This window comes from Zophobas morio, unplaced genomic scaffold (assembly GCF_036711695.1).
Source record: "Zophobas morio isolate AGI-343-1 ecotype UQ-CSIRO unplaced genomic scaffold, CSIRO_AGI_Zmor_V1 ptg000021l, whole genome shotgun sequence".
Classification (NCBI taxonomy): Eukaryota; Metazoa; Arthropoda; class Insecta; order Coleoptera; family Tenebrionidae; genus Zophobas; species Zophobas morio.
In genome coordinates this window covers 19422418-19566596 of record NW_026972126.1, presented here as the reverse complement: position 1 = coordinate 19566596, position 144179 = coordinate 19422418, and the positions used below count along the sequence as shown (strand labels likewise).

General features: G+C 30.1%; 5 protein-coding genes across 7 annotated transcripts; 1 reads left to right on the top strand and 4 right to left on the bottom strand.

Annotated features, from left to right (window-relative positions):
* The first annotated feature begins 25106 nt into the window (after positions 1-25106).
* On the top strand, positions 25107-41373 carry LOC135132666 (protein yellow-like). Its single transcript, XM_064060829.1, has 2 exons — positions 25107-25757; positions 40267-41373. Exons 1-2 carry the CDS (start codon positions 25151-25153, stop codon positions 41118-41120), a joined length of 1461 nt encoding a protein of 486 aa, XP_063916899.1. The 5' UTR covers positions 25107-25150; the 3' UTR covers positions 41121-41373.
* A 6397-nt stretch (positions 41374-47770) lies between these two features.
* LOC135132147 (E3 ubiquitin-protein ligase SMURF2) lies at positions 47771-111631 on the bottom strand. The gene is made up of 8 exons (XM_064060122.1): positions 111498-111631; positions 111310-111348; positions 111012-111254; positions 87874-88217; positions 80231-80729; positions 65523-65692; positions 55860-56707; positions 47771-49328 (listed from the first exon to the last, which is right to left on the bottom strand). The coding sequence occupies exons 1-8, from the start codon at positions 111550-111552 to the stop codon at positions 48683-48685; spliced, it is 2844 nt and encodes a 947-aa protein (XP_063916192.1). The 5' UTR covers positions 111553-111631; the 3' UTR covers positions 47771-48682.
* Positions 111632-111884: 253 nt separating this feature from the next.
* LOC135132437 (centrosomal protein of 112 kDa-like) lies at positions 111885-119788 on the bottom strand. Of its 3 annotated transcripts, none has more exons than XM_064060527.1 (5): positions 118718-119788; positions 118492-118671; positions 118215-118444; positions 117877-118060; positions 111885-112205 (listed from the first exon to the last, which is right to left on the bottom strand). In XM_064060527.1, the coding sequence occupies exons 1-5, from the start codon at positions 119663-119665 to the stop codon at positions 111990-111992; spliced, it is 1758 nt and encodes a 585-aa protein (XP_063916597.1). In that variant the 5' UTR covers positions 119666-119788; the 3' UTR covers positions 111885-111989. The 3 variants fall into 3 exon arrangements, with proteins under 3 accessions (XP_063916597.1, XP_063916598.1, XP_063916599.1); XM_064060528.1 differs by having other exon boundaries at positions 118739-119788; XM_064060529.1 differs by having other exon boundaries at positions 118982-119788.
* A 46-nt stretch (positions 119789-119834) lies between these two features.
* LOC135132051 (hexosaminidase D-like) lies at positions 119835-130582 on the bottom strand. The gene is made up of 10 exons (XM_064059972.1): positions 130516-130582; positions 130407-130461; positions 130173-130338; positions 129905-130125; positions 129669-129852; positions 129353-129623; positions 129196-129303; positions 128982-129149; positions 120179-120265; positions 119835-120128 (listed from the first exon to the last, which is right to left on the bottom strand). Exons 1-10 carry the CDS (start codon positions 130542-130544, stop codon positions 119930-119932), a joined length of 1488 nt encoding a protein of 495 aa, XP_063916042.1. The 5' UTR covers positions 130545-130582; the 3' UTR covers positions 119835-119929.
* Positions 130583-130672: 90 nt separating this feature from the next.
* On the bottom strand, positions 130673-138398 carry LOC135132718 (ubiquitin carboxyl-terminal hydrolase nonstop). The gene is made up of 6 exons (XM_064060903.1): positions 138006-138398; positions 137452-137958; positions 137139-137404; positions 136832-137084; positions 130901-131157; positions 130673-130844 (listed from the first exon to the last, which is right to left on the bottom strand). The coding sequence occupies exons 1-6, from the start codon at positions 138192-138194 to the stop codon at positions 130802-130804; spliced, it is 1515 nt and encodes a 504-aa protein (XP_063916973.1). The 5' UTR covers positions 138195-138398; the 3' UTR covers positions 130673-130801.
* Between the last annotated feature and the right edge of the window lie 5781 nt (positions 138399-144179).

Sequence of the window (144179 nt, the reverse complement as noted above, 5' to 3'; positions counted from 1 at the left end):
ATGAGAAATAAAGATTTTGCAAATAAACTCCGCCCTTGAGCTCACAACGAATAACATCAGTACAATTAAGACGGCGGTGGGTAGGCGGAGCTTAAATTTTGCCTTTTTTCTGAACATACGCAACAATCTTTTCACAACAAGATATTTAAAACATTTAAAATAGTAAAATTTATGGGGAAATATCGATTTTACAATTAAGCTCCGCCCCTTGGTCTGACAACAAATGAAAAATTCATCACAATTGAGATTTGGGCGGGTGGGTGGAGCTAATTTTTTGATTTTTTTTTCTTAACATACATAGTGAAGTTATACAACGAATAAAAAAATTGTCACCATTGACATGAGGGCTGGTAGGCGGGGTTTCAATTTTACCTTTTTCTTTTTTAATATATGTACGCAGTTTTCTTTTTACAAGAAACTGAAAACTATATTAAGAAGAAAAAAAAAGCAAAATAGAAGCCCCTGTCACCCATCTTATCTCAATTGGGATGATTTTTTTATTCATCGTGAGCCATCGGGGTGGAGCTTAAAATCCTTATTTCTCTACAAGATATTGTCATGTGAAACATGTTTTTGAGTATCGTGTTCTTCAAAAAATACTACGTATATCAAATAAAATAAAGCCAAAAATTAAGCCCAACCCACCCGCCCCAATCTCAACTCTGATGAATTTTTCATTCGTTGTCAGACCCGGGGGCGGAGCATAATTGCAAAATCAATATTTCCCTATAAAAATTTACCATATCAAACATGTTTAAGTCCTTGTTGTGAAAAGATGACTACGTATATTAAGAAACAGAAGAAAATATACGCCCCGCCCACCCACCCGGTCTCAATTGTGATGATTTTTTTTATTCGTTGTTAGCCAAAGGGGCGGAGTTTAATTGCAAAATCTTTGTTTCTCCATCTATTTTAAGCTCTGTTCCTCGATCTGACAACGAATGAAAAATTCATCACATTTGAGGTTGGGGCGGGTGGGCGGGGCTTACTTTATGACTTTTTTCTTTACATACATATATTGTTTTCAATCAACAACATATTACTTAAAAAACATGTTTCATATGGTAGTTTCTTGTAGAGAAGTAGCATTTTGTAATTAAGCTCCGCCCTTCGGCTCACGACCAATAAAAACGTCGTCACAATTGAGACAAGGGAGGGTGGGTGGGGTTTATATTTTGCTTTTTTTTCTTAATATATGTACGTAGTTTTCTTTTTACAAGAAACTGAAAACATGTTTAAAAGGTAAATTTGTAGAAAAGTGTGAAAGATAAAATTTACAAGTTTAAACATGTTTTCAGTTTCGCGTTATGAAGGGGACACAGTGTATATTAAGAAAAAAAGACAAAATTTAATTTGTTTACTACAAATGTAAATTTTTTCATTTTTTAAATTTTGTATCGGAATATTTTCGTAAAAAATTTAGAAAATTCAAATAAAAAAAAATTCTGTATAAATAAATGTCCCAATTTTATTAAAATTGAGCGAACAAACACTAATTCGATTAAAAGATAGTCGAAGAGGTCACTTTAAAAAATTGAAACTGGCACATTTAGTGAAAGTGAGCACATTATAGCCACTAAAAAATCTCTGAACGCAGACACACATTTTTACTTTAAAATAATAAATAATAATTAGAAGTTACATTTTTATTTTTATTTTCCTAGTGTTAACGAAAAAAATGTTTTCCGTTTCCGTCTCTTTCGTCTGTCAAGACTGAGTTTTCCGCAATAACTGTCACCTTGAATCTTCGGTTTCAAATCAATCCGTAATTAATTCTCGACACAGTTTCATGAGGTGACGTGACTCACTTTTATTTATAAATAAGGTGTAAACTTTACGGATTTTCTTCTTCCTTTAGTAATTAATCAATCAAGAAAACACCGTTAAATTAACCCAAATAGCCACAAACGTAATTCCCTCGTTCGTGTTCATCTTGGTCTTAACCTTACCTATATTCCTCAAAGAAACAATGAAGGCTGGTGAAATTAATATGCACGGAAAACAGACAATAACGCAAATGACAAGGACGCCCTCATGTGTTCTCACTTATGTAAGAACCGAACTATGTATAGTGAATAATACCTTGTGTCAACTCCTACGACTGAGTGATTAGTAACAATACGAGAGATTGAACTTTAAATTTAACGTTTTTTTTTTATATTGTTTGTTTGGCATTGAAAATCTTCCCAATGTCATACTCATAATCGTTCTGCTCTGCTTCTCAATCACAAATGATAGTAAAAACTTGCACAATTTGCATCGCGGTTATAACCGTTATTTGGCATCGTCGAACTATAATCATCGTATTAGTGAGTTATGATACGATAAAATTGCTCGAACATCCTGTTTGCTGGCATTTAGGCTTGTTTTACTGTATTGTGGCCATTTTTCCTGATACAGTGATTTTACATTAGAGCCAGGTCCATAACGCTGTTATTTATGACGTTCTATGCGTCAAGAATCGGATTTGGCTTTGGGTCACAAAATTTATTTCCTTGTTATCTAGAACATTTTTTATCTTGCCTTGAAATTCTGAATCGCTAATTATGATGTTCCACGACTCGCTAATTGGCATTGATTTAATTTTTTTACAAAAATAACGTTCTGACTATATAAAATACAAAACCGCTATTTGGAAATTTTTCTTGAATTAAAATTCAACTGAACCTGCCTTTGCAGCAATGAGTAAGTGCCAACTATCGTCAATCACCATGTATAATACGTGGCTGATTAAAACTGCCGTGGTCGTGACAGCGCTGTTAATTATTATTGATCCATCAATGTTTATGTAAAGTGTTAATACCCACAACCACAAAAACTAATGCAACCTATACTCAAAACAGATGTAAAATAAATCAACCTTGGCCACATAGTCACCATAATGCGAAGACAAACAGGATCACTTTGTGTGCTAAGTTGCGAAAATAATCACAAACGAAAACCATAAATTCGGTTTGGGCAAAACCTATAGGTTAATATTGTCATGTTTATTACGGAGGTGTTGCATATTAACAATTTTAGGCAATTTTGTCTTAAAGCGACGATCAATCATTGAGGGCGGGCCATTATGCTTAAATGTTTCGACTGACCGGAATACGCAACGAGATTGAGGTGTAGGTAGAACAATCGGAGAATAGGTCAAAGGGAATTGACTTTCAGTGGTCACTCCTTATACGAACGCGAAACGTCCCTGAAAATGCTTTATTTTCTGTGAAAATTCAAACAAAGTGTGTAAACTGTTGCGAAGTGGAAATAATTAGGTTTAATTTGTGGGTGATTAGGGACGGTTGCGGTGTAAAATTGTACTTGAAGTGTGATAATTGTGGATTTTTGTGTAAGTGTGGTGATAATTATTATTATAGTAATAATTGTTTGTGTTATTGTTAGGTGGGAAAATTTGTTATTGTGGGGTTTATCTGTGTTTTTAGAGGAATGAATTTTATAAATACGGAACAGTGATCACATGGAAGCCACTACCCTTCAACTATGAATTCGTCCTTCCTCGAGCTCTTCCTTCATACGTGACGTGTTTACAAATAAGAGTGAGACACAGTTTATTCTCTTCTTATTTTTAATAGCCAGCGCTAACCGAAAAGTTGACTTTAAATTTTTCAGTTCTTCAATATTTTTTTTGTTTCTTCAGTTTTCGACTTGAGTTTCCCGAATTTTCAGTTAAAATTTCTCGGGTTTTTAATTTTTAATTTTTCAGGTTTTTGATTCTTTTTTTTTTGTTTTTGCTTTTTTCAGTTTTTCGACTGTTCAGTTTTTCATTTCTTCAAATTTTTCGTTTTGGTTTTTATTTTCTTTATTTTAAAAATTTTTCGATTTTTCAGTGTCCCGATTTTATAATTCTATTGTTTTTTCAGTTTCAATTTTTCAATTTTTCGTTCGTTCAATTTATGGATTAACAATTTTAGAATCTTTTTTTGTTTCTTCAATTTTACGATATGCAACTCTTCGAGTTTTCATTTTTTTATCTCTCAGTTTTTGCATTTTCCAACTGATGGATGTTTCGAATTTTGAATTTTGCAATTTTTGGATTTGCAATTTAACGAGTTTTCAATTTTTAATTTTCCTGTTTTTCGTTTTTTCAATTTTTTCGTTTCGGTTTTTATTTTGTTTATTTTTCTCAATTTTTTTGCTTTTCAGTGCTCTGATTTTTTGATTTTTCCTTTTTTCAATTACAAGTTTTTCAATTTTTGATTTGAAACTTTTGAATTCGTTGCCTCAATTTATCAAGCTCTTGATTTGTATTTTTCATTTTCCCGATTTTTTAATTTTCATTTCCTTGATGGTTTATCACATTTTTTCGGTTTTTCATTTCAAAAGTTAGAAAATTGGAGAAATAAAATTTAAACTTGAAAACTCCAAAAATGGCAAATTGGAAAAGTGAAGGAACAAAAATATAATAAAAAATCGAAAAATTGGAAAATTCAAGTCAATGTTACAGGTTTTGGACCTTACAATTTTGACCATTTTTCAATTTTTCGATTTTAAAATTTTTGGGTTTTCCATTTTTAAACATTTTTAAGTTTCTTGATATTCATTTCTTCAGTTTATCAATTTTTCAATTTTCCCGATTTTTTTGTTTTTCGACTTTTAATTTATCGATTTTTCAAGTTTTCGATTTAAAAAAAAAACGGAAAAATTGCAAAATTGGAAAATAAAACAGAAAAACAAAAGAAATAAAATGAAAACTTTGAAAAACCTAAAGCTTGGAAATCAAGATCTTGCAAGAATGAAGAAACGAAAAATTCAAAAATCGAAAGATTAAAAATTGAGAAACTTAAGAATCAAAAAGTGCAAAACGAATACACGAAATTTGTATTTTAAATCGGAAAATCGGACAACTGGAAACCCAGAAATTGCAAAATTGATGAATTTAATAATCAGAAAATTGAGGAATTGGAAAATCAAAGGTTGATAATTTGAAAAAATTCAATTAACGAAAAATTACAAAATTGAAAGAAACATAAAAAATAAAGGAAATGAAGAAAAGAAAAATTGCAATAAAATCGAGAAAATGGATACTAAAAATATCGGTAAATTGAAAAATTGAAATTAATAACTTGAAAAATTGAGGAAACGAAAAATTGAAAAATTGCAAACCGAAAAATGAAGAAAACGAATAACTGAAAAATTTTGAAAAACTGAAGAATTGAAAAAATTGAAGTTGAAAAAACGAAGAAGTATAAAATGAAAAATCTAAAAATTGGAAATCAAAAACTTGAAAAATTGAAGAAACGGAAAATTCAAAAATCGAAAATTTAAAAACAGAGAAACATAAAAATTGAAAAAGTACAAAATAAAAAAAAACAATTTATGCATCTATTGTAAAATCCAAGTGTAGAAAAGTGAAGAAATTCGAAAATCGTATAATTGGAAATCCAAAAATTGCAAAATCGAAAAATTGGAAAATTCAAGTCAATGTTACAGTTTTTGGACTTTACAATTTTGACCATTTTTCAATTTTTCGATTTTAAAATTTTTGGGTTTTCCATTTTTAAAACTTTTTAAGTTTCTGGATTTTTAGATTTTCATTCAATGTTTCAATTTTTCATTTCTTCAGTTTTCCGATCCTCGATTTTTCACATTTTTTCTTTTTTCAATGTGAAATTTCTCAATTTTTCGTTTCTTTAATTTTTATTTTGCAATTTTTTAATAGTTTTCATTTTAAATGTGTAATAATAAAGATTTTTAAAATTTTTCACTTTTTTGTTTATTCGATTTTTCAATTTTTCGTTACCTCAATTTATCAAGCTCTTCATTTGTATTTTTCATTTTCCCGATTTTTTATTTTTCTTTTTCTTGATGTTTTATCACAATCTTTCGTTTTTTCATTTCATTTATTTTGTCAATGTTTCTTTCGATTATAAGATGTTTCGAATTTAAAATTTTCCAATTTTTGGATTTGTAATTTCACGAGTTTTCAATTTTTAATTTTCCTGTTTTTCGTTTTTTCAATTTTTCGTTACCTCAATTTATCAAGCTCTTCATTTGTATTTTTCATTTTCCCGATTTTTTAATTTTCATTTTCTTGATGTTTTATCACAATTTTTCGATTTTTCATTTAATTTATTTTGTCAATGTTTCTTTCGATTATAAAACTTTCCGTTTATACGATTTTTGAAAACATTGATTTCCAAATTTTAGATTTTTCAAAATTCAAAAGTTAGAAATTTGGAGAAACAAAATTTAAACTTGAAAACTACAAAAATGGCAAATTGGAAAACTGAAGGAACAAAAATAAAATAAAAAATCGAAAAATTGGAAAATTCAAGCCAATGTTACAGTGTTTGGACTTTACAATTTTGACCATTTTTCAATTTTTCGATTTTAAAATTTTTGGGTTTTCCATTTTTAAAAATTTTTAAGTTTCTTGATATTTAGTTTTTCATTCAATGTTTCAATTTTTCATTTCTTCAGTTTTCCGATCCTAGATTTTTCACAATTTTTCTTTTTTCAATGTGAAATTTTTCAATTTTTCGTTTCTTTAATTTTTGTTTTGCAATTTTTTAATAGTTTTCATTTTAAATGTGTAATAATAAAGATTTTTAGAATTTTTCACTTTTTTGTTTATTCGATTTTTCAATTTTTCGATTTACATTTTTTCAGTTTCTCGATATTTAATTTTTCAGTTTTTCGTTACCTCAATTTATCAAGCTCTTGATTTGTATTTTTCATTTTCCCGATTTTTAATTTTTCTTTTTCTTGATGTTTTATCACAATTTTTCTTTTCTTCATTTAATTTATTTTTTCAATGTTTCTTTCGATTATAAAACTTTCCGTTTATTCGATTTTTGAAAACATTGATTCCCAAATTTTAGATTTTTCAAAATTCAAAAGTTAGAAAATTGGAGAAACAAAATTTAAACTTGAAAACTCCAAAAATGGCAAATTGGAAAAGTGAAGGAACAAAAATAAAATAAAAAATCGAAAAATTGGAAAATTCAAGTCAATGTTACAGTTTTTGGACTTTCCAATTTTGACCATTTTTCAATTTTTCGATTTTAAAATTTTTGGGTTTTCGATTTTTTAAAATTTTTAAGTTTCTTGATTTTTAGTTTTTCATTTAATGTTTCAATTTTTCATTTCTTCAGTTTTCCGATCCTCGAATTTTCACAATTTTTCTTTTTTCAATGTGAAATTTCTCAATTTTTCGTTTCTTTAATTTTTATTTTGCAATTTTTTAATAGTTTTTATTTTAAATGTGTAATAAAGATTTTTAAAATGTTTCACTTTTTTATTTATTCGATTTTTCAATTTTTCGATTTATATTTTTCCAGTTTCTCGATATTTAATTTTTCAATTTTTCGTTACCTCAATTTATCAAGCTCTTGATTTGTATTTTTCATTTTCCCGATTTTTTCTTTTTCTTTTTCTTGATGTTTTATCACAATTTTTCGTTTCTTCATTTCATTTATTTTGTCAATGTTTTTTTCGATTATAAAACTTTCCGTTTATTCAATTTTTAAAAACATTGACTTCCAAATTTTAGATTTTTCAAAATTCAAAAGTTAGAAAATTGGAGAAACAAAATTTAAACTTGAAAACTCCAAAAATGGTTGGAAAAGTGAAGGAACAAAAATAAAATAAAAAATCGAAAAATTGGAAAATTCAAGTCAATGTTACAGTTTTTGGACTTTACAATTTTGACCATTTTTCAATTTTTCGATTTTAAAATTTTTGGGTTTTCCATTTTTAAAAATTTTTAAGTTTCTTGATTTTTAATTTTTCATTCAATGTTTCAATTTTTCATTTCTTCAGTTTTCCGATCCTCGATTTTTCACAATTTTTCTTTTTCAATGTGAAATTGCTCAATTTTTCGTTTCTTTAATTTTTATTTTGCAATTTTTTAATAGTTTTCACTTTAAATGTGTAATAATAAAGATTTATAAAATTTTTCACTTTTTTGTTTATTCGATTTTTCAATATTTCGATTTATATTTTTTCAGTTTCTCGATATTTAATTTTTCAATTTTTCGTTAACTCAATTTAACAAGCTCTTGATTTGTATTTTTCATTTTCCCGATTTTTTATTTTTCTTTTTCTTGATGTTTTATCACAATTTTTCGTTTTTTCATTTCATTTATTTTGTCAATGTTTCTTTCGATTATAAAACTTTCCTTTTATTCGATTTTTGAAAACATTGATTTCCAAATTTTAGATTTTTCAAAATTCAAAAGTTAAAAAATTGGAGAAACAAAATTTAAACTTGAAAACTCCAAAAATGGCAAATTGGAAAACTGAAGGAACAAAAAAAAATAAAAGAAACGTTGGAAAATTCAAGTCAATGTTACAGTTTTTGGACTTTCCAATTTTGACCATTTTTCAATTTTTCGGTTTTAAAATTTTTGAGTTTTCGATTTTTTAAAATTTTTAAGTTTCTTGATATTTAGTTTTTCATTCAATGTTTCAATTTTTCATTTCTTCAGTTTTCCGATCCTCGATTTTTGACAATTTTTCTTTTTTCAATGTAAAATTTCTCAATTTTTCGATTTTTCAATTTTTCGTTTCTTTAATTTTCGTTTTGCAATTTTTTAATAATTTTCATTTTAAATGTGTAATAATAAAGATATTTAAAATTTTTCACTTCTTTGTTTATTCGATTTTTCAATTTTTCCATTTTTATTTTTTCAGTTTCTCGATATTTAATTTTTCAATTTTTCGTTTTTTTCATTTCATTTATTTTTTTAATATTTCTTTCGATTATAAAATTTTCCGTTTATTCGATTTTTGAAGACACTGATTTCCAAATTTTAGATTTTTCAAAATTCAAAAGTTAGAAAATTTGAAAAACAAAATTTAAACTTGAAAACTCCAAAAATGGCAAATTGGAAAACTTAAGCAACAAAAAAAAATAAAAAATCGTAAAATTGGAAAATTCATGTCAATGTTACAGTTTTTGGACTTTACAACTTTGACCATTCGATTATAATTTTTCGATTTTAAAATTGTTGGGTTTTCCATTTTTAAAAATTTTTAAGTTTCTTGATTTTTAGTTGTTCATTCAATGTTTCAATTTTTCGTTTCTTCAGTTTTTCGATCCTCGATTTTTCGATTTTACAATTTTTCGATTTTGCAATTTTTCGTTTCTTTGATTTTTGTTTTGCAATTTTTTTAAAAGTTTTCATTTTAAATGTGTAATAATAATAATTTTTAAATTTTTTCACCTTTTTGTTTATTCGATTTTTCAATTTTTCCATTTTTATTTTTTCAGTATCTCCATTTTTAATTTTTCAATTTTTCGTTTCTTCAATTTGTCAAACTCCTGATTTGTATTTTTCATTTTTCGATTTTTCGATTTTTTAATTTTCATTTTCTCGATGTTATTTTTTTGATGTCTTTGTCGACATTATCATTTTTCCTTTACTCAATTTTCCAAATTTTCAATTTTTGATTTTCAATTTCTGGATTTGCAACTGTTAAAGTTTTCAATTTTTAAATTTTTGGATTTCTTAATTATCCGATTTTCCGATTTCTTTAATTATCAATTATTTCGATTTTACAATCTTTCGTTTTGTCGATTTTTCACTTTTTAGACATTTAAGCTTCTCAATTTTTGATCTTTCAATGTTGAAATTTTTGTTTCCTTAATTTTTTTTAATATATCAGTTTTGCAAATTTTTCCATTTTTTTTATTCAAAAAACTAAAAAATTTAAAAAACTGAAAAATAAAAAAACCGAAAAAACCAAAAATTGCAATAAATCGAAGAAATAAAGAAAAAAAAATGAAACATTGAAAGACTTAAAATCAAGAAACTAAAAATTCGAAAAAAATAAAAAACCGAAAAACTGGAAAGAAAAAAAAACGATTCGAATCCAAGAATTGAAAAACCCAAAATATTGTAAATTCGAAGTGTAACATTGGAAGAATGAAAAATTGAAAAATTAAACATCCAGAAATTAAAAAAACGATAAATGAAAAAGATGTAAATCCAATAGCTCAAAACTGAAAAAATGAAACTTTTTAAAAATTATCGTTATTATTATTGCATATTAAAAAAGGAAACAAGAAAAATTGCAAATCAAAAATTGAAGAAACGAAAAATCGAAGACCAAAAAAATTGCAAATCAAAAAATTTAAAAATAAAAAATTTGCAACTCGAGAAATTGAAAAACCCAAAAGTTGATTGAAATACTGAAGAAACAAAAAAAAAAGAAAAATTGAAAAATTGAAAAATTCAAGTCAATGTTAATTTTTACGATTCTACAACTTTTCGATTTTACAATTTTTGAGTTTTCCATTTTTCGATTCGATTCGTTTTTTCTTCTTCCCCAAATTTTCAATAATTTTTTTCGATTTGAAAGTTTTTTGATTTTCAGTTTTTCGATGTTTCAATTTTCCGTTTCTTCAGTTTTCCGATTCGATTTTTCGATTTTCCTCTCTTTCGATTTTGCAGTTTTTCCTTTCTTCAGCTTTTCAATTTTTCAATTTTCCCACTTTTTTTGTTTTTCGATTTTTAATTTATCGATTTTTCAAGTTTTCGAATCAAAAAAACGGAAAAATTGCAAAATTGGAAAATAAAACAGAAAAACAAAAGAATTAAAATGAAAACTTTGAAAAACCTAAAAATTGGAAATCAAGATCTTGCAAGAATGAAGAAACGAAAAATTCAAAAATCGAAAGATTAAAAATTGAGAAACTAAAAAATCAAAAAAGTGCAAACGAATACACGAAATTTGTATTGTAAATCGGAAACTGGACAACTGGAAACCCAGAAATTGCAAAATTGGTGAATTTAATAATCAGAAAATTGAGGAATTGGAAAATCAAAGGTTGATAATTTGAAAAAATTGAATTAACGAAAAATTACAAAATTGAAAGAAACATAAAAAAATAAAGGAAATGAAGAAAGGAAAAATTGTGATAAATCGAGAAAATGGAAACTAAAAATATCGGTAAATTGGAAAATTGAAATCAATAACTTGAAAAATTGAGGTAACGGAAAATTGAAAAATTGCAAACCGAAAAATGAAGAAAACGAATAACTGAAAAATTTCGAAAAACTGAAGGATTGAAAAAATTGAAGTTGAAAAAACGAACAAGTATAAAATGAAAAATCTAAAAATTGGAAATCAAAAACTTGAAAAATTGAAGAAACGGAAAATTCAAAAACAGAAACATAAAAATTGAAAAAGTACAAAATAAAAAAAAACGAATTTATATATCTATTGTAAAATCCAAATGTAGAAAAGTGAAGAAATTCGAAAATCGTATAATTGGAAATCCAAAAATTGCAAAATTGAAAAATTTGAAAGTTGGAAAATCCAGGAATTGAAAAATTTTAAATCGAAAATTTGACAAACTCAATAAACAAAAAATTATGAAATCGAAAGAAAATTATAAAATCGAAAGAAAAATATAAAATTGAAAAAAATTAAGAAAATGAAAACCCAACAATTGTGCTATACAATAGAGAAAATGAAAATTAAAAAATCGAAAAATTGTAAAATAAAATTCAAGTACATGAAGAAACCGAAAAATCGAAAATTGAAAAATTGCAAACCGAAAAATTGAAAACACGAAAAATTCAAAAATCGAAAATTTAAAAACTGAGAAAAACAAAAATTGAAAAAGTATAAAACAAAAAAAACCAATTTATGTATCTATTGTAAAATCCAAATGTAGAAAAGTGAAAAAATTCGAAAATCGTAATCGAGAAAATGAAAATTAAAAAATATAAAAATTTAAAAATAAAATTCAAGTACATGAAGAAACCGAAAAATCGAAAATTGAAAAATTGCAAATCGAAAAATTGAAGAAACGAAAAATTCAAAAATCGAAAATTTAAAAACTGAGAAACATAAAAATTCAAAAAGTACAAAATAAAAAAAACGAATTTATGTATCTATTGTAAAATCCAAATGTAGAAAACTGAAGAAATTCGAAAATCGTATAATTGGAAATCCAAAAATTGCAAAATTGAAAAATTTGAAAGTTGGAAAATCCAGGAATTGAAAAATTTTAAATCGAAAATTTGACAAACTCAATAAACAAAAAATTATAAAATCGAAAGAAAATTATAAAATCGAAAGAAAAATATAAAATTGAAAAAAATTAAGGAAATGAAAACCCAACAATTGTGCTATACAACAGAGAAAATGAAAATTATGAAATCGGGAAAATAAAAAGTAAAAATCAAGGACATGAAGAAACTGAAAAATAAAAACCAAAAATTGTGCTATACAATCGAGAAAATGAAAATTAAAAAATCGAAAAATGAAAAATCAAAGGCAAGTACATGAAGAAACCGAAAAATCGAAAATTGAAAAATTGCAAATCGAAAAATTGAAGAAACGAAAAATTCAAAAGTCGAAAATTTAAAAAATGAGAAACAAAAATTGAAAAAGTACAAAATAAAAAAAACAATTTATGTATCTATTGTAAAATCCCAATGTAGAAAAGTGAAGAAATTCGAAAATCGTATAATTGGAAATCCAAAAATTGCAAAATTGAAAAATTTGAAATTTGGAAAATCCAGGAATTGAATAAATTAAAATCGAAAATTTGACAAACTCCATAAACAAAAAATTATAAAATCGAAAGAAAATTATAAAATCGAAAGAAAAAAATAAAATTGAAAAAAATTAAGGAAATGAAAACCCAACAATTGTGCTATACAATAGAGAAAATGAAAATTTAAAAATCGGGAAAATAAAAAGTAAAAATCAAGGACATGAAGAAACTGAAAAATAAAAACCAAAAATTGTGCTATACAATCGAGAAAATAAAAATTAAAAAATCGAAAAACTGAAAAATAAAAGTCAAGTACATGAAGAAACCGAAAAATCGAAAATTGAAAAATTGCAAATCGAAAAGTTGAAGAAACGAAAAATTCAAAAATCGAAAATTTAAAAACTGAGAAATAAAAATTGAAAAAGTACAAAATAAAAAAACCGAATTTATGTATCTATTGTAAAATCCAAATGTAGAAAAGTGAAGAAATTCGAAAATCGTATAATTGGAAATCCAAAAATTGCAAAATTGAAAAATATGAAAATTGGAAAATCCAGGAATTGAAAAATTTTAAATCGAAAATTTGACAAACTCAATAAACAAAAAATTATAAAATCGAAAGAAAAATATAAAATTGAAAAAAATTAAGGAAATGAAAACCCAACAATTGTGCTATACAATAGAGAAAGTGAAAATTAAAAAATCGGGAAAATAAAAAGTAAAAATCAAGGAAATGAAGAAACTGAAAAATAAAAACCAAAAATTGTGCTATACAATCGAGAAAATGAAAATTAAAAAATCGAAAAACTGAAAAATAAAAGTCAAGTACATGAAGAAACCGAAAAATCGAAAATTGAAAAATTGCAAATCGAAAAGTTGAAGAAACGAAAAATTCAAAAATCGAAAATTTAAAAACTGAGAAATAAAAATTGAAAAAGTACAAAATAAAAAAAACGAATTTATGTATCTATTGTAAAATCCAAATGTAGAAAAGTGAAGAAATTCGAAAATCGTATAATTGGAAATCCAAAAATTGCAAAATTGAAAAATATGAAAGTTGGAAAATCCAGGAATTTAAAAATTTTAAATCGAAAATTTGACAAACTCAATAAACAAAAAATTATAAAATCGAAAGAAAAATATAAAATTGAAAAAAATTAAGGAAATGAAAACCCAACAATTGTGCTATACAATAGAGAAAGTGAAAATTAAAAAATCGGGAAAATAAAAAGTAAAAATCAAGGAAATGAAGAAACTGAAAAATAAAAACCAAAAATTGTGCTATACAATCGAGAAAATGAAAATTAAAAAATCGAAAAACTGAAAAATAAAAGTCAAGTACATGAAGAAACCGAAAAATCGAAAATTGAAAAATTGCAAATCGAAAAATTGAAGAAACGAAAAATTCAAAAATCGAAAATTTAAAAACTGAAAAAGTACAAAATAAAAAAAACGAATTATGTATCTATTGTAAAATCCAAATGTTGAAAAGCGAAGAAATTCGAAAATCGTATAATTGGAAATCCAAAAATTGTAAAATTGAAAAATTTGAAAGTTGGAAAATCCAGGAATTGAAAAATTTTAAATCGAAAATTTGACAAACTCAATAAACAAAAAATTATAAAATCTAAAGAAAATTATAAAATCGAAAGAAAAATATAAAATTGAAAAAAATTAAGGAAATGAAAACCCAACAATTGTGCTATACAATAGAGAAAGTGAAAATTAAAAAATCGAAAAAATGAAAAATAAAAGTCAAGTACATGAAGAAACCGAAAAATCGAAAATTGAAAAATTACAAATCGAAAAATTGAAGAAACGAAAAATTGAAAAATTTGGAAGTCGAGAAAGTGAAAAATTAAATAAACTAAAATTGGAAAAGCGAAAAATTATGAAGCCAAAACATTGAAAAGTGGAAACATTGTGCTATAAAAAAACTGTAAAATAGTGGAAAAAGGAAAAACGAAAAATTGTAATAACAAAAAATTCGTCTAAGGTAAATATATCCAGATTTTTCGAAAATGTGTAAGATTTGATTTTACGAATTTATTTTTGAAAAATAAAAATGAAAAACAAAAGAATTAACATGAAAATTTTGAAAACCTAAAAATTGGAAATCAAGAACTTGCATGGTTGAGGAAACGAAAAATTCAAAAATCGAAAGATTAAAAATTGAGAAACTTCAAAAACGAAAAAGTGCAAAAGTTGATACATAAGTTAAAAATAAAGATATATACGTAATGTTAAAGTAAATAAAATAAAATATTTTTTTTTGGAGTCAATAAACTAATAAATTTTGATGAACGATTAGCCACGATCCAGTAGTTTCGGAGATTGTGCCTAATAAAAATTGATGCAGACGACAGATAGACAGACAGACAGACAGATAGACGAAAACCGGAGATCAGCTTTTTCGTACTGTCCTAAAACGTGAGAAAACATGAAACTGGTAAGTCGTCAAAGTCGAAATAAGAATAATTCTAACGAAGAAAACGGTTCTTCAGTTCTTGAAACTAATTAAAGTCAGTGTTAAAAAAACCATGTACACAGTGATACATTTGCGAAAATAATTAATTGTGAGTGGTGCTTTAATGGGGAAATAAATTTTACGGCTGACATTTACTGTCCAGCTCTATTATACAACAACACATACAATACAATATGAATAAATTTAATTTAATACCATTTCGATAATAATTTGTATTGACCATATCACAAACCGTTCAAAACCAGAACTAACAATAAAACAAAGAACACAAATTCGTATTCTCATCATCGTCAAACCTCCAATCCGTCACCTTGTAAAAGTAATAAAATTCCGCAAACAAACCGTAATTCTGAAAACCTTAAAAAATTAACACATCTTATCATCACAATCAACAACAAATGTCCTATTCAACTCTCCGAAAGTCCAAAATTTTCTCCCAAATCTTCCGCGGGAAATTCTCCGAAATCCGCATGAATTACAACCATCCAACATCGTAAAACTGCTCTAAATGTTAAGACTCTCTCTGGAAAGTTGTACAATCATAGCAGTGATCTATCGTCCGAGAGATAAAAGTGGATACCGGAGCACTTTTTATTATTCAACAATAAAGAATAGCCCGCAGAATTTTTCAGGAACTTTCCATCAACAAACCCACCTACTTTATGTACGTGCCGTGTAATAACTCGTGCGTAGTAAACAAAACAAACCAAACCAGTTTAAGGATGATCTTATACGTGTTTGGAAATTATTTAAAAAATTATGAAAAAGATGAAGGATAAACACACAAAATCGGCAATTTTCCGAGCTGCGCACTTAGAACGGTACTTTGCGAAAAAAATTTGAGTCGTGCTGATACTGATCGTGTTGATACACACCCATCGTTCTTTCCCTATTTCGACATCGTAATGGATTAATTTCAGTGGCGGAGGTGCTGGGGGAGATGAAATCATCGTTTACGTATATTTATGCATTATTGCTAAAATTATTGTTTTTTAATTTTTTTCAAATTCGTGTATTGTGAGTAATTAAATATTAACGTCTCCTTGTCTTTCTTTGTTTTCTTTTTATCTTTAGTATTCCTAGAACACGAAGTTGGTTTTTATTGACGTTTTTTGTTTTAAATATTTATCATTACATTAATATTCATTCCAGATATAAGTATAAGACGTCTGAAAGCTAAAAGCACTGAATAATTAAAATGTATCTTGTTGTGCGGTTTTATTGTATGCACATTTATATACAAAAATAAACTACCAAGGCAAAAAACAAACAAGTTTAAAAACGCAAAATGTGCAAGAATTTTATAATATATTTTTAATATTTAAATGTAAAAAAGAAATTCTATTTTTTCCAAAAATTGAAACAATTGCAAGAAATGTCAGTATTTCCAGTGAATTCCAAAGAATTTCTTCTACATTCCGCGGTGAATTTCACTAATTACAAAATAACTCTCGAAATTCCAGATAACTAACGCAACAAGAAATTATAAAATCTAGCACCAATTCTGGTTAGTATCAACAGAATTCCGAAGAATTAGAAGGAATTCTAGTTTGTGTAAGACAGTTATAAAAAATTCAAAAAAATTATCAAATTAAGTAATTTAAAAATAATTCTATCAAATTGTCAGTGATGTTTCACATAAAACAAAATAATGTATGATGTAATTCGAAACTCTTTATTAATGAAAGTCAAAAGAATTTCATGTATTTTCAGTATTTCCTATGAATTACAATGAATTTCTTCTATATTCCGCAGTGAATTTTGGTAATTATAAAATAACTCTCGAAATCCGAAGCAATTCTGTAAGAAATGACAAAATATACGAATAATTCTGATAAATATCCTCAGAATTGAGATGAATTAGAAATCATTTCCAGTTTGAGTCCGCCAGTTATGAAAAATTCGAAAAATTTATAAAATTAGATAATTTTAAAATAAATCCATCACATAAACAGTGACGTTTAACATAAAAAAGAACAATATATAAAATATTCCATATTTTATTAATCAAAGTCAAAATAATTTCAAGAAATTTCAGTATTTCCAGTGAATTCCAAAGAATTTCTTCTACACTCAGCGGCGAATTTCACTAATTACAAAAAACTCTAGAAATTCCAGATACCTAACGCAACAAGAAATTATAAAATCTAGCACTAATTCTGGTTATTATATACAGAATTTTGAAGAATTAGAAGGAATTCCAGTTTGTGTAAGACGGTTATAGAAAATTTAAAAAAAATACCAAATTAAATAATTTTAAAATAATTCTGTCAAATTGTCAGTGATGTTTAACATAAAACACAATAATGTATGATGTAGTTCGAAATTCTTTATTAAAGAAAGTCAAAAGAATTTCACGGAATTTCAGTATTTCCTGTGAATTACAATGAATTTCTTCAATATTCCGCAGTGAATTTCGGTAATTACAAAATCACTCTCGAAATTCGAAGCAATTCAGTAAGAAATTACAAAATATACCAATAATTCTGATAAATATCCTCAGAATTTAGATGAATTAGAAATCATTTCCAGTTTGTGTACGCCAGTTATGAAAAATTCGAAAAATATATAAAATTAAATAATTTTAAAATAATTCCATCACATAAACAGTGATATTTAACATAAAAAAGAATAATATATAAAATATTCCAAATTTTATTAATCAAAGTCAAAATAATTTCAAGAAATTTCAGTATTTCCAGTGAATTCCAAAGAATTTCTTCTACACTCCGGGGTGAATTTCACTAATTCCAAAATAACTCTCGAAATTCCAGATACCTAACGCAACAAGAAATTATAAAATCTGGCACCAATTCTGGTTAGTATCAACAGAATTCCGAAGAATTAGAAGGAATTCCAGTTTGTGTAACACAGTTATAGAAAATTCAAAAAAATTACCAAATTAAATAATTTTAAAATAATTCTGTCAAATTGTCAGTGATGTTTAACATAAAGCAAAATAATGTGTGATGTAATTCGAAATTCTTTATTAATAAAAGTCAAAAGAATTTCAAGGAATTTCAGTATTTCCTGTGAATTTCAATGAATTTCTTCTATATTCCGCAGTGAATTTCGGTAATTACGAAATAACTCTCAAAATTCGAAGCAATTCAGTAAGAAATTACAAAATATACTAATAATTCTGATAAATATCCTCAGAATTTAGATGAATTAGAAATCATTTCCAGTTTGAGTACGCCAGTTATGACAAATTCGAAAAATTTATAAAATTAAATAATTTTAAAATAATTCTATCACGTAAAGAGGGATGTTTAACATAAAAAAGAATAATATATAAAATATTCCTAATTTTATTAATCAAAGTCAAAATAATTTCAAGAAATTTCAGCATTTCCAGTGAAATCCAAAGAATTTCTTCTACACTCCGCGGTGAATTTCACTAATTCAAAAATAACTCTCGAAATTCCAGATAACTAGCGCAACAAGAAACTATAAAATCTGGCACTAATTCTGGTTAGTATCAACAGAATTCCGAATTATTAGAAGGAATTCCAGTTTGGGTAAGACAGTTATAAAAAATTCAAAAAAATTACCAAACTAAATAATTTTAAAAGAATTCTGTCAAATTGTCAGTGATGTTTAACATAAAACAAAATAATGTATGATGTAATTCGAAATTCTTTCTTAATGAAAGTCAAAAGAATTTCAAGGAATTTCAGTATTTCCTGTGAATTTCAATGCATTTCTTCTATATTCCGCAGTGAATTTCGGTAATTACAAAATAACTCCCGAAATTCGAAGCAATTCGGTAACAAATTCCAAAATATACCAATAATTCTGATAAATATCCTCAGAATTTAAATGAATTAGAAATCATTTCCAGTTTGAGTACGCCAGTTATGAAAAATTCGAAAAATTTATAAAATTAAATAATTTTCAAATAATTCCATCACATAAACAGTGATGTTTAACATAAAAAAGAATAATATATAAAATATTTCAAATTTTATTAATCAAAGTCAAAATAATTTCAAGAAATTTCAGTATTTCCAGTGAAATCCAAAGAATTTCTTCTACACTCCGCGGTGAATTTCACTAATTCAAAAATAACTCTCGAAATTCCAGATAACTAGCGCAACAAGAAACTATAAAATCTGGCACTAATTCTGGTTAGTATCAACAGAATTCCGAATTATTAGAAGGAATTCCAGTTTGGGTAAGACAGTTATAAAAAATTCAAAAAAATTACCAAACTAAATAATTTTAAAAAGAATTCTGTCAAATTGTCAGTGATGTTTAACATAAAACAAAATAACGTATGATGTAATTCGAAATTCTTTATTAATGAAAGTCAAAAGAATTTCAAGGAATTTCAGTATTTCCTGTGAATTTCAATGCATTTCTTCTATATTCCGCAGTGAATTTCGGTAATTACAAAATAACTCCCGAAATTCGAAGCAATTCGGTAGCAAATTCCAAAATATACCAATAATTCTGATAAATATCTTCAGAATTCAGATGAATTAGAAATCATTTCCGGTTTGAGTACGCCAGTAATGAAAAATTCGAAAAATTTATAAAATTAAATAATTTTCAAATAATTCCATCACATAAACAGTGATGTTTAACATAAAAAAGAATAATATATAAAATATTCCAAATTTTATTAATCATAGTCAAAATAATTTCAAGAAATTTCAGTATTTCCAGTGAATTCCAAAGAATTTCTTCTACGCTCCGCGGTGAATTTCACTAATTCCAAAATAACTTTCGAAATTTCGGATAACTAACGCAACAAGAAATTGTAAAATCTGGCACTAATTCTGGTTAGTATCAACAGAATTCTGAAGAATTAGAAGGAATTCCAGTTTGTGTAAGACAGTTAAAAAAAATTCAAAAAAATTACCAAAATAAATAATTTTAAAATAATTCTGTCAAATTGTCAGTGATGTTTAACATAAAACAAAATAATGTATGATGTAATTCGAAATTCTTTATTGATGAAAGTCAAAAGAATTTCAAGGAATTTCAGTATTTCCTGTGAATTTCATTGAATTTCTTGTATATTCCGCGGTGAATTTCGGTAATTACAAAATAACTCTCGAAATTCGAAGCAATTCAGTAAGAAATTAGAAAATATACCAATAATTCTGATAATTATCCTCAGAATTTAGATGAATTAGAAATCATTTCCAGTTTGAGTACGCCAGTTATCGAAAATTCGAAAAATTTGAAAAATTAAATAATTTTAAAATAATTCCATCACATAAACAGTGATGTTTAACATAAAAAAGAATAATATATAAAATAGTCCAAATTTTATCAATCAAGGTCAAAATAATTTGAAGAAATTTCAGTATTTCCAGTGAATTCCAAAGAATTTCTTCTACACTCCGCGGTGAATTTCACTAATTCCAAAATAACTTTCGAAATTCCAGATAACAAATGCAACAAGAAATTATAAAATTTAGCACTAATTCTGGTTATTATCAACAGAATTCCGAAGAATTAGAAGGAATTCCAGTTTGTGTAAGACAATTATAAAAAATTCAAAAAAAATATCAAATTAAATAACTTTAAAATAATTCTGTCAAATTGTCAGTGATGTTTAACATAAAAGAAAATAATGTACGATGTAATTCGAGACTCTTTATTAACGAAAGTCAAAAGAATTTCAAGGAATTTCAGTATTTCCTGTGAATTTCAATGAATTTCTTCTACATTCCGGAGTGAATTTTGGTAATTACAAAATAACTGTCGAAATTCGAAGGAATTCAGTAAGAAATTACAAAATATACCAATAATTCTGATAACTATCATTAGAATTTAGATGCATTAGAAATAATTTCCAGTTTGAGTACGCCAGTTATGAAAAATTCTAACAATTTATACAATTAAATAATTTTAAAATAATTCCATCACATAAACAGTGATGTTTAAGATAAGAAAGAATAATATATATAATATTCCAAATTTTATTAATCAAAGTCAAAATAATTTCAAGAAATTTCAGTATTTCCAGTGAATTCCAAAGAATTTCTTCTACACTGCGCGGTGAATTTCACTAATTACAAAATAAATTTCACAATTCCAGATAACTAACGCAACAAGAAATTATAAAATCTAGCACTAATTCTGGTTAGTATCAACAGAATTCCGAAGAATTAGAAGGAATTCCAGTTTGTGTAAGACAATTAAAAAAATTCAAAAAAATTATCAAATTAAATAATTTTAAAATAATTCTGTTAAATTGTCAGTGAAGTTTAACATAAAACAAAATAATGTATGTTGTAATTCGAAATTCTTTATTAATGAAAGTCAAAAGAACTTCAAGGAATTTCAGTATTGCCTGTGAATTTCAATGAATTTCTTCTATATTCCGCAGTGAATTTCGGTAATTACAAAATAACTCTCGAAATTCGAAGCAATTCAGTAAGAAATTACAAAATATACCAATAATTCTGATAAATATAGTCAGAATTTAGATGAATTAGAAATCATTTCCAGTTTGAGTACGCCAGTTATGAAAAATTCGAAAAATTTATAAAATTAAATAATTTTTAAATAATTCCATCGCATAAACACTGATGTTTAACATAAAAAAGAACAATATATAAAATATTCCAAATTTTATTAATCAAAGTCAAAATAATTCCAAGAAATTTCAGTATTTCCAGTGAATTCCAAAGAATTTCTTCTACACTGCGCGGTGAATTTCACTAATTTCAAAATAACTTTCGAAATTCCAGATAACTAACGCAACAAGAAATTATACAATCTAGCACTAATTCTGGTTAGTATCAACAGAATTCCGAGGGATTAGAAAGAATTCCAGTTTGTGTAAGACAGTTATAAAAAATTCAAAAAAATTATCAAATTAATCATTTTAAAATAATTCTGTAAAATTTTCAGTGATGTTTAACATAAAACAAAATAATGTATGATGTAATTCGAAATTCTTTATTAATGAAAGTCAAAAGAACTTCAAGGAATTTCAGTATTTAGCTTGAATTTCAACGAATTTCTTCTATATTCCGCAGTGAATTTAGATAATTACAAAATAACTCTCGAAATTCGAAGGAATTCAGTAAGAAATTACAAAATATACCAATAATTCTGATGAATATCCTCAGAATTTAGATGAATTAGAAATCATTTCCAGTTTGAGGACGCCAGTTATGAAAAATTCGAAAAATTTATAAAGTTAAATAATTTTAAAATAATTCCATCACATAAACAGTGACGTTTAACATACAAAAGAATAATATGTAAAATATTCCAAATTCTATTGATCAAAGTAAAATAGTTTCAAGGAATTTCAGTATTTCCTGTGAATTTCAATGAATTTCTTCTATATTTCGCAGTGAATTTCGGTAATTACAAAACAACTCTCGAAATTCGAAGCAATTCAGTAAGAAATTACAAAATATACCAATAATTCTGATAAATATCCTCAGAATTTAGATGAATTGGAAATCATTTCGAGTTTGAGTACGCCAGTTATGAAAAATTCGAAAAATTTATAAAATTAAATAATTTTAAAATAATTCCATCACATAAACAGTGATGTTTAAGATAAAAAAAATAATATATAAAATATTCCAAATTTTATCAATCAAAGTCAAAATAATTTCAAGAAATTTCAGTGTTTCCAGTGAATTCCAAAGAATTTCTTCTACACTCCGCGGTGAATTTCACCAATTCCAAAATATCTTTCGAAATTCCAGATAACTAACGCACCAAGAAACTATAAAATCTAGCACTAATTCTGGTTAGTATCAACAGAATTCCGGAGAATTAGAAGGAATTCAAGTTTGTGTAAGAGAGTTATAAAAAATTCAAAAAAATTATCTAATTAAATAATTTTAAAATAATTCTGTGAAATTGTCAGTGATATTTAACATAAAGCAAAATAATGTGTGATGTAATTCGAAATTCTTTATTAATGAAAGTCAAAAGAATTTCAAGGAATTTCAGTATTTCCTGTGAATTTCAATGAATTTCTTATATATTACGCAGTGAATTTCGGTAATTATAAAATAACTCTCGAAATTCGAAGCAATTCAGTAAGAAAGTATAAAATATACCAATAATTCTGATAAATAATCTCAGAATTTAGATGAATTAGAAATCATTTCCAGTTTGAGTACGCCAGTGATGAAAAATTTGAAAAATTTATGTAATTAAATAATTTTAAAATAATTCCGTCACATAAACAGTGATTTTTAATATAAAAAAGAACAATATAGAAAATATTCCAAATTTTATTAATCAAAGTCAAAATAATTTCAAGAAATTTCAGTATTTCCAGTGAATTCCAAAGTATTTCTTCTACATTCCGCGGTGAATTTCAACAATTCCAAAATAAGTGTAGAAGTTCCAGATAACTAACGCAACAAGAAATCATGAAATCTAGCACTAATTCTGGTTAGTATCAACAGAATTCCGAAGAATTAGTAGGAATTCCAGTTTGGGTAAGACAGTTATAAAAAATTCAAAAAAATTACCAAACTAAATAATTTTAAATGAATTCTGTCAAATTGTCAGTGATGTTTAACATAAAACAAAATAATGTATGATGTAATTCGAAATTCTTTATTAATGAAAGCCAAAAGAATTTCAAGGAATTTCAGTATTTCCTGTGAATTTCAATGAATTTCTTCTATATTCAGCAGTAAATTTCGGTAATTACAAAATAACTCCCGAAATTCGAAGCAATTCAGTAAGAAATCACAAAATATACCAATAATTCTGAAAAATATCTTCAGAATTTAGTTGAATTAGAAATCATTTCCAGTTTGAGTACGCCAGTTACGAAAAATTCGAAAAATTTATAAAATTAAATAATTTTAAAATAATTCCATCACATAAGCAGTGATGTTTAACATAAAAAAGAATAATATATAAAATATTCCAAAATTTATTAATCAAAGTCAAAAAAATTTCAAGAAATTTCAGTATTTCCAGTGAATTCCAAAGAATTTCTTCTACACTCAGCGGTGAATTTCACTAATTACAATATAATTCTCGAAGTTCCAGATAACTAACGCAACAAGAAATTATAAAATCTAGCACTAATTCTGGTTAGTATAAGCAGAATTCCGAAGAATTAGAAGGAATTCCAGAGTGTGTAAGACAGTTATAAAAAATTCGAAATAATTATGAAATTAAATAATTTTAAAATAATTCCGTCAAATTGTCAGTGATGTTTAACATAAAACAAAGTAATGTATGATGTAATTGGATATTCTTTATTTTTGAAAGCCAAAAGAATTTCAAGGAATTTTAGTATTTCCTGTGAATTTCAATGAATTTCTTCTACATTCCGCGGTGAATTTCAATAATTCAAATAACGCATTGTAACGATCAATATAAATTCGGTTAATTCGAAGAAATTCTATTTTGTGCTTAATTATATAATTAATTGGGATTATGTACAAGAAAATTCCAAATTTCGTTAATTCCAAATAATTCAGTACCTATAGATAAGTACACTGGCGATCCTCTCAAAAAATGCAATAAAATATAGGAACGTATTCAAATATAATTCCCCAGAATTTCAAAAAATTCCCGTGAATTTTGAAGTACCTAAAAAAAATTCCAAAAATTCCATTGTTTAAAACAGAATCCTGGAAAGATGAAATAAACAAATGTATTTAAGTGTTTACGTATTACGTGTCTTTTTCAAAGACTTTCGTACGCCGCTGGCGGTGATATATTTTTCCCATTAAGCAAGAATACAACGATGACAATATAAACACGGTTGCAATAATTCCACCAACATCAACAAATTTTATATCTAATTTATATCCATAAACATAAACAATGATGACTCAAATGAGCAATTACAGCACTAATTAGAAACAATGTACATTTATTTTTTCGTCACTGAAACCCCAATAAATCACCTACGCCTCTGTTTATTAATTAAACCACGAGCTTAACACCTTCAATCCTCGCTTCGCTACCCACAGCTCTCTTCCTCTCCCATCATTAAAATCACTCCAATTCCCAACCCAAACCGCCCATCATAAATCCCAAATTTCCCCAGTTAATCACACTCCCATAAATCCTCCCCAATTCCCCCCTTCAAGAAGCCATCACACGCCATAAACAAGCAAATGCGTCACCACAAAACTCAACTTTGACTCACAGTTTAGCATTATTAGCAGCTTCCACGGTTATAAAACCGCCAGCGCGCCAAAGCAAACTCTTAGTAGAACTTGAGTCTCCGCGTAAACATGAAACCCATCGTTTTCCTCCTCCTGGCGACCTTCTTCGGCGGCTCCACCCAGCAAGGAGTCCGCTTCTACGTCATCCGCCAGTGGAAGTACATCAACTTCACCTGGCCCAACGAAGACGCCCTCAAGACCGCCACCGCCAAGGGGCTCTACGTCCCGGAGAACGTCGTCGTCTCGGGGGTGAAGTACCACGACGACTTCTTCTACGTGACGCTCCCGAGGATGAAGGAGGGGGTCCCGGCCACGCTGACGCGCATTCCCGCGGGACAAGTCCAGGACTACGCGCCCGACCTGGAGCCGTTTCCCTCCTGGGAGATGAACGACGTGGAGGACTGCATGAATTTGCAGAACGTGCAGAACGTGGAGATCGACGCCAAGGGGCAGATGTGGATCATTGATGGGGGGAGAGTGCAGACGTTGACGAAGCCGGTGGTGAAGTGCCCGCCGAAGTTGGTTATTTACGATGTGAAGGGGATGAGTGTTAAAGAAGTGCATCAGTTCCCGGAGGAGGTGGCGTCGAGGAACGGGAGCTTCCTGTACGACCTGGTGGTGGACAACACGGACGAGGGGTTTGCGTATATCACGGATAACAGCGCGCACGATCCAGGTGAGGCAATCGAGTGGGAGATCTGGATGTGGGTGGCTTTGTGTGGGAACAATGGGGAAAAAATGTTTTATATACAGGGAGTACAAAAAAAATAAGATAAGTTCCTTTTTTTTTTTGTTGAACATTTTATTAAATTTAGTACAAGAACAGGCAAGAGAAAATCTACGCGTTGAGAAATAAGCAAAATTATGCCGTATTTCCCACACTCATGATTCCATTATTGTTATTAAGCACACACAAGTTTTTGTTATCTTTTGTGAAAAATTTGTGACAAATAAAACTAAGTATATTGTTTCAAAGTAAATTTTAACTCCAAGAAAAAATTAAACAAATATGTTGCGGTCTAACAGTCGATTATAGGTTATTATTGCTAAAGTAATAATATAAAGCGGATTCATAAACCACAAGTATAAACACGTATGTTATTTTGGAATTTTAAATAACATGTTTTACAATGCAAGATTCTGAGGTGACGATCAGACAAATTTTGGTTAGGTTTTATCATTTGCACGGTAATCTTAAAATACATACAAAATTTGACAATAATCGGTTCGGTAGTTTTGGAGATTATCTGTAGTAAAAATTAATTAGAATGGAAAAAAGTATAAATCGATAATAAAAACAATAGAACGCCTGTAATGATAAAATTCGACGTAGTGTCGCATAAACGGGAAAAAATTAATTAATTATTATAATTATTTTAATTACTTTTTAAATCTATTCAGTCATCATGATTAAGGATTATGAGTAATAAGCAATAATTAGATACGGCGGTAATTACAGGAAAAGTAAAATTATATTTTTTATTTATTTCTCGCAGGTGACGGTTTGTTTTTATATTTTTAATCAATAAAATAAATCACACAAGAGTAAAAATAAAAAAAAACACAAAGGAAGTGAACAGAAGAAAACCAAAAAAAAAAAGAAAAAAATTGGTCGAATTATAATTTTTCTTTCCGACTTTCTGATAAGTGACTTGAATATTTTATGACTTGGATTTTCCAATTTTGCATTTTTTTTTTGTTTCTTCAGTTTTTCGATTTGCCATTTCTCGAGTTGCCATTTTTTTTTTTCAATTTTACGTTTCTTCAATTTTGCGATTTGTTATTTTCAATTTTTCATTTCTTTTGTTTTCCCAAATTTTAGATTTTGCAACTTTTCAATTCATCAATTTTTTGTGTTTTCAATTTTTCGATTTTTCATTTTACAATTTTTCAGTTTTTCGATTTTCGAACTTTTTGATGTATATTGTGCAATTTTTCGATTTGCAGTTTCATGAATTTTCAATTTTTTGATTTCTAAAACTGAAAAAACCAAAAAAAAATCTAAAAGTTCAAAGAAGAAAAATCGAACACCGAAAACTTGCAAATCGTAAAATTGAAAAGTCCAAAAATTGAAAAATCTCACATTGAAAAAACGAAAAATTATAAAATCAGAGCATTGAAAAACCAAAAAATTGTGATTAAAAAATTGAAAAAAATGGATATTTAAAAATCGGGAAAATGAAAAATTGAGAAAACGAAAAATTGAAAAATCGAAAAATTCAAAATTGATAAATTAAAAAACAAAACTAAAGAACTTGAAAAACTGAAGAAACGAAAAAGTGAAGAATTTGTAAGTCGGAAAACTAAAAAATTGAAAAAATGAAAGTTGAAAAAAAAAATTGTAAAATTAAAAATCCAGAAAATGAGAAATTAGAAATTAAGAAACAAAAGAACTGAAAAATCAAAAAATTGGAAAAACGAGTAATTGAAAAACAAAAATAAAGAACTTGAAAAACTGAAGAAACGAAAAACTGAAAACTGAAAAATTGCAAATGGGAAAATTGACAAGTTCAAAAACTAAAAAATTTCACACTGAAAAAGCGAAAAATTGAAAAAACACGCTTATAAAACCGAAAAATTACGAATCGAAAAATTGATAAACCGAAACCTTGAAAAATCGAAAGACTAAAAATTGAAAAAGTTACAAATCGAAAAACTGAGAAATCGAAAAAAACGAAATATTGTAAATCGAAATATTGAAAATTAAAGAAATCGGAAAATCGGGTAACTGAGAATACCAAAACTTGGCAAATTGAAAAACCAAAGATTGAAAACATGAAAAATTGAATAAACAAAATATTATAAAAACGGAAAGGAAAGGAAGTGAAAAAATTGGTCTAAAGAGTTTAGACAGTACTTCCCTCGCTGTCGGAAACTTGACGACTGCATGCCTATTGTGTTTTTTTTCTCATTACATTTTTGTAGTGGGAATTAAAAAAAAAATTGCGATGACGTCATCAACATTTTTGCAAGGACACCTATATCAGTTGGGATAGATGTAGTGTAATACTAAGAATAAAATTATTATATTCTCAAATTTTCGGGAAAATGAATAGGGTCGTTTTGAATATTGATTTGTAATAATCAATAAAATAACGAAACAATTTACTCACGTATACGTATCAGAGGCAACTGAAAATCGTGTATGTATAAACATTCTTAATTTAAGATGACAGGCGTAACAGCATACGTGAGAGTCAAACAGAGAAACTGTAAACAAAACGACCATCGGTTTTATTGCTTCGACTTCCGCTTATTATATAAAACATTGGGTTTTATTTTAATTCTTGACGGTGAAATTCACAACTGGTTGATTATAAACATGTCTATTTCACATTCGCGGAACCAAGTGAACGCATAAAACAAATGCAGGTCTGTAATGTTAAAGTCGATGTAAATAAGCGTGCTACCCTTATGTTTCAACCGAGTTTTTCCTTTAACAAATTTTGTGTCTACCAAATTGGGTTGGTTGGGGTGTAATACTAATAATAAGTGTTGCCTTTAATTTAATCAATAAAATAAATTGACTTCATTAATTTTTTTGAACCACCTCTTAAGAAAATCTAAAAAATATGAATGGAATGATAAATCCCAAGTACAAACTCATCATATTTTTTGCATTTTAGATAGGATTTATTCAGCAAAATTTAAGGGTGACGTCATCAATTTTTTTAGGAGGGATGAACAAATACATTTTGAACAAAAGTTTACCATGCTTATAATAACTTTAAAATATTCCCAAGATTTCAAAGCATTCGGTTTTCTAATTCCTGATTAAATCGATAAAATAAATTCACGCCTTCATTAATTTTTTTGAGTCATCCTGCATATGCAAATCCAAAAATATGATTGGAATGATAAATCACAAGTACAGACTCATCATATTTTGTACATTTTAGATACGATTTATTCGGCAAACTTTTGAGCTGACGTCATCAGTTTTTTGTAGAAGATAACCAAATATATTTTGACTAAAAATTTATTATGCTCTTTATAACCTTAAAACCTCTGCAAGATTTCAAAGCATTCGGTTTCGTAGTTCCTGATTAAATCAATAAAATAAATTTACGCATTCATGAATTTTTTTGAGTCACCCTGTATATGCAAATCGAAAAAATTTGAATGGAATGATAAATCACAAGAAGAGACTCACCATATTTTGTACATTTTAGATAGGATTTTTTCAGCAAAATTTTGTGGTGACATCATAAATTTTTTAGGGGGGACGACCAAATACGTTTTGATCAAAAATTTACCATGCTTATGATAATTTTAAAATACCTTCAAGATTTCGAAGCATTCGGTTTTGTAGTTCCTGAGTAAATCAGTAAAATAAATTTACGCTTTCATTTATTTTCTTGAATCACCCTGTATATGCAAATCCAAAAAATATGAATGGAGTGATAGATCACAAGTACAGACTGATCATATTTTGTACATTTTAGATATGATTTATTCGGCAAATTTTCGAGCTGACGTCATCAAGTTTTTGGAGGGGATAAGCAAATATATTTTGACTAAACATTTATTATGCTCTTTATAACCTTAAAACATCTGCAAGATTTCAGAGCATTCGGTTTTGTAGTTCCTGATTAAATCAATAAAATATATTTACGCATTCATTAATTTTTTTGAGTCACCCTGTATATGCAAATCCAAAAAATACTAATGGAGTGATAGATCACAAGTACAGACTCATCATATTTTGTACATTTTAGATATGATTTATTCCACAAACTTTTGAGCTGACGTCATCAAGTTTTTGGAGGGGATAAGCAAATATTTTTTGACTAAAGATTTATGATGCTCTTTATAGCCTTAAAACATCTGCAACATTTCAAAGCATTCTGGTTAGCAGATTAAAAATTAAATTTCAAAATGTTGTTTTATAATTTTGATTTTTTTTCCAAAAATCTGGACGTTTCGGGTGAAAAGTCGATTCAGAGTTGTAAACTACATGTGTAGGACTATGTTATTTTATACAATTGAAAACCCATTTACTATGTACAATTTTGAAGTGACGTCATCGCATTAGTGGTGGGGATGACTAGACAAATTTTGGTTAGCGTTTTACCATCTACATGATATTCTTAATATAAGTACAAAATTTCACAACAATCGGTCAAATACTTTCGGAGATTATCTGTCTAATAAAAATCCGGGACAACAGACGGACAGACGGACAGACGGACAGACGGACGGACAGACGGACGGACAGACGGACAGACAGACGGAAATGGGAGACCTATTTCTTCGTCTTCTAGGGGTCATGAAAGATCGAGAAAACGTAAAAGTAGAGAGTCGGCCGACGGACTCGATTACAATACTTCCTTTGCTTACGCTCGGGAAGTAAAAACGAAAAATTCTGACAAAAATTCATAAAATGAAGATTTAAAAATCGGGAAAATTAAAAATAAAAATCTAGAACTAGAAAAACTGAAAATTAGAAAAATTAAAAATTCAGTTCAAAAAAAATTATAAAACCGAAACATTGAAAAACCGAAATATTGTAAAATTAAATAAGAATGGAGAAAATGGGAAATTATAAATTAAGAATCGAAAAATTAAAAAATCAAAACATTGTAAAATAAAGAAACTCAAAAACAAAAATAAAGAACTTGAAAAACTGAAAAAACTAAAAATTGAAAACTGAAAAATTGAAAACTCAAAAAATTTAAAATTTTCACGTTGAAAAAAAGAAAAATTATAAAATCAAAACACTGAAAACCGAAAAATTGAAAAAACAAAGAAAATAAAAACCGCAACGAAAAATTACGAATGGAAAAATTAAAAAAACGAAAAACGAAAAAATCGAAAAATTAAAAATGAGAAACCGAAAAATTGCAAATCGAAAAATAGAAGAACCGAAAAAGGAAAAAAGAGAGAAATTGAAAAATTCAAAAAATTAAAGTAGAAAAAAAGAAAAATTATCAAACCGAAACATCGAAAAAAAAAGAAGAATTAATTATAAAATCAGAACACTGAAAAACAGAGAAATTGAAAAAAGAAAGAAAATAAAAGCCGAAACGAAAAATAACAAATCGAAAAATTAAAAAAAAACGAAAAACTGAAACATCGATAAATTAAAAATTGAGAAACTTAAAAATCGAAAAAGTAAGAAAACGAAAAAACGAAAAATTGTATAATCGAAATGCTGAGAAAAAATCGAAAATATGAATATTTCAAAATTGGGAAAATGAAAAATAAAAACCTAGAACTTGAAAAACTGAGGAACGAAAAATTGAAAAATGGGAAAATCAAAAATTGGGAAACCACAAAATTGCAAATCGAAAAATTGAAGAACATAAAAAGTGAAAAATTTGGAAGATGAGAAATTGAAAAATAGAAAAAATTAAAGTTGAAAAAAAAATAAAACCGAAACATCGAAAAATCGAAAAAAAAATTGTAAAATTAAAAATTGAGAAAATGAAAAATTATAAACTGAGAAACCAAAAATTAAATATTGAAAAACAAAAATAACGACCTTGAAAAACTGGAGAAACAAATAAAATTGCAAACCGAAACATTGCAGATCAAAAAATTGAAAAGTCCGAAAATTGAAAAAGCTCAAAAGTCCAAAAAGAGAAATTATAAAATCAGAGACTGAAAAACTAAAAATTTGAAACAACAAAGAAAATTAATAATCGAAAGAAAGGAAAGGAAGTGAAAAACAAAAAATTCTCATAAAAAATTGAATGTTTAAAAATCGGGAAAATTAAAAATAAAAATTTAGAACTTGACATTCAGGAAACGAAAACGGAAAAACCGAACAATTAAAAATTGAGAAACCGAAAAACTGCAAATCGAAAAATTGAAGAACAGAAAAAGTGAAAAATTTGGAAGTCGAGAAATTGAAAAATTGAAAAAAAGAAAAATTATAAAACCGAAGCACTGAAAATCGAAAAATTGTAAAATTAAAAATGGAAAAGATGAAAAATTATAAAATTAGGAAATTGAAAATGGAAGAAACGAAAAATTGAAAAATCGAAATTTTGAGAATTAAAGAAATCGCAAAATCACTCACATAAATGCGAAATCCAAAAATTTCAAAATTAAATAAACGTGAAATTATAAAATCGAACACAGAAAAGGAAGCGAAAAAACAAAAAATTGTGATAAAAAATCGAGAAAATAAAAATTACAAAATCGGTAAAATGAAAAATAATAAATTGAGGAAACGAAAAATTGAAAAATTAAAATCTGAGAAACTGAAAAATCGAAGAAATGAACAATTGTAATATCGAAAAATTGAAGAAACGAAAAATTTTGGAAAAATTAAGGATGAAAAAAAGAAAAATTATAAAACCGAAGCACAGAAAATGGAAAAATTGTAAAATTAAAAACCGAGAAAATGAAAAAGAAACCAAAAATTGATAAAAAAATCGATAAAATGATCATTTAAAAATGGGGAAAATGAAAAATAAAAATCTAGAACTTCAGACATTCAGGAAACGAAAACGGAAAAACCGAAAAATTAAAAATTGAGAAACCGAAAAACTGCAAATCGAAAAATTGAAGAACAGAAAAAGAGAAAAATTTGGAAGTCGAGAAATTGAAAAATTCAAAAAAAGAAAATTATAAAACCGAAGCACTGAAAATCTAAAAATTGTAAAATTAGAAATGGAAAAGATGTAAAATTATAAAATAAAAAACGTAAAATTGGAAAATCAAAAAATTGTAAAAGTAGGAAATTGAAAAACCAAAATGGAAGAAACGAAAAATTGAAAAATCGAAATTTTGAGAATTAAAGAAATCGCAAAATCAGATAATTGCGAAATCCGAAAATTGCAAAATTAAAAAATTTAAAGATTGAAAAATCAAAGATTAAAAATTTGAAAAATTAAATAAACGTGAAATTATAAAATCGAACAAAGAAAAGGAAGCGAAAAAGCAAAAAATTGTGATAAAAAATCGAGAAAATAAAATTACAAAATCGGTAAAATGAAAAATGATAAATTGAGGAAACGAAAAATTGAAAAATTAAAATTTGAGAAACTGAAAAATCGAAGAAATGAACAACTATATTATCGAAAAATTGAAGAAACGAAAAATTTGGAAAAATTAAGGTTGAAAAAAAGAAAAATTATAAAACCGAAGTACAGAAAATGGAAAAATTGTAAAATTAAAAATCGAGAAAATAAACATTTAAAAATGGGGAAAATGAAAAATAAAAAACTAAAACTTGAAAAATTGTAAAAATCGGAAAATAAAAAATTGAGAAACTGAAAAATCGAAAAATGAAAAAACTAAACAAAACAATCGGAAAACCGCAAATTGTAAAAAGATTGTTGGTACTTCTTAGTTTTCTTTTAAACCCACAGCTGCATTTTCTGGTCAGTATTTATGGAATATGTTCAGAAAAATGACACAATAATATTTTATACAAATAACCGCACAAATAATGGTTATTTACGCTACGAGTGGGATAAAAACATCGTTATCATACGAATGTGAAATTTGTTCACAATGAGAACTTAGCGCTGTTGCGTAATAACACGTGTGTGTTAATAATGTGCTAACTAAGGTACAAAACTTTGTACTACTTAATTTTTTCTAATCAATTTAAATAAACAATGAGTTTTTTTCCTGAACTTGAGTGGATTTAATACTTCGGTATTCCCGAGATATTTACATTTTATTACTTCCAAATTTCCAGCACACACATATACGTATATATTTTTTAGAGCCTGCTGTAGGTTAAACTTGATACAACAACAATAAAATTATAAATATTTTTTACGAGATCTCGTTTCGGTTTGAAACCACTTTGGCGGCCTCAGCAGATGTCAATTATTTATAATCAATTAATCAGCGAGATAAATATAAATGCTGACTGTCCGAAATTTGGTCGATGACACTGCCAGATTGCTACAAAAGGCAATGAACGTAATCCTTAAATAAGACATTCGACATGGTGGCCACTCCTAAAACAACAAAACGTAAGTGAATTTTAATGTTTAATCATAGCTTGTCTTTTTGTCAACCAAAAACAATTGATAACGGTTCCTGCTGCGTCCAGGAAGTGTCGCTTCAACTTTTACGATCATCCAACTCGTTTCCCATTTCCATTTCATTGTATTTTTATGACGAAATTCATCCGGTTATCACGATATTGCTATTATTTTTTTTTTAGGATAAACTCATTAAATTTACTTTGTAACATATTGTTGTTAAATGTGTAAAAGACAGAGAAACGAATGTCTTGCCGCCAGTAATGACGACAATCAAAAATAATTAAATAATAATTTTAAGTTGCAACTCGTTATTAGGTTGCAATTATTTGTTTCGTGTCTATAATTTGGCAACTGACGAAATTTCAATTATGGTAAATCAGCATTTGCTTTGGACTGACGTGTGAACGTCTTCGGGTTCGAAAATGATCATTATTTCCATCACTTCGGTTTTGGTCAGTGCGGTTAAATAAAAAAAAAAATAAAAAAATAAAAACCTTCGTAAGAGATTATGTAACACTAGGATTACAGATTACAGACACAGAAATGTGTCTAAATATGTGCATATATATGCATTACATTTGGTCCAAATATGGCAGGCATAAAAATAAAACACGTTCAGTGATGTAAGTTATAATAAAACATAAAAAAATAGTGTTCGTTATAAATTTAAATTTTTTATTAGATAATTTCTTTGTTTTTTTTTAACGACCCTTCATGAATATTGCAAATTGTGGACACATCGTCCACACGAATCGGTGTTAAAAATATAACAATTTAGCATTTTTAAGAAAAATTAATTTATTACTTTCTGAGCGTAAGCTAAGACTTTCGACCAATTTTTTGATATCATAATTTTTCGTTTTTCCTTTTTCTTCGATTTTTGAATTTTTCTTGATTTTTATTTTCCATTTTCAAAATTTTTTCATTTTCATTTTCTCGATTTTATATCACAATTATTCGTTTTTTCATTTCCTTTATTTTTTCAATGTTTCTTTCGATTTTATAATTTTTATAGTTTTTCAAATGTTCAATACTTTTTTTTCAATTCCTCTTTTTTTTAATTTTTAAATTTTTCAATTTTGCAATTTTTTATTTCCAGTTATTCGATTTTCCGATTTCGTTAATTTTCGATTTTACAATACATACATATTTCGTTTTTCCAAGTTTGCACTTTTTCGAATTTTGAATTTTTCGTTTCTTCAGTTCTTCAAATTCTCGGTTTCCAGTTTTTAAATTTTTCAAAGTTTTCATTTTATAATTTTTCGTTTTTTCATTTTTGATTTTACAACTTTGCAATTTTTCTGTCTTTTTGATTCTAAAATATTGAAAAATCAAAAAAATTGAAAAATCGAAAATCTAAAAAATCTGAAAAATTGAAAAGTTGAAAATTGTAGAATTGTCAACTTTTTTTGTTTTGTCTCTTTTGGAACTTTTGTTCTGTTAGTCATAAATCTACAGTATTATTATTATTATTATTATAAAAATTGTAAAGGCGAAAAACTGTAACAGTGAAGAAAAACTGTAAAATCCAAAAATCTAGAATTTAAAAAATTGAAAAATCAAAATATTGAAAACTTGAAGAATCGAAAAATTGAAAAATCGATGATGAAAAAATAAAAAAATCTGAGAAATTCAGAAATCTAAAATTTAAAAATCGAAGAATTAAAAAATCGAAAAACCATAATTTAAAAAATAGACAAAAATTCAAGATTCGGAAAATTTAAGAATCTAAAACCGGAAAAATCGAGAAATTCCAAAACTCAAACCACGAGAAATGGGTTAAATCAAAACATCCAAAAATTAGAAAATCTAAAAATCTAGAAATCGAAAAACGAAAAACTGAAAAATTTAAAAAATTCCAAGACCGAAATGACGAAACATTGGTAAACGGACAAATCGAAAAATTCAGTGAAATTAAAATAGTGAAAAATTGAAACATCAAAAGATCGATAAATAAAAAAATTGAGGAATCGAAATGAATCAAAAGCCAAATTGTAAAACTGAAAAATCTAAAATTTAAAACCTAAAAATCAAAAAGTGCAAAAATCGAAAAATCTAAAACCGAAAAGGAAAAATCGAGAATCGAATAAAAAAATTGAAAAATTCAAAACTTAAAAATTTGAGAAATTGAAATATCGGAGAACTTAAAAATCGAAAAAGTGAAAAATGGAAGAAAAACTGAAGAATCGAAAAAGTGAAAAACTCCAAAATAAAAGAAGCATCGAAAAACTGGAAAATCGAGAAATCGAAAAGTCGAAAAATTGAAAATAAGAGACCTGAAAAATCGAAAAAATCGAAAATTCGGAAAATTGAAGAATCTAAAACCAGAAAAATCGAGAAATTCCAAAACTGAAACGACGAAAAACTGGTAAATCGAAAAATCGAAAAATTCAAAAACTATAGAACATCAAGAAAACGAAACTTCAAAAGATCGATAAATAAAAAAATTGAGAAATCGAAATAATAAGTCAAAAGTCAAAATCGAAAAACTGAAAAATCTAAAAATTTAAAATAGAAAAATCAAAAATTGTAAAAATCGAAACATCTAAAACCAAAGTCGAAAAATCTGAAGGTCGAGAATCGAATCAAACAATTGAAAATCCAAAATTTAAACATTCGAAAAATTGAAATATCGGAGAACTTAAAAATCGAAAAATTGAAAAATGGAAAAAAACCTGAAGAATCGAAAAAGTGAAAAACTCCAAAACTGAAGAAACATCAAAACATTGGAAAATCGAGTAATCGAAAAGTCTGAAAAATCGAAAAAATTGAAAATTCGGAAAATTGAAGAATCTAAAACCAGAAAAATAGAGAAACTGCTAAACTGAAACGGCGCTAAATGAGAAGTTAAAGCTTCAAAAAAATTGGAAAATCTAAAAATCTAGACTTTAAAAAATTAAAAATTAAAACATCAAAAAAATTAAAGAATAGAATAATTGAAAAATCGAAAAATTGAAATACCAAAAAATAGAAAAACTGAAAAATCCAGAAATCTAAGATTGAAGAATTGAAGAATCGAAAAATTGAAAAATTATTAATTTGAAAAATTCCAAAACCGAAATGACGAAAAATTGGTAAATCGAAAAATCGAAAAATTCAAAAACTAAAACATCGAGAAATCGAAACATCAAAAAAATCGATAAATAAAGAAAATGAGAAATCGAAATAAGTCAAAAGTCAAAATAGACAAATTGAAAAATCTAAAAATTTAAAACCGAATAATCAAAAATTATAAAAATCGAAAAGTCGAGAATCGAATTAAAAAATTAAAAAATCCAAAATTTAAAAATTAGAAAAATTGAAAAATGGAAGAAAAATTGAAGAATCGAAAAACTGAAAAATTCCAAAAATGGGAAAATCCAAACATCGAAAAGTGGAAAAATAGAAAATATAAAATAATCAAAGACCTGAAAAATCGAAAATCCGCAATTTAAAAAATCCAAAAAATTGAAAATTCGAAAAATTGAAAAATCTAAAACCATAAAACTCTAGAAATTCCAAAACTGAAACGACAAATGAGAAATCAAAACATCAAAAAATCGGAAAATCTAAAAATCCAGATTTTAAAAAAATTAAAATTAAAATATCAAAAAATTAAAGAATAGAATAATTGAAAAATCGAGACCGAAATACCAAAAATTTGAAAAACTGAAAAATTCAGAAATCGAAACTTTAAAAATTGAAAAATCGGAAATTTGAAGAATCGAAAAATTGAAAAATTATTAATTTGAAAAATTTCAAAACCGAAATGACGAAAAATTGGTAAAACGAAAAATTCAAAAACTAAAACATCGAGAAATCGAAACATCAAAAGATCGCTAAAGAAAGGGAAATCGAAAGAATTAAAAGTCAAAATAGAAAAATTTAAAAATGGAAGAAAAATTGAAGAATCGAAAAACTAAAAAATTCCAAAATTGAAGAAACATCAAAAAATTGGAAAACCGAGGCATCGAAAAGCCGAAAAATAGAAAATAATCAAAGACCTGAAAAATCGAAAATCCGCAATTTAAAAATCCAAAAAATTCGAAAAACTTCAAATACTGAAACATGGAGAAATCGAAACATTAAAAGATCCACAAATAAAAAAAATAAGAAATCGAAATAATTCAAAAGCAAAAATCGAAAAATAGAAAAATCTAAAAATTTAAAACCGAAAAATCAAAAATTGTAAAAATCGAAAAATCTAAAACCGAAGTCGAAAAATTGAAAGTTCGAGAATCGAATAAAAAAAATTGAAACATCCAAAATTTAAAAATCCGAAAAATTGAAAAAATATCGGAGAACTTAAAAAAGGAAAAATTGAAAAATGGAAGAAAAACCGAAGAATCGAGAGAGTCAAAAATTCCAAAACTGAAGAAACATCGAAAAATTGGAAAATCGAGAAATCGAAAAGTCGAAAAATAGAAAAATTGAAAATAATCAAAGACTTGAAGAATCGAAAATCCACAAATTAAAAATTCGAAAAAATCAAAATTCGGACAATTGAAGAATCTAAAACCATAAAAATCTAGAAATTCCAAAAATTGAAATGACCAATGAAAAATCAAAACTTCAAAAAATTAAAGAATAGAAAACTGAAAAATGGAGACCGAAATACCAAAAAGTTGAAAAACTGAAAAATTCAAAAATTGAAAAATCGGAAAATTGAAGAATCGAAAAATTGAAAAATTATTAATTTGAAAAATTTCAAAACCGAAATGACGAAAAATTGGTAAAACGAAAATATCAAAAACTAAAACATCGAAAACTCGGAACATCAAAAGAACGATAAATAAAAAAAAAAAATGAAATTGAAATAAATTAAAAGTCAAAATAGAAAAATTGAAAAATCTAAAAATTTAAAACCGAAAAATCAAAAATTGTAAAAATCGAATAAAAAAACTGAAAAATCCAAAATTTAAAAATTAGAAAAATTGAAAAATGAAAGAAAAATTGAAGAACCGAAAAACTGAAAAATTCCAAAATTGAAGAAACATCGAAAACTTGGAAAATCCAGACATCGAAAAGTCGAAAAATAGAAAAAATTTAAAATAATCAAAGGCCTGAAAAATCGAAAATCAGCAATTTAAATAATCCAAAAAATTGAAGAATCGAAAACAAAAAAAATCGAGAAATTCCGAAACTGAAACGACGAGAAATGAGAATTCAAAACATCAAAAGATTGGAAAATTTAAAAATCTAAACCTTAAAAAATTGAAAATAAAATATCAAAAAATTAAAGAATAGAATAATTGAAAAATCAAGAAATCAAAATACCGAAAAATTGATAAAGTGAAACATTCGGAAATCTAAAATTTAAAAATTGCTAAATCAAAAAAATCAAAATCTAAAACATCGAGAAATCGAAACATTAAAAGATCGATAAATAAAAAATTGAGACATCGAATAAGTTAAAAGTCAAAATCAAAAAATTGTAAAATGTAAAAATTTAAATTCAAAAAATCAAAAATTGTAAAAACACAAAAGCGAAAGATAGCGAATCGAATCCTAAATTTAAAAATTCGAAAAATTGAAATATCGCAGAACTTAAGAACCGAAAAATTGAAAAATAGAAGAAAAATTGACGAATTGAGAAATCCAAAAGTCGAAAAACAGAAAAATTCAAAAATTAAAGACCTGAAAAATCAAAAATCCACAATTTAAAAATCGAAAAAATTGAAAAATTAGAATTTTCAAAATTAAAAACCGAGAAGTTGAGAAATCAAATTGCAATTGTTTCGTTTTTTAATTCGAGAAGTTTCAAAATCGAAAAACTAAAAAATCGGAAAAAATTGAAAAAGCTAAAAACTGAAAACCGAAAAATTAAAAAATCCAAATAATGAAAAATTTCACGTTGAAAACAATAATTATAAAATCAGAACATTGAAAAACCAAAAAATAAAGGAAATAAAAACCGAAACGAAAAATCGAAGACAAATAATTGTAAAAAAGATTCTAAAAAAAGGAAATTCGAAGAAACAAAAAAAAAACAAATTGAATAATTGCAAACATAACAATTGAAGAAACAAAACACTGAAAAAATTAAAATTGGAAAAACAAAACTGAAACATTTAAACTTAAAAACTCGAAAAACGAAAGACACCACTTTTTTACATTTTTAAATAAACGCTTGAAGTCAGAAGTTCTCCACATTCACGGCAAAAAACTAATTAAATTAAACCAAACGCTGTCGCAAAACCTTCCACTAATAAAAAACCGGTACTAAACACACTAATTAAAATTTATTTCCAGGTTTGATCGTCTACTCGGTCAAGGAAAACCGCTCTTGGAAAATTCGCGACACAAAAACCATGAGCGCCGACCCATCGGCCATCAACTTCAGCGTCAACGAAATACCCATAAACACACCCATCAACATCGCGGCCATCGCCCTGGGCCCCAAGATCCACACCAGCAACGAAAAAGTCGTCGTCAACGAAGACCGCGAAGTCTACTACTGCCCCCTCTCCAGCCTCCACTTGTACTCCATCAACACCACGGTCCTCCGCAACGAAAACCTGGCCAAAACGAACCTCGAAACCTCCATCAAAGACATCGGGTTAAAACCGTCCCAAACTGTCGGAATGGTGATGGACAACCAGGGAATCCTGTACTACAGTCTTTTGGGGAACAACGCTATTGGTCGGTGGGACAGCCACACGCCCTTCCAATCCGGGCAAAGACTGATAGCACGTGACCCGAAGTACCTCGAGTGGCCGAATTCCTTCACGTTCGACAAGAACGGGAACTTGACGGTACTCACGAACGGGTTGAATCGGTTCATTTTCGACAAAATGAACTTGAACGAGTACAACTTCAGGCTGATTTCGGCGTTTGTGGGTGGTACGAGTTACTTGTATGATGATAAGTTCAACTACGATTTGAGTACAGAGGGGAGTAGTACTTCGTCCAGTACTATGAGGAGTACTAGTGCGGAGCCGACGCCTGGACATGAACATCAACATGAACATGAACATCAACATGAACACGAACATGATCACATGCCGACGAGTACGGATACAGTGACGACTACCGAGCGTTCAGGCACCTCTAGATTTGTAGTTAGTTTTGTAGTTTTAGTTCTAAGTTTTTGTATTGTTTTGTGAATGAGATGACAAGTTCGGGGATCGTGGAAGCGGGTACTTGCTCAAAATGATGCGGATGAAGTTGGCCAGTGTACTTAAGTCATTTTGAGAGGGGATGTTACATAGATTTTTATAAAATGTTAATAATTTAATAAAAATTTAGATGTGTGTTTTAATTGTAGGAGTCTGTGTTATTAGTCATAAATGAGTATTCTGTTTGTTACCAAAGTTGCAATAGGATTTTATTGTTCAAAATATAAACAGTGTGTGAGTTTTTTGGAGTTTCAGTGCCGCCTTTACCTGTGGTCTTGTTTCTAGTCGTAGTTTTTTAGTTCGCAGCTGGTAGAAAGTTGCGGCTTTTTTAAGGAAATAGAGTGACCATAACAAAACTGCATCATTGTCGATTAGTTCCGGTTATTACTTCACAATTTCACGTAGTTTCATTAATAAAGAAACAGACACAATGCAGTGGTTTTTAATTTTCCGTGTTCTTGCAAAATGCGCCCTATTTTAAAATTTTCAATATTTAAAATAATAATTTCAAAATTTAATAATTAAATAATCTACGTAAATACGTTCATAGATACGGCATCAGTTTTTCAGTCGTTGTCAATTAACGTCGGTTTTATTTTGCGCTGTTTGATTATTGTCGTACGAAATCTGCTAGAATTATTCTTGCTCGCTGGACCCGACCAATGTATTTTCTGAAAGTGAGGTTATATTGCCCGTGAAATGTGGTGAAGCTATTTCTTGATGTTCTTTGAATGTTAGTGGTCAAGTTAGGTCAGCCGAGGTAAGGTCAAATGCAGTCAAGTCTTGATGTTCCTTGAATGTTATTGATCAGATCAAGTCAGCTCAACTCGTCCTGATGTTCTTTTAATGTTACTTAGGTCAGGTTACGTCAGGTTTTAATGTTCCTTGAATGTTATTGATCGTCATCAGGAAAAATCAGGATCAGATCTTAATGTTGTTTGAATGTTACTGGGCAGATAAAGTAGGTTAGTTCTTGATATTCTTTGAATCATGCTGGTTAAGTCAGGTCAGCTCTTGATGTTCTATGATTATCACTGGTTAAGAAGTCAAATAAAGCCAGGTTTTAATGTTCCTTGCATGTTTTTGGTCAAGTCAGGTCGTTAGGTCAGGTTTTGGTATTCTTTGCTCCTCAGATTACAGATCCTTACAGATCAGATCAAATCTTGATTTTCTTTTAAACCTACTGATCAGGTCAAGTCTTAATGTTCCTTGAATGTTACTGATCAAGACAGATCAGGTCGGACCAGATCTTAATGTTCTTTGAATATTATTGGGCAGGTCAGGTTCGAATATGTCTTGAAATTCCTTGAATTATACTGCTGAGCTCAGGTATCGATGTTCTTCGAATGTTACCGGTCAATTCAAATGTTCTGTGATTGTTTTTGGTCGGGTTACGTTAGGTAAAGTCAGGTCTTGATGTTCCTTGAAGGTCAAGTAAAGTCAGGTCAGCTCTTAATGTTCTATGATTATTTCTGGTCACGTAAAGTCAGGTCTTGATGTTCCTCGAATGTTATTGATCAAGCCAAGTCACATTAGGTCAGGTTTTGGTCAAAACGGGTAATGCGAAGTCGTGGTGTTCTCTGATGGTTCCTAGTCACGTCAGATCAAGTCAGGTAAGATCAAATCAGGTCTGATCATATCTTGATTTTCTTTTAATGCCGCTGATCAAATACGGTCAGATTACGTCAGATCTTAATGTTCCTTCAATGTTATTGATCAGGACAGATCAGGTCAGACTAGATCTTAATGTGCTTTAAATGTTATTGGGCAGATAAGATCACATCAGATCCTGATATTCTTTGAATCATTGTGCCTAATTCAGGTCAGCTCTTAATGTTCTATGATTATACCTGGTAAAATAAAATCAGGTCTCGATGTTCCTTGAATGTTACTTATTAAGTCAGGTCAAGTTAGGTTAGGTTTTGGTGTTCTTTGAATATTATTGGTCACGTCACGTCACCTCAGGTCAGATGAGACCAGGTAAGGTCAGGCCAAGTCAGGTTTTGATGTTCTTTGAACGTTGCTGATCAGATCAAGTCAGTGCAAGTCAGGTCCTGAATGTTACTGAGCTATTTGGGCTGATTTTGGGAAATGAGATACCCTTTGGCAAATGACATACCCTAAAGAGAGGGTGAGTCGGCGGGGCTAGTACCTAAGGTAAGAGTGATTTTGGCAAATCACATACCTTCTAAGAAAGAGAGGGTGGGTGGGCGGGGCTAGTACCTTCTAAGATAAGACTGATTTTGGCAAATGAGATCAATCCAAGAAAATAGAGGGCGGATTAGCGGGTTTAGTACCTGCTAAAATAAGACCGATTTTGCAAATGACATACCCTATAAGGAAAGAGAGGGTGGATGGGCGGGGCTAGGTCCTGATTGATTTTGGTAAATGACATACCCTAAAGAGAGGGTGGCTGGGCGGGGATAGTACCTGCTAAGATAAGAGTGATTTTGGCAAATTAAAAACCAAAATCGAAAAGTTAGAAATTGAAAACCTGAATCATTTAAAATTTAAAAAATTTATAAATCAAAAAATCGAAAAATTTAAAATTGAGAAATCAAAAATTTAGAATCTAGAAACTGAAAAATTCCAAAACTGAAACGACGGAAAATTAGGAAATCGAGACATGGAAAAATTGGAAAATTTAATAAAAATCGACAATTTAAAAAACTGAAAAATAAAAATTGCAGGATCGAAATATGTATTGAAATAAAATCTAAATATCAAAAACTTGAAAAACCGAAAAATTCGGGAATTTACAATTTAAAAATCGAAACGTCCAAAATTCGGAAAATTGAAGAATCGAAACACTGAAAAATCCTAAAATCGAAGAAACACTGAAAAATTGGAAAATCGAGAAATCGAAATGTCCAAAAATCTCAAATTCACACATTAAAAAATCGAAAAAATTGGAAAATCGCAAAATTGAAGAATATCAAAAATGAAAAATCGAAAAACTGAAAAATTCCAAAACCGAAACGACGAGAAATTGGGAAATCGAAGCATCGAAAAATTGGAAAATTTAAGAATCTACAATTTAAAACATTGAAAAAGTAAAATTTCGAAAAATTGAGGAATCAAAATATTAAAATAAAATCGAAACACTAAAAAATCGAGCGATTGAAGAATTCAAAACTGAATTGGGAAATCGAAACATCAAAAGATGGATAAGTCGACAAATTGAGAAATCGAAATAAGTCAAAAGCCAAAATCGAAAAGTTAAAAACCAAAAAACTGAAAAAACGAAAAATCAAAACTTTTGAAAATCGGAAAACCTAATACCGAAGTCGAAAGAACGAGAAATCGAAACATCAAAAAACTGAAAAATCCAAAATTTAAACATTCGAAAAATTGAAATATAGAAGAACTTATACATTGAAAAATCAAAAAAATAAAAAATCAAAAAATTGAAAAATCGAAGAAAAATTGAAGAATTGAAAAACTGAAAAATTCCAAAACTGAAGAACACCGAAAAATTTAAAAATCGAGAAATGGAAAACTCGAAAAATCAAAAAATTGAAAAATCTAAAAACTAAAAAATCGAGAAACTGAAAAATGCCAAACTAAAACGACGAGAAAATGGAATTCGAAACATCGAAAAATTAAAGAATAAAAAAACGGAATCACGAAAAATCGAAACATCAAAAAAATCGAAAATCCACATTTTAGGAAATCGCAAAACTTGAAAAATCGGAAAATTGAAGAATCGAAAAACTGAAAAATCGAAAAATGCTAAGATAAGAGTGATTTTGGCAAATCACATACCTTCCAAGAAAAGAGAGGGTGGGTGGGCGGGGCTAGTACCTGCTAAGACAAGACTGATTTTGGCAAATGACATACCCTAAAGAGAGGGTGAGTGGGCGGGGCTACTACCTGCTAAGATAAGAGTGATTTTGGCAAACCACATACCTTCCAAGAAAAGAGAGGGTGGGTGGGCGGGGCTAGTACCTGCTAAGATAGGACTGATTTTGGCAAATGACATACATTCTAAGAAAAAAGAGGGTTGGTGGGCGGGGGCTAGTACCTTCTAAGATCAGAGTGATTTTTGCAAATGAGACACTCTCTACGAAAAGAGAGGGCGGGTGGGCGGGTCTAGTATCTGCTAAGATAAGAGTGATTTTGGCAAATCACATACCTTCCAAGAAAAGAGAGGGTGGGTGGGCGGGGCTAGTACCGTCTAAGATAAGACTGATTTTGGCAAATGACATACCCTATAAGGAACGAGGAGGTGGGTGGGCGGGGCTAGGTCCTGCTAAGATAAGAGTGATTTTGGCAAATGAGATACCGCCTACGAAAAGAGAGGGCGGGTGGGCGGGGCTAGTATCTGCTAAGATAAGAGTGATTTTGGCAAATCACATACCTTCCAAGAAAAGAGAGGGTGGGTGGGCGGGGCTAGTACCTGCTAAGATAAGACTGATTTTGGCAAATGACATACACTCTAAGAAGAGAGAGGGTTGGTGGGCGGAGCTAGTACCTGCTAAGATAAGAGTGATTTTGGCAAATGAGACCCTCTCTAAGAAAAGAGAGGGCGGGTGGGCGGTTCTAGTAATTCCTAAGATAAAACTCATTTTGGTAAATGAGGTCCCTCTAAGAAAATAGAGGGTGGATGGGCGGGGTTAGTACCTGCTAAAATAAGACCGATTTCGCAAATGACATACCCAATAAGGAAAGAGAGGGTGGATGGGCGGGGCTAGGTCCTGCTAAGATAAGAGTGATTTTGATAAATGACATACCCTAGAGAGAGGGTGGGTGGGCGGGGGTAGTACCTGCTAAGATAAGAGTGATTTTGGCAAATCACATACCTTCCAAGAAAGGAGAGGGTGGGTGGGCGGGGCTAGTACCTGCTAAGATAAGACTGATTTTGGCAAATGACATACACTCTAAGAAAAGAGAGGGTTGGTGGGCGGGGCTAGTACCTTCTAAAATAAGGTTGATTTTGGCAAATGAGATCCTTCTAAGGAACTAGAGGGGGATTAGCGGGTTTAGTACCTGCGAAAATAAGACCGATTTTGCAAATGACATACCCTATAAAGATCGAGGAGGTGGGTGGGCGGGGCTAGGTATTGCTAAGATACGAGTGATTTTGACAAATGACATAACCTCTAAGAAAAGAGAAAGTGAGTGAGCGGGGCTACTATTTAATAAAATAAGACTGATTTTGGCAAATGACATAACCTCCAAGAAAAGAGAAAGTGAGTGAGCGGGGCTACTATTTAATAAAATAAGACTGATTTTGGCAAATGACATACCCTAAAGAGAGGGTGGGTGGGCGGGGCTAGTACCTGCTAAGACAAGACTGATTTTGGTAAATGAGGTCCCTCTAAGAAAATACAGGTTGAATGGGCGGGATTAGTACCTGTTAAAATAAGACCGATTTTACAAATGACATACCCTATAAGGAAAGAGAGGGTGGGTGGGCGGGGCTAGTGCCTACTAAGATAAGAGTGATTTTGGCAAATCACATACCTTCCAAGAAAGGAGAGGGTGGGTGGGCGGGGCTAGAACGAGCTAAGATAAGACTGATTTTGGCAAATGACATACGCTCTAAGAAAAGAGAGGGTTGGTGGGCGTAGCTAGTACCTTCTAAGATAAGACTGATTTTGGTAAATGAGATCCCTCTAAGAAAATAGAGGGCGAAGTAGTTCCGGGCATGGAAATTACATTCCAAAGAAGGGGTTTTTAGTGGGTAGTCCTGTCGCGACTATCAAGATGGGGAGTCCCCACAAATGTAAAAAGGGTCACGTCACATAAAGCCAGGTCCTGATCTTTGAATGCTACTCCTCAGGTCAGGTCTGATCAAGGCTTGATGATCTTTGAATCCTAATTACTTAATGGTGAGATTATGTTAGATTTCAACGTTTTTTGAATGTCACTGGTTAGGTTAGGTTAGCTCAGGTCTGATCAGGTCAGACCAGATAATGTTCTTTCAGTTTTACTGGGCAAGTCAAATCAGATCAGGTGTTCAAATTGTCGGAAATATACTGATAAATCAGGTCAGAGCTTCATGCTCCTCGAATATTAATAGAGGGATCAAGCCGGGTCAGGTCAGGTCAAGTCATGACAGATCTTGATGTTCCTCGAATGTTACTAATCAAAACAGATCTCAGATCTTAATGTTCTTTGATTGTTCCCGATTAGGTTAGGTTAGGTTTTGGAATGATACTAGTTGAGTCAGATCAGGTCAGGTCTTGATGTTCCTTGAATGCTACGGACACGTGCATTCTGGTATTCTCTGAAAGTTATTGATCAGGTCAGCTTAAGTCTCTTGACATTTTTTGAATATTACAGGTAAAGTCTCTTGTAGATGATAAAAATTTTGTACGCCATACTTTATAAATGACGGATGCCGTACTTTTAATTTAATTTTAGGGAATTGTGATTTGAAGTTTTGTCTGAAACATTGGATTCGTTTCATTGTACTTTAGGGACTAGGGAAGCTCTGTTGAACAATGGCTCAGTATCTCCATCTACCGATTTCGTTCTTCGGTTTTTAATTATTTTAATTAGTATTATTTAAGTTTTTCTAATAATCAAACTCTGTCTTCTAGATTTCATTAGAACATCTTGTTGGTTGATTAATACGTCATCAAAAACCTTGACAAGGAAAATCCGTATAGGTGTGAAAAAGCAGGCCTCCGTACAAAATAGTTTAAAATATAATTCATCTGAATACAATATACAAATAATTCTTAACATAAACACCACAATTAAATTATCACTAATATATATAAAATAAACAATGACGCAATCAAAGAAACTGAACAAAACCAAACAGAACGTTATGTACACTAAGAGTATTTTCATAGTGATCTTGAAACACCATAATCGGGTAAGTCTAGGGTAATAAACATTTAACTTAAGAAATATCGTTACAAAATGCTCTCCTACGTGATACAATCATGTGCGAATAGAAAAGAAAACGTATTATCACTATCCATTACGATATTGCTTTGTGTATCCTTATCATCATAGAAAAATTACAAAGTAGATAACAAAAAGTGCAAAAGATAAAAATATATACAAATCGATAAATTATAGAAAAATCACAATACCGCTTATCAAAACTTCGTTAACCTAATGCTTTTTAACTCGCAAATCAGTTCGCTGTATGTACAGAAAAAAACAATCACAAAACAAATACTTCGTTCCCCCGCTCCCAAGGAAACAATGTAAAAATATATGTCTTTTCACCAGATAACATCATCAACTAACAATGATACATAAAATCTTTATTGTTGTCTTAAAGCACTTTTGGCCATCAGGTCAGGCATTTAACTATCACCATGATTTCAAATAGGCATCGTGTCACAATTTCAAAAGTGTCTCGTTCTCAAAAATAAGCATTTGGCAATAGTCAGCTGTGAGAAAGCTCGGGCCCGGCGGACCCTAATCTACAACGAAATTGTACTAATTTGAACTCCCCAACCAAGTGCTATGACTCTCTACGAGCGTGACTGACTAGCATTAGGCACTTGTGAACCGTAACCGTGAGAGCTAGCATGCAGCGAAGGCACTTTCAGTCTTTTTCAAGACTACGATATACAATATATTCATTCGACCGCGAAGCCGCACGTCTCCTCGACGGCCTGCGTCAGCTTGTCGACCAGCGTCTGGTAGCTGTCGTACGGAGGAATGTCGATCCTGTTGAAGCAAGTGTGCGCCTTGGGCAGGTTCTGGGGCGAGCAGTCGATGCAGTGTATCGTGAATAATCGCGGCCCCGCCGCCCCGGTGCTGCCCTGCAGGGCCTTGAAGCCCTGCAGGGGCACCCTGGACGAGCCCGTGACGAACTGGAGCAACCTGGCGCGCATTTCCTCCGAGTACGACTCCACCACCTGCCAGAACCATTGCACGACTGGGGTCTCGGGGGTGCAGTGCTTTAGGCGGGTGTGCGAGCGCCAGTCGGCGATGTCTATGGAACCTATACCGCTTATAACTAGTTCTAGTTCGCGTTCGTCGAAAGGCCGCAAAAGCGAAGGCGGGATCAGCTCGGTGAAGCCCTTCTGGAGTGCTAGGAACTGTTGTTCGATGCCGCGCATGAACCGGTAGTTGACGTATAGTTTGACGTATTCGCGTTTGTTGTCCTCGGTCACCGGGATGGAGGCGCCGCCGGGTTTTAGCTCGTGGACTTTGACGATGCCGAAGCTGTTGTTCTCGACGGAGAAGGTGGTGTCGAGGACGCCGTCGATGTTGTTTTCGCTGTGGGTGAGAGCGTTAGAAGGTTGCAACGTGAAAGTTAATCTAAGTATAGTAATCGAATCCATCAGACGATTTGGCATTTTCGTGTTTTTTCGAAGTTTCAAGACCTCTACAGTACGAAAAAAGTGGTCTACCGTTTGCGTCTGTCGGTCTGTCTGTCGTCTGTATCAATTTTTATTAGGAACATTTATGTATATTTAGGAGTATCATGTAGTTGGTAATTCAATCTTACAATTTTTCATTTATTCAATTTTTCAAATTATAGATCTTGATTTTTCAGTTTTTCGATTTTCGGATCCCTTTATTTTTCAATATTTCGGTTTTACAATACATTTTCGTTTTCATCGAGTTTGCACTTTTTCGATTTTTAAATTTTTCAACTCGTAATTTTTCGACTTTTGAATTGTTCGTTTCTTCTCTTTTTCAAGTTCTTGGTTACCAATTTTTGGATTTTTCAAAGTTTTCATTTTATACTTTTCGTTTCTTCATTTCTGATTTTATAATTTTGCAATGTTTCCATTTTTTGATTCGAAAAGTTGAAAAATCGAAACATTAAAAAATTTGAAAAGAATTGAAAAATCGAAAATTTAAAAAAAGAGAAAAATTGGAAAGAAAAAACAATTCGAATAGAAAAAATTGATAACGCAATTGTAAAATCGAAAAGTTCTTTTTTTTTTGTATAACATTAATTTGTCTCATGGAATTTTTGTTCTGTTCAGTATAAATCTATATTATTTTTAAAATTATCGAAAGACTAACACTGAAATATGAAAATTGAAAAATTTCAAAACTGACACGGTGAGAAATTGGGAAATCGAAACATCGAAAAATTGGAAAATCTAAAAATCTAGAATGTAAAAAATTGAAAAATTAAAATATCAAAAAATTGAAGAATCGAAACATCGAAAAATTGGAAAATTCAGAAATCTAAAATTTAAAAATTGAAAAATTCAAAAACCAAAAATTGAGAAATCGAAAGAAGTCAAAAACCAAAATCGAGAAGTTAGAAATTAAAAAACTCAAATCATATAAAGTTTTAAAAAAATTCTTAAATCAAAAAATCAAAAATTTTGAAAATACAAAATTTGAAGAACCAAGAAACTGAAAAATCCTAAAACTGAAGGAACATCGAAAAAATGAAAAACCAAGAAATCGAAATTCAAAAAAATCGAAAATCTAATTTAAAAAACTGAAAAACTGATTAATCTAAAAACCGAAAAATCGAGAAACTAAGAAATTCAGAAAACTAAAATTTAAAAATTGAAAAATTGGAAAACTGAAAAATCGAAAAACTGGAAATTGAAAAATCCTAAAACCAAAAAGACGGACAATTGGAGAATCGAAAAATCGAAGAATTCAAAAACCAAAATTGAGAAATCGAAATGAGTCAAAAACCAAAATCGAGAAGTTAGAAATTGAAAAACTGAATCAAATAAAATTAAAAAAAATCTATAAATCAAAAAATCGAAAAATTTAAAATTGAAAAATCAAAAAAATGAAAAACCAAGAAATCGAAATTCTAAAAAACGAAAATCTATAATTTAAAAGATCTAAAAATTGATGAATCTAAAAACTGAAGAATCGAAAAACTGAATCATATAAAATTTTAAAAAAATATATAAATCAAAAAATCGAAAAATTTAAAATTAAAAAATTAAAAATTTTAAAAGTCGAAAATTTGAAGAATCAAGAAACTGAAAAATCCTAAAACTGAAGGAACATCGAAAAAATGTAAAACCAAGAAATCGAAATTCCAAAGATCGAAAATCTATAATTTAAAAAATCGAAAAATTGATGATCTAAAAACTGAAAAATCGAGAAACTGAAAAATTCAGAAAACTAAAATTTAAAAATTGGAAAACTGAAGAATCTAAAAACTGAAAAATTGAGAAATAAGTCAAAAACCAAAAGAGAGAAGTTAGAAATTGAAAAACTGAATCATATAAAATTTAAAAAAATCTATAAATCAAAAAATCGAAAAATTAAAATTGAAAAATCAAAAATTTTAAAAGTCGAAAATTTGAAGAATCAAGAAACTGAAAAATCCTAAAACTGAAAGAACATCGAAAAAATGAAAAACCAAGAAATCGAAATTCAAAAGATCGAAAATCTATAATTTAAAAAATCGAAAAATTGATGAATCTAAAAACAGAAAAATCGAAAAACTGAAGAATTCAAAAAACTAAAATTTAAAAATTAAAAAATCGGAAAACTGAATAATTGAAAAACCGAAAACTTGTGAAATTGAAAAACTCCACAAAATCGAAATGACGGGAAATTGGTAAATCGAAAAATTAAAAAAATAAACATCGAGAAATCGAAATATCAAAAAATCGACAAATTGAGAAATCGAAATAAGTCAAAAGCCAAAATCGAAAAGTTAGAAATTGAAAAACTGAAAAATTTAAAATTAAAAAAGTCTAAATATAAAAATGGAAAAATTGAAAAATCATAAAACCGAAAAATGAGACATTTTAAAAATAGGAAAATCTACAACCGAAGTTGAAAAATCGAGAATTCGAATAAAAAAATTGAAATATCCAAATTTTAATAACTCAAAAAATTGAAATATCGAAGAACTTAAAAATCGAGAAGTCGAAAAACTAAAGAATCGAAATATTGAAAAATCCCAAAAGTCGCAAAATCGAACATCCACTGATTAAAAAATCACAAAAATTAGAAAATCACAAAATTGAAGAATCTAAAAACTGAAAAATTCCAAAACTGAAACGACGGGAAATTAGGAAATCGAGACATCGAAAAATTGGAAAATTTAAAAATCAACAATTTAAAAAATTGAAAAATTAAAATATCAAAAAATTAAAGAACCGAAATATCGAAAAATCGGAAAATTCAGAAATCTAAAATTTCTGAAAAATTGAATAAAAATCGTAAAACCGAAATGACGAACAATTGGAAAATCGAAAAGTTAGAAATTGAAAAAATGAATCATTTAAAATTAAAAAAATCTATAAATCAAAAAATCGAAAAATTTAAAATTGAAGAATCAAAAATTTAGAATCTAGAAACTGAAAAATTCCAAAACTGAAACGACGGGAAATTAGGAAATCGAGACATCGAAAAATTGGAAAATTTAAAAATCGACAATTTAAAAAATTGTAAAATAAAAATTGAAGAATCGAAATCGAAAAATTCGGGAATTCAAAATTTAAAAATCGAAAGGTCCAAAATTCGGAAAATTGAAGAATCGAATTACTGAAAAATCCTAAAAGTAAAGAAACACTGAAAAAATGAAAAATCAAGAAATCGAAATGTCAAAAAATCGAAAATCCACGAATTAAAAAATCGAAAAAATTGGAAAATTGCAGAATTCAAGAACATACAAAATGAAAATTCGAAAAATTGAAAAATTCCAAAGCTGAAACGACGAGAAATTAGGAAATCGAAGCATCGAAAAATTGAAAAATTCGGAAATTTAAAATTTAAAAATCGAAACGTCGAAAAATCAAAATTTGAAAAATGGCAAAATTGAAAATTCGAAAAACTGAAAAATCGAGAAACTGAAAAATTCAAAATTGAATTGGGAAATCGAAACATCAAATGATCGATAAATCGAAAAATTGAGAAATGGAAATAAGTCAAAAGCCAAAATCGAAAAGTTAAAAATCGAAAAACTGAAAAAACGAAAAATCAAAAATTTTAAAAATCGGAAAATCTAATACCGAAGTCGAAAGATCGAGAAATCGAAACATCAAAAAACTGAAAAATCCAAACTTTAAACATTCGAAAAATTAAAGAAACGAAAAACTGGAAAATCCCAAAACTGAAGAAACACCGAAAAATTTAAGAATCGAGAAATGGAAAACTCGAAAAATTAAAAAATTGAAAAATTAGGTAATTGAAAAAACTAAAAACTAAACAATCGAGAAACTGAAAAATTCCAAAGCTGAAACGATGAGAAAATGGAAATCGAAACGTCGAAAAATTGAATTACGAAAAATCGAAACATCAAAAAATTAAAAAACCGAGGAATCGAAAATCCACATTTTAGGAAATCTCAAAAATTGAAAAACCGGAAAACTGAAAAACCGGAAAATTGAGGAATCGAAATTGAAAAATTCAAAAACTGAAAAACGAAGAAACATCGGAAGGTCGAAAATCCACAATTTAAAAAATCGAAAACATCGAAAAATTCAAAAAATCAAACATCGAGGAATCGAAATAAGTCAAAAGACAAAATCGAAAAATCCGAAAACTGGAAAATCGAAAAAATTACAACCGAAAAATCAAAAATTTTGAAAATCGAAATCCAAAAGTTAAACATACGAAAAATTAAAATATTGAAGAACTTAAAAATCGAAAAAATAAGAATGGGAAATGTCGAAAAATTAAAGAATCGAAATGTTTAAAAATCCCAAAGCAGAAATATCGAAAAATTGAAAAATGGAGAAAAAAATTGAAGAATCGAAAAACTGAAAAATCCCAAAACTGAGACATCGAAAAACTGAAAAATCGAGACATCGAAAAGTCGAAAAATTGAAAAATCAAAAATTCACAATTTAAAAAATCGAAAACATGGTAAAATCAGAAAATTGAAGAATCTAAAAACTGAAAAATTCCAAAACTAAACGACGAGAAATTGGAAAATTGAAAGATCGAAAAATTGAAAAATCGAAAAATTGATATTAGTTAAAACCCAAAATCGAAAAGTTAAAAATCGAGAAATTAAAAAATTGTAAAACTTTAAAAATTGAAAAATTTAAAAGCGAAGAAGTCACAAAATGGAAATATCAAAGAACTGAAAAATCCAAAAGTTAAACATTCGAAAATTTGAAATATGGAAGAACTTCAAATCAAAAAACTGAAAAATCGAGAAATTGAAAAATTCAAAACTGAATTGGGAAATAGAAACAGCAAAAGATCGATAAATCGAAAAATTGAGAAATCGAAATAGGTCAAAAGGCAAAATCGAAAAGTTAAAAATCGGAAAATCTAATATTGAAGTCGAAAGATCGAGAAATCGAAACATCAAAAAACTGAAAAATCCAAAATTTAAACATTCGAAAAAATCCCAAAACCGAAGAAGCAGCGAAAAATTAAAAAAAATTTTTCGAAAATCTCGAAAAATCGAAAAATTGAAAAAAAAAATTGTAAAATCGGAAAATTGAAAAATTTAAAAACTAAAAAATCGAGAAAATGAAAAATTCCAAAACTGAAACGACGAGAAAAAGGAAATCGAAACATCGAAAAATTGAAGAATAGAAAAATTGAATTACGAAAAATCGAAACAAAAAAATCGAAAAACTGAAAGATTTAAAAATTTAAAATTTGCAAATGGGAAAGTCGAAAATCAAAATACCGAGAAATCGAAAATCCACATTTTAGGAAATCGCAAAAATTGAAAGATCGGCAAACAGGAATCGAAATTGAAAAATTAAAAAACTGAAATGACGAAAAATTTTAAAATCGAAACATCGAAAAATTAAAAAATTAAATAAACATCCAGAAATCAAAATAAGTGAAGAAAAAATCGAAAATTTAAAAATTGAAAAATCCGAAAACTGAAAAATCGAGAAAACTAGAACCGAAAAATCAAAAATCTTATAAATCGAAAAATCTAAAACCGGAGCCGAAAAATCGAAACATCAAAAAACTAATCCAAAAGTTAAACATCTGAAAAATTAAAGTATACATAGAAGAACTTAAAAGTCGAAAAATTAAAGAATCGAAATATTGAAAATCCCAAAACAGAAATATCGAAAAATTGAAAAATGGAAAAAAATTGAAGTATCGAAAAACTGAAAAATCCCAAAACTGAGACATCGAAAAACTGAAAAATCCCAAAACTGAGACATCGAAAAACTGAAAAATCGAGACATCGAAAAGTCGAAAAATTGAAAAATCAAAAATCCACAATTTAAAAACTCGAACACATGGAAATATCGGAAAATTGAAGAATCTAAAAACTGAAAAATTCTAAACGACGAGAAATTGGAAAATCGAAAAATCGAAAAATTAGAAAATATAAAAATCTACTATTTAAAAAATTGAGAAATTAAAATAGCGAAAAATTAAAGAATCGAAAAACTGAGAAATCGAAATTAGTTAAAACCCAAAATCGAAAAGTTAAAATCGAAAAATTAAAAAATCGTAAAATTGGAAAATCCCAAATTTGAAAAATCAAAAACCTGAAAATCCGAAAAATGTCGAGAATGGAGAAAATCAAAAAATCTATTAATCAAGAAATTGAGAAATCGAAAATTTGGGATCGTCAAAAATTGAAAAATCGAAAATTCGAAAAATTGTTACATATATGTACAATTTTGACTTTTTTTTCAAAAATTTCGAAATATAGGATACAAATTCAACTCGGATTCACAAACCACAAGTTCAAAATAGTATTTTATAAAATTTAAATAACATTCACGTACTCTCGGAGTCGAGATAACATAAAAGTAGCCAGTCGTCTGATGGACTCGAACACAACACTTAATTTTTAAGCCGTAAAACCCCAATTTGACCACAAATTGCCCCTACCCGACCCGTATCCACCCCGCAACCCCTACTTACAGCATCCACGTCAAGCTCCTGTGCAGTTCCGGATCCACCCCCTCTATATCCTGCAACGTGATCGGCTTATTCAGCAGCTGCTTGTAGAACGGCAGCGTGAACCCCCCCTCCAGCTGATGGTTATGGAAAACCGCGATCCCCAATATCCTCCCCACGAAATGAAAGTACGACAAATGCTCCGGGTTCACGGACGAGTCCGGGTTGATCTGGAGCGTGTAGTGGTCGTCCCTGCTGTACTGGAACAGCCCGTACTGCGGATTGAGCATCTCCCTCGAGAGCAAGTGCAGCCACTCGCGCGCCACCCCGCCGTAGTCCAGCCCCTCCTCCCCCTTGAACTTCACCATCAGCCGCTTCCGCATGTCCTTCGGCCTCATCTTCATGATAAGTCTATAGCTCTCTTCGAACACCTCGTGCCGCGACACCTCGAGCCTGCAGTGGCCGCTCTGGGGCTGGAGCGCCGTCAGCTCCACGCGCAGGGCCTTGAGTTTCGCCACGAGGTCGCGCCGGTACTTGGGGAGGTGGTCGCTGTCGTTGAGGAGGCCCTGGGGCAGGTCGTCGGTCAGGCGGTTGCGGGGCGAGAGGGGCGCGGGGTTTTGGGGCGCCGCCTGGCCGTTGGTCACCGGGGACGGTGTCGTCGTCGTCGTGTTCGTCGTGCTGGGCGTCGTCGTCGTGGAGGTGGAGGGTGTGGTCGTCGTCGTGGTCGCGGTGGTGGTGGTTTTGGTGGTGTTGGTGGTGGCGGTCGTGGTGGAGGTGGAGCTTGCGCGGCGGAGGATGTTGCTGAGTATTTGGGAGTTGAGGCGGGGGTCGGTGAATTGGGTTGTCCGGTTGTTGTGGTCGACGAAGTAAATCTGGAAATTTACGGTACAAAATTATGAAAAAAATGTTGAAAATTAATGAAAATAGGGTGGTCAAAATTGGTAGGTGTGTACGTTTCATTCTAGATTACGACGAACATTTACATACTTTCTTAAATTCCCTGGAGTTGCATGACACTTACTGTGAAAGCGCCAACCGGTACATTATTTAGTAAAACTAACAGGTTTAAATAACAGATGTGGTAACTTGTCACCGGCTGACAAAATATTAGTACTACATAAACCTGGATTTATTATTAGGTCTTCAAATAAACACAAGTTCTGATTTCTTGCATCCATCCACGATTTTATGACTAAAAGCTTATTAATACCTTTTTCTTTGTATGTTAACATTGAGTTTTTATTATCTAGTTACTCTAAATTTTCCCTATATCCATAAAAACTATTTTTCTCTCAAAAATCCACAATCTGGTTAATTAGAGTGGTAGAGCAAAGCGAGCAATATACTACACCAAAAAAATATACTTAATCCTCGAGACGTAAAAAAAAAAAAAAATACAAAATCGGCCTCACATTTAAAAACGAAGGTCGCTTTCGTTTCAAATGAAACTAGAATTGATAGAATCAAACTTATGATGATCCTCAACAGGTTTTTTTTTTGTAAATAATTTTCTATATTGTTTTTGTTTTTTTTAATTATTTAATTTGGAGAATTATTTTTGGCAATCCATAGTTTTTCTTGTACATTTCGTCCTCCGGAAGTTATTTTAGACTTCATTTCTTTGACAATTTGTTGCATTTTTCCAGAATTGCCAATATAAAATGTGAAAATTTTGAAGATTTTTTTAAAAATGTTATCTTTCAAACCGAATATTTCGAAAATCTTGCTCTGCGATCTTAAACACGCTATATTTTTCGAAATCAACACGTGGAGATTTATATAACAGAATTTTTTGTAGATTTTTGGATAATTTTTCAAAAAGATCCATTTTTCAATACGAGAGTATTGAAATATATGAAATTTTCGGCCATTTTTCGCCTACCTTCGAAAATTAACTAAAGAGATTTGTTAATTTCGACCTCCAGAAGACATTTTAGATTTTAGGTTTCAATGCCAACAAGAATGGTGGAAATTTTGCCAAAACAGGCTATATTTTCGAATTAGTACGTCGAGATCTACATCCCCAAATTTTTTGTGGATTTTTTGGCAATTTTTCTATACTTTCCCCTATTTTCGATTGTTGTTTGCCCACCTTCAAAATTTTGTCAACGAGACTTCATTTCTTCGAAATTGTTTTGTATTCTTCCAGAATTGCCAATAAGAAATGTGGAAATTTTGAAGACTATTTAAAAATTTTGATTTTCAAATCATCAACATTTCAAAAGTCTTCCTCCGTGACCATAAACAAACTATATTTTTGGAAACAGCACACCGATATAACAGAATGTTTTGCAGAATTTGGGCAATCTTTCCAAAAGCTCCATTTTTCCAATGTTCAATAATTTTTCGTTTATCATCGAAAATTAGCTGAAAAGATGTTTTTGTACAATTCGACCTCTAGAAGTTATTTTTCGGTTTCACTTTTTTGAAAATTCATACGATTTTTTCAAAATTGTCAATATGAAATGTGCCCATTTTCAAGATTTTTTTAAATTTCTACTTTCAAAGTGAATACTTGTAAAATCTTGCTCCGAGACTATCAACGTGTAATATTTTTCGAATCAGCACATCGAGAATGTTTTGCTTATATTTAGTTAATGTTTCCAAAAGCTCAATTTTTTAAAAATCAAGTAAAGAGATTTTCTTGCTGATTTCCACCTCCAGTAGTTACTTTAGGTTTCATTTCCTCGATTTCTTTTTGCATTTTTCCAGAACTCCCAATAAGAAACGTCGAAATTTTGAAGATTTTTAAAAATTTTGAATTTCAAAACGAATCGAAAATCTTACTCCGCGACCATAAGCAAGCCATATTTTTCGAATTAGCACGAAAATTTTCCAGAAGCACCCATTTTTCAATACTCTCCCCTTACGAAATTTTCGATCATTTTTCGCCCACCTTCGAAAATTTACCAAAGAGATTTTCTTGTTGATTTCGACCTCCAGAAGTTACTTTGGGCTTCATTTCTTCGAAAATTTATTGCAATTTTCCAAAATTCCGAATACGAAATGTGGAAATTTTGAAGAATTTAAAAAAAAATTTGACTTTCAAATTGAACATTCAAAAATCTTGATGCGCGGCTATGAACAAGCTTTATTTTTCGAATCAGCACGTCGATATCACAGAATTCTTTGCAAATTTTTGAGCAATTTTTCCAAAAGTTCCATTTTTCCATAATTTCCCTTATGACCATTTTTCGCCTACTTTCGAAAATTAGTTGAAGAGATTTTCTTGTTGGTTTCCACCTTCAGAATTACTTTAGGCTTCATTTCTTTGAAAATTTTATTGCATTTTTCCAGAATTCCAGAAATGTGGAAATTTTCAAGAATTTTTAAAAATTTTGAGTTTCAAATCGAATATTTCAAAAATTTTGCTCCGCGTCCATAAACAAGCTATATTTTTCGGATCAGCACGTCGAGACCTATATGACAGAATTTTTCAAAGATTTTCAGGAAAATTTTCCAGAAATATCCATTTTTTAATACTCTCCTTGGCAACACAAATATGGAAATTTGGAAGATTTTTGAACATTTTGACTTTTTCCAGAATTTTTTGCAGATTTTTAAACAATTTTTTTCCATAAGCTCCATTTTTCAATACTCTCCCATTATAAAATTTTCGACCATTTTTCAAGCTTCACTACAGATTTTCTTCATCTTGTTGATTTAGACCTTCAGAAATTATTTTAGGCTTCATTTCTCAGAAAATCTCTTCCATCTTTCCAGAATTGTCAACAGGAAATGTGGAAATTTAGAAATATTAAAAAAAATTGAATTTCAAAGCATTTCGAAAATCTTACTCCGACCCAATAAACACGCTATATTTTTCGAAAAAGAACATCGAAATACACATTCCAGAATTTCTTGCGGATTTTAAGACAATTTTTCCAAAAGCTCAATTTTTCAAAACTTTCTTACGAAATTTTCGATTATTTTTCACCCATTTTCGAAAATTTGCCAATGAGATTTTCTTGTTGATTTTTCATTTCTTCAAAAATTTCTTGCATTTTTCCAGAATTACCAATGCGAAGTGTGGAAGTAAGTATGAAAACCAAAATTTTTTAATTGCGGATTTTTTGAAAATTTTTCCAAAGGTGCAATTTTTCAATACTTTATGAAATTTTCAACCATTTTCCGACCATTTTTCGACCACCTTCGAATATCACCTAATAGATTTTCTTGTAGATTTTGATCCCCAAAAGTTATTTTCGGCTTCATTTTCTCGAAACTCCCTACTATTTTTCCAGAATAGCCGATATGAAATGTGGTAATTTTAAAGATTTTTGAAAAATCTGACTTCCAAACAGAATTATTTCGACAATATTGCTCACAGAATTGTTTGTAGATTTTTAGGAAATTTTTTTTAAATTTCTATTTTTCAATATGAATTTTCGACCATTTTTCGACCACCTTCGAAAATTAGCTAAAGAAATTTTCCTGTAGATTAACTAATTTTCGACTTTCATTCCCGTGAAAGTTCCTACCATTTTTCAGTATTACTGGGACAAAATGAGGCAATTTTGAATATACAAAAAAAAATTGACTTTCAAACCGAATATGTATTTCCAAAATCATGCTTCAGGATCTTAAACACTTCATGTTTTTAGAATTAGCACGTCAAGATTTATAAATATCCAGATTTTTGGACAGTTTTCGACCGTTTTTCGACCGCCTGCGAAAATTAGCCAAAGAAAATTTTCTTGTTGATTTCGACTCCCAGAAGTTGTTTTAGACTTCATTTATTGCAATTTTTTCCATTTTACCAACATTGCAAATATAAAATATGAAAATATTGAAGAATTTTTAAAAAATTTTGGCTTTCAAAACGAATATTTCGAAAATCTTACTCCATAAACAAGCTATATTTTTCGAATTAACACGTCGATATCACAGAATTATTCGCAGCTTTTTTCCATAAGCTCAATTTTTCAATACTTTCCCCTTATAAAATTTTCGACCGTTCTTCGACCACCTGCAAAATTAACTAAGAAATTTTTTTGTTGATTTCCACCTCCAGAAGGTATTTTTGGCTTCATTTCTTCGAAAATTTCTTGTATTTTTGCAGAATTACCAATAAGAAGTGTAGAAAATTTTAAATTTTTTTAACTATTTTGGGTTTCATATGGAAAATTTCAAAAATCTTGCTCCGCGATCATAAACAAGCTTTTTTCGAATCAGTTTGCCGAGATGTATATCTCACAATTTTTTGCAGATTTTTAGGAAAATTTTCCAGAAGCACCCCTTACAAAATTTTGTATCATTTTTCGCCCAGCTCGAACATTTACCAAAAAGGTTTTCTTGTTGATTTCTACCTCCGGAAGTTATTTTCTTGCATTTTTCCAGAACTGCCAACACAAATGTGGACATTTTGAAGATATTTAAAAAATGTTAGCTTTCAAATCGAATTTTTCGAATCAGCACGTCGAGATTTACATCCCAGAATTTTTCTCAGATTTTTAAGCAAATTTTTTCCATAAATTCTCTCTTAAAAAATTTTGGATCGTTTTTCGCTTAGCTTCGAAATTTTGTTAACGAGATTTTCTTGTTGATTTCGACTTCTAGAAGTTATTTTAGACCCTATTTCTTGGATTTTTTTCCAGTTTGCCGAATGTAAATACGAAATGTCGAAATTTTGAAGAATTTTTAAAAAATTTTGACTTTCAAATCGAACAGTTCAAAAATATTACTGCGCAACCATAAACAAGCTACATTTTTTGAATAAGCACGTCGAGATCTATATCCCCGAATTTTTTGCGTATTTTTAAGTAATTTTTCCGAAAGCTCAATTTTTCATACTCTCCCTTTATGAAATTTTCGATCAATTTTCGCCCACCTTCGAAATTTTACCATTGAGATTTTTTTCATGATTTCGACCTCCACAGGTTACTTTAGACTTCATTTCTTCGAAAAAATCTTCCATTTTTCCAGAATTACAATAATAAAATGTGGAAATTTTGACGAATTTTTAAGAAATTTTGAATTCAAAAATCTTGCTCCGCGACCATCAACAAGCTATATTTTTGGAAACAGCACGTCGAGATCTATATCCCAGGATTTTTCGCATATTTTTAGGCACATTTTTTCCATAAGCTCCATTTTATCAATACTCTCCCCTTACGAAATTTTAGACCGTTTTTGGACCACCTGCGAAAATTAGCCAAAGAAAATTTCTTGTTGATTTCGACCTCTAGAAGTTATTTTGGGTTTCACTTCTTCGAAAATTTCTTGCTTTTTTCCAGAATTGCCAATACGAAGTGCGCAAGTGTCAAAACCATTTTTTTTTTAAATAATCTCAATTTTCAAACCCAAATATTTCTAAAACGACGTTATATTTTTCGAATCAGCAAGTCGAGAGATTCACTCCTAGAATTTTTGGCGGATTTTTTAGCAATTTTTCCAAAGGCATTTTATGAAATTTTCGACCATTTTTGACTACCTCCGAACATCAGCTAAATAGATTTTCTTGTTGATTTTGAGCTCCAGAAGTTATATTCGGTTTAATTTTTTCGAAAATTCTTACCATTTTTCCAAAATAACCGATATGAAATGAAGCATATTTTCAAGTTATTTTAAAAATTTCACTTCCAAAGAGAATATTTCGAAAATCTTGCCCCCAGAGCGTAAACAACGCAATATTTTTCGAATCAGCACGCCGAGATCTATATCTCAGAATTTTTTTGTGGATTTTTAGACAATTTTTCCGAAAGCTCAGTTTTTCAATACAATTTCCAAAATTCGCTAGAAAAATTGTATTGTATAATTGTACCCCCAAAAGTTATTCTTGGCTCCATTTCTTTGAAAATTCTTACCATTTTTCCAGAGTTACCGGTATAAAATGGGACAATTTTGAAAATTTAAAAAAAAATTCACTTTGAACCCGAATGTGTATTTCCAAAATCATGCTCCAGGATCTTCAACTCGTTATATTTTTAGAATTAGCATTAGCATTAAATTAAAAAAAAAATAGCACGTCGAGATCTACATCTATATACAATTTTTTTTTCAGATTTTTAGGCCATTTTTCTAAAACCTCAATTTTTCAATATGAAATTTTCGACCATCTTTCGATCACCTGTGAAAACAATTCACCAAAAAAAAATTCTTCTTGATTTCGATCTCCAAAAGTTATTTTCGACTTCATTTCTTTGAAAATTCCTACCATCTTACTAGAATTGCCCACATAAAGTGTGCCAATTTTCGAGATGTTTAAAATATTCGAAAATAAGCTAAAGAGATTTGCTTGTTGATTTGGACCTGAAGAAGTTATTTTTGGCATCATTTCTTTGAAAATTTCTACTATTTTTTCAGAATTACGGGTATAAAATGAGACAACATTAAAGTTAAAAAAAAATTACTTTCAAACCGAACACGTATTTCCAAAATCATGCTGCAGGATCTTAAACAGGTTATATTTTTAGAATTACTTAGCACGTCCAGATTTATAAATAGCCAGATTTTTAGACAAATTTTCCAAAAGCTGGATTTTACAATACGAATACGAAATTTTCGACCATTTTTCGCCCACCTTCGAAAATTAAAAAATAGCCCGTCGAGATCTATATCTATTTATAATTTTTTTTCAGATTTTTAGGCATTTTTTTTTAAACCTCAATTTTTCGATATGAAATTTTCGACCATCTTTCGGTCACCTGTGACAATAATTCACCAAAAAATATTTCTTCTTGATTTCGACCTCCAGAAGTTATTTTCGACTTCATTTCTTTGAAAATTCCTACCATCTTACTAGAATTTCCCACATAAAATGTGCCAATTTTCGAGATGTTTAAAATATTCGAAAATAAGCTAAAGAGATTTGCTTGTTGATTTGGACCTGAAGCAGTTATTTTTGACTTCATTTCTTTGAAAATTTCTACTATTTTTTCAGAATTACGGGTATAAAATGAGACAACATTAAAGTTAAAAAAAAAAAAATTACTTTCAAACCGAATACGTATTTCCAAAATCATGCTCCAGGATCTTAAACAGTTTATATCTTTAGAATTAACACGTCCAGATTTATAAATATCCAGATATTTAGACAATTTTTCCAAAAGCTGGATTTTACAATACGTATACGAAATTTTCGATCGTTTGTCGCCCACCTTCGAAAATTAAAAAATAGCCCGTCAAGATCTATATCTATATACTTTTTTTTTTCAGATATTTAGGCAATTTTTCTAAAACCTGAATTTTTCAATATGAATTTTTCGACCATCTTTCGATCACCTGTAAAAATAATTCACCAAAAAAAAATTCTTCTTGATTTCGACTTCCAGAAGTTATTTTGGACTTCATTTCTTTGAAAATTCCTACCATTTTACTAGAATTGCCCACATAAAAGGTGCCAATTTTCGAGATGTTTAAAATATTCTAAAATAAGCTAAAGAGATTTGCTTGTTGATTTGGACCTGAAGAAGTTATTTTTGGCATCATTTCTTTGAAAATTTCTACTATTTTTTTCAGAATTACCGGTATAAAATGAGGCAACTTTAAAGTTAAAAAAAAAATTTAATTTCAAACCGAATATGTATTTCCAAAATCATACTCCAATCTTAAACAGTTTATATTTTTAGAATTAGCACGTCGAGATTTATAAATTTCCAGATTTTTAGACATTTTTTCCAAAAGCTGGATTTTACAATACGTATACGAAATTTTCGACCGTTTGTCGCCCACCTTCGAAAATTAAAAAATAGCCTGTCAAGATCTATATCTATATTTTTTTTTTCAGATTTTTAGGCAATTTTTCTAAAACCTGAATTTTTCAATATGAAATTTTCGACCATATTTCGATCACCTGTGAAAATAATAATTCACCAAAAAAAAATTCTTCTTGATTTCGACTTCCAGAAGTTATTTTGGACTTCATTTCTTTGAAAATTCCTACCATTTTACTAGAATTGCCCACATAAAAGGTGGCAATTTTCGAGATGTTTAAAATATTCTAAAATAAGCTAAAGAGATTTGCTTGTTGATTTGGACCTGAAGAAGTTATTTTTGGCATAATTTCTTTGAAAATTTCTACTATTTTTTCAGAATTACCGGTATAAAATGAGGCAACTTTAAAGTAAAAAAAAAATTTAATTTCAAACCGAATATGTATTTCCAAAATCATACTCCAATCTTAAACAGTTTATATTTTTAGAAATAGCACGTCGAGATGTATAAATATCCAGATTTTTAGACATTTTTTTCAAAAGCTCGATTTTACAATACGAAAACGAAATTTATTTTCGGCCACCTTCGAAAATTAAAAAAATGATTTTTTATACATCGCGACCTATAGAAGTAATTTTCGACTTATTTCTTTGAAAATTACTACCATTTTTTCAAAATAGCCAAGATAAAATGTTGCAATTTTCAAGATTTTTAAAAAATTGTTTCTTTGCGAACGTCGATGTTGTATTAAGACCTGACTTACTGTGGACTAAGGAATGCAAAGAACGTGGCAGATGCCTTTACGTCCGAGTGAGCCTCAACAATGATTTAATTTTCATGTCTGATTAATATTCAACGCACTACGGTTGAGGATTAAATTTAGTAAATCTACAAAAAACATGACCAACTATTTCATCCAACAACACAACGAATTTATAAAATAAATAGTTACTTTCCAAGTGTAGCAACAAATTTGAAGAGGAAATTCCGCTTTTTTTAAATTTTATTAAGTTGAGAGAAAAAATTCCTTACCCGTCCGGTCGCCGTTTGGCGCATTTCCCAGCCAGGCGGAAGAGGGCCTAGGTGGTCCAAAGCGAGACTCAAGGGGGCCAGATCTTTCGGTATTCTCGGGTCGTGCCATGTCGACACGCCGGTGGGGATGTGGAAAAAGTATACCTGTCCCTGTTGAGTTGTCCTCAACTCTGTCAAACAAAATTCGATTCGATGAACTAACGAAAGCTTGTCATTCAAAATTAACTACATACACTGTGAATAATGCATCGAGGATGACTATTAAATAATTGAAAGTGCGTCGTAATCGATTTGTTGCGTTCCGTACAATGTCGTTCGAGATCCATGTATGAACGATTCATTCATCTTCGGGTTTTTTTTAAATAAAGACTTGCACGAGTCATTGTTCGCCGTAAGTGCTCGTGTTGTTTACAACACTTTCACTTCGTACAATTAAAAGCAATTAACGCATTTAACGAACCTCCATTAACTTAAATGGTCGTGTGAAATTATAGACGATAGTTAGTTAAATAATGCATTCAGTTGAGATGGAGTAGTGGAGGTTTATCATTTGTGCGGAGGGTCATTAAATCTTGTCGGTGAACTCTACGATGTGTTCCGCTGTTGTTGTATCTAGTTCATGGTGTATAAATCATTCACTATAATCTATAAATCAATAAACATCTCGACTATTACCGTTAAATAGAACACTTATCAAGTGGATGCAAATAACAATATGTTTAGTTTCTACAATTATGATTATATTCGTGGTGACGCTAACGAGCGAAACTTCCTTCGCCACAAATTACTCTTTAATTTAAATTTCTAGAACAATCAGTTTGTCGGTGAAACTAAATTACTATCAATGTACAACTAGTGCTTAACTTAAAAAGCACAATTTAGATACGTTATTTAATCTCTAGGTAAAATTTGCATGTTACTTTTTTTTCTTCTTTAATTACTGTTAAAACTGTGCTTTTTGTTTTTTCGAGGTTTCATGACCCTTAGAATACGAAAAAATAGGTCTTCCGTTTCCGTCCGTCCGTCCATCCGTCTGTCTGTCTGCCGTCTGTCCGGATTTTTATTTATGAGGCAAATAATCTCCAAACTACTGGACCGATCGCTGTCAAATTTTATATCCGATATAAGATACTCCTGCACTTGTGGTTTACGAATCCGCGTTGAGCCATCCACATTTTGAAATAAAAATAATAATAATAATGCTCTAAAATTTTGTTAAAGTTTTAAGATTATCGTAAGGATGATAAATGGTTAATCAAAATTTATTCTTTCATGAATAAATGTTACTTCAAAGCTTCAATGTTACAGAGTAACATAAATCCGTGCTGAATTTTTATTCGTGATGTCTAGGTTGTTGTAAAAAACCAAAATTGTACAATTTTTCGTTTTCGCGATTTTTCGGCTTTCCGATGTTTTCTTTCCCCCAATTTTTCGATATTAGTTTTGGGATTTTTCAGTTATTATTTTTTTTTTAATCGATTCTTCGATTTTTGGACTTTTCGATTTCTCAAAATTTTCAACCTTTTGATGTTTCAGTTTTGGTTTTTGCAATTTATAATTTTTCTTCGATTTTTGTATTTTTCAATATTTGAGTTTTGGGATTTTTCAAATTTGTGATTCTTAAATTTTTTGATATTAAATTGTTTTAATTTCCTAAATTTTTGATTTTTCGAGTTCTCGTTTGATTTTTCGACTTTTCGATGACTCGATTTTTCGACTTTTTGATTCCCTGATTTTCAATTCTTCAATTTTTCCATGTTTCAGGTTTTTGATTTTTCAATTTTACGAGATTTTCCGACTTTCCGATTTCTCGACTTTTCGGATTTGGTTTCTGCAATTTGAAATTTTTCTTCGATTTTTCTATTTTTAGATTGAATAATTTTTCGATATTTGACTTTTGAGATTAAAAAAAAAAAATTATCAAATTTTTTGATATTTCAGTTTTTCGATTGTTCAATTTTTCGTCTTAAAATTTTATATTTTTCAATTTTTCGGTTTTTAAATTTTTCGATTTTTTAGCTTTATCAATTTTTCAATTTCTCGACTTATCGAGATTTAGATGATTCGATTTTTCAATTTTGTTTTTTTTTTAATTTAAACTTTTCACATTTTAATTTTTCGATTTTGGCCTATTTTAATTTTTCGATCTTTTAATGCCTCGATTTATCGATGTTTCAATTTTCTAATTGCTCGATGTTTCGATTTTCCAGTTTTTCGATTTTTCTACATTTCAATTGGGAACTTTTCAATTTCTCCATTTTGCAATTTATCGATTCTTCATTTCTTCGATTTTTTATATTTTGATGTAAATTTTTTGAATTTTCCATATCTCGACTTCTCGGTTTTACAATGTTTAAAATTTTTCGCTTTCTCGATTTTACAAGTTTTCAATTCCCTATTTTCAATTTCTCCCTACTTCATTTTTGGGATTTTTCAAATTTTCGACTTCTTGGTTTTTTTATTTTTCGATTTGCCTGTTTTCCAATTTTTCGGTCTCAGTTTTCGATGTTTCAGTAGTGGAAATTTTCTGTTTTGATTTTTGCAATTTTTCTTCTATTTTTCTATTTTCGACTTATCGATTGATCAATTTTTCGATATTTGACTTTTGGGATTTTTCAAATTTTTGATTCTCCAATTATTTTTCTTTTCTTAAATTTTAGATTTTTCGAGTTCTCGTTTGATTTTTCAGTTTTTCGATTAATCTTGATTTTTCGACTTTTTCATTTCCAGATTTTCAATTCTTCAATTTTTCGATGTTTCAGGTTTTTGATTTTTAATTTTTTTACTTTCCGATTTCTCGATTTTTCTGTTTTGGTTTTTGCAATTTGCAATTTTTCTTCGAATTTTCTATTTTTCGATTGATCAATTTTTCAATATGTGAGTTTTGGGATTTTTCAAATTTTTGGTTAAATTTTTAGATATTTCAGTTTTTCGATTATTCAATTTTTCGTCTTAAAATTTTATATTTTTCAATTTTTCGGTTTTTAAATATTTCGATTTTTTAGCTTTACAATTTTTCGATTTCTCGATTTATCGAGATTTAGATGATTCGATTTTTCAATTTTGTTTTTTTTTTAATTTAAACTTTTCAAATTTTAATTTTTCGATTTTCGCCTATTTTAATTTCTCTATCTTTTAATGCCTCGATTTATCGATATTTCAATTTTCTAATTGCTCGATGTTTCGGTTTTCCAGTTTTTCGATTTTTCTACATTTCAATTTGTAACTTTTCAATTTCTCCATTTTGCAATTTATCGATTCTTCAATTCTCCGATTTTTTTTATATTTTAATGTCAATTTTTTTAATTTTCCATATCTCGACTTCTCGGTTTTGCAATGTTTAAAATTTTTCGATTTCTCGATTTTCCAAGTTTTAAATTTTTCTATTTTCAATTTTTCCATACTTCATTTTTGGGATTTTTCAAATTTTCGACTTCTTGGTTTTTTTATTTTTCGATTTGCCAATTTTCCAATTTTTCGATCTGTTTTCGATGTTTCAGTAGTGGAAATTTTCTGTTTTGATTTTTGCAATTTTTCTTCTATTTTTCTATTTTCCACTTATCGATTGATCAATTTTTCGATATTTGACTTTTGGGATTTTTCAAATTTTTGATTCTCCAATTATTTTTCTTTTCTTAAATTTTAGATTTTTCGGCTTTTTGATTTCCAGATTTTCAATTCTTCAATTTTTCGATGTTTCAGGTTTTTGATTTTTAATTTTTTTACTTTCCGATTTCTCGATTTCAGTTTTCGATGTTTCGGTTTTGCGATTTTTCTGTTTTGGTTTTTGCAATTTGCAATTTTTCTTCGAATTTTCTATTTTTCGATTGATCAATTTTTCAATATATGAGTTTTGGGATTTTTCAAATTTTTGGTTAAATTTTTAGATATTTCAGTTTTTCGATTTTTCGATCTTTCAGTTTTATCAATTTTTCGATTTCTCAATTTACTGAGATTTAGATGATGCGATTTTTCAATTTTTTGATTCTTTTAATCAAAATTTTTCAAATTTTCCAATTGCTCAATGTTTGGATATTTCAGTTTTTCGGTTTTTCTACATTTTGCAATTTTTTAATTTTCCGTTTTCTTATTTTTCGATTTTTTTTTTAATTTTTAACGTGAATTTTTTTTATTTTCCATTTATCGACTTCTCGGTTTTTCAATATCTAAAATTTCTCGATTCCACGATTTTCCAAGTTTTCAGTTTCTCTATTTTCAATTCGTCGACACTTCATTTTTGGGAGATTTCAAATTTTCGGCTTCTTGTTTTTTTTTTATTTTTCGATTTCTCTATTTTCCGATATTTCAGTTTTACAATTTTTCAATTTTTCGATCTCAGTCTTCGATGTTTCAGTTCTAAGATATTTCTGTTTTGGTTTTTGCAATTTGCAATTTTTCTTCGATTTTTCGATTGATCAAATTTTTCGATATTTGAGTTTTGGGATTTTTCACATTCTTGATTTTTCAATGTTTTGAAATTTTCATTTTTTATTTTTAAAATTTTTCGATTTCTCAATTTCTGGATTTCTCGTTTTATTGATTTTTCAGTTTTTGTTTTATCAATTTTTCTTTTTTAAATTTTACATTTTTCGAATTTTGAATTCTTCGTTTTTTCATTTTTTCAATTTTTCAATTTCTCTATTTATGAGTTCGATATTTCGATTATTGTTTCCCGATTTTTTGATTTTCCAAATTTTAATTTTTCAAATGTGGGCAAGTTCTATTACTCAATTTTTCAATTTCTCGATCCTTCAATTTTCGGATTTTTAAGTTTTTCTTTTTTAATTTTACATTTTTATTTGGATTTCACGATTTTTAGATTATTCGATTTTTCAATTTTTCGACTTCTCGACTTGGATTCGTCGATGTTTCAATTTTTGGATTTCCCAAATGTTCTACATTTCAATTTTGGGACTTCACAATTTCCCGGTTTTTCAATTTATCGATTCTTTAATTTATCGATTTTATAATTTTATAAAATTTAAATTTTTGATTTCTCGATTTTTCAAGTTTTTGATTTCTCAACTTTTCACCACTTGAATTTCCCGTGTGCCAGTTTGTCGAATTCTCGACTTTTTGATTTCTCAAAACTCGAATTAACAATCTTTTTACATTCTTCAGTTGTAAAACTTTTCAATTTTTGTACTTTTCGATTTCTCAAATGTTCAATTTCATTCTTCGGTTTTCCGAATTTTCAATATTTTAAATTTTCCGATTTTTTATTTCTCGAGTTCTCGATGTTTCCATTTTTCAATAAATATTTCGACTTTCGATATTTCGATTCTTGTATTTTTCGTAATCTTGATTTTCAAATGTTCAGTTTTCCGATTGGTCGGATTTTCGTTTTTTCGATTATTTCATTCATCAAAATTCGAATTTTCAATTTATCCATTCTTCAGTTTTTCGATTTCTTAATTTTACTTTTTGATTTCTCGAGTTTTCGATCTTTGATAGTAGAATTTTCTACTTTCCGATTTTTGATTTTTCGAAATTTCGATTTTTCAATTTTTACGTTCTACAGTTCTTAGAATCCTCAATTTTTTGGTTTCTGGAGTTCTAGATGTTTCAATTTTTCAATATTTCGATCTTTCGACTTTTGATATTTCTTTTTTTCTATACACAATTCGATTTCTGGGATTTTCGTTTTTGCGTTTATTTAATTCAACGAATTTTCTTTCGATATTTGAATTTTCAATTTATTTCCTTTTTGATTTCTCAATTCTTCGATTTTTCGATTTTTGAATTTTCGATTTCTCGAGTTTTGGATACTCGAATTTTCAATGTTTCGATTTTTCAATTTTTCAATTTTTACATTTTTCAGTTCTCAGACTTTTCCAATTTTTTTTACATTTCGATATCTCAAATTTTCAATTCCATTCTTCAGTTTTCCGATTTTGCAATATTTTTTACTTTTCGTTTTTTCGAGTTCCCGATTTTTCCATTTTTGACTTTCCGGAAAATTTTTCAATTCTTTCGATTTTTTGATATTTCGGTTTTCAATGTTTTCGATTTTCCGTTTTTCGACTTTCGATTTTTAAGAGTTCTTATATACGCCACTGGTTTTCGCTTCAGAAAGGTAAAAAAACAAAATCGCAAACTCAAATTTTCTAATTTTTCAAAGAAGCGGAATTTATTATTCTTTACGTCAAGGGCAAAGAAACTTCTGTCCAACCCAATTTTTAACAATCATTCTGTCAAGTAAAAATACGCAATTAACTGATTTTATTTCTAGAACGAGTAAAAAGTTTACGAGTGATATAATTTATTCAGTTTCGCTTCACTTACAAATAAAAACCTTATCTGCGCAGTGAAACGAAAACTTTAAATGATAATAATAGGTTAAAATTAAGTCAAAGCTTTCACACAATTTTTTCACCGAATTCCGCTTTAAAGAAGCTATCCATAATTACAACTTAATTTTTTTTTGGCTAAATCGAACATGCAGCCCAAAATATATTTTCAGACATTTTCGTAGATTTATTTTTTTTGATTTATCAAAAAAGGATAGCATCAATATTGATTGTAATCGACTCATCCGTGACAGCGATTTATCCAATCATTAAGTTTCCAATGTGTACCAATTCATTGATGATGAATTGGCGATAGGGATATTTTCAACAAGATAGTGTCACAGCACAATTAAAAGTCAACGATGATTCGATTAAATAAATTACGCACTACGTTATGCCTAAATCGTCTCAGATTCTAGAAACATCAGTTTCCATGTTTTAAAAGCCACAGCTTTGGCGTAGGTGGTCTGAATCATACGAAATGTGACTTCAAACATTTCCCGGAACGTTTACTAACGTTTCAGATGCTGAAACCAACAATAAAACGCTCAAATCGAAGTTTACTTGTTACATTACAATTTTTCAGTTTTTTTTTATACGCACGTTACTAAATTATCAGTAAAGTTAGCGCGTGTTTCCACTTAGCTACAACAATACAAGTTAATAGTATGCAGCCAAGGACAATAAAAAAGTAGTAAATACGCATACATTTTAAAACTTGCATTAAAACCACGTTTCACAATGTTTATTTCTTCCTCTCTCGATAACTTTCTACAAACTCTATCATTATTCTTTCTTTTGTAACGCAATATCAAATACAACTATAATTTCCTCCATGTGACAAGACCACTCCGACGCTAAAACCACTATTTTTATCCTTTCCTGGGACGCTCCGTCAAAGGTCAGTCTTTTTAATAAACGCTAACCACTTCGAGATTCTAACATGAGTAATAGCCTCGTCCGGTCTCGACGAATTTCCAAGAATCAACGACAATCCGACATCATTAAACCCAAATAATAGCCGCCATTGTCGTCCGCATCCACCCATGTGAAAATTCCACCATGCCGGTGCGTGCACGTCCCCGATCGCGAATTAATCACAAGACCCATCGCATCCATCCGTCAAGCGATTCCGCAACCCATTAAAAACATTAATCTAAACCAAATAAAAAACGACCCCATTTCCTCCGCGATGGCCACAATCGACCCACTGGCTTCCCAGCGGTTGCGAAGGAAGCAGAAAATATGGTAATTTTTGTTTCTCGGGGGTAAGTACGGTAATATTGTTAGTAATCGAGTCCATCCGACGACTCTTGACATGACCCCGACAGTATAGGTGTCCCGTTTCCGTCTGTCTGTCTGTATAAATTTTTATTAGAGATAAAATCTCCGAAACTACTGGACCCGTCGTTGTCAAATTTTATGTGTATTTGGATTATCGTATAGATGGTAAAACGATAACCAAAATTTGGCTTATCATCCGCACAAGATGACTTCACCTCCAAAATTTATATTAGTAAATGATATTTAAATTTTATAAAATAAGACACTCCTGCACGTGTGGTGTATGTATAAACATCCAGATTTTTGGGGAAAAAAATGAAGTTGTAGAATTTTTCGTTTTTTCAATTTTTTTTGAAATTTTAATTTTTTGATTTTTATTTTTATGGATTTTTCGGCTTTCGATGTTTCGATTTTCAAGTTTCGATTTGTCAATTTTTCGATATTTCAATTTTGGGATTTTTCGGTTTTGATGTTAAATTTTTCGATTATTCAATTTTTCAATTCTCGATGTCTCAAAATTTCGAATTCTTGATTATTTTTATTTCTCGATTTCTCAATTTTCTGATATTTAGTTTTACGATTTTTCAATATTTCCATTAATTGGTTCTTCGATTTTTTGATTTTTCGACTTTTCAGGTTCTCGACTTCTGGACTTTTCGACTTTTAGATTCGATATTTTGATTTTCCCGTTTGTCGACTTTTGGATTTCCAGATTTTCAATTCGATTTTTCTACTTTTCATTTTTGGGATTTTTCTGTTTTTCGATTTTTCAAATTTTCGATTCTTCACTTTTTTGATATTTAATTTTTCGATTTCTTAAATTTTATGCTTTTCGATTTCTTATTTTTTGATTTTTCAGTTGTGGTTTTTTCAATTTTTAGGTTTTCCGATTTCTCGCATTTTCCTTTTCTTGATTTTTTTTAATTTGTCAATTTCTCTATTTTCTGATATTTAGGAGTAGATTTAGAGTACAGGATAGAATTTTTTGATTCTTCAATTTTCCAATTAATCGATTTTCGACTTTTTAATCGATCAATGCTTTTCGAATTCTCGATTTCTCAATTTCCAGATTTTCGGTTCTTCAATTTTTCGAGATTTTTCTACTCGATTTCACAATTTTATCAATTTTTCGATATCTCAGTTTTTCGATGTTTCATTTTTAAGACTTTTCTGTTTTTCAACTCTTCAATTTTTCTTCGATTTTTCAATTTTTATATTCTCCAAATATTCTAATATTTCAGTTTTTTGACTTTTGAATTTTTAGTTTCTAAATTTTGTATTTTCGAATTTTTAGTTTTATCAATTTTTCAATTCTTCGATTTACAGATATTTCGATGTTTTAATTTTTCGATTTATCAATGCTTCAGTTTTTTAATTTTTTTAATGTTTCCAATATTTTAGCTTTGGGACTTTTATTTTTCTCGATTTTTCGTTTGTTTGATTTTTAAATTTTTCGACTTTACAATTTTTTAATAAGTAGTTCGATTTTTCGATTTTTCCATTTCTCGGCTTCTTGGTTTTTCAATGTTTAAAATTTTCGATTCGCGAGTTTTCAACACTATAGTTTTGGGAATTTTTCTATTTCTGGATTTTTAAATTTTTCGATATTTTAATTTGAAATTGTTCAGTTTGTCGACTTCTCGAATTTTCGACAATTCGACTTCTCGAAAAACTCTCTGGTTTCTGATTTTGGAATTTTCGATTTTCAACTTTGGATATTTCGTTTGCCTGTATGTATTTCGATTCTTGGATTTTTCGAAGTCTCGATTTTCGAATTTTCGGTTTTCCGATTCCTCGAATTTTCTTTTAGATATTGGAATTTTCACGTTGTTTCTTTTTCGAATTTTCGATTTTTAATTTTTTGAATTTCCGATTTTTCATTTTTCGGTTTTTAGGCTCTCTATTTTTTTACTTTTCCAGACGTTCAATTCATCAATTTTTCCGGTATTTGATTGCAATTTTTCGATCTCAGTTTTTAAATGTTTCATTTTTGGGATTTTTCTGTTTTTCGATTCTACAATTTTTCAATTTTCGATTCTTCAATTTTTTTGATATTTTAATTTTTTGATTTCTAAAATTTTTAATTTTTCAGTTTCTTGATTTTTCAATTCTTCGCCTTTTCGATGTTTCGATTTCTCAATTTTTTGATATTTCAGTTTTGGGATTTTTCGATTTTTTGAGTTTTAAATTTTTCGATTACTCAATTTTTCCATCTCATTTTTGGGATTTTTCAATTTTTCGATTCAATTTCTCGATTTCTCAAATTTTCGAGTTAATTTTTTTTATTTTTCGACTTATAAATTTCACGACTTTTTGACTTTTAGATTTTTCTATATTTTGATTTTCCCGTTTCTCGATTTCTTGACTTTTCAATTTTTCGAAATTTGTCTATTTTCGATTTCTCAATTTCATCAATTTTTCTGTTTTTCGATTCCTCAATTTTTCTTCGATTTGTCAATTTTTCGATATTTCAGTTTTGGGATTTTTCGATTTTTTGATTTTTAAATTTTTGGATTACTCAAATTTTCGTTATCTTGATTTTTCAATTTATCAATTTTTCGATTCCTCGATTTACATGTGTTTAGATTTTTTAATTTTTCGATTTTTTTAAATTCTTTGAATTTTTTAATTTTCCAAATTTTAATTTTTCGATTTATCGATGTTTCAGTTTTTTATTTTTTTTTTAATTTTTCCCATAATTTTTCGATATTTAAATCTTGGATTTCTTGATTTCTCGTTTCTTCGATTTTACAATTTTTTAATACTTCAATTTTTCAATTTTTCCAATTCTCCGCTTCTCGGTTTTTCAATGTTTAAAATTTTCGATTCCCCGATTTTTCAAGTTATCAACACTTCAATTTTTGGGAATTTTTCTATTTCTGGATTTTTAAATTTTTCGATATTCCAATTTGAAATTTTTTAGTTTGTCGACAATTCGACTTCTCGGAAAACTTTTTGGTTTTTTCATTTCGGAATTTTCGATTTTTCAACTCTGGATATTTCGTTTGCCTATATGTATTTCGATTCTTGGATTTTTCGAAGTCTCGATTTTCGAACTTTCGGTTTTCCGATTTCTCGAATTTTCCGTTTTTCGATAATTATTATTTGATTCATTGAATTTTCTTTCGATATTGGAATTTTCACTTTGTTTCCTTTTTAATTTTTAATTTTTTTAATTTCCGATTTTTCAATTTTTCCATTCTTCGGTTTTTAGGCTCTCTTTTTTTTTACTTTTCGATTTCCAGATGTTCAATTCATCCATTTTTCCGGTTTCTGATTGCAATTTTTCGATCTCAAATTTTAAACGTTTCATTTTTGGATTTTTTCTGTTTTTCGATTCTTCAATTTTTCAATTTTTCGATTCTTCAATTTTTTTGATATTTTAATTTCTTGATTTCTAAAATTTATAATTTTTCAGTTTCCTGATTTTTCAATTCTTCGCCTTTTCGATGTTTCGATTTCTCAATTTTTTGATATTTCAGTTTTGGGATTTTCCGATTTTTTGAGTTTTAAATTTTTCCATTACTCAATTTTTCGACATCTCATTTTTGGGATTTTTCAATTTTTCGATTCATTCTCGATTTCTCAAATTTTCGAGTTCTTGATTTTTTTTTATTTTTCGACTTTTCAATTTCACGACTTTTTGATTTTTAGATTTTTCTATATTTTGATTTTCCCGTTTCCCGATTTTTAGATGTTTCGGTTTCTCGAATTCTCGATTTCTTGACTCTTCAATTTCCAGATTTCGAATTCTTCAATTTTTCGATCTTTCAGGTTTTTGATTTTTCAATTTTTAGAAAAATTTGTCTACTTTTCGATTTCTCAATTTCATCAATTTTTCGATATCTCAGTTTTTCGATGTTCCATTTTTGGGATTTTTCTGTTTTTCGATTCCTTAATTTTTCTCCGATTTTTTAATTTGTTGATATTTAAAGTTTTTAATTTTTGAATTTTTAGTTTTTAAATTCTACATTTTTCGATTTTTTAGTGTTATCGATTTTTCGAATTTTCTATTTCTTGATGTCTCAAATTTTCTAATTCTTATATTTTTTTTATTTCACGATGTCTCAATTTTCTGATACTTAGTTTTACGATTTCTCAATTTTTCCATTAATCAATTCTTCGATTTTTTTTATTTTTCCTCTTTTCAATTTCACGACTTTTTGATTTTTAGATTTTTCTATATTTTGATTTTCCCGTTTCCCGATTTTTAGATGTTTCGGTTTATCGAATACTCGATTTCTTGACTCTTCAATTTCCAGATTTCGAATTCTTCAATTTTTCGATCTTTCAGGTTTTTGATTTTTCAATTTTTCGAAATTTGTCTACTTTTCGATTTCTCAATTTCATCAATTTTTCGATATCTCAGTTTGTCGATATTCCATTTTTGGGATTTTTATGTTTTTCGATTCCTTAATTTTTTTCGATTTTTCAATTTTTTGATATTTTAAGTTTTTGATTTTTGAATTTTTAGTTTTGAAATTCTATATTTTTCGATTTTTTAGTTTTATCGATTTTTCGAATTTTCTATTTCTTGATGTCTCAAATTTTCTAATTCTTATATTTTTTTTATTTCACGATGTCTCAATTTTCTGATACTTAGTTTTACGATTTCTCAATTTTTCCATTAATCAATTCTTCGATTTTTTTTATTTTTCCACTTTTCAATTTCACGACTTTTTGATTTTTAGATTTTTCTATATTTTGATTTTTCCGTTTCCCGATTTTTAGATGTTTCGGTTTCTCGAATTCTCGATTTCTTGACTCTTCAATTTCCAGATTTCGAATTCTTCAATTTTTCGATCTTTCAGGTTTTTGATTTTTCAATTTTTCGAAATTTGTCTACTTTTCGATTTCTCAATTTCATCAATTTTTCGATATCTCAGTTTGTCGATATTCCATTTTTGGGATTTTTATGTTTTTCGATTCCTTAATTTTTTTCGATTTTTCAATTTTTTGATATTTTAAGTTTTTGATTTTTGAATTTTTAGTTTTGAAATTCTATATTTTTCGATTTTTTAGTTTTGTCGATTTTTCGAATTTTCAATTTCTTGATGTCTCAAATTTTCTAATTCTTACATTTTTTTTATTTCACGATGTCTCAATTTTCTGATACTTTGTTTTACGATTTTTCAATTTTTCCATTAATCAATTCTTCGATTTTTTTTATTTTTCCACTTTTCAGTTTCTCAATTTCTGGGCTCTTCGACTTTTAATTTTCCCGTTTCTCGACGTTAGGATTTCCAGTTTTTGTTTTTCAATTTTTCGAGATTTTTCTACTTTTCGATTTCTCAAATTTTCAATTTCAGTTTTTCGATGTTTCGTTTTTGGGATTTTTCTATTTTTGATGTTTATTTTTTAAATTTTTCTGTTTTTCGATTTTCCAAATTTTGGGTTCTTCAATTTTTTTGATATTTAATTTTTCGATTTCTTAAATTTTAGACTTTTTCGATTTCTTATTTTTTGATTTTTCGGTTGTTCGTTTTTTCAATTTTTAGGTTTTAAATTTTATATTTTTCGATTTTTCAGTTTTATCAATTTTTCGATGTTACAATTTTTAAATTTTTTTAAATTCGAGTTTTTCAATTTTTCAGATTTTACTTTTTCGATTTTGGATCATTTCGATTTCTCGATATTTTGATGCTTCGATTTATCCATGTTTTAATTTCCCAATTGCTCGATGTTTCAATTTTTCAATTTTCCATTTTTTAAATGTTTCGATTTTTGATTTTCCAATTTTCCTACATTTTAGTTATAGGACTTCTAATTTTCTTGGTTTTGCGATTTCTCGTTTTTTGTTTTTTAAATTTTTCGATTTTTCAATATTTTAACAGCTGAATTTTTCGATTTTTCATCACTTCAGTTTCGGGAATTTTTCCATTTATGGATTTTTTAATTTTTGGCTATTTTAATTTTAGATTTTTGGGTTTGTCGAGTTCTTGAATTTTCGACTTTTAGATTTCCTGAGAAACTCTTCGGCTTTTCGACATTTCATTTGTCTATATTTCGATTTTCGAATTTTCGGTTTCCGATTTCTCGGATTTTCGTTTTTCGATTATTATGATTCACCGAATTTTCTTTCGATATTCGAAATTTCACTTTGTTTCTTTTTCGATTTTTCAATGTTTCTATTTTTTAATTTCTCAATTTTACAAATTTTTCAATTTTTCGAATTTTCAATTTTTGATTTTTTTTTAATTTCCGATTTTTCAATTTTTCCATTCTTCAATTTTTCGATTTCTCAATTATTTTACTCTTCAATTCGATACGCAAATTTTCAATCTTTCTACATTTAGATTTTTTTAATTTCTGATTTTTTAATTTTTAAATTCTTCAGTTAATTTTTTCACTTTTCTATTTCTCAAAATTTCAATTCTATTCTTCAGTTTTTCGATTCAAAAAATTTTTTTTACTTGTCGATTTTCCGAAATTCCGATTTTTTGGTTTTCCGTTTGTCGATTTTCGATTTTTGGGACTTGTTATTTACGATACTAGTTTTCACTTTGTAGAGGTAAAAAACGAAATCGCAAAATCAAATTTTATAATTTCCAATTGGATTTTAGAATTTTCAAAAAGTGAAATTTTTTTAAAAATATAATTATTACTCTATCACGTACATGTTTAAAAGGAAAAGTAGAAAAATTGCAAATCAATAATTGAAGAAACGTAAAATTAAAAAATCTAAAACTGAAAAATCCAAAAATTGAAAATTTTCATAATGAAAAAAAGAAAAATTATAAAATCAGAACTTTAAAAATTCGAAAAATTGAAGAAACAAAGAAAATAAAAAACCGAAACGATAAATTGCAAATAGAAAAAATTGACGAAGAACATTCCAAAGTTGTAAAATTGAAAAAGTGAAATATTTAAAAAATTATTGTTACATACTTAAAACGAAAATTAGAAAAATTGAACAACCATGAAACTGAAAAATTTAAAACATTGAAAAACTGAAAAAAAATGAAGAAATAAAAAAACATGAAAAATTCAAAAATTGGAAAACTGAAAAATTTAAAAGTAAAAACTCGAAAAATTGTAAATCGAAAAACTCAAGAAAAAAAAAAAGAAATATTGAAGGAGCGGGGGAAGCTTAGTTTAATAGAAAAAAAGTACAATAACTCAAAAATCTCTCACCGTATCCGGGAGGTAGGTCGAGCTTGCTCGTCTGCGCCGCCCCCTGCTGCGCGTTGGCCTGCGTCTGCTGCGCCGTCCCGCCGCCGGCGTTCCTGTTGTTCCTGCCCGAGCGCCGCCTGCTGCTGCCGTCCCGCCTCTCGTCGCCGCTGCGCTGCCGCCGCTCGCGCGCCGCCGCCCGCGGCTGGCCCTGCCCCATCTGCGGGCTCACCACCTCACTGCCACCGTTCACACTCAGATTGTTGTTTGGGACGCCGTTGCTGGCGTTGCTGTTCGGCGCGTTACAACTGATATTGTTCGGCGCCGGCACTACCGACGTCGACGTCGGCGACGGCATCGTTATGAAGTTGCGATTGTCGTTGGGCGGGGAGGCGGGGCTCGTCGGGACGCTCGGCGTCGGCCGCGACTCCTTCTGGGGACTGACGACGGGCGAGACCGGGGAGGTGCTCGAGCTGGGGGTTATGGTCTCGACGGTGTTGTTGTTGAGGATTTCTTGGACGTTCTGCAAAAAGATGTACACGATATAAACATAATCAACATGCTTTCACGAAATAAATAAAATAATAATGAAGTTTCCAGACCTGAACTACTGCGATCGCGATCCCACGAATATATTTCTTTGCGAACTAGAACTTGTGTACTTTTTAAGGAGGATTTTGGAAATGAAATGCGAAAAAATCAGGAGGATGTTGATTGATAAATTGAGAATTACTGCGAATTGATAACGATCACGTCCACGAGTGTTTTAAGAAATCTACAAAATCCATCTTTATTCTCGTGTAAACTTAGATCTTATCTTAATCACTTTAGTGTTTTGCGAATATCACTTATATTGTTTGGTTATTTGCAATCTCTTAAAAAAAAAAAAAAAAAATGGTTGAAGGTTTATTTCGACAGAACTTTGAAAAAGCGGTCAATGTGAAATATATCTAAAGCGGGAAAAAATATTTTGAAAAACTCGAAACATAGAGAAAGCGAAAATACGAGAAGCTAAAAAATTTTTAAAATCGAAAGTTCAAAAAACTGAAAACCCGAAAAATCGAGCAATTGAAACATCAAAAAATCGAAAATTTCAAAAATCGAAGAATTGCAAAATAATAAAAAAAAAACAAATGGAAAAAGTAACAAATCCCAACACTAAAACGTCGAAAATTGGGAAATCGAAAAAATGAAAAATCGAAACTTTGAAAAAATGAAAAAAAAAAACGAGAAATCAAACATGAAAATATCGAAAATTCGAAAAGTCAAAACATCCAAAACTTGAAAAAACATCGAGAAATCCAAACATGAAAAGATCGAGAAGTCGACAAGTCGATAAGTCGAAAAACAAAAATGGAAAAATTAAAAATTGAAAAATTTAAAATCCAAAAAACTGGATAAATCGAAAAATCGGAAAATTGAACGAAGGAAAAATCTAAAATTTAAAACCCCGAAAAACCGAGAAATTCCCAAAATTAAAATGTCGAAAAATTTTAAAAACCAAAAAACCGACATTTCGAGAAATCGAAAATTCAAAAAATTAATAAATAGAATTTTGAAAAACGAAAAAACTGAAAAATAAAAAAGATAAATCGAAAATTAAAAATTGCCCAAAATTGAAGAATTGGGAAAACGAACAATCGAAGGTCGAAACATCCAAAAATTGAAAAAACATCGTGAAATCGAAACATGAAAAGATCGAGAAATCGAACAATCAAAAATTGAAAAATTTAAAATTCAAAAAACTCGATAAATCGAAAAATCTAAAATTCAAAAAATCGAAAAATTAAAATGCCGAAAAATTGAAAAATTCCCGAGATTCAAATGCAGGAAATTTTTGAAAAAACGAAAAACCGACTTACTGAGAAATTGAAAATTCGAAAGACTGAATTATTAAAATATAAAAACAAGAAATAGAGACAAAAAATTTTGAATTTAAAGATCGAAAATTTGAAAAATCTAAAAGTGAAATGTCGAAAATTTGGGAAATCCAAAAACAGAAAACTCGAAATAGTGAAAACAACGAGAAATTAAAAAATTAGAAATTGAAAATTTTGGAATTCAAAAAACTGGATAAATAGAGTTTTGAAAAATGAAAAAGACAAATGGAAAATTAAAAAATTCCAACACTAAAATGTCGAACATTGGGAAATGGAAACATGAAAATATCTATAATTCGAAAAGTCGAAAAATTGCCCGAAAGTGAAGAATTGGGAAAATTGAAAAAAGATCGTGAAATCGAACAATTAAAAATTGAAAAATTTAAAATTCAAAAAACTCGATAAATCGAAAAATTGGAAAATTGAACAACTGAAAAATCTAAAATTTAAAAAAATCGAAAAATTACAATACCGAAAAATTTTAAAACCAAAAAATACAAAAAAGACAAATTGAAGAACTAAAAAAATCCCCAATCTAAAATGTTGAAAATTGTGAAATCGAAACAATGAAAAATTGAAAAAACCGAGACATCGAAACATGAAAAGATCGACAAAACGAAAAGTACGAAAATCGAAATGGTCCAAAATCGAAAAATCGAGAAAAAGATCAATCGAAAAAATTGAAACAACGAAATTTCGATAAATCGAAAAATGGAAAAACTGAAACATCAAAAATTAAAAAAAACATCAAAAAATCGGAACATGAAAAAAATGAGAAATAAAAAAATTAGAAATTGAAAATTTTGAAAACATCGAAATTTAGATAAAATCTAGAATCTAAAAGATCGAAAAATTAAAATGCCGAAAAATTGAAAAATTCCCAAGACTCAAATGTAGAAAATTTTTGAAAAAACGAAAAACCGACTTACTGAGAAATTGAAAATTCGAAAGATTGAATTATAAAAATATAAAAACAAGAAACAGAGACGAAAAATTTTGAATTTAAAGATCGAAAAATTGAAAAATCCAAAAGTGAAATGTCGAAAATTTGGGAAATCCAAAAACAGAAAAATCGCAAAAATGAAAAAAAACGAGAAATCAAAAATATAGAAATTGAAAATTTTTAAATTCAAAAAAATCGATATAACGAAACATCGAAATTTAGATAAAATCTAGAATCTAAAAAATCGAAAAAATAAAATGCCGAAAAATTGAAAAATTCCCAAGATTCAAATGTAGAAATTTTTTGAAAAAACGAAAAACCGACTTACTGAGAAATTGAAAATTAGAAAGACTGAATGATAAAAATACAAAAACAAGAAATAGAGAGGAAAAATTTTGAATTTAAAGATCGAAAAATTGAAAAAATCCAAAAGTGAAATGCCGAAAATTTGGGAAATCCAAAAACAGAATAATCGAAACAGTGAAAAAAACGAGAGATCAATAAATTAGAAATTGAAAATTTTGAAATTCAAAAAATCGATATAACGAAACATCGAAATTTAGATAAAATCTAGAATCTAAAAAATCGAAAAACTAAAATGCAGAAAAATTTAAAATCCCAAGATTCAAATGTAGAAAATTTAAAAAAAAAAACGAAAAACTGACTTACTGAGAAATTGAAAATTCGAAAGATTGAATTATAAAAATATAAAAACAAGAAATGGAGACGAAAAATTTTGAATTTAAAGATTGAAAAATTGAAAAATCCAAAAGTGAAATGTCGAAAATTTGGGAAATCCAAAAACAGAAAAATCGAAACAGTAAAAAAAATGAGAAATCAAAAAATTAGAAAATGAAAATTTTGAAATTCAAAAAATCGATATAACGAAACACCGAAATTTAGATAAAATCTAGAATCTAAAAAATCGAAAGATTAAAATGCTGAAAAATTGAAAAATTTCCAAGATTCAAATGTAGGAAATTTTTGAAAAAACGAAAAACCGACTTATTGTATGTCTATAATTCTATGTAAAGGTAATTGTATGTTTATAATTTTATGTAAAGGTATATCCGTTAATAAACATTATTAATTAATGAATTATTGAGAAATTGAAAATTGGAAAGACTGAATTATAAAAATATAAAAACAAGAAATAGAGACGAAAAATTGTAAATTTAAAGATCGAAAAATTGAAAAATCCAAAAGTGAAACGTCGAAAATTTGGGAAATCCAAAAACAAAAAAATCGAAACAGTGAAAAAAAAGAGAAGGCAAAAAATTAGAAATTGAAAATTTTGAAATTTAAAAAAATCCATATAACGAAACATCGAAATTTAGATAAAACCTAGAATCTAAAAAATCGAAAAATTAAAATGCCAAAAAATTGAAAAATTCCCAAGATTCAAATGTAGAAAGTTTTTGAAAAAACGAAAAACCGACCTACTGAGAAATTGAAAATTCAAAAGATTGAACTATAAAAATATAAAAACAAGAAATAGAGACGAAAAATTTTAAATGTAAAGATTGAAAAATTGAAAAATCCAAAAGTGAAATGTCGAAAATTTGGGAAATCCAAAAACAGAAAAATCGAAACAGTGAAAATTTGAAAAACCACCCGAAAATCCTAAACATGGAAAAATCGAGAAATCGAAATGTCGAAATGGCTCAAAGTGGGAGATTTAAAAAATGAAAAACTGAAAATTTTAAAAATCGATAAAACGAAATATCGAGAAATTAAACAATCGAAAAATCGAAACACCCAAATTTCAATAAACCGAGATCGAAACATGAAAAAATCAAGAAACCGAAAACTCGAAAAGTAGAAAAACTGAAAAATTGAATTAGAAACTTAAAAAATCGCGAAATAGAAACATCAAAAATGTAAACTTTGAAAAGACTCAAAAATCGAAAATCCCAAAACTAAAATCTCGAAAATTTGGAAATCGAAAAATCCAAACATCGAAATTTATATACATATCGAGATCGAAAAATTGAAAAAGCAAAAATTGAAAGATCGAATAAACAAAACACCAAAGCATCGAAAAATCTAAAACTTAAAAATTCGAAAAATTAAGACACCGAAAAATTTAAAAATTCCCAAGATTCAAATGTTGAAAATTTTTGAAAAAAAACATGAAAAACCGACTTGTTGAAAAACCGAAAATTGCAAAGACTGAATTATAACTTAAAAAAAGAAGAAATCGAGACTACAATTTTAAATTTAAAAATCGAAAAACTGAAAAATCTCTAAACTAAAACGTCGAAAATTTGAGAAATCCAAAAATACAAAAATCGACAGATTGAAAAATTGAAAAAAACACCCGAGAAATCGACACATGACAAGATTCAGAATTGGAAAGTCGAAAAACCGAAATATCGAAATGGTCCAAAATCGAAAAATTAAAAACTGAAAATTTTAAAAATCGATAAAACAAAAGAGTGAGAAATTGAAAAATCGAAACATCCAAATTTCAATTAATTGAGAAATTCAGACATTGAGAAAACCTGAAGAAATCGAAACATTAAAAGATCAAAAAATCAAAAACTCGAGAAGTAGAAAAACTGAAAATCGAATTGGCCTAAAATCGAAAAATCGAGAAATTGAACAATCGAAAAATAGAAAAATCAAGCAAGCGAAACCACAAAAAATCTAAATTTTAAATAAAATATCGAAGAATTAAAAGCCGAAAAATTCAAAAATCGGGATGTGGAAACATAAAAAATGTAAAATTTAAAAAATCGAAAAACTGAAAAATAAAAAAACAAAAAAATTTTAAACTTAAGAAAAATTGGAAAAGCCAAAACTGAAATGGCAAAAAATTTAAAAATCGTAAGATCCAAAAATTAAAAAAACATCAAGAAATCGAAACATGAAAGGATCGGGAAATCGAAAAATTTAAATTTTGAGAAACTTTTCAAAATCGAAAAACCGACATGTCAAATCGAAAATTCGAAATAGAAAAACAAAAAAATCGGGAAATAAAAACATCAAAAATGTAGAATTTAAAAACAAAAAAATTTTAAATTCAAAAATAGTAAAACTGAAAAATCCTATAACTGAAATGTTGAAAAATTGGGAAATCCAAAAATACAAAAATTGAAAAATCGAAATAAACACCCGAGAAATCGACACACGACAAGATTGAGAATCGAAAAGTCGAAAAACCGAAATATCGAAATGGCCCAAAATCCAAAAATTAAAAACTGAAAATTTTTAAAATCGATAAAACGAAAGATCGAGAAATTGAACAATCGAAAAATCGAAACAATCAAATTTCAATAAATCCAGAAATCGAGACAATGAAAAAACCTGGAGAAATCGAAACATGTAAAGATCAAAAAATCGAAAACTCGAAAAGTAGAAAAACTGAAAATCGAAATGGCCTAAAATTGAAAAATCCGGAAATTGAACAATCGAAAAATAGAAAAATCAGGCAATCGAAACCTCAAAAAATCTAAAATTTACAATAAAATACCGAAAAATTGAAATATTTTGAACATCGAAAAACCGACATGTCGAATCGAAAATTCGAAATAGAAAAAAAAAAAAAATCGGGAAATGAAAACATCAAAAATGTACAATTTAAAAACATGAAAATAAACGAGAAACAGAAAAATGTTTAATTTAAGAATAGTAAAACTGAAAAATCCCAAAACTGAAATCGCGAAAAATTGGGAAAACGAAAAATTCAAAAATCAGAAACGTCAAAAATTTTGAAAATCGGATAATCGAAAGGTCCACAAGTCGAAAAAAGCGAAATGACCCGAATTAAAACTGAAAAATTTAAAATAGAAAAAATCAATTAATCAAAAAAAAAGCTATAATCCAAAAATTGAAAAAGCATTGAGAAATAGGAACATGAAAAGATCGAGAAATTGAGAAGTCGAAATACCGAAAAATCGAAATGGCCCAAAATCGAAAAATTTAAAAATGAAAACTTTTTAAAATTGGATTAATCGAAAAATTGCATGATTGAAGAATGAAAAAATCGACAATTTAGAAAATCGAAAAACCAAAAACCCGAAACATCGAAAAATTGGACAATTAAAAAACTGAAGAATAGAAAAATCGAATAACTAAAACGTCGAAAAATCGAGAAAAATAAACATCCTTATATAATTTTGATTTTTTTTTTCCTCCAAAATCTCGTTGTTTAGAATAAAAATTCAGCAATATGTTACGTTTTAACACTGAAAATAACATTTACTCCACAAAATTATAAGATGACGTCATCAATTTCTGGGAGGGACATGAACGGATAAATTTTGATTAAGCATTTACCATTCTTGCCATAACCTCAAAAAAAGGTTTGCAAGATTTCAAAGCATTCAATTTTGTAATTTCAAAATTAAAGTGTAACATGTATGCAATTTTTATTTTAATTTTTATAAAAATCTACAGTAAAAACTCAACACGGATTCATAAACCACAAAATTTAAACAACATTTACTATTTTAAAATATGGTGATGACGTCACTCAAATTGTGGTTACATTTCGAATATTATTTGTTTAACAAAAATCGATACAGACGGCAAACAGGTCATGAAACATAGAGAAAACATGAAAATAGGTAGTCGCCCGATGAACTCGATTACAATACTTCTTCAGTTTACGCCTAGGAAGTGAAAAATGAAATACATGTTGCATTTCTTGCTTTAATTTGTTAATTATGAAAACTACTGGACTGATTGACGTCAAACTTGATATGTATTTTAAGAACATCGCGTATAATTCAGCTCATCAACCATACCTCGATTCCCAATCGATATTAAACCCCAACCAGCCCAACAACCCTCCCGAACCCCACTTTTAGCTCATCCATTTAAAACAAAACCCCCCTCACCGTGTTGTCCACGTTCCCATTATTATTCTCGGCCTGGTTCGACGGCCTCCTCCTCGCCTTGCCCGTCGACTGGGGTTTAATCCATTGCGTTGACCTAGTGATATGATTGACGTAATAAGGCCTCCCATTACTCGTCCTCCTCTCCTCCCAGCCCGGAGGCAGATCGTCGTTATTCGAGGGGGACGAATCCCGGTCCGAGGGGCCCCGCAGCTCCCCCTGCGGCCCGACGACGGCCAGAGGAGTTCCGCTGCAGGGTCCGTCCCTGGACAACAATGATATGATGATTTGACCCTTCACGGGCTCGCTGTCTTCTTGGGACGACTTGCCGAGGTCCAGGCATTGGTCTGGAGATGGCAAAAATGAAAGAATTAAAAAACGGTTTCGTCACATGTCATGTATTAATAATAATTATTGTGGTTTGTTACGGAATGGTGCACTCGTCATGCGACATGTGGCGATTCCGGCCAATAAAAATAACGGCCGTACGGTACTGGGAATGATCGTTATTACGTGTGCGGTGGGCGAGAAAGTGAACGGAATGGGAGATATGGGCGGTTCTGGGTGTCTTTGGATCATGCGAAAGGATTAAGATGAGTTGGTTTATGTGATGGCTTTAATTATAGTACCGATGGTACGACCGCTGGGGTTTTGGTTAGTCATTGAGAATTTATATAACGATTTTGTCATTTCCTCAATGAGGAAACTTTAGAGTGAAGAAACTGAAATTTATGTCTACTCATTTGGTGGTACCACTTAAAAACAATTCATTCAACTCCAATCAAGTATAGCGTACGCAAAATATAGATTGGCCGAGCAATTTTGATTGAGTAATTATTTTTAATTTAAGTGTCATCAAAGTGTTGATCAATTTCATATGGATGTGTCATTTATAAAAAACCTGACATTCATTGGTCACATGTTAGACGCAGCGAAAAGTACTATCTACACTTTTTCAAAAAAAATTTGACATATAATCGCGAAAAAAAAATTATGATGTTTCACGTTTATGCTAATAAGTTTGACAACAAGTGGTGATCAATTTCATATGGATGTGTCATTTATAAAAAACCTGACATTCATTGGTCACATGTTAGACGCAGCGAAAAGTACTATCTACACTTTTTCAAAAAAAATTTGACATATAATCGCGAAAAAAAAATTATGATGTTTCACGTTTATGCTAATAAGTTTGACATTAACTGTCAAACAACCTAAAAATCTGTATGAGTATGGTAAAAAATCAAGACGGATTCATAAACCACAAATGTAGGGATGTTATTCTATGGAATTTGTTTGGGAATTAAAAATTAAAAAGCATAAAAATTGATGAAAAATAAAACAAAGGAGAAATCGGAACATTTCAAATTTAAAAAACGAAGAACTAAAAAACACCGAGAAACCGAAACATGAAAAGATCGAGAAATCGAAAAGTCAAGAAGTCAGAATATGCAGAAATTAAAACATCGAAATATTTAAAAATCCTCGAAATAGAAATGTCAAAATTTAAATATCTACATGACAAGAAATCCAAAATTCCATCGTCAAAAAATAAAAATTTTAAAAATCGAAAAACTGAAAAACAAAAAACCTAGAAATTGAAAAATTTTAAAAAACGAAAAATTGAAAAACCCAAAACTAAAAGTCGAAAAATGGAAAAACTGAAACATTCAACAATTGGAAAAAAAATCGACAAATCGAAAAAACGAAATCCGAAAAATCGAGCAATCGAAAGATCAAAAAATTAAAATACCGAAAAATTCAAACATATCCAAAATTGAAATGTTGAAAAATTTTAAAATTCTAAAAACTGGCAAGCTGACAAATCGAAAATTGGAAACAATAAAAATGCAAAATTTAAAAATCGAAAAACTGTAAAAATCAGAAAAAATGAGAAATCGAAAATTTTCAAATGTAAAAATCGAGAAACTGAAAAAACACCGAGGAAACGAAATATGAAAAGATCGAGAAATCGAAAAGTCAAGAAGTGAAAAAATCGAAAAATTAAAAATTGAAAAACTTCAAAAGTCTTCAAAACAGAAGTTAAGAATGACATTCCACAGTATTGATGTTTTTCTCGAAAAATCTGTATGTCTAGGGTAAAAAATCAAGACGGATTCATAACCCACAAGTGTAGGGATACGTTTTTTTTATAGAATTCGTTTGGAAATTACAAAGCATAAAAATGGATGAAAAGCCACAAAAACGCAAAAAGGTACAAAATGCACAAAAAAAAAGTAAAAAAAGGGAAATAAAAATAACAAAATTGCCACGAACAGAAAAAAAAAAACAAAGAAAGTCCAAAAAAGTTACACCAGCGGCATAAAAAGATTGAGAAATCGAAAAATCGAGAAGCAGAAAAACCGGTAAATCAAAATCCGAAAACTCGAATAACAGGGAAAGATCGAACAATCGAAACATCAAAAAATTTAAAATATCGAGAAATTAAAAGATCGAAAAATTGAACAATCCCCAAAATAGATATGTATTTTGAAAATTTTAAAAATCGAATACCTACATGCCAATAAATCAAAGTTCCATCATTGAAAAAGCGAAATTTAAAAAATCGAAAAACTGAAAAATAAAAAAACTAGAAATCGAAAAATTTTAAATTTAAAAAACGAAAAATTGAAAAACCCAAAACTGAAATGTTGAAAAACGGAAAAATTGAAACGTACAAAAATTGAAAAAAAATCGAAAAATCAAAAGTCGAGAAGACGAAAAATTGAAACGGCCCAAGATCGTAAATTAAAAATCGAACAATTAAAAAAAATCGATAAATCTGGAAATTAAACAATCGGGAACACAAAACATCCAAATTCCGATAAATTGAGAAATCGAAAAATTGAAAAACCGAAATCCGAAAGATTGCTCAAACATCGAAAAATTGAAATGTTGAAGTTTTAAAATTCGAAAAACTGGCAAGTTGAGAAAACGAAAAATTGAATTAGAAAATTAGAAAATCGGGAACTAGAAATAATAAAAACGCAAAATTTAAAAAATCGAAAAACTGAAAAATCGAAAAATTTCAAATGTAAAAATCCAAAAATTGAAAAAACACCGAGGTAACGAAACTTGAAAATATCGAGAAATCGAAAAGTCAAGAAGCCAAAAAATCGAAAAATGGAAATAACCCAAAATCGAATAATTAAAAATTTGAAAGTCTGAAAAACAAAATGTCGAAAAATGAAAATTTTGAAAAAAAATTGAAAAATCGAGTGTCGAGAAGACGAAAAACCGAAATGGCCCTAGATCGTAAAATTAAAAAAAAAGATGAATTTTAAAAACTCGATAAAGAGAAAAATCGGGAAATTAAACAATCGAAAAGACGAAACATCCAAATTTCGAAAAATTGAAACGCTGAAAAACCGAAATCCGAAAAATCGAGCAATCGAAACATCAAAAAAATCGAAAAATTAAAATACCGAAAAATTGAAACATCTTCAAAATTGAATTAGAAAATCTGAAAATGGAAACAATGAAAATGCAAAATTTAAAAAAACGAAAAACTGAAAAATCAGAAAAAAATGAGAAATTGAAAAATTTCAAACGCAAAAATCCAAAAATTGAAAAACACTGAGGAAACGAAACATAAAAAGATCGAGAAATCGAAAAGTCAAGAAGCCAAAAAATCGAAAATTGGAAATGACCCAAAATCGAAAAATTAAAAATTTGTGGTTTGTTACGGAATGGTGCACTCGTCATGCGACATGTGGCGATTCCGGCCAATAAAAATAACGGCTGTACGGTATCGAAAAATTAAAAATTTGAAAATTTTGAAAAGTCTAAAACAAAAAGTCGAAAAATGGGAAAATTGGAAAAAAATCGGGAAATTCAAAGTCGAGAAAGCCAAAAACCGAAACGGCCCAAGATCGTGAAATTAAAAATTGAAAAATTTTAAAAACTCGATAACAGGAAAAATTAGGAAATTAAACAATCGAGAAGACGAAACACCCAAATTTCGAAAAATTGAAAAGTTGAAAAACCGAAATCCGAAAAATCGAGCAATCGAAGCATCACAAAAATCGAAAAATTAAAATACCGAAAAATTGAAACATCTCCAAAATTGAAATGTTGAAAAATTTTTAAATTCGAAAAACTGGCAAGTGGAGAAATCGAAAACTTGAATCAGAAAATCGGGAAATGGAAACAATAAAAACGCAAAATTTAAAAACCCGAAAAACTGTTAAAATAGAAAAAAAATGAGAAATCGAAAATTTTCAAATGTAAAAATCGGGAAATTAAAAAAACACCGAGGAAACGAAACATGAAAACATGGAGAAATCGAAAAGTCAAGAAGTCAAAAATCGAAAAAGGAAAGACCCAAAATCGTAAAATTAAAAATCGAAAAATTAAAAAAAAAAGCGATAAATCTGGAAATAAAACAATCGAAAGGACAAAACATCCAAATTTCGAGAAATCGAAAAATTGAAAAGTTGAAAAATTTTTAAATTCGAACAACTGGACAGTTGACAAATTGAAAAATTGAATTAGAAAATTAGAAAAATGGGGAAACAGAAACAATGAAAACACCAAATTTAAAAAATAGAAAAACTGAAAAATTGGAAAAAAAAGAGGAGTTGAAAATTTTCAAATGCAAAAATCCAAAAATTGAAAAACACCGAAGAAACGAAACATCAAAAGATCGAGAAATCGAAAAGTCAAGAAGCCAAAAAATCGAAAATTGGAAATGACCCAAAATCGAAAAATTAAAAATTTGAAAATTTTCCAAAGTCTAAAAAACAAAATGTCGAAAAATGGAAAAATTGGAAAAAAATCGAGAAATTCAAAGTCGAGAAGACGAAAAACCGAAACGGACCAAGATCGAAAAATTAACAATTTGCAAATTTTCAAAAGTAAAACAAAATGTCGAAAAATGGGAAAATTGGAAAAAAAATCGAGAAATTCAAAGTCGAAAAAGCCAAAAACCGAAACGGCGCAAGATCGTAAAATTAAAAATTGAAAAATTTTAAAAACTCCATAATCCAAAATTGAAATGTTGAAAAATTTTAAATTCGAAAAACTGGCAAGTTGACAAATCGAAAAATTGAATTAGAAAATCGGAAAATGGAAACAATGAAAATGCAAAATTTAAAAAATCGAAAAACTGAAAAATCAGAAAAAAATGAGAAATCGAAAAATTTCAAATGCAAAAATCCAAAAATTGAAAAAACACCGAGGAAACGAAACAAAAAGATCGAGAAATCGAAATGTCAAGAAGCCAAAAAATCGAAAATGGGAAATGACCGAAAATCGAAAAATTAAAAATTGGAAAATTTTCAAAAGTCTAAAACAAAATGTCGAAAAATGGGAAAATTGGAAAAAAATTGGGAAATTCAAAGTCGAGAAAGCCAAAAACCGAAACGGTCCAAGACCGTAAAATTAAAAATTGCGAAATTTTAAAAAACCGATAAATAAAAAAATCGGGAAATTAAACAATCGAAAAGACGAAACATCCAAATTTCGAAAAATTGAAAAGCTGAAAAACCGAAATCCGAAAAATCGAGCAATCGAAACATCAAAAAATCGAAAAATTAAAATACCGAAAAATTGAAACATCTCCAAAATTGAAATGTTGAAAAATTTTAAAATTCGAAAAACTGGCAAGTTGACAAACCGAAAAATTCAATTAAAAAATAGAAAACAGTAAGAATGCAAAATTTAAAAAATCGAAAAACTGAAAAATCAGAAAAAAATGAGAAATCGAGAAATTTCAAATTGAAAAATCGAAAAACTGAAAAAACACCCAGGAAACGGAACATGAGAAGATCGAGAAATCGAAAAGTCAAGAAGTTAAAAATCGAAAAATAAAAATGACCAAAACCGAAAAATTTCAAGTTTTCAAAACAAAAGTTAAGAACGACATTATACAGTATGTATCTTTTTCTCCAAAAATCTGTATGTTTACGGTAAAAATCAAGACGGATTCATGAACCACAAGTGTAGGGATACGTTTTTCTATAGAATTCGTTCGGGAATTAAAAATTAAAACGTATAAAAATGGATGAAAAGCCACAAAAGCGCAAAAAATAAAAAAACAACAAAAAATGAGTGAAAATGGCAATACAAAAATCAGTGGAAACATTGAAGAGATCGAGAAAGGGAAAAAGAAAAAACCAAAAAAATATCAAAAGTGAAACAAGGTACAAAAAAAACGTGACACACAAATTCAGAAAAAGGCAAAAAAGGTTATTACGAAAAATTTTGAGTTGACGTCATCACATTGGTGGGGATGATTTACAGACAGGCACACGACAGACATCAGACGACATACAGACCTATTTTTTCACTCTTGGGGTAACGAAACGTCGAGAAAACATGAAAGTAGCCAATCAATAACAAAAGTGACAAAAAAGGCAATAATAAAAAAAACGCCAAACAAAAAGCGCAGAGAGGCTAAAAACGGACAAAAAAAGATCCGAAAAAGCGCCAAAAAGATACAAAGATGGTAAATAAAAATGACATGAACAGAATAAAATCCCAAAAAACATACAACAAAGTGAACATAAAAAAGAAATAGGTGAAAATCGCAATAAAAAGATCAACGGGAAAGAAAAAGGGGTTGAAAAAGAGAAAAAAGGAAAAAAAAAGATACAGAAAAAAACGCAAATACTGTAACATATGAAACAAGAATGCTATGCAAAATTCAACAGTGATGTCATCCCATTGTAGGTGGAAACGATAACAAATAGGGGTAATGCACCTTCGAGAAAACATGAAAATAGCCATTCGCCAGATGGACCCTATTATTACAATACGACGACAATAAAAGACGAAACGAACGCCACTATTGGTACGACTAATACACGCTTTTTACGTCTGCTGTGACGTTTTATAAGTGTTCTCAAAAAATTTTCACTCTAGGTGATAATAATTCCAACTGATTGACAAATTGTGGACAGAATTAAGCGTGTAATAAGCATTGGCGTTTCAGACCTTACTCTTAAATCTGGCGTTACGCGAGGCTCAACCTTGAGTCCATTGATTTTCCCGCTGTTCATAAACGACTTCGTGGATGTAATTTTTAGCAACAAATTAATGTTCACTCACGACATCAACTTATTTTATAAAATCGACTTACAAAACGATCTATAATTTATGTTAACTCAATAAACAAACAGAAATGGCGCTATTTTCTAACACGAACGGTGTTAATTTCAACGAGTTCAAGGACTTGGCTTGAGCCGATTTTTGTAATCTTGTAATCCAGATTAACGTAATCTGAATTAAGATGAACATCAAATCCTGGAACTAATAAACGCTGTGACAACCTTTATTTTCAAACTGCCAAAGTTAATCGTTCTATGGAAAAAAAAAAATAGAAATTAAAATAAGCAAAATTTCAGAGATCTGAATTCTTATCATAAAACAAACATCCTGGAACTTTATCTCGGATTTTGGCAGCACAATATATTTAATACCTGACGGAGCTAAAACATTGAACCCGTAAAAGTCTCTGTCGTTGAAATAAAATTACGAAAAAATAACCTTAAAGTTTTATCTTGACGAAAGTACTGAAACAATTGCGTCGTTATTACACTGATTGCAATTTCAACAGAATTACTCAAACGAAGAAACGGCAACCGGACAAGGTTAACTCAAGTCTATTGCTTTAACGTGACTATGAAAATAAAATAATACATAAAATATATACAGGGTGTTTCACAAACATTCGAAAAAAGTGGCAACTCTATTAATACGGCTTGACAACAAAACGCAAAATTAATTTCGCAAAAAAGTGACAAAAATACTGAGAAACCCGAAATCGATCAGTTTTTAGCAATTTAGTTGCGGTTTTGTGTAAAAATGTTTCGTCACAAGTTTGCACGGTTCCAATCTCAAAAATAATTCTTTTAAATACACTAATTTTCAACACAACGGTTAATAAGAATTTATAATTGTAACTTTGTGAAGAAATAATTGAAATAGCTTCTCTAGACGTTTAATTTTTTTTTTTTTTTTTTAGTCTGATGGTGAGTGCCAGCAGCGGAAGCACAAGAAATTACACCGTTCGCACAAGCAAAGAAAATGCTGATTCACGTTTCATTCTGGTGGAGATGAATGCAGTAGATTACAAGTTGGCTGCACCAAAACTTGCCATTAAAAAAGTTCCTTTCATTACAAACAACGAACACGAACGTATCGATGTAAACAAATTTGGACGACGACGATGGAAATAATGGCCACAATACGTCACGGGTTAAAGGTTTCATTACAACCGAACGATAATACTGACAGCTTGTACAAATTACACTGATTTATATTATAATAAGACACTGTAATAAAAAATAGTAAATCATTCCGTGAAAAAGTGACAATTTCTCCGCAGCAAACTGTCTTTATGGCCAATTATGAAGAGAAATGTGCTCTGTTTATGTTCGTCAAGAGTATACAGTGGAAAATAATTAAATTCAGACGTTTCTGCAGCCGCAAATTAGCATAAATTGTGAAGCGTGAAATCAGATATCGGCAGAATACAAAATGTTGGCGACACGTTGAACATGGAAGCGAAAAATTACCTGGAACCGCTTAATTTCGCTTACTACGAACGCGCAAAATAAACACAAAACCTGTCACTTTTGCGAATTACGAACTCATGCAATTATCGTTATTAGTTCCATTATTCGCCTTTTCTTTGTCGAGATGTAATATTTAGCCAGATCGTTAGGAAAGTTACAGTCGCTTTGAGTACCTACCTATAACAAATTTCTAGTCACAAGTTCGTTAAAAGCACACGTAGAGCACGATATTATCCATTACAATTATTAGATAAAATTATTAACCTTGCCAAGGCTGGAACGAATGTGTAAGATTTATAAATACAGAACCTCATTTACTTTTTATTACGAAGCATTATCAATGGAATAATTCAAATCATGGTTAAATTACCAATTTAAATTGTCTATTGAAGCAGTGTAACAATGTGTTATAAAGAAAAATTGAAATTAAAAAGATGGATGATAATAATACAAAAAAATGTGTTCTCATAATGAGAAAAATAATTGCGTTAATGCAAGAACAATATTAACTCATTGTTTGACTAAATACATTTAATCTGTATGAATAAAAAAAAAACAATAACATTACAACTCAAGAATGTCTAGGGATACAAAAAAATGGCGGATTCATAAACCACAAGTACAGAAATATGTTATTTTGTGAAATCTAATTAAGATTTACTATGCAAAAATTTGAAGTCATCAAATTGTTGGTGGCGATGATCAGACAAATTTTGGTTATAATTTGAATATCTACACGATATTTCCAAAATACATACATACAAAATTTGACAACAATCAGCTCGGTAGTTTCGAAGATTATCTGTCCAATAAAAGTCGACAGACGGACAGACGGAAACGGGAAGACAGGGACAGAAACAAGGACAAGACAGGGACAGGAACAAGGACAAGACAGGGACAGGAACAAGGACAAGACAGGGACAGGCACAGGGGCAAGGACAAGGCAGGGACAAAGACAACGCCGGGACAGGGGCAAGGACAAGACAGGGACAGGAGCAAGGACAAGACAGGGACAGGAGCAAGGACAAGACAGGGACATGGACAAGACAGGGACATGGACAAGACAGGGACATGGACAAGACAGGGACATGGACAAGACAGGGACAGGGACAAGACAACCGTCAAATAACTAAAACATTTAAGAAATAAATGTCAAGGTTTTCCAGACGAATTTTCTCGATCATAGTGGACTACCTCCTGTGAGAAGAACCTTTGTTTTAACACAGACAAAAATATTGTCATTCTAAGCAGCAAAACTTTCTCGAAGTTTCCATATTCTGATGAAAAGGAAATTTTGATCAGCTCTGGTCCATTTCCCGCATCAAATAGTACATAATTTTCTCTTCTTACCTTCTTGAGATAAAATGTTACAAAATAAACTCTGAAAAACGAAGAAATACTTGGAAAAGAATATACTGAATCGTCACGATTTGTCACTGAGACTTTGACCAATGACGTCAGAATACCATAAGAAAAATTTATGACGTCATTTCAAAAGTCTTCAAAACAAATGTTAAGAGTGACATTATAGTTTTGATTTTTTTTTTCTGTAAAAATCTGTATGTGTATGGTTAAAAATCAAGACGGGTTCATAAACTACAAATGTAGAGATGTTATTCTATAGAATTTGTTTGGAAATTAAAAACAAAAAAGCATCAAAATGGATGATAAATAGAAAAAGGAGAAATCGGAAAATTTCAAATTTAAAAAATGAAAAACTGAAAAAGCACCGAATAATCGAAATAATCGAAAAAATCGAAAATTAATTATACAGCATAAAAATTGATGAAAAGCCACAAAAGTGCAAAAATGTACAAAATGCACAAAATAATATCGGAAATAAAAATAACAAAAACGTATGTTAAAGATGCAGAATAAAAGGACAAAAAGAGGGACAAAAAATGCACACAAAAGGGTAAAAAAGTGGCAAGCAAAAATTGCCATGAACAGAAAAGAAGCAAAGAAAGTCAAAAAAAATTACAACAGATCGATACATCGAAAAGTCGAGAAGCAGAAAAACCGATAAATCAAAACCCGAAAACTCGAATAATAGAAAGATTGAACAATCGAAACGTCAAAAAAATTAAAATTTGTCAAGAAATTACCTTAAAACATCGAAAAATTGAACAATCCCCAAAACAGAAATGTTGAAAATTTTTTTAAATCGAAATACCTACATGCCAAGAAATCGAAAATTCCATCATCAAAAAAGTAAAATTTAAAAAATCGGAAAATGACAAAAAACTAGGAATCAAAAAATTTTAAATTTAAAAAACGAAAAATTGAAAAACCCAAAACTAAAATGTCGAAAAATGGAAAAATTGAAACAACCAAAAATTGAAACAAAATCGCAAAATCAATAGTCCAGAAGATGAAAACCGAAACGGCCCAAGATCGTAAAATTAAAAATTGAGAAATTTAAAATTTAAAAAAATCGATAAGTCGAAAAATCGGGAAATTAAACAATCGAAAACACAAAACATCCAAATTTCGATAAATCCAGAAATCGAAAAATTGAAAAACCGAAAAATAGAGCCATCGAAACATCAAAAAATAGAAAAATTGAAACATTTCCAAAATTGAAATGTTGAAAAATTTTAAAATTCGAAAAAACTGGCAAGTTGACAATTCGAAAAATTTAATTAGAAAATTGGAAAATGGAAGCAATAGAAACGCAAAATTTAAAAAATCGAAAAACTGTAAAAAAAAAAAAAATGAGAAATCGAAAAATTGAAAAACCGAAAAATAGAGCCGTCGAAACATCAAAAAATAGAAAAATTGAAATGGTGAAAAATTTTAAAATTCGAAAAACTGACAAGTGGACAAATCGAAAAATTTAATTAGAAAATTGGGAAATGGAAACATTTTAAAAATCGAAAAACTGACAAATCAAAATAAAATGAGAAAATGAAAAATTTCAAAAATTGAGAAAAACCCCTAGGAAACGAAACATGAAAAGATCGAAAAATCGAAAAGTCAAGAAGTAAAAAAAAATCAAAAATCTTCAAAAAAAAAGTTATACAATATTGATTCATTTCTCCAGACAGGGATAAGGAGAAGACAGGGGCAGGGAGAAGACAGGGACAGGGAGAATACAGGGACAGGGAGAAGACAGGGACAGGGAGAAGATAATGACAGGGACAGGGAGAAGATAATGACAGGAACAAGACATAAGGGGTAATTCTGAATCAAAGTTGTTAAATTTAAAGGGTGTTAAATTGCAAATTTCCATAGTAACGAGTTAAATTCGTAAACCTGATTGGCTGTTTATTTTTTAACAACCTTTAAATTTTAACGGGTTTGATTCAGAATTGGGCCTATAGACAGAGACAAGACAGGGACAAGACAGGGACAGGAGGGGACTGGGACAAGACAGGGACAAGGACAAGACAGGGACAGGGACAGGGACAGGGACAAGACAGTGACAGGGACAAGACGGGGACAGGGACAAGACGGGGACAGGGACAAGACGGGGACAGGGACAAGACGGGGACAGGGACAAGACGGGGACAGGGACAAGACGGGGACAGGGACAAGACGGGGACAGGGACAAGACGGGGACAGGGACAAGACGGGGACAGGGACAAGACGGGGACAGGGACAAGACGGGGACAGGGACAAGACGGGGACAGGGACAAGACGGGGACAGGGACAAGACGGGGACAGGGACAAGACGGGGACAGGGACAGGGACAAGACGGGGACAGGGACAAGACGGGGACAGGGACAAGACGGGGACAGGGACAAGACGGGGACAGGGACAAGACGGGGACAGGGACAAGACGGGGACAGGGACAAGACGGGGACAGGGACAAGACGGGGACAGGGACAAGACGGGGACAGAGACAAGACGGGGACAGGGACAAGACGGGGACAGGGACAAGACGGGGACAGGGACAAGACGGGGACAGGGACGGTACAAGGACAAGATAGAGACAGGAGCAAAGACAAGACAATGACAAGATAGGGACAAGGACAAGACAGAGACAGGAGCAAAGACAAGACAATGACAAGAACAAAACAGGAACAAGGACAAGATAGGGACAGGTACAAGACAGGAACAAGATAGGGACAGGTACAAGACAGGAACAAGAGAGGGACAGAAATACGACAGGGACAAGACCGGGTAGACAGGGACAGGGACAATACTGGGACATGGACAAGGACAACAGATCGATAAACCGAAAAGTCGAGAAGCAGAAAAACCTATAAATCAAAATCCGAAAACTCGAATAATAGAAAGATCGAACAATCGAAACGTCAAAAAAATTAAAATTTGTCAAGAAATTACCTTAAAACATCGAAAAATTGAACAATCTCCAAAACAGAAATGTTGAAAAATTTTTTAAATCGAAATACCTACCTGCCAAGAAATCGAAAATTTCATCATCAAAAAAAAAAAATTTACATTGGAAAACTGACAAAAAACTAGAAATCGAAAAATTTTAAATTTAAAAAACGAAAAATTGAAAAACCCAAAACTAAAATGTCGAAAAATGGAAAAATTGAAACAACCAAAAATTGAAAAAAAAATCGCAAAATCAATAGTCGAGAAGATGAAAAACCGAAACGGCCCAAGATCGTAAAATTAAAAATAGAGAAATTTGAAATTAAAAAAAAAAAGATAAATCGAATAATCGGGAAATTAAATAATCAAAAAGACGATACATCCAAATTCCGATAAATCGAGAAATCAAAAAATTGAAAAACCGAAAAATCGTGCCATCGACACATCAAAAAATCGAAAAATTGAAATACCGAAAAATTGAAACATTTCCAAAATTGTAACGTTGAAAAATTTTAAAATTCGAAAAACTGGCAAGTTGACACCGAAAAATTTAATTAGAAAATTAGAAAATCGGGAAGTGGAAACAACAGAAATGCAAAATTTAAAAATCGAAAAACTGACAAATCAAAAAAAAATGAGAAATCGGAAGATTGAAAAAACACCGAAAAAACGAAACGTGAAAAGATCGAGAAATCGTAAAGTCAAGAAATCAAAAAATCGAAATAGGAAATGATTCAAAATCGAAAAATTAAAATTTGAAAAATTTCAAAAATCTTCAAAACAAGTTAAGAGTGAACTTTTTCTCCAAAAATCATTTCAAGAGTCTTCAAAACAAAAGTTAAGGGTGACATACAGCTTTGATTTTTCCTCCAAAAATCTATATGTCTATGGTAAAGAATCTAGGCGGATTCATAAACCACAAGTGCAGTGTAGTGTAGTGTAGGGATATTATTCTATCGAATTCGTTTGGGTATTAAAAATTAAAAAGCATAACAATTTATGAAAAATAAAAAAAGACATCAGAAAATTTCAAATTTAAAAAACGAAAAACTGAAGAAACACCGAGAAATCGAAATATGAAAAGATCGAGAAATCGAGAGTCGAAAAAGCGGAAAACCGAAATGGCTCAAAATCGCAAAATAAAAAATTTTAAATTCAAAAAAATCGATAATTCGAAAAATCGAAACATCGAAAAATTGAAAAATCGAAAATATGAAAAAAACACCAAGAAAATGAAAGATGAAAAGATGGAGAAATCGAAAATTCAAAAAGTTAAAGAATTTCAAAAATCTTCAAAAAAAAAGTTAACAATGACTTTATACAATATTGATGTTTTTCTCCAGATAGGGACAGGGACTGGGACAAGACAGGAACAAGACAGGAACAGGGACAGGAACAAGACTGGGACAGGGACAAGATACAGACAGGACAGATACTTTTTAATTATTAATTAACCACACTCAGTTTTTTTTTTTTTTTCGAAAAATACTTCATAAATGTGAAGAAAATTTACTGGGCAGAATTAAGACGACGTCATCATTTTTTCGGGAAGCCATGAATGAAGGAATAAATTTTTATTAACAATTTATTATGCTACCTATTACCTTAAATTTTTTTGCAAGATTTCAGAGCATTCTATTCGGTTTGGCATTTTCAAAGTTAAATTGTAAAATAAAATTTTGATTTTTCTTCCAAAAATCTCGATGTGTAGGGTAAAAAGTCAACACGGATTCATAAGCCACACATGCAGGAGTAGGTAATTCCGTAAAATTTAAGGAACAATTATTTATTTGGTAAATTGTAAAATGAAGTCACCGTTTTTTGCGGTGGTATGAATGAAAAAAATTTGATTTATGATTTACCATACTTACGATAACCGCATTTTTTTCCAACAATCTGGATGTCCACCCAGTAAAAACTCGACACGGATTCATGAACCACAAGTGCAGAAATATCTTATTTTATAAAATTTAAGTAACAGTTATCCAAAGTAAATTTTAGAGACGACGTCAACCTATTTTTGGTGGGAATATTTAGCCAAATTTTGATTAACGTTTTACCATCTACACGATATTCCTAATACACATAAAATTTGACAACAATCGATCCAATAGTTTCGGAGATTATCTGTCTAATAAAAATGCGGACAAACGGCAGTCAAAAGAGACAAACGAAAACGGAAGACCTATTTTTTCGTACTCTAGGGGCAAAGAAACGTTCAGAAAACGTAAAAATGGCCAGCTTACGTTCAGGAAGCAAACATCTGGATGTTTAGGATAAAAAATAAAGGCGGATTCATAAACCTTAAATATAGAACAATGTTATTTTATGAAATCTGAATAACATTTACTATGGAAAATTCTCTCTCATCATATTTTGATGAGAGTTTTGATAGACGACAGAATAATTTTTCACGTTTCAAAATTTGTTTTTCTCATTTTTTTTTAATTTATTATTTTCATTATTTAATAATATCTAGGACATGCCTAGGTTCCTCAAGCAATTTCCAAAATTTGATCTAAGATAGAACATTTCTCACCCCTGATAGTTATACAATATAAAAAATCTAGCTTTGACAAATAATAAAATTCGATTTTGTAGCTTTTATTCAGCAATTTTTTGTGTCGTCCCATTGAAAGTGCGACCTTCACAATTTACGGACTTTCTATAACAAAATTAAAATTACCGCGTAAGGGGTCAATTTCAACGCAATTAGCCTTTAGTCGTTTATAATACTAATACAAAATTTAAAAAATCTGGATATTTAGGGTAAAAAATAAAGGCCGATTCATAAACCACAAGTACAGAACTATTTTATTTCATGAAACTCAAAACATTCAGCATGCAAAATTTTGAGGTGACGTCATCAAATTGTTGGTGGGGATGATCAGACCAATTTTGGTTATAATTTCCAGTTAGAGGACAGACATGCAGGCGGAAACGGGAGATTCGAGACGTAAAAAGCTACATACTCGCATGCAGTACGAAATCCATAAAAAATTGATAAGACCCCCTATTACCACATACATACTTCCAAAGCAAAAAAATCCTTTAAGCACAGTAAATAAATCGTGTCCTACACCCAATTTCATGTTTGCGAATTAAACGTTCAACACAAACACAAACCGCCTCGACAATTAAAGTAAACTAAACTTCCATCCGACAAGGCAACACAATCATAACCTAGCCCCATTCAAATGACCCAAAACCCCAACAACCACCTGACGCCGCAACACCTGCTCTCAATCGCTAAAACCACGTACTGTTATTAAATTAACATTATCTCCGCTTGTGCACGTTTCAAATAAATCACGATTACATTACCACTGTCAACTCGAATATTAACTGCATTCGCAAAGATTAAAACTCCACAAACTGGCCTAAATAAAGCAACAGCTTCGCAAACAACTTTATCGAAAATGTCATCTGTCCTGTTATAAATTACGGTCTTGTGCATAATGTTTGCCACCGCGTACGAGGAATACACGACATAATCAATGCGTTTTCTTTGCTACTCGTTAGTGATTGATCGATGTTTTAGCACGTGACGCATTCCGAGACTGTTCGCAAAATGGGTTTTCTTAAAAACGGTGAATAAACCAGGCAGACTGACATAAACAGATTTAGAAGTACTTAATGCGTGTTATTACGAGGAATGGCGCATCTGGAATGTCGAGCAAGAGGATTTTCTTGTATTTGCTATTTTAATAGAGTGCGTCGAGATGGTCGTTTTTTGACGATGTACGTCAGCAAAACAATTATTAATATGGATTGATTGGCTGATTTATACACTTCCTGTTGATGACAGATGCAAGTTCATGCGGCAAGACTCCAATAAATAAAACATTATTCTGCCAACTCTCCACGCTGGATTTATCGTCCATAAAACGATTCAAGCAGTAATCATATTTTGTAATTAAACGCTCAAGTACCTACTTGACGAATCACAACTCTGGTTTAATAGGAAGTTGTTTGATTGTTGCTACACAATACTCATTATGTCGCGTAAGAGCCATTGTACATGGTCAACATTCATGAAATTTTTACATACGAAAAATCCGGATACAGTTACGAGGGTACAATCCGTAGCGCACAAACAAAACGCAATCAAATTCGACAATTTTTACTTCCTGTGTGTAAACTAGCAATAATTTTGTCTTAATTTTATTAAATAAGATACTCCTGCACTTGTGGTGTATGAATCCGTGTTGAGTTCTTGCCCCAGATTTTTGGAAAAAAAATCAAAATTGTATAACATTTTGCAATTTAAACTTTTTAAGGTTATCGTAATCGTTTATCGTTGAAATTAAATTAGGATTATCACAAAAAAATAAAATTCGCAAAATCAAATCTTATCATTTTTCAAAAAATCTGGATTTAGTTACCTTCCACCAATTTTTTATATCACACTTTTTTGTTTTTTCATTTTCTTTCATTTTTCAATTATCGCATTGTTTATGGTTCGGTTTCAAAATTTTTGGAATTTTTAATTAGTAATTTTTCGATACAATTTTTCGTTTATTCAATTTTTCCAATTTTTAATCTTTGATTTTTCAATTCCTCGATTTTCCAGTTTTAAATTTTGTAATTTTGCGTTTTTTAAGTTCCAGTTATCCGATTTTATGATTTCTAATTTTCAATATTTCAATTTTACAATACATATTTCGTTTTCTCGATTTTGTACTTTTTCGATGTTCAAGTTTCTCAATTTTTAATATTTCGATTTTTTAATTTTTTGTTTCTTCAATTTGTCAAGTTTTTGATTTCCAATTTTTAGATTTTACAAAGTTTTCGTTTTATACTTGTTCGGTTTTTAAACGTCCAGATTTTTTAATTTTTCGATTTTTTTTAATTTGAATTTTTCAATTTTAATTTTTCGGTTTCGGGCTAGTTCGATTTCTCGACTTTTCGATTTTCCAATTTTTTGATGTTTCACTTTTTCGCTTTCTCAATTTTTCTACATCACAGTTTTGGGATTTTTCAAATTTTGGTTTTTCAATTTTTCGCTTTATCGAAGTTTTGGTATTCCATTTTTTTTCTTCAATTTTTCGTTAATCTTAATTTTAAAAATGTTTTGATTTTGGGTTATTTGAGTTCCCAATTTTTCTATGTTGGTTTTAAAATTTTTCAATTTTTCGATTCTTCAATTTCTCTATTTTTCAGGTTCTTGTTATTTTAATTTTTCGATGTTTAGAGACTCTTCAATTTTTTTTAATTTCTTAAATTTTAGATTTTTGGATTTCTCCATCTTTTCATGTTTGGATTTCTCAAAATTTCGATTTCTGGGCTTTACGATTTGTCGACTTTTTGCCTTCTCGATTTTCAAATTTTTGGATGTTTCACTTTTCCGTTTTCTCAATTTTTCTACATCACAGTTTTGGAATTTTTCATTTTCTCGATTCTTCAATTTTTAGGTTTTTAAAATTTTAGATTTTTCAGTTTCATTAATTTTTCGATTTATCGAGGTTTCGGTATTCCGTTTTTTTTTTTTCAATTTTTCGATTTTTTTAGTTTAAACTTGTCAAATTTTAATTTTTTGATTTTGTGTTATTTCGTTTTCTCCATTTTCCAATGTCTCAACTGTTCGATTTTTCAATTTTTCGCCTTTGCGATTTTCCAATTTTTTGATTTCTTATATTTTAGATTTTTGTATTTCTGTTTGTATTTTTGTTTGGTTTTCTCAAAATTTCGATTTCTCGGCTTTACGATTTTCCAATTTTTTAATGTTTCACTTTTTCGCTTTCTAAATTTTTCTAGTTTTGGGATACTTCAATTTTTCGATTCTTCAATTTTTTTTATTTAAAATTTCTCAAATTTTAATGTTTGCATTTTGGCTCATTTCGATTTCTCGATTTTTCAATTTCTCAACTTTTCGATTTCTGGATTTTTTGATTTTTCAACTTTTCTCCTTCGCGATTTTACCAATTTTTCGATTTCCTAATTTTTCTGTTAGTTTTGAGATTCCTCAATTTCTCGATTTTTCAGTTTTATTAATTTTTCGATTTATCGAGGTTTCGGTATTCCGGTTTTTTTTTCAATTTTTCGATTTTTTTAGTTTAAACTTGTCAAATTTTGATTTTTTTCTTTTGGGTTATTTCGATTTCTCGATTTTTCAATTTCCCAACTTATCGATTTTTCAACTTTTCACATTTGCAATTTTCCAATTTTTCGATTTCCCAATTTTTCTACGTTAGTTTTGAGACTTTTAAATGTTTCGATTTTACAGGTTTTTGATTTTTTAATTTTTTGATATTTTCGGATTCTTCAATTTTTTGATTTCCTAAATTTTAGATTTTTGGATTTGTTTTTTTTTTCATTTTTCAGTTGTGTGATTTTTAATTTTTTAGATTTTTAAATTTTACATTTTTTGATTTTTTAATTTTTAGGCTTTTAAATTTTTGGATTTTTCGATTTTATCAATTTTTCGATTTGTTATTTTACATTTTTCAAATTTTAATTTTTTGATATTGGGTTATTTCGATTTCTCCATTTTCCAATTTTTCAACTTTTCGATTTCTGGGTTTTTGGATTTTTCAACTTTTCGCCTTTGCGATTTTCCAATTTTTCGATTTCCCAATTTTTCTGTTAGTTTTGAGATTCTTCAATTTCTCGATTTTTCAATTTTTAGGTTTTTCATATTTTCGATTTTTCAGTTTTATTAATTTTTCGATTTATCGAGGTTTCGGTATTCCGCTTTTTTTTTCAATTTTTCGATTTTTTTAGTTTAAACTTGTCAAATTTTATTTTTTTTTCTTTTGGGTCATTTCGATTTCACGATTTTTCAATTTCCCAAATTTTCGATTTTTCAACTTTTCGCATTTGCAATTTTCCAATTTTTCGATTTCCCAATTTTTCTACGTTAGTTTTAAGACTTTTCAATGTTTCGATTTTTCAGGTTTTTAATTTTTAAATTTTTTGATATTTTCGGATTCTTCAATTTTTTGATTTCCTAAATTTTAGATTTTTGGATTTGGTTTTTTTTTTATTTTTCAGTTGTGTGATTTTTAATTTTTTCGATTTTTAAATTTTACATTTTTTGATTTTTTAGTTTTTTGGCTTTTAAATTTTTGGACTTTCCAATTTTATCAATTTTTCGATTTTGTATTTTACATTTTTCAAATTTTAATTTTTTGATATTGAGTTATTTGGATTTCTCCATTTTCCAATGTCTCAACTTTTCGATTTCTAGGTTTTTCGATTTTTCAACTTTTCGCCTTTGCGATTTTCCAATTTTTCGGCTTCGCAATTTTTCTGTTAGTTTCAATTTCTCGATTTTTCAATTTTTAGATTTCTCAAATTTCCGATTTTTCGATTTTTCAACTTTTCGCATTTGCAATTTTCCAATTTTTCGATTTCCCAATTTTTCTACGTTAGTTTTGAGACTTTTTAATGTTTCGATTTTTCAGGTTTTAATTTTTTGAAGTTTTCGGATTCTTCAATTTTTTTATTTCTTAATTTTTTTTTAATTTTTCAGTTGTGTGATTTTTAATTTTTTCGATTTTTAAATTTTATTTTTTTTATTTTTTAATTCTTAGGCTTTTAAATTTTTTAATTTTTCAGTTTTATCAATTTTTCGATTGTTTTAAATTTACGTTTTTCAAATTTGAATTTTGCGATTTTTCCATTTTGGACTATTGATTTATCGGTTTTTCTGTTTTCAACTTATCGGTTTTTTGATTTTCCAATTTTTTGATGTTTCAATTTTTCGATGTCCCAATTTTGTTACGTTTTTCTATTTCTTGATTTTTCAAATTTGAGTTACCTATTTGATTTCTCGATTTCACGGTTTTTTGCATTTTTGATTTTTCAATTTTACTTTTATTCAAAAAGTTGAAAAATCGAAAAACGCAAGAATCGGAAAAAACTAAAAAAACGAAAAATTACAAAATCGAAAAAGCGTAAAATCTAAAGATGGAAAATCGAAGAATTAAAGAAACGAAAAATTAAAAAAAAACTGAATAGCTAAAAATCAAGAAACTTAAAAAATCGAATCGAAAATTTGGAAAAACCCAAATTTGCAAAATCGGAAAATTGAAAGATTAAATATCCAGAAACTGAAAAATTAAAAATTGAAAAACTGAAAAATCGAATGAATGAAAAAGTTTTAAAATCATAATTATTGGTACATATTTCGATTTTTGAAAAAAAAAAAAATTAAAAATATAAAATTGAAAAATCGAAAAATTAAAAACCGAAAAATGGAAAAATGCAAAAATTGATAAATTTCACAATAAAAAAAAATTTATAAAATCAAGACACTGAAAAACGGATGAATTGAAAAAATAAAGAAAAAACCCAAAATACGAAAATTTGAAAAATGAAAAATTGAAACATTACAATTCGAAAATACATACTATAAAATCAGAACATCGAAAAATCGAAAACTTGAATAATAAAGCAAATAAAAAACCAAAATAAAAAATTAGAAACTCGAGAAATTTTAAATAAAAAAATTGCAAAATCTAAAAGTTGAAAAAACAAAAAAAATTAAAATATCAAAAATCACAAATCGAAAAATTGAAGAAACGACACACTGAAAAAATTGAAATTGAAACAACAAAAATTATAAAACCAAAATATGTATTGAAAAATCGAAAAATTGTAAAAATAGAAACTTGTGAATTCATTTATGGAGAAATTTCCAGAAGGAAAATTAAACTTTAATTCTTTTTATCTTAATCTTCTATATTTGGACGAAAGGATTTTAATTTTTTTTTTTTTTGCCCTATAAATGGCCTCAATAGCGTGTTCACAATTGGTGCACCCTGTATTTAAAATGAAAACTTGAAAAATTGCGAATCAAAAATTGGAGAAAAGAAAAATTGAAAAATGTAAAACTGAAAAAAACGAAAAATTATAAAATCAGAGCATTCAAAACCGGAAAATTTGAAAAAATAACGAAATTGAAAACCGAAACAAAAAATTGAAAAATCCAAAAATTGGAAAACTGAAAACTCGTGCAAATCGAAAAATTGCAAAATCTAAAAATTGAAACATCCAAAGTTGGAAAATAGAAAAACTGAAAAATTGCATACCGAAAAATTGAAGAAACGAAAAACTGAAAAAATTGAAATTGAAAAAACAAAAAATTATTAAATCGAAACATTTAAATATCGAAAAACTACGAAAATAAAACCAAAAAAAAATTAGTAAATGAAAAAATGAATTATTTCAAAAATTTATATTATTAAAACTGCAAACCAAAAATTGAAGAACAGAAAAATCGAAAAATCTAAAACTAAAAAAAGAAAAATGATGAAATTAAAACATTGAAAACCCGGAAAATTGAAAAAATAACGAAAATAAAAACCGAAACGAAAAAATGAGGAAATCAAAAACTTAAAAATCTAAAAATTGGAAAACTGAAAATTCGTGAAGTTGCCAATCAAAAAATTGCAAAAATCGAAAGTTGGAAAATTAAAAAACAAAAAAATTTAAACAAAAAAAACTCGAAAAAGTGCAAATCAAAAACTGAAGAACAAAAAAAAGGAAAAATTGAAGACTTGGAAATTCAACTCAAAAAAGTGTATTTGCACCCCTGATATTATTGTTAGAGAGCGGGATTTGTTGGATTATACTCAAAATCGTGGGAAATTCTGTCAAAATAACCTTAACAATTTTATTTTAGTACATACAATGTCAATATCCCAATCAAAAGAACAAAAATTTGTTGAGAAAAAGTGTCATAGACAAGTACTTCCTCTCGGTTGTTTTGATGATGTCACAGTATTTACGTTTAAATAAACACGACTTTGATTCCTTCTAGCGTTAATATTTTCAGTTCTCGTGCAAAAATGCACGCCTCAGGGACACTTTTATAACTTTCCGCCTAAATTTAATCAACCGGTTCTTATCTTCCCGAAAAAATAAAAATCGCCTCGCACGCGTGCGTTTTTAAAATCGCCTTAAATCCGCTGATTTTCCGATAAATTTAAAACCCCGCCGACACGTAAACGCCAGCAAACCGATAATCAATGCAGCCGTTACATTTTAAAGCGCACAATTATTTCACCTTGAATTTTACATGAGTTTGGCACATCGTTGACGAAAAGGTCAACAAATAAAAGAATAAGCTGATCAATACCATAAAAAGCCGCCTAATTACGAACAACAGAAAAATTACGCGCGCTGTGCTTTCTCAATTAAGTTTTAATTCAGGCTCTCTGGGTTAAATTATGCTTAATGGGTTACGACAGCAGATGCTTCGGAGAAAATTCACCGAATACAAACAATGGGCTATTTTGGGGAGGCAAGCGTGCAATTAGGCGCACGCAACTAATGAATCTGGAAAAGCGCGCTAATTGTCGGGGTTTGATTGTCCGAAAGGCCACTTACATCCCGTGTCCCTAAGGCGCTGGATATGCGAATTGACGATACGAACACAGCCTAGGAAGCCGCTTCCTTGCTTCTTGATCACCTTCCGGTGGTTCCATACTGAGATTGTGATGCTGTCGTTGCGACCGATGTACAAGTCGTAGTGCGAGTTCCATTTGGGTTCCAGGGTGTTCTTGATGAACTCCGTCGAGTGACACTGCCCACTTCCATCCACCGAGATCTTAGCAAAGGGGTCTGGAAGACCTGTCACAACACAACTGATTAACACGGGACTCGGCACTACGAGGGGCGAACTTACGGAACAGATCCTTCCGGACTAGATTCCTCGCGCAAAGAACTGCAAAAAAACGGGCATTTACTCCTTCGTTACATCACTATTTTGTAAACTTGGGAGGTCCCCCCAATGAGGCCATATTGTTTGACAGTTGGGGAATGTGGGTGCATGGGCGGGTTTCCGGCCGTTGGGTCAATGGGACTTTTACTTACTCGTCAATCGGATCTTCTGGGCACCGTTCCGACGACTCGATGGAGGGTTGGACATTTTTAAAATGTTTAATTGTTGTCACCACATTCATCTCACACACACAACGCCATTTTCCTTTTCGAGCGACTGAAGCGCCACCTGGCGGCCGGTCCGCACTGGCGCCAAATATTGTGAATATTAAATATTATCACTGAGAAAACAATAATAAATTATTAATTAATGGTCCGTGAACTCTGCAAACTGGAAGGGTAATCAACACAAATTTATAGATTGCGTGTGCTATTTTTAACGGGCCGATTATACAATGGACAGGGCCGGCCTCGCCCGCAATCGTCAATCGAACTAAAGTTGTGTCAAAAGCGGTAGTCGGGAAAACAGGACCAGACTGATATTATTTACGATTTATTGACGTATTCCAATTGCTTACATCACACTAGTAACTAAAACCTAAGCTGATTTTCGTTTGATTTGACACGATGGGCAGGACCGGACTGCTAAATTGCGTAGGGTATGTTGTTGCGGTCCAGGAGGGTTCTCAGTTCTTCTATAAGTTTCTCGTCTTGTTTTTTCGTGTGCACTGCACGGGTTTGTAAACAGTCCATCATTTTCTTGTACTTTCCTTCGAGACTGTTGAGGGCGCACTTTAGTTCCTCTTGTTTGGTGGCGGCGTTCCGGACTATAAGGTCAGCTCTTTGAGTCTGGAGCTGCATCTGGAAGAACAGACACTTTATTGGAACTCTTACATATTACATTTTTATTAAATTATCTTGCATAGATAAAATAAAAATAAACTCGCCGATCGATCTGGAATATTTTTAGCACGATAAGAGACTTATGTGGGGCTTAATTCATGTTCTGTGAGATCTTTAAATCAAAATTCTTAGAGAGAACTGAAACTTGATGGGAATCGAATTAAGGTTTATGTTATTTTTATTATTTATATATACTAGTGAGGGGTAACATGTTTCGGTACCTACTGGTACATACTTAATAACATAGAGTGACCACGTTAAGTAACATAAAAATAAAACAATAGTGTTTAAATAAGAAATACAAAAAAAAGACTAAAATTCTAAAATATACCGGGTGTCTGAAAAATGGCGGATTAAGATTTCAATACGTTATGTACAGGCGTTTCGGGAGTCCCCAAAATAAAATAATAAAAGCTAGTAGCTCCTAAGATAAGAATGATTTTGGCAAATGACATACCTTCCAAGAAAAGAGAGGGTGGGTGGGCGGGGCTACTCCTTCCGAAGATAAGACTACGTAGTATTTTTTTATGATTCTTTTTTGAGATATTTTTGGTGGCCTTTTTTTCTCAATTTTTTTCGTTTTTTTTTTTTGTGGTAATTTTTATCATATTTTAGTGATCTTTCTTGAGGTATTTTTGATGGTCTTTTCTTATTAAGTTTTTTTGACCAATTTTTTTTTCGATTTTTTTTCGGTATTTTTTTATCGTCCTTTTTGACATATTTTTGGTGGCCTTTTTTGTCATCTTATTTTTGTTGTTTTTTTGCGTCTTTTTTTTTGATCATTCTTTTAAAACATTTTTTGTTACCTTCTTTGTGACCTTTTTTGTTGAATTTTTGTTTATCATGATTTTTTTTGTCGCCTTTTTGTTGTTGTCACATTTTTTTTTTTTTACTTTTTTACGACCCTTTTTTTGCTCCTTTTGTTTGTTACTGTTTTCATCATGTGTTTTGTTGCGTTTTTTACAATTTTTAACTCATTTTTTTGTCTTTTGTAGTACCTTTTTTCGCTTTATCTTCAGGAGGAAGCCAAACTGATGGATGTAACTATAAAGTCGCGATCTTTTCTATAGAACCACTCCCTAGTGTAAATTTTCAAAATTTGTTTGGTGTAAGAGACCTTGACGGGTTTCTGGGGGAAAACATATGTGTCAAAAATTTGACAAGTTAGATGGCCTCATTGTCAATATGGATATTTTATTTTAATAAATAGATGAACAGAACATACAGTCTGCACGGGATACAGTGCGACATAGCTGAGGGCAACCGAAACATTCGTGTTGTGCTAGTTTCGATTGCCATATCAACTACCGCTACCAACCGCGTTCGGCGTAAAGTACTAGATGACAGGGCTACCAACTTGACTTTTTATCGAGTTGTTCCGTAGAAATGACCGCTACTGTATAGTATATAATATATATAAACTTACATCCAGCAACTTAAATTTCAAAATTTTTAATTGTTTAGAAGCCCAAATTTAAACCTTACATCATAACATACACATTACTGGTCTGGAAAGGGTCCAGGTGGGTGGCCGGGGGTAGTACTTGCTAAAATAAGACTGATTTTGGCAAATGACATACCCTCGAAGGAAATAAAGGGCGGGTGGGCGGGGCTAGTCCTTCCCAAGGTATGACTACGGAGTATTTTTTTTACATCCTTTTTTGAAATATTTTTTGTGGTCTTTTTTTCTAAATTTTTGTTCGTTTTTTTGTGGTAATTATTATTATCATATTTTAGTGATCTGTTTTGAGGTATTTTGATGGCCTTTTTTTTATTTTCAATTTTTTTCGGTATTTTTTGTCGCGTTTTTCGTCACATTTTTGGTTGCCATTTTTGTCATCTTATTTTTGTTCTTGTTTTATCATGGTTTTTTGTTGCTTTTTTTGAATCATTTTTTAACACATTTTTTATTACCATTTTGTTGCCTTTTCTTTGTCGCTTTTTTGTGGTGTTATTTGCCGCTTTATTGCTATCTTTTTCTGGCCGTTCTTTGTCTTTATATAATTTTTGTGACCTTTTTTATCGAATTTTTGTTTATCATCCTTTTTTTATCGCCTTTTTTTTTTGTTTCGACATTTTTTCTTTATTTTTATTTTTATTATTATTTTTAAATATTTAGAAGCCCAAATTTAAACCTTACATCATAATAGATTACACGTACACACTACTGTTCTGGAAAAGGATCCAGGTGGGTGGGCGGGGCTAGTAGCTATTAAGATAAGGCTGATTTTGGCTAATGAGATACCCTCTAAGAAAAGAGAGGGTGGGTGGGCGGGCCTAGTACCTGCTAAGATAAGGCTGATTTCGTCAAATTACATACCCTCTAAGAAACGAGAGGGTGGGTGGGCGGGGCTAATTCCTGCTAAGACAAGACTGATTTTGACAAATGACATACCTTCCACGAAAAGAGAGGGTGGGTGGGCGGGGCTACTACCTGCAAGGCTCATTTTAGCAAATAAGATACTATCTAAGAAAAGAGAGGGCGGGTGGGCGGGGCTACTACCTGTTAAGATAAAAATTATTTTGGCAAATGACATATCCTCAACAAAAAAATCGTTAAACATAGACAACCATGTGTACGTTGGCGCTTTTTGGGTAGTGGGTAGTAGCGGAAATAAGTGAATTTTCGAACGACGCTAACACGTGTAAATTTGATTCATTATTTGTAAATTCACAGTTCGTGTTAGGATTTTAATCGTTAATAAGAAATTTTTTAAGATATTTTTGGTGGTCTTTTTTTCTCACTTTTTGTTAATTTTTTTGTTGTGGTAAATTTTATCATACTTTTGTGACCTTTCTTGAGGTATTTTTGATGAACTTTTTTTATCAAGTTTTTTTGACCAATTTTTTTTATCGATTTTTTTTTCGGTATTTTTTGTCGTCTTTTTATTATCGCCTTTTTTGTCACATTTTTTTGTTTCTTTTCTGTGATTTGACGCATTTTTGGTGACTTTTTTTGTCATCTTATTTTTGTTCTCGTTTTTATAGTGCTCTTTGTTGCGTTTTTTTCTGGATTATTCTTTCAATACATTTTGTGTCTCCTTCTTTGTGTTTTCTTTACTTTGTCGCTTTTTTGTAGTGTTAATTGCCACTTTATTGCTACCTTTTTTTGGCCGTTTTTTGTGTTTTTTTTATCATACTTTTGTGACCTTTTTTTTCGAATTTTTGTTTATACTCCTTTTTTATCGCCCTTTTTTTGTTGTTACATTTGTTCTTTATTGTTTGCGACCCTCTTTTGTCGCCTTTTTTTATTACTGTTTTTATCATCAGTTCTGTTGCGTTTTTTACTATTTTTAACACATTTTTCAAGTTTTTTGGCTTTATTTTGAGTAGGAAGCCAAAGTGCTTGATGTAGCTATCTTTTTAAACATATAAACATGTATAAACTTACACCCAGCAACTTAAATTTCAACATTTTTAATTATTTAGAAGCCCAAATTTAAACCTTACATCATAATAGATTACACGTACAGATTACTGTTCAGGGTCTAGGTGGGTGGGCGGAGCTAGTAGCTGTTACGATAAGGTTGATTTTGGTTAATGAGATACCCTCTAAGAAAAGAGAGGGTGAGTGGGCTGGCCTAGTACCTGCTAAGATAAGGCTGATTTTGGCAAATTACATACTCTCTAAGAAAAGAGAGGGTGGGTGGGCGGAGCTAGGTCCTGCTAAGATAAGACTGATTTTGGCAAATGACATACCTTCCAAGAAAAGAGAGGGTGGGTGGGCGATGTTAATACCTGCTAAGATAAGATTAACTTTGGCAAATGACATACCTTCTAAGAAAATAAAGGGCGGGTGGGCGGGGCTAGTACTCGTCAAGATAAGACTACGTAGTATTTTTTTATGATACTTTTTTGAGATACTTTTAGTGTTTTTTCTTCTCAGTTTTTGTTCTTATGTTTTGTGGTAGTTTTTATCATATTTTTGTGACCTTTCTTGAGGTATTTTTGATGACTTTTTTTATCAAGTTTTTTTGACCAATCATTTTTTTGTTTCTTTTTTGTAATCATTTTTGGTGTTTTTTTTGTCATCTTATTTTTATTCTCGTTTTTATAGTCTTCTTTTTTGCTTTTTTTTCTGGATCAATCGTTTAATACATTTTTTGCCACCTTCTTTGTTATCTTTTCTTCGTTGTTTTTTTGTAGTGTTAATTGCCACTTTATTGCTACCTTTTTTGGCCGTTTTGTGTCGTTTTTTTTTATCACAAATCACATATCCTCTAAGAAATTTAATTAAATTATTATACATAAAAGACACTAGAGGCTCCAAAGCACTTTCAAATTATTTCTAAACAGCAATACCTAGAACCTCAAGATTTTTCAAAAAAAAAACATGGTCCCAAAATTAACTCAACAAAAGCTAGGTCAGAATTTTACAAAAGTAGAACACCAAAGTGCCCTAAAATTCTTTTAAATTATTTACAAAAAAATCTCCATGGGTTCCCAAAATAAGACACCATAGGTACCCAAAAAGATGTATTTATGCATAAAACTGGAACTTTTTTAAATTTCTAAGCTCCTGAAAACAGTTTTTGTGTGTTCAACATCATCGAATCTCTTGAAAATCCTCACCCTAACAAAATAACGTAGTTTAAAGGCCCCTGTCATATTAAATATTTGTTAGTAGTACAATTTAATTAAATAATAATGTCTTTATTAAAGTCAAAATATTGTGGTGACCGAATTTGAATTAAAAAATCGCGCTGAAAGAAATTAACAGCGGCGCGAAATCGCATTCGAATAATTTGAATTTGAAAAAAAATTCAACAAAAAAATCGTTGAACATAGGCAACCATGTGTACGCTGGCGCTTTTTGGGTAGTGGGTAGTAGCGGAAATAAGTGAATTTTCGACCGACGCTAATACGTGTAAATTTGATTCATTGTTTGTAAATTCACAGTTCATGTTAGGATGTTAATCGTTAACTGATTCTAACAGAAGCCTAACCGTCAAAGATTGTTCCGATAAAGTATTTGCTAGAAGATTTTTTTGATAACCAAATTACGAACAACGTTGCTGGAAATTAACCTAACGTTGCCCCACTGTTGCCTGTTCACGATATAAACTCTCAAAACCAATTGTTATAAGTAACCAATCACTTAGATCATGGCATAATATAACATCATATAAATTCTTCGTTTGAATCGTTGATAAAGTGTGGCATAATTTAACATAATGTAAACTCTTTGTTTGAATCGTTGATAAAGTGCGGCAAATATTAAACTCGCGTAATTTTGTTAGCTTTGCAATTTTTCACCTCATACAATTTTTTGTCTGCACAAGTTTTACTTCACACCAGATATTTTTTGTTTTTACAAATCTTTGCTAGTTTTTTTCCATGTAAATATTTTGTTGATGAATGTTTCCACCACATAAATTATCTGATGTCTAATCTTAATCTCACATAAGAATTATTTACTTTTTGAATTTCCCAAGAGTGTATGGCGAACTCAAATGTTGTTTACTGCTCCTTTTGAAACTTTGACACTTGTTCACTTGTAGTTTAATATCAGAGTCATAGAAATTGAACATTTAAATGGAATTGAGGTTAAATAACACCGAAATACGTGGCAGAAGCGGAGGGCGCGGTTCCTAGTCGAGCTGGCGGACTTTACACTGTATGCACTTACCTGATTGGTCATATCCTTAACTTCCAATTCCTGTTTGAGTCTTTCAATTTTTTTAATGTAATCCTTTTCATTTTTATGTAAGACTTTATCCAGTTTGGAAATGCAGCGTTTTAGACTGATTATCTGTTCGCCGCTGCCTTCGTTTGCGATTTGATTTGCTTTCATTTTTAATTGGATCTGCAATCTACACCAATAATGAATCAAATTTTTCAAAAACTACTTCTTATAGCATAATCTGCATCGTCGCCATCTTGAATTGTTTGCAGTTAAAAAAAATACGTGATTAATACGTCTGTAACACTCAACATGGCGACGTATAACTCTTACAAGATACCTACTCTTGAATTTCCTCATCTTTCTGTTTCGCTGCATCAAAACTCGAGTTCACGAGCACCTTAATCTTATCCTCGTACTCTTTTTTAAGAACTGCAATCCGAGCTTCCAACTCCGCTACCTGACTGTTGTGCGTCTTCTCCAAAGCGGCGATTTCTTTCTTGTGGTACTGCTTCAAGTAGTCTACCTCTTTCTGCCTCAAAAGAGTAAACTTGTCCTTAAAATCGCTCATTTCCTACAATCTTAACATTTAACCCCGACACAGCACCAACCAACTCCAACCTTGCTCTTAGTCTGATCCACCTGCACGAACTCCTTCTCCTGCGAATCCAGCTGCCCCCGAAGCTCGGCATTTTCCTGCTCCAACCGCGCCACTTTCGCGTTCAGAGCATCGACGGTCTTCTTCCTATCTTCGGTCAAACAGTGCGTATCAATCAGAGCGTGTTTAACTTCAAGCAAATCCTGAAAGAAAACCGTTATTAATTGCAGGAACTTCTCCAAGAACAACCCTCATTCTCAATTTCAGTGCCTCAATTTCTTGTTCCGTGACTCTGGGGCCTTTGTCTAAATCTTGAGCAACTTGTTGGTCTTCGACCATCAACTGGTTGTCTTTGATTGTGGACTCCACGGTGTGCAATTCTTGCTTTTTCTTCACGCATTCTTTGTTGCACTGTCGCACGACTGGTTGATTTTTGGCCTCCACGCACTTTCTTTTGGCTTTATCTTCGCAGATGCTCTTAAAGGGTGGTTTTGGTTTATGCGTGCAACCTACCCCTTGGAAGGGACTGTCCTTCAGCGTTTGTTTGCTTTGCTCTTCGTACTTCTTCATGTAGTGCTCTTGCAGTTTCAGCCCTTCTGCTTTATGCTGCAGACTTAACTTCTTGGTTTCTTCTTCTGCGTCTGTGTCTCCGGGGGTGTCGCTGATGTCGTACCACGAGTCTTCTTTGAGCCACGCGTCTTGTGCGGTGTTGCCACCTTTGTTTAGTTTTTTTGGCAAAGGTGGTACTTTCGGGGTACATCTAGCCGGTTTTTTCTTTTGGAGTAGAGTGTTTTCTTTGGGAGGGGTACGCTTGACGCTCTCTGCAGAGTCGGGGCATTTCTGGGTGACGAATGGCCAGGCTTGGGTTTCTTTCGGGCGAGGACACCCACACCCACGTGGTGTCTCTTTGCCCCCCATCATTGTTTGTAGTTTCTTCAGCGGCGGCAACAACCCCTTAGGTGGCGTGGCTGTGAACGGTACTTCCAGCACACCGTCGTGGATCTGATTGGCCAGAGCCAGAAGGTACTTGTTTCTTTCTAACCTCTCCGAGCGGTGTACGACGCTGAGACGCTCCAGCCATACTCTGCATTTTTCTAAACGATAATGGTCGTCTATTTTACCGACTAGGGGTTTGATCATGTATAAGATATGGCGGAATTCGGCATCCAGCAGGTCGCTGTGTGCCTCATCGTTCATCGTTGCGTCCAACGATTCCGTAGGATTTGTTCTGTTAACAAAAATATTGTTTCAGGCTTGCGCCACGAGTGCTGAAACACGGGGACATCGAAATGAGCAACATTTGACACTTCGAATTTTATGACTGACTTGGCGTGACTTGATCCAATCACGAACGTATCAGAAGAGACAAAATATAAAACGTTTATTTCAACAAATACTACACTTTTTACACAAAATAAAGCTTATTTTCTAGATATCACAAGTCTTGTGGGGTGTGGGGAATCAGATGTTTAGTCTTCTTTGTCCGCGGACGCGGCAGCCTAGGGAGAGCTGGGTCTCGCAGTCGCTCTTGATTTGCTTGAGGTGCTCCTTGATGGGGTCGATGAGGGTGCCCAGGAGCTCCTCGATGGTGTGCGGGTAGTAGATAAGCTCCAAGTGGCCTCTCAGGTACGTTTCCAGGGACAGGAGTTCATTTAACAAGCTGGAGGAGGGAAGTTAGTTCAATCTGGATTGATAGTGTGGGGAACTTACTCCACAATCACTGGGAGAATAGTGTCAACTTGCATTGGATTGGTGTAGTTGTTCAGGACCTGCCACTGGTTGAACCAGGAATGCATTCTATAATAAAAATTGGGAACACAATTACATTTTAAGTGTCAAAATCGAATCTCAAAAGTGACAGGTGATGCAAAAATAACCTAAAGCTGTGTGCAAAATGTAAAATTAACAAACAAACCCTGATATGATAAATTTGTACTTTTGTGTTGCAGGATTTTAATTTTACCACTTTAGGAAAGTATACTCTAAAGGTCCGAGAGATGTTGCCCCCTGGTGGTGAGTTACGAAAATATCGGTAAAGGTCGAAGATCGTAGTGGAAGTGTTCTACAGGTCTCTGTTACTTTTTAAATAAAATTAAATATTTTAAATTTAAATATTTACTAAAAACCCCGCCCACCCACCCCTCTTTCATTTCAACGATCCATTTTATCTGGTCTGAATGAAAGGTGGATCTTATACTGAACAGAAATAAAATCGTTAGAATGAGAACAATGCGGGTGGGCGGGGGTAGTACTTGCTAAGATAACACTGACATTGGCAAATGATAGTTCTTCTAAGAAAACAGAGGGCGGGTGGGCGGGGCTAGTACTTGCTAAGATAAGACTGATTTTGGCAAATGACATTACTTATGAAAATAATGGGTGGGTGGGCGGGGCTAGTACTTGCTAAGATGAGACTGATTTTGGCAAATTATTAACAAAAAGAAATATTTAAATTTATCATGGGTAGATTTTAAATGGGAAGTGGTGTTTTTTTATCAAACTGACTTACTGAGAAATCGAATAAACTGACGAATATTGGCTATTTGAAAATAAAACAAGACGAAACCTCAGAATGAAATATACTATATTCATTTTTTCGAATTTTCAAATTTTAGATTTTTTAAATCATCACATTTGATGATAAAATAAAAATTGTCGTAATAACATCGACTTACTCAAAATAATATTCAGAACGTTTTGCTGCATTGTAGTTTAATTAATAATTTTAACCGCTTAATTAAATTAATTCGCTGTGTGCTTAATTGTCGCATTTTTTCGATGTATGAACATAAACAATTGAAGTTAAGCATGTACTGTAAATCTATTTTTACTTCAGAGGCGAGAGAAAATCTGTCTAAATAACTTTAGACCAATTTTTGCGTTTAAAAGAGAAAGTTTGCAGGCGCCTAGTGTTTTTTTTAATTATAAAAAAATTTTCGGGGCCTCTTGTGTTTTGTTTTTAAAATAAATAAATTTTACTGAATCTTAGGAGCTCCTAGCATTTTTTTTTAATATAATGATGTTTCGTTTTTGAAGGAGAGATCAAAATATGTATTGTCAAAACCGAAAAATTGAAAAATCAAGAATTTTATAAATCTAAAAAATCCAAAAATCCGAAAATTAAAATATGGAATAACTGAAAATGTTGAAAAATGTAAGATTTAAAAACTCGCAAAATTTTGAAAAATCGAGTAAGTAAAAAACCAAAACAACAGAAAGTCGAATAATTGAGAAATCGAGAAATCGGAAAATACAAAAATCTTGAAACGCCAAAAATTGAAAATTGAAAAATCGAAAAATTTAAATACATACATCCCAAAACTGAAACGTTGAAAATTGGAAAATCGAAAAATCCATAAGATAAAATATTTCAAAAATCCAAACATCAAAAGATTGAAAAGTGTTAGATTGAAAAAATCGCAAAATTTTGAAAAAATGAATAAGTAAAAAATCGAACAAAGAAATGCGAAAAATCTAAAAATTTAAAAATCGAAATACATATTGAAAAATCCCAAAACATTGAAAATTTGAAAATCGAAAAGTTGACAAATCAAAAAATGGGAAGACGAAAAATCAAAAAGTTGAAAAATTAAAAAATCTATTAATCGAGAATTGGGAAATCGAAAAATACAAAAATTTAGATACTCCAAAAATTGAAAAATTGAAAAATCGAAAAATTTAAATACATAAACCCAAAACTGAAACGTTGAAAAATTGGAAAATCGAAAAATCTAAAAGATGAGTTATCGAAAACCTGAAAAATTGAGAAATCGAAATTGAAAAATTGAAAAATCGCCGAAATCAAAGCAACAAAAGATTGACAAGTCGAGAAGTCGCAAAATCGAAAAAGTGGCTAAAATTCGAAAAATGGGAAAATTCAAAATTGACAAATTTTAACTTAACAAAACCGATAAACCAAAAAGTGAAAAATCGAAACATCGAAAAACTGAAAAATTAATTCCGAAAAATTGAAAAATCGAAAAACTTAATTACATAAATCCCAAAACTGAAAAATTGGAAACTCGAATAATCGAAAAGGCGAATAGTCAAAAAACTGGGAAATCGAGAAATTCAAAAAATGCGACATCGAAACATCAAAAGATCGATAAGTTCAAAAGTCGAAAAATCGAAAAATTGATATATCGAAATGGGGAAAGATCGAGAAACGGGAAAATCCAAATTGAAAAATTTAAACTTAAAAAACCCGATAAATCGATAAATCGAAAAATGTGAGATTTAAAAAATCGCAAAATTTTGAAAATTCGAATAAGTAAAAAACCAAAAAAAAAAAAACCAGAAAGGCAAAAATTTAAAAATCGAAACACATATTGAAAAATCCCAAATCTTAAACATTGAAAATTTGAAAATAGAAAAGTTGAGAAATCGAAAAGTCAAAAAATTAAAAACACGATTAATCGGGAAATTGGGAAATCGAAAAATTGAAAGATTTAGAAACTCCAAAAATGAAAAATCGGAAAATTTAAATACATAAATCCCAAAACTGAAACGTTGAAAAATGGAAAATCGAAAAATGTAAAATGTGAATTATTGAAAACCTGAAAAATCAAGAAATCGAAATCGAAAAATTGAAAATCGCGAAATCGAAACATCAAAAGATTGAGAAGTCGAGAAGTTGAAAAATCGAAAAATTAAGAACTTGAAGTGTAAAATTCGAAAAATGGGAAAATTCAAAATTGAAAAATTTTAACTTTTTAAAAAAAACGATAAACCAAAAAGTGAAAAATCGAAACATCAAAAAACTGAAAAATTAATTTAGAAAAATTGAAAAATCGAAAAACTAAAATCGAGAATAGAATAGTCAAAAAATTGAGAAATTGGGAAATTCAAAAAATGCGAAATCGAAACATCAAAAGATCGATAAGTCGAGAAGTCAAAAAATCGACAAATTGAGATATCGAAATAGCTAAAGCACGAGAAACGGGAAGAATCAAAAATTGAAAAATTTAAACTCAAAAAACCCGATAAATCGAAAAATGTGAGTTTTCAAAAATCGCAAAATTTTGAAAAATCGATAAGTAAAAAAACAAAAGAAAACAGAAAGGCGAAAAATCTAAAAATTTAAAAATCGAAAAGTTGAGAAATCGGGAAATCGGCAAGACGAAAAATTGAAAAGTCGAAAAATTAAAAAATCGATTAAACGAGAAATTGGGAAATCGAAACATCCAAAAATTTAGAAACTCCAAAAACTGAAAAATCGAAAAATTTTAATACATAAATCCTAAAACTGAAACGTTGAAAAGTTGGAAAATCGAAAAATCTAAAAGATGAATTAATTATCGAAAAACTGAAAAATCGAGAAATCGAAATCGAAAAATCGAAAAAGTGGCTACAATTCGAAAAATGGGAAAGTTCAAAATTGACAAATTTTAACTTATAAAAACCAATAAACCAAAAAGTGAAAAATCGAAACATCGAAAAACTGGAAAATTAATTCCGAAAAATTGAAAAACTGGAAAATCTAAAAACTAGAAGGCGAAAAATCGAAAGAAAACCGTTAAATCGAAAATTGAAATCTAAATATCGAAAAACTGGAAAATTAATGCCGAAAAATTGAAAAATCAAAAATATCTATCAAATTTTAATAGTTTATTGATTTAATTTAATGTGTTTGACTTGTGTAAAACTGTATTTGTAGTTTTGAACACCAATAAAGTATTGATTGATCTAAAAACGAGACGGCAAAAAATTGAAAGATTGAGAAATCGAAACATCCAAAAATTTGGGAACTCCAAAAATTGAAAAATTGAAAATCGAAAAATTTAAATAAACAAACCCAAAACTGAAACGTTGAAAAGTTGGAAAATCGAAAAATCTAAAACATGAATTATCGAAAACTTGAAAAATCGAGAAATCGAAATTGAAAAATCGCGAAATCAAAACAAAAGATTGAGAAGTCGAGAAGTCGAAAAAACGAAAAAGTGGCTAAAATTCGAAAAATGGGAAAATCCAAAATTGAAAAATTTTAACTTAAAAAAACCGATAAACCAAAAAGTGAAAAATCGAAATATCGAAAAACTGAAAAATTAATTCCGAAAAATTGAAAAACCGAAAAATCTGAAAACGAGAAGGCGAAAAATCGAAAAAAAAACGTTAAATCAAAAATTGAAATCAAAGTATCGAAAAACTGAAAAATTAATTTCAAAAAATTGAAAAATCAAAAAAATCTAAAAACGAGAACGCAAAAAAAATGACAGATTGAGAAATCGAAACAACAAAAATTAATTCCGAAAAATTGAAAAATCGAAAAATTTAAATACATAAATCCCAAAACTGAAAAATTGGAAACTCGAATAATCGAAAAGGCGAATAGCCAAAAAACTGAGAAATCGAGAAGTTCAAAAAATCCGAAATCGAAACGTCAAAAGATCCATAAGTCGAGAAGTCGAAAAATTGAAAAATTGAGATATCGAAATAGCTAAAGATCGGGAAACGGGAAAATTCAAAATTGAAAAATTTTAACTTAAAAAACCGAAAAATCGAAAAATGTAAGATTTAAAAAATCGCAAAATTTTGAAAAATCGAATAAGTAAAAAATAAAAAAAAAACCGAAAGGTGAAAAATCTAAAAATTTAGAAATCGAAGTACACATTGAAAAATCCCAAAACTTAAACATTGAAAATTTGAAAAAAGATGAATTATCGAAAAACTGAAAAAGCGAGAAAGCGAAATCGAAAAATTGAAAAATCGCGAAATCGAAACATCAAAATATTGAGAAGTCGAGAAGTCGAAAAATCGAAAAATTAAGAACTCGGAGTGGCTAAAATTCCAACAAGGGGAAAATTCAAATTGACAAATTTTAACTTAAAAAAACCGATAAACTAAAAAATGAAAAATCGAAACATCGAAAAACGGAAAAACCGAAAAATCTGAAAACGAGAAGGCGAGAAATCGAAAGAAAACCGTTCATCGAAAATTGAAAAATCGAAATATCGAAAAACTGATAAATTAATTCCTAAAAATTGAAAAATCAAAAAAACTCAAAAAACGAGAAGATTAAGAAATGGAAATACCAAAAAAAGTGAAAAATCTAAAATTTAAAAATTCGAAAAAGTGAAAATTTAAAATATCGAGCAATCAAAATATTAACAAATCGAAAACACAAAAACCTGAAAAATCGAACAAGTAAAAAATCAGAACAGAAAGTCGAAAAATCGAAAAACCCAAAAATCAAAATCTTGAAAAATCCCAAAACTTAAACATAGAAATCCAAAAATTGAGAAATCGAAAAATCGATTAATCGAGAAATTGAGAAATCGAATAATACAAAAATTTAGAAATGCCAAAAATTGAAAAATTTGAAAAATTGGAAAATCGAAAACAAGAATTATCGAAAAACTGAAAAATCGAAATCGAAGAACTGAAAAATCGAAATCGAAAAATCGTGAAATCGAAACATCAAAAGACTGAGAAGTCGAGAAGTTGAAAAATCGAAAAATTAAGAACTGGAAGTGGCTAAAATTCGAACAATGGGAAAATTCAAAATTGACAAATTTTAACTTAAAAAAAACCGATAAACCAAAAAGTGAAAAATCGAAACATCAAAAAACTGAAAAATTAATTACGAAAAATTGAAAAATCAAAAAAAAATCTAAAAACGAGAAGGCAAAAAATTGAAAGATTGAGAAATCGAAATGCCAAAAAAATGAAAAATTTAAAATTTAAAAATTCGAAAAAAAAAATTTTAAATATCGAGCAATCAAAACATTAACAAATCGAAAACTCAAAAAACTGAAAAATCGAACAAGTAAAAAATCAGAACAATAGACAGTCGAAAAATCTAAAAACTTGAACTAGAAATCGAAAAATTGAGAAATCGAAAAATTAAAAAATCGCGAAACCGAAACATCAAAAGATTGACAAGTCGAGAAGTCGAAAAATCGAAAAATTAAGAACTGGAAGTGGCTAAAATTTGAAAAATGGGAAAATTCAAAATTGAAAAATTTTAACTTCAAAAAACCGATAAACCAAAAAGTGAAAAATCGCCACATCGAGAAACTGAAAAATTAATTCCGAAAATTGAAAAACCCAAAAAATTTAGAAACGAGAAGGCGAAAAGTGGAAAGAAAACCGTTAAATCGAAAATTGATATCTAAATATCGAAAAATTGAAAAATCAAAAAATCTAAAAACTAGGACGCAAAAATTTGAAAGATTGAAAAATAGAAACAACAAAAATTAATTCCGAAAAATTGAAAAAGAAAAATTTAATTACATAAATCCCAAAACTGAAAAATTGGAAACTCGAATAATTAATCAAAAAACTGAAAAATTGAGAAATTAAAAAAATGCGAAATCGAAACGTCAAAAGATCCATAAGTCGAGAAGTGGAAAAATCGAAAAATTGAGATATCGAAATAGCTAAAGATCGAGAAACGGGAAAAATTCAAAATTGAAAAATTTAAACTTAAAAAAACCGATAAATCTAAAAATTTAAAAATCGAAAAATGTGAGATTTAAAAAATCGCAAAATTTTGAAAAATCGTATAAGTAAAAAATCAAAAAAAAACAGAAAGGCGAAAAATCTAAAAATTTAAAAACCGAAATACGTATTGAAAAATCCCAAAACTTAAGCATTGAAAATTTGAAAATCGAAAAGTTGAGAAATCGAGAAACCGGAAAGACAAAAAATCAAAAAGTCGAAAAATTAAAAAATCGATTAATGGAGAAATTGGAAAATCTAAAAATCCAAAAATTTAGAAACCCCAAAAATTGAAAAATTGAAAAATCGAAAAATTTGAATACATAAATCCTAAAACTGAAACGTTGAAAAGTTGGAAAATCGAAAAATGTAAAAATCAAAATCTTGAAAAATTCCAAAACTTAAACATAGAAATCCAAAAATTGAGAAATCGAAAAATCGATTAATCGAGAAATTGAGAAATCGAATAATACAAAAATTTAGAAACGCCAAAAATTGAAAAATTGAAAAATTGGAAAATCGAAAACAAGAATTATCGAAAAACTGAAAAATCGAAATCGAAGAACTGAAAAATCGAAATCGAAAAATCGTGAAATCGAAACATCAAAAGATTGAGATGTGGAGAAGTTGAAAAATCGAAAAATTAAGAACTGGAAGTGAAAAATTTTAACTTAAAAAAACCGATAAACCAAAAAGTGAAAAATCAACACATCGAGAAACTGAAAAATTAATTCCGAAAATTGAAAAACCGAAAAATCTAGAAACGAGAAGGCGAAAAGTCGAAAGAAAACCGTTAAATCGAAAATTGATATCTAAATATCGAAAAATTGAAAAATCAAAAAAATCTAAAAACGAGAACGCAAAAAATTGAAAGATTGAAAAATCGAAACAACAAAAATTAATTCCGAAAAATTGAAAAATCGAAAAATTTAAATACATAAATCCCAAAACTGAAAAATTGGAAACTCGAATAATCAAAAAACTGAGAAATCGAGAAATTGAAAAAACGCGAAATCGAAAAATCAAACGATCGAAAAATAGAAATATCGAAATAGCTTAAGATTGAGAAACGGGACAATTTAAACTTAAGAAACCCGATAAATCGAAAAATTGAAAAATCGGAAAATGTAAGACTTAAAAAATTGAAAAATCTAAAAAATCAAAAAAACAGAAAGGCGAAAAATCTAAAAATTTAAAAATCGAAATGCATATTGAAAAATTCTAAAATTCGGAAAAACGTAAAATCGAAAAGTCTAAAATTAAAAAATCGATTAATGGAGAAATTGGGAAATCGAAAAATCCAAAAATTTAGAAACGCCAAAAATTGAAAAATCGAAATATTTAAATAAATAAACCCAGAACTGAAACGTTGAAAAATTGGAAAATCGAAAAAACCTGACAAATCAAGAAATCGAAAAATTGAAAAATCGCGAAATCGAAACATCAAAAGATTGAGAAGTCGAGAAGTCAAAAAATCGAAAAAGTGAAAATTTAAAATATCGAGCACTCAAAACATCAACAAATCGAAAAATCAAAAACTGAAAAATCGAATAAGTAAAAAATCAAAAACACGAAAAGTCGAAAAATCGAAAATTTAAAAGTCGAAGTATTTAAAGGTCCCAAAATTGAAATAGTTAGACAGCAGATACATAAGATAATTTTTATATATTTCAATCCGAAGTTTCGTTTTGTTTTATAATAGAATTCTTTTTTGGCAAGATATCGTAAAACTGTACCAATTGCAACATCTGGTTTGTTCTATTTTTTAGAAGATCTATCATTTGCCAATATCCGTCTTATCTTAGCAAGTACTAGTCCCACCCACCCGCCGCATTCTCATTATAACAATTTTATTTCTGTTCAGTATAAGATCCACCTTTTATTCAGACCAGATATATTGAATCACGGAAATGACCATTGAAAATGTCGGTAGTTAGCAGTGAGAGTATTAGGCTTCTCCGCCTCCTCTTTGCGGGTTTCCATAATCGCATAAACACTTAGGTATATAAAAAAGTGAACAATGACTAAAATATAATGACGCATGCGCTTAACAATCATGGGCGGAGCTACTTACTGATCACTGTCTATAATGCTCTTGTACTTGGTCCTCAAATTAACAAACCACTCCATCCCCACGAAAATCTGCCACCCCGGAAAACTCAATTGGGGTAAAACCGGGGACTTAATAGGACTCCCAAAATTCGTTGTATTATCGTTGTAGCCCAACATCTTCCCCACAGAACTACAAAAAACCAAATAACTTTAAAATACAAAGAACGTAAACATACTTGTGCAACTCTTGATTATAACCCCCATTTAGCCAGCTCTTCATACACAACGACAAAGACGGAATTGCTGACGGTAATAATTCACACAGAGTGGCATAATGGTCATACCTTCAACAACACTTAGATAAAAAAATATTCAAAAAACACACAGGTGTACCTAGACCACCCCGTTAAGGCAATCCCTTTAAAGTGCATAATTTTCCCAGCGTGCAGCCCCAACTCGCTCAACCAAGCTTCATGATTACTAACGTGATACTTGTTAACTGGAAGGATTTGGCTACTGGTGGTGGCCCCCTTGAAGGCAGAGGCCGCCCACACGTTCGAAAAAACGTTGCCGTATTTCTCCCACACGGGGGCCCCCAGGTGGAAGGTTTCAGCTGAATTGTAGTGCCAGATCATAGGCTCAACCAGCGTCCCCAAGTAATACTCTACAACACCCTGATTACTCTAGTCACACCGGCACCCCGGCTTACCCTGCAAAATGTGGATATCAATACTCCTCAACATGTCATCCCAAATGATTATTTTTAAATTGGGGTAGTTTTCTTTAATGTATTGTGCGACGGCCGTCACGTAGTCTAAATAAAGTCCAGGCTTTCCGTATTTACCAGTATTCACACGTTTGGAGCACGTGGAGCACAACCCCATATACCAAACCTTCAACAATTAAAACACAAACTTAAACAATTACCATTGTTATGGAAACTACTTCATCTGCTCCTATGTGTATGTACTGGATACCAGGATGAAACGCAATAATTTGCTTGAGTATGCTACGCACTAAAGCCATGGTTTCGCTGTTGCTGGGGCACATCGAACTCGGGTATGCCTCCACTTCGCGCAAATTACGCCACTGCTCGTGCTTCAGGACGTACTCCATATGGCCGAAAATTTGTACAAGGGGTACGACACTCAGTTCGAAATCTGCAGCTAATTTTAATATGAAACGAGACATACTTAAAACGCTCTAGTTTTACCCATATCAAGTAATTGGCGTGCTTCCTCTATCGAATACGGAGCCCCGCTGACCTGGGCACTGTTTGAAAGGCCGCCGATAGGCAATAATTCGCGCGTATACGGAAACGTGTCCTCCCATTCTATCAAAATTCCCGTGGCCCCAAGTTCTTTGATCAAAGGAAAAAACTGAAATTTGAAATTGACGTTTGTCAAAAAAGTGAGGTTAGGGGAATTGTGTCAGTAAACTAACTCACTTTTTCAAAGTAGCATAGTTTCGGAGGGGCCCCTTTTAGATCCAAATGCACCAGTCTGCGTAAAAAAGGCGTGAAATTTGTTGGTGTGGGGGATTAAAGTAGTTTTTACCTTTGTGTACCTAATGTCAGAGCATCCATTTTCTAACCTCACTTTTCACTTGTCAAAGTAAATAAACATGATCGGGGTCATAAAAAACGCGGGTCGGGGAACATCGCTTGAAAATCATCGAGCGACGTTTTTTGGTTTATTGCCAATAATAAAACAATGCCATTGGTAAATTTTATTACATTTAGTCCTGATAAAAGTGCTTTGTTTCATAAAACAAGTCGTTAAAATTAAATTAATTAAAAGAGGCAGTAAAATAAAATCACACTTTTCTAAATAAGTAGCCGTTTTAGTCGTATTCTAGAACGTGTTTGTGGTAGAAGAGCAAATACCTGTAAAATTTGTAACTTGTGAGTTATACAAATCGCGCAATCTTTCGTATTTTTACCCTTCTGAGTCCAAGACTTCCTTGAGAGTTGCTCTGGTTATCACGTGGTCGTCACATTTATACCAGTAATCTTGCAATTGGCGTACGTATGCGGTATAGTGACCTGCGTTTATTGAATTACCTAAGTGATTTATTACAGCGAATAGCGAGTATCTGTTGTCTGAAGGAAACGGCGATTCGTTCGTTGATCTGCTCATAAATGGAGTCATGTCTAACATTTCTGGAAACGATATGATGGTGGAAATTTTTTTCTCCATCTGAAACCCAAACGAAAAAGTGTTCAGTAATATATCAATAAAAAACACATTTAAATTTCAGGTCGATTAAATGTAAAGTTTGTAGAGTGGAAATACTATGAGAAGAACATGTTGAGTCATCACTCATCACAGTTACTTGGTTTTGGACTGGTGGTATACCATAAATATTTTTGCATACTCAGTCTAAATGGCCTCTATTTTAATTTTCAAATACCGACATTTCGGTTTTTTCCAATAAAAGACCTGTATTTTTTTTTATTGAATTTTGCTGCATTTTTTAAGAGAAACTCAGAAAGAGTGCGAATAAAAATTGATCGAAAGTTATTTTGACAGAACTTCCTCGTCCCTGAAGCGTAGTCCAACAAAATCTGCTCCTTTGAAAAATTATAAAATCAAATTTTGCGATTTTTTGTAATAACTTCTAGAATCAAAAAAATTGGAAACGACAACAGACTCAAAATATTTTGCACATTTTAGGTGGGATCTATCGGAAAAAAATTGGCATTAAGGTTTACTACATTCCTGACTGAATTTAAAAGTTAAATTGCAAATATTGTTACAAATTGTGACAAAAAAAAAACAAAAAAAAAACATTAAAAAGCGACAGAAAATGACACCAAAAAATATGATACATGTGACCACAAAAAAGACAAAAAATGACGAATGAAGACCAAAAAAAAAGGGTAGCAAAAATAGCAACAAAAAAGTGATATAAAAAAAACGCAACAAAAATACGATAAAAAACAAAAAGGACACAAAATAGAAACAAAAATGGCGACGAACAAAAACGACAAAACAAAAGCAATAAAAAAAGCCAAAAAAGGCCATCAAAAACATATTTCAAAAAAGGTCACAAAAATATGATTTAAAAAATGACGAGGAAAAACGGCCAAAAAAAGCTAGCAAAAAACAGCGACAAAAAAGTGATAAAAAAGCAACAAAAAAGCTATAAAAAATGGACAAAAAAAAACGGAAAGACGTGAAAATACCCTAAAAAAAGTCGAAAAATATGATGAACATGACGACGAAAAAAGGCCACATAAAAATATACATAATAAAAAAAACTGATGAGGAAAAACGGCTAAAAGAAGGTAGCAAAAAAACAGCGACAAAAAGTGATAAAAAAAAAACAACAAAAAAAGGCGATAAAGAAAACAAAATAAAAGGCGAGAAAAAACAAAAAAGGCTGTAAAACAAAAGCGATAAAAAATGAGCAAAAAATCGATAAGAACAATAAAAAAAGCGGAAAAAAAGTAAAAATACCCAAAAAAGGCGAAAAATATGATGAACATGACGACGAAAAAAGGCCACAAAAGGCCAAAAAAACAGCGACAAGAGGCCATCAAAAAATACTTGAAAAAAAAAGAAAACAAAAAAATTTGGAAAAAAATGAAAAGGAAAAAAGGCAAAACAAATGACAAACAAAAAAACGACAAAAAAGCAACAAAAAGACGAAATAAAGACGACAAAAAAACAAAACAAAAAAAGTAATAAAAGAGACCAAAAATGGACATAAAAAAATTCTTAAAAAAAAGGTTACAAAACAGTGATAAAAAATCGACCAAAAATAACTAAAAAAAGATGTCAAAAAAATATGATAAAAATTATTTAAAAAAAGTCAAAAAATATAGCAGTTAAGGGGGACAAAAAAACAGCAAAAGAGGTGATAGAAAAGATGACAAAGAAGGTGATAAAAAACAACAAATAATTGCGATAAAAATTTAAAAGGCCAGAAAGAAGGCGGTAAAAAATTGGACAAAAAACTCGACAAAGAAGGTAATAACAAAGTAGCAAAAATGGAACCAAAAACACCTCAAAAAATGAAAAATATGAGAAAAATAACGACGAAAAGGCCAAAAAAGGTGGCAAAAAAAATAACAAAAAATCCAAAAGGCCACAAAGGCGGCAAAAAAATTGGGCAAAAAAAAACTCGACAAAGGTAATAAAAATCGCAAAAAAGGCAACCAAAAACACCTCAAAAAGGTGACAAAAAAGCAACAAAAATCGACATAAAGGCGACAAAAAACAAAAAACAAGTAACAAAAAAAAGACCAAAAATGTGATAAAAAATGGCAAAAAATTCGACAAAAAAGTAACAAAATGCGACCAAAAATGGACGTCAAAAAATACCTCAAGAAAAAGGTCACAAAAATGTGATAAAATGACTATAAAAAAGTGATAAAAAAGTCAACAAAAATATCTAAAAAAAGATGACAAAAAAATATTATAAAAATGACAAAAAAAATAAAAAAAAGCAGAAAAAGGAGCTAAAAAAGCAGCAGAAAAAGGAGCTAAAAAGCAGCAAAAAAGGTGAAAAGATGTCAAATAAAGTGATAAAAAAACAACAAATAATTGCGATAAATATCCAAAAGGCCACAAAGAATGCATTAAAAAATTATAAAAGGAAAAACTGGACAAAGAAGGTAATAACAAAGTCGTAAAAAAGGCAACCAAAAACGCCTCAAAAAAGGTCATAAAAAATATGAGAAAAATAACGAAAAGGCCAAAAAAGGTAGCAAAAAAATTGCAAAAAAAAAACAAAAAGTAACCAAAACGGACATCAAAAAAATACCTTAAAAAAAGGTCACAAAAATGTGATAAAATGACTGCAAAAAAAAAAACGATAAAAAAAGTCGGCCAAAAATATGTAAAAAAAAAGATGACAAAAAAGCAGCGAAAGAGCTGATAGAAAAGATGACAAAAAAGGTGATAAAAAACAACAAATAATTGCGATAAAAATCCAAAACGCCATAAAGGCGGTAAAAAATTGGGCAAAAAAACTCGACAAAGAAGGTAATAAAAAATCGCAAAAGAGGCAACCAAAAACACCTGAAAAAAGTTCACAAAAAATATGAAAAAAAAATGATAAGGGTAAAAAGGCAAAAAAAAAGACAAGGAAGATCACAAAAAGCAATAACAAAAATCGAAATAACGGCGACAAAAAACAAAAACAAAGTAACAAAAAAGACCAAAAACGCGATAAAAAAGGCAAAACATTCGACAATACAAGCAACAAAAAGAGATCTAAAATTGACATCAAAACAAAACTTAAAAAAAGGTCACAAAAATCGTTACAAAAAAGCAATAAAAAATGTCGACAAAAAATATGATAAAAAAGATCAAAAACGATCAGAAAAGAGGAATAAAAAAAAAGCGAAAGAGGTAATACAAACAATAAGTAAATGGGATAAAAAACCAAAAGCCATAAAGAAGGCAGTAAAAAATTGGACAAAGAAGGTAATAAAAAGTCGCAAAAAAAGGCAACCAAAAACATCTCAAAAAAAGGTCGCAAAAATATGACAAAAACGGCGATTAAAAAAAAGACTACAAAACAAAGGCAATAAAAAAAAATTGACAAGACAAAAAGGCAATAAAATAAAACGAAAGAAAGCCAGCAAAAAATACCCCAAAAAAGCCACTAAAAATGTAATAAAACGACTACAAAAAAAAGCTACAAAAATACATTAAAAAAATTATAAAAAAAGACGACAAAAAAGTTAATAAAAGAAAGATAAAATGAAACGTCAAAAAAGACAACAAAGAAGGTGATAAAAAAGCAACAAATAATTGCGATAAAAATCCAAAATGCCGCAAAGAAGGCGGTAAAAAATCGGGCAAAACAAAACTCGACAAAGAAAGCAATAAAAAAAAAATCGCAAAAAAAGGGCAACCAAAAACACCCCAAAAAGGTAACAAAAAATATGAAGAAAAAAAAGGAAAAAAAGGTAAAAAAAAGAACGAACGTGACAAAAAAGCAACAACAAAAATTGAAATAGAGGCGACAAGAAACAAAAAGAAAAGTAAGAAAAAAAGACCAAAAATGCTATTAAAAATGGCAAACAATTCGACAAAAAAGCAACAAAAAGTGACCAAAAATTGACATAAAAAAATACCTTAAAAAAGATCATAAAAATGTGATAAAATTACTACAAAAAAAGCAATAAAAAAAATCGACCAAAAATATCTAAAAAAAGATGAAAAAAGATGGCAGACAAAGGGGACAAAAAGGCAGCAAAAGAGGTGATAGCAAAGATGACAAAAAATCCAAAAGGCCACAAAGAAGGCGGTAAAAAATTGGGCAAAAAAACTCGACAAAGGTAATAAAAATCGCAAAAAAGGCAACCAAAGACACCCCAAAAAAGGTCACAAAAAATACGAAAAAAAAAGCAAAAAAAAGACAACGAAGGTGACAAAAAAGCAACAACAAAACTCGAAATCGAGGCGACAAAAACAAAAAAAAAAGTATGAAAAAAGACCAAAAATGCGGTAAAAAGTGACAAAAAAAAAGACCAAAAATACCTAAAAAAAGATCATAAAAAAAGATATGCTAAAAATGACAAAAAAAAAGGTCAAAAACGATAGCAAAAAAGAAGGAACAGAGGTGATAAAAAAGATGATAAAGGTGATAAAAACAACAAGTAAATGCGCTAAAAAGCCAAAAGCCACAAGGAAGGCGATAAAAAATTGGACAAAGAAGGTAATAAAAGTCAACCAAAAACACCTCAAAAACAAGTCACAAAAAATATGACAGAAATAACGACGAAAAGACAAAAAAAGCGACAAAAAATAGAACAAAAACGGCGACTAAAAAGCAGAACAAAAGGCGGAAAAAAGACTACAAAACAAAGGCAAAAAAAAACGAAAGAAACCCTGCAAAATAGCCCACAAAAAGTCACAAAAAATGTGATAAAACGACTACAGAAAAGCGACAAAAATACTCAATAAAAAAGATAAAAACGATGACAAAAAAGTTAACAAAAAAAAGAATAAAATGAAACGTCAAAAAAAGACGACAAAGAAGGTGATAAAAAAGCAACAAATACAAGCAATAAAAAAAGCAACAGAAAATGCTACCAAATAACGCGTCAAAAAAATCGTAAAAAAAAAATAAAATTACTAAAAAAAAAACGACCAAAAAGAAGCGGATATTCAAAACGTACATTGAAAATTTGACAACAATCGGTCCGGTAGTTTTGGAGATTATCTGGACAGACGGAAACCGGGGGCCTATTATTTCGTCCTCTAGAGGTAATGGCACGTCCATAAAACATGGAACTAGCCATTCGTTGGATGGACTTAATTACAATACTTCCTTAGCTTACACTTGGGTAGTAAAAATCGAAGAAAATTGTAAAAATAGTTAAAAAAAAAACTAAGTTAAAAATAATTTTATCAAAACACCACTACTCTTTAACAATTTTGATACCTCTAGTAATTATAGTGACTCACCCAGTATATCCACATACAGAAAATTCGGTAGTTCTAAAAAGAACTAATTCAAATTAAATACGAAAAAAAGATGAAACATAGATGCTTTTATGTCTCCTGTGGCGTCTTATTTGTTGTGTTCTTCTCAAAGAATTTCCACTCTAGCGAAAAATGGCCATCCAGCATTTGTCATTCATTTTTAAAAATCACATAGATTATTGAAAGTTAATCAGCTATGTTTTTCTAGAAATTTTAGTGATCTTAGACACATTAAAATAATGAAAATAGTGACAACGTCACTTTTCTGTCAATGTTTTTTTACAATTTTGCAGTTTATTTTTAAAATAATAATGTTGGCAGTGCAGCTATTTGACATTTTATTTGACAGCTTGCACAGCCTGCTACAGGACTTTTTTTGATTAATCTAAGTTGCAGTTGTGTTTAATGGGTTGCATTAAAAAATTACCTCTTTCATATGTTGGAACCGTTTCAAGTGAAAACTAATAACAATAGGCAAAGTCTTCATTGTTAGTTGTTTCGTGGACTCCTGATATGACTGACAATTCGAACACATGATTTTCGCATTTTCCCCTAGGTGCTCGGCCCGCGTGAAGCGCTCCAGACAATCCACCAAGGACGAGGGTGGTCTTCCGCCCAAAGTAACAGGCCCTAAATCCAGCGAAAAATCCCAAATGGGGTCTATCGTTGTAGAAACGCCACTAACCAACAAGGACAACTTTACTCTAACTCTAGCGCCCCCAAAACCCACTTACTTGCACTTTTGACAAACCACGTCGCTCTGTAAGCCCCCGGTAAAAATCTGGTCGATGATACAAGGACACCGCGATATTTTCCCCAAATTGACCGACTTCAAGTTGGGCATCGTCTCAAGGCAGTGTCGATGCAGCACATCCAGTGTGGCTATGAAAAACTCGTGGGCGTCCTGCTGCTCATAGCCCGCTAAATGCCTCGCGTGCGTCCATATCAAGTGCAACAACTCGTGAAGCGCTAGAGGAACTCTCGTTCCATTGTAAAACTCCTTAAAACACACTTTCATAACCTAACCTAAAAGCCACCCAAACTTGCCTGGAACAACTTGGACACCTCGCACACGAGGCACGTGCCCGGAACCCCCTTGCACTTGTGTCTCTCAGTCAGAAAGTAGTCCCTCAGCAAGGGCGTGTGCATCAGCGCTTGCACTATACAGTTCATAAAGCACGTCGAGCCCAAGTTGAGCAGCCCCCGCAGGCCGATCGTGGACTCGGGCGTGATGCAGATTTTTTTCGTTTTGGTCTTTAAGTACTCGCGCTCGTCGGCGGTGGGGTTCCAGGAGTCGATCTCGAACAGGCGCTTCTTGAACGTCTTGGACTTCATCTTGTTGTCCATGGCGATGGCGTCGATCTCCGAGTCGTAGATGTAGTCGTGGCACTGGTTGCAGTGCATCTGGCCGTAGGTGAGGTCCACGGACATGGAATGCTTCTGGGCTTTGGCGTGCTCCCGGATGTGCCTGTGGCACCCGAAGAACACGCACTCGAGGCAGGCGTGGAGGAAGGGGCCCCTTTTTTTGCACACTCGGCAGCGGCTGTTGCCCAACTACGAGAGTTTGTTTGACGTTTTCGTAAACAAATGTCTTCACGTACCTTTGTTTTGAGGCTTTTTGATGTGGAGTTGACCACGAATACTGCATGGATCCATTTGAATGTGTTTTTGTTTTTGCTGGTTTTCTTGTAGGTTTGAAGGTGTTGACATCCGATTATGCTCATTTTGGGGGGGTGGGGCGGAGAGTAATCTGGGCCTTTTTTGTCTTTCGAGTATTTTTTATTGCCCATCAACGATTTTGATTACATATTTTGCGGCGTTGCCAAATTGCGCACCCACCTGAGATTTTTACGACCGTTCAAGTCATAAATTTTTTCACTATTCAGCTGTATGTTTGTTCTGAAAATAATGAAAAACAAAATTTGCAGTTGTTCGATTGGATTTAAACTGGAAGGGAAATTTTTTGAGTTGCTGCCGAACACAACACATTCGTGCGGTTGGTATCACTGATTTTTGTTGACACATGTTCTGGCTCCACGGGTCAAAATAAAATGGAAGTTGAGGTCAATCTTAACCAAAACCATGAATAAAAAGTTCCAACTTGGCCAAAACTAATAATAATATTAATAATAAATTAAGTTAATTAAATACCATCATATTTTATGTAAAATTTTATTAAGTCAATTCAAATTTTGGTCACCAATTCAATAGCTGCCAACTTCCAACTGGTTTTTAGTTGTCATTTGTTTAGTTTGGCTTCTTACTCAAAACACTATATCTCAAAATAAAGCAACAAAAACAGGTACTAAAAGACAAAAAGCGCGAAAAATGCCTTAAAAATAGTAAAAAATTGGTCGAATGTTATTTCAATAGAACTTCCCTCGCCCCTGAAGTCCAGCCAAATAATCCCACTTCATTTTTCGATTTGCTTTTTTTATGGTTTTCAAGTTTTCAATTTTTAATTTTTCTACACAATTTTTCGTTTCAGTTTTTTATTTTCTTTAACTACGTATATAAAGAAAAAAAACAGAGATTAAGCCCCGCCCGCCCGCCCCAATTTCATTTGTGCTCAGTTTTTCATTCCTAATCATACCGAAGGGCGGAGTTTAATTGTAACATCAATATTTCTCTAAAAAATTCTACCCTTTTAAAAACGTATTTCAGATGATAATTTCTTGTCGCGAAATGAGGATTTTGCAGCTAAACTCCGCCCTTCAACTCACGATGAATAAAGCATTCATCACAATTGAGAACGGGTGGGTGGGCGGGGCTTATATTTTGTCCATTGTTTCTTAATATACGAAGTCTTCTTTTCCCAACAAGAAACTGAAAACATGTTTAACTTTCCCGTTCTTGAAAGAAAACTCTAAATATTAAAAAACAAAACACAGATAACGTTATTATACCGTGCAATTGTTTTTGCGAAGATTTGAACGTTTAGCGAAAAAACTGAAACTCATTTTAAAATACGGTTCATTGAGATGACGTCATCAAACTGTTGGTGGGGATGATTAGCCAAATTTTGGCTAGCATTTAACCATCTACATACATGATATTTCTAACATACATACAAAATTTGCCAACAATCGATCCAGTAGTTTCGGAGATTACGTGTCTAATAAAAATGGATACAGATAGACAAACAGACAGACAGACAGACGGAAACGGGACACTACTTTTTTCGTACTGTAGGGGTCATGAAATGTCGAGAAAACATAAAAGTGCCAATTCATCCGATGGACTCGATTACTGTGTTACGCTCGGGAAGTAAAAACGCAACAAAACAAAAGGTGATAATAAGAAGACGACAAAAAATACCGAAAAAAAAAATACGATAAAAAAAATTGATTAAAAAACTCTATATAAAAGCCATCAAAAATACCTCAAGACCTTTATTTTCTTAGAGAGTATGTCATTTGTCAAAATCGGTCTTATTTTAGCAGGTATACTAGCCCCGCCCACCCGCCTTCTTATTTTCTTAGAGGGTATATCATTTGCCAAAATCAGTTTTATCGTAGCAGGTACTACCCCCGCCCACCCGCCCTCACTTTTCTTGGAGGGTATCTCATTTATCAAAATCAGTCTAATCTTGGCAGCTACTAGCCCCGCCCACCCAACCTCTATTTCATTAGATGGTATGTCATTTGCCAAAATCAGTTTTATCTTAGCAAGTAGTAGCCCCGCCCACCCGCCCTTTATTTTCTTAGAGGGTACGTCATCTGCCAAAACCAGTCTTATCTTCGCAAGGACTAGCCCCACCCACCTTTTATTTTCTTAGAGGGTATGTCATTTGCCATCAATCTTATCTTGGTAGGGACTAGCACCGCCCATCCTTTATCTTCTTAGAGGGTATGTCATTTGCCAAAATCAGTTTTATCTTAGCAAGTATTTGCCCCGCCCACCCGCCCTTTGTTTTCTTACAGGGTACGTCATCTGCCAAAATCAGTCTTATCTTGGTAAGGACTAGCCCCGCCTATTCTTTATTTTCTCAGAGGGTATATCATTTGCCAAAATCAGTCTTGTCTTGACAAGTACTAGCCCCGCCCACCCACCCATCCCTTATTTTCTTAGAGGGTATGTCATTTGCCAAAATCAGTCTTATTTTGGCAAGGACTAGCCCCACCCACCTTTTATGTTCTTAGAGGGTATGTCATTTGCCATCAATCTTATCTTGGTAAAGACTAGCTCCACCCACCTTTTATTTTCTTAGAGGGTATGTCATTTGCCATCAATCTTATCTTGGTAAGAACTAGCCTCGCCCATCGTTTATTTTCTTAGAGGGTATGTCATTTGCCAAAATCAGTTTTATCTCAGCAAGTATTAGCCCCGCCCACCCGCCCTTTATTTTCTTAGAAGGTACGTCATCTGCCAAAATCAAGCTTATCTTGGCAAGGACTAGCCCCACCCACCTTTTATGTTCTTAGAGGGTATGTCATTTGCCATCAATCTTATCTTGGTAAGGACTAGCCCCGCCCATCCTTTATTTTCTTAGAGGGTATGTCATTTGCCAAAATCAGTTTTATCTTAGCAAGTATTTGCCCCGCCCACCCGCCCTTTATTTTCTTACAGGGTACGTCATCTGCCAAAAACAGTCTTATCTTGGCAAGGACTAGCCCCGCCCATCCTTTATTTTCTCAGAGGATATATCATTTGCAAGATCAGTCTTATCTTGGCAAGTACTAGCCCCGCCCACCCACCCATCCTTTATTTTCTTAAAAGGTATATCATCTGCCAAAATCAGTCTTATTTTGGCGGGGACTACTTGTTCTATGTGGTGCATTTTATTTGAAACGCACTGTATGATAAAACAGCGACAAGAAAAAAGGACAAAAAAAGGTAGCAAAAAAGCGACAATAAGACCACAAAAAATAGATAAAAAACAATAAAGGGGGTAATAAAAAATGCTTTAAAAAAACGATAAAAAAATCGTAACAAAAAAGCGATGAAACGGAAAGAAAAATGATAAAAAAAGGCCATCAGAAATGTTTCAAAAAAGATCGCAAAAAAAGAAACAGAAAAAAAGGCGATAAAAAACTGGGCAAAAATACTCGACAAAAAAGGGCGACTAAAGGTCACAAAATATGACAAAAATTACAAAAAAAGGAACAAAAAACGGTAAAAAAGGACACTAAAATATTTCCAAAAAAAGGTCACAAAAATATGACGGTAGTAAAAAATGCCCCAAAAAAGTGACAAAAGTGATAAAAAGATCAAAGGTCACCAAAAAATTGTTCAAAAAAAGGTTACGAAAAAAAAAAACAAAAAATGGGACAAAAATGGCTATGCAAAGGCAGTTTGAAAAAAACAAAGAACGACACAAAATTGGGCAAGAAAAAACTTGCCAAAAATACCTTAAAAAGGTCACAAAAATGTACTGAAAATGGTAACAAAAAACAATGGAAAAAAAGACGACAAAGAAGGTGATAAAGAAGCAACAAAAAAGGTGAAAATGCGTCAAAAAAATGTTTCAAGAAAAAGCAACAAAATTGTGTCAAAAAAGATCACAAAAACATTAAAATTACAAAAAAGAAGCAAAATTTCCGGTAAAAAGACACCAAAATGCTTCCAAAAAAGGTCACAAAAGATCTGATATAATGACGGTAGCAAAAAGTCCCAAAAAAGTGTCAAAAACGATAAAAACGGTGATAAAAAAGCTACAAAAACGCGATTAAGAAGAGCAAAAAAACATGAAGGTTACCAAAAAATTCGTCAAAAAAGGTCACCAAAAAATGAAACAAAAATATGTGACAAAAAATACCGACAAAAAAAAAGCGATAAAAAAAATTGTGCAAAAATACTCGAAAAAGGGTACCAAAAATACCTCAAAAAAGGTCACAAAAATATGATAAAAATTACAAAAAAAAAAAATAAATAAAAAAAATTTAAAAGGGAACACCAAAAATACTTCAAGAAATGGTTACAAAAAATATGAGAAAAATGGTAAAAAAAGGCCCAAAACAGTGACAAAAAATACGACAAATTAAAAAAGCAAACAAAGGTCACAAAGAAGGGCACCAAAGAATTTGTCAGCAAGTCATAAAAAAAAGAAAAAAAATGCGGCAAAAAAATTGGCGACGAAAAAACGATAAGAAAAAATAAATAAAAGGCAAAAAAAACTCGCCAAAAAAAGCGGACAACACTAAAAATACCTTCAAAAAAATCACAAAAATATGATGAAAATAATAACAAAAAACAATGGAAAAAAACCGACAAAGAAGGTGATAAACAAGCAACAAAAAAGGTGAAAATGCGTCAAAAAAATGTTTCAAGAAAAAGCAACAAAAGTGTGTCAAAAAAGGTCACAGAAAAGAAACAAAAAACGTTACAAAAAGGCGATAAAAAATTGGATAAAAAACTCGATAAAAAAGCCACCAAAGAATACCTCAAGAAAGATCACAAAAATATGGTTAAAATGAACATAAAAAAGACGAACAAAAATCGGCAAAAAAAATACCTCAAAAAAGAATTATGAAAAATATGATAAAACAACGATGACAAAAAAGGTCAAGAAAGGTAGCAAAAAAGTGACAAATAAGACCACACAAAAACGACAAAGAAGGTAATAAAAAATGCGTTAAAAATTGATATAAAGATTCGCAACAAAAAAAAAATTATACAACAGAAACAAAAAAAGACGACAAAAAAGGCCACCAAAAAGTATTTCAAAAAAGGTCACAAAAACATTAAAATTACAAAAAAGGAGCAAAATTTCCGGTAAAAAAGACACCAAAATGCTTCCAAAAAAGGTCACAAAAATCTGATAAAAATGACGGTAGCAAAAAGTCCCAAAAAAGTGTCAAAAAACGATTAAAAAGCAAAAAAACATGAAGGTTACCAAAAAAATTCGTCAAAAAAGGTCACCAAAAAATGAAACAAAAATATGTGACAAAAAATACCGACAAAAAAAGGCGATAAAAAAATTGTGCAAAAATATTCGAAAAAAGGTACCAAAAATACCTCAAAAAAGGTCACAAAAATATGATAAAAATAACAAAATAAAATAAAAAAAATGTAAAAGGGAACACCAAAACTACTTCAAGAAATGGTTACAAAAAATATGATAAAAATGACGGTAAAAAAAGGCCCAAAAAAGTGACAAAAAATACGACAAATTAAAAAAACAAACAAAGGTCACAAAGAAGGACACCAAAGAATTTGTCAGAAAAAGTCACCAAAAAAAAAAAGAAAAAAAAAATGCGCCAAAAAATCACAAAAATATGATGAAAATGGTGGCAAACAACAGTGAAAAAAAGAGCCATCAAAGAAGGATACAAATAAGCAACAAAAAAAGGGAAAAAAAAAACGTCAAAAATGGCCCAAGCAAGTCATCAAAAGCAACAAAAGTAAGAACACCAAAAATGCGTCAAGAAAGGTCACAGAAAAGAAATAGAAAATGTGACCAAAAGGTCTATAAAAAAAATGGGCAAAAATTTCGCCTAAATATACTTCAAAAAAAGCTCACAAAAAATAATTATTAAAAATTATGACAAGAAAGGCAAAAAAGTATCCAAAAAGTTTCAAAAAGAAAAAAGACAAAAAATTTTACGAACAAGGTCATCAAAAAAGAAACAAAAAATGGCGCCGAAAAAAGGCAACATAAAACGATGATTAAAAATTTTGCAAAAATAGAATAGAAAAAATCCGATTTCATAGCGAATATTTCGAAATAGAGGGTCGAGACTGTGTATACGCTATATTTTTGGAAACAGCACGTCGAGATCTATATCCCTGAATTTTTTGAGAATATTTAAACAACTTTTTAAAAAATAAAACTT

Coding starts and splice junctions, on each gene's coding strand:
- LOC135132666 (XM_064060829.1), top strand. CDS start 25,151: ATGAAACCCATCGTTTTCCTCCTCCTGGCGACCTTCTTCGGCGGCTCC. Junction 25,758..40,266: donor TAACAGCGCGCACGATCCAG/GTGAGGCAATCG, acceptor ATTTATTTCCAG/GTTTGATCGTCTACTCGGTC.
- LOC135132147 (XM_064060122.1), bottom strand. CDS start 111,552: ATGTCCAACCCTCCATCGAGTCGTCGGAACGGTGCCCAGAAGATCCGA. Junction 80,730..87,873: donor ATGGGAACGTGGACAACACG/GTGAGGGGGGTT, acceptor ATCTTTTTGCAG/AACGTCCAAGAAATCCTCAA. Junction 56,708..65,522: donor GCCAAACGGCGACCGGACGG/GTAAGGAATTTT, acceptor GTAAATTTCCAG/ATTTACTTCGTCGACCACAA.
- LOC135132437 (XM_064060527.1), bottom strand. CDS start 119,665: ATGAACGATGAGGCACACAGCGACCTGCTGGATGCCGAATTCCGCCAT. Junction 118,061..118,214: donor AAAGATGAGGAAATTCAAGA/GTAGGTATCTTG, acceptor TTATTGGTGTAG/ATTGCAGATCCAATTAAAAA. Junction 112,206..117,876: donor TTAAGGATATGACCAATCAG/GTAAGTGCATAC, acceptor CTGTTCTTCCAG/ATGCAGCTCCAGACTCAAAG.
- LOC135132051 (XM_064059972.1), bottom strand. CDS start 130,544: ATGGATGCTCTGACATTAGGTACACAAAG. Junction 129,150..129,195: donor TATAATCAAGAGTTGCACAA/GTATGTTTACGT, acceptor GGTTTTTTGTAG/TTCTGTGGGGAAGATGTTGG. Junction 120,266..128,981: donor AGCATTATAGACAGTGATCA/GTAAGTAGCTCC, acceptor TTTTTATTATAG/AATGCATTCCTGGTTCAACC.
- LOC135132718 (XM_064060903.1), bottom strand. CDS start 138,194: ATGGGCAATAAAAAATACTCGAAAGACAAAAAAGGCCCAGATTACTCT. Junction 137,405..137,451: donor AGGTGTCCAAGTTGTTCCAG/GCAAGTTTGGGT, acceptor GTGTGTTTTAAG/GAGTTTTACAATGGAACGAG. Junction 130,845..130,900: donor GAAGTCTTGGACTCAGAAGG/GTAAAAATACGA, acceptor CAAATTTTACAG/GTATTTGCTCTTCTACCACA.